The following is a 144,179-nucleotide window of genomic DNA, read 5'->3' on the forward strand; positions in this document are numbered from 1 at the left end:
TTCTCCCTGAGAACAAGGTTATAGTAAACCTGTCCACGGGAGGAAGCATATTTGTGATTAATAGGCAACAGGTAGCCACTGACCTTTTGAAAACAGATATAGGCCGTGGTAAATATTGTCAGGAAATTGAAATTAAATTCATAGCGATCGAAAGGAAACATTTATACCCAAAGCAATCGGGAATCAATAACGAACTCAACATACAGCAACAAATTAAGACTAAAACGTCTGAATGAAGGCCGAACTGATTAATGTGCTATTAGAATATACAACAGTCTTTTAAGAAAACTTTGAAAAATGAAGTGATATACTTGTCATCTCAGTGCTGTATTCCGAGAACTGTTTTATCTGCTGTCTTAACCCATTCCATGGTCAAGGTGTGCTGCTGTTTCCAAAGAGATTGAGAAATTACTAGATTGGCAGATTATTGAACCTTCATCGAGCACGTACTGCTATCTCATATTCGTTGCAGCAAAGGCGGAAGGCAATATACGTTTAGTGGTGTGTACTGGACTGATTAATGAGATTATCATTCGTGTGAGAACTCGTCCTGCAAAAGCTAGAAGAGCAATTAAAACGGTTCCAAGGAATTAAGTGCTTAACTTCGATCTTCATACTGAAAAGTGAGATTAGAGGGATCTTCAAGGAAATATACAGCATTTATACTTGTTGGACGTAGCTATAAGTTTCAAGTTATGTCTTTTGGATTAAATGTGAATGGTGGTGTTTTTATAGCAGCGTTACATAATGTGCTGTGTCCATACATATTAGATAAAATTATACTGCATGTTGACGATTTTTTAATTGCCAGTCGAAGCTGGGAGGAACATGTTGAGTTATTAAAACGTGTGTTAGATAAATTTGAGCAGTAAAATGTAACCGTTATTTTACAAAATCCGAATCTGATGGAGAGAGAATTAAATTCTAATGACGTATAACTGCACTCCAGGAAATCTAACCCGATGTAAGCAAACTACAAGTTGTAAGGAATTTTTCTGTGCGGTGAACGAAAAAGTAGCTGAAACCGTTTCTTGAATTCATCACAATTTACAGCCGTTTCCTACTATATTAGATCTTAAATTGCGACGCACTTTTGGAGTTATTAAGGAAGCAACTACCAAGGACTTGGCCTGCAGACTGCCAGTCGGAATATAATAAAATCAAAAACGCTTCGGTGTATTCACCATTGCAGACACCGTTACTCACGGTTGCAGGAGAAGAATCTTATGTTTGGATGTTTGGCTCAATTATTCCCGAGGTTATTTCCATTCCGTCGTTACAACTACAAGAACATGGATGTCTTTTTGTTTCTTTTTTCCCCAAACGCGTTTCGATTTATTGAGGTAAAGCACCATTAGTGGTCTGTTATTAAGGATTTGTATTTAAGATCGATAACCACTGTTACTCCTATTTTGAACATAGAGATTCGCAATAACTTACTGCCATACAACAGACAAGACGGACCATACATTCTGTTCGCAAAAAGGCAGCGGATCACTTTAGAGAGTAGGATTCATTGTGAATATAATCGTGTGTCAGAGAATGAGCTACTGTAAACTGGTCAGTGATATGGTTGTTCTCATCACATTCAACAGCAAACCAACGCCGACAACGATATTTCAGGTATGTATGCCAAAATCGCAGGTAGATGAAGAAATTACATGAAGATATTGAACGAGTAATTTAGTATGTAAAAGAAAATGGAATCTAATAGTAATGGGAGACTGTAACACGTTTGTAGCTGAAAGAAAAGAAGAAAGGGTTATAGGAGAGTATGAGCTTGGCAGTATACATTCATGAACAGGAAGACTAACTGTTCCGCAATAAATTTCAGATTGTAATAGCGAATATTCTGTTCAAGAATCAGAAGAGGAGGAAGTACATTCTGAAACGACCTCGAGACATGGGAAGATTCCAGTAGATTACATCACGCTCAGACAGAGATTCTGAAGTCAGATCTTGGATTGTAGCCGCATGCAGGAGCTGATAATGACTCAAGTGAAAATTTAGCTACGATGAAGAGTAGAAAGAGCTTCAAAGCATTCGTGCTGAAGAATCAATGTGGAAGAAAATGGGATACTAAGCACTGAAAGATGATGAGGTGTCTTCACACTCACTAAAGATGTGGATATTGCGATAAGGTGCACCAGAGTAGGCAGTTCAGTTGGAGAGAAATGGAAATGTCCAAAGTGGCAATCATAGATGTTGGACAGAGAAACATGTATAAGGATGGTAACTACGAAGAAACTTTGCGTAACAGAAGAAATAATTCAACTATTCATCGAAGAAAGACGGACGTGAAAGGAATGAAATAAACATGAAGTGCAGGGAAGCCAATGTGAAATGTGCAGGAAAAACGTGAAGACTTCGAAAAAGAAATAGTCGTTGGGAGGACTGACTCAGCGTATAGAAAAGTTAAAACAACCTTCAGTGAAATTTAAAGCAAGGATGGTCACATTAAGATTGCATTGGTAATTCCACTGTTAAATGAAAAGGAGAGAACGGATAGGTGGAAACAGTTCACTGAAGGCCTCTTTGACGAGGAGGATTTGTGTGATGACGTGGTAGAAGAAGAGATTGCAGTCGATATGAAAGACATGTGGGTACCAGTATTAGAGACAGAATTTAAAACAGCACGCGGAAGGAAGAGGGAAATTCGATACGAATTTCTAAAATCATGGTGGAAAGCGGCAAACAAACGATTATTGAATCTGGTGTATAGAATCTATGAGACTAGTAACATACGATCAGACTTCAGGAAAAATATCATCCGCATAATTCCGAAGTAGATAAGTGCGAGAATCTCCGCATAGTCGCATAACATCTCAAGCATTCAACATGCTGAAAAGGATAATGTGCAGAAGAGTGGAAAAGAAAACTGATAATGTGTTAGATGACGTTTAGAAAACGTAAGGGCACAAGAGAGAGGGAGTTCTGACTTTGCACTTGATGATGGAAGCAAGAATGAAGGAAAAGCAAGACACGTTCAAGGAATTTTTCGACTTAAGAAAAGCGTTCAACAATGTAAACTAATGCAAGATGTTCGAAATTCTGAGAGAAACATGATCAAGCTTGGGAAAGATGGGTGAGATGCAGTATGTACAAGAACCAAGATGGAATAGTATGACTGGCAAACAAGGACGAAATGTTCAAATGTTCAAATTTGTGTGAAATCTTATGGGACTTAACTGCTAAGGTCATCAGTCCCTAAACTTACACACTACTTAACCTAAAATATCCTAAGGACTAACACACACACCCATGCCCGAGGGAGGACTCGAACATCTGCCGGGACCAGCCGCACAGTCCCTGACTGCAGCGCCTCAGACCACTCGGCTAATCCTGCGCGGCAACAAGGATGAAGTGCTCAGATTAAAAAAAAAAGGTGTACTACAGTTAGGCAGTCTTTCGCCTCCACTGTTCAATTTGTACATCGAAGAAACAATGCCGGAAATAAAAGAAAGATTCGAGAGTTGAAATTCAGGGTGAAAAGATATCAATGGTAAGATCCACTGATGATTTTGCCGTCCTCCTTGAAAGGGAAGAAGAATTATAGGATCTTTTGAATGGAATGAACAGTTTAACGAGCATAGAATATGTATTTAGAATAAACCGGAAAAAGCACAGCACTGTATGGCAGTGTATCGTGGTTAGTGGCCGCGCGGTTAGAGGCGCCATGTCACGGATTACGTGACCCCTCCCGCCGGAGGTTCGAGTCCTCCCTCGGGCATGGGTGTGTGTGTGTTGTTCTTAGCATAAGTTAGTTTAAGTAGTGTGTAAGTCTAGGGACCGATGACCTCAGCAGTTTGGTCCCTTAGGAATTCACACACATTTGAACATTTGAACACGGCTAGTGACAAAACCAAACCAGAAGAAAATCGAAGCGTTAGAGGTGTGGCTCTACAGAAGAATGTTGTAAACCAAGAAGGAGGTGGAGGATGCTATGATATGTGTTAAGACATCAGAGAATAACTCCAGCCTAAGGGAGGGCGCTGAAGAGAGTAAAAACAGTATGGGAAGAGAGCGAGTGGAATATACACAGCAAAATAATTTAGGACGCAGTTTGTAAGTGCTACTCTATGATGAAGAGGTTGGCGCAGGAAAGGAATTCATGGCGGGGCACATCAAACCGGCCATGAGACAGATGACTCGAAAAAAGACTATGGAACTTCTCGGCGCATAAGCGACTTTGTAAGACGAGGTATAAATTATAGTCAAAGATATATACTTTTACCGTAATCCCATCCTTAAAGACGACCCCCATCACCCGCCCCAAGCTATCAATGGTATGGAAATTTAGTTTAGAACAGTAATCATCTAGATAATAACATACGCAGTGATGCGGACTTTGATTCTGAATATTTATAAAAGCGTCGTATTCGTTGTCCAGATTAGCGGAGAGACCCGCTCTGTATTACTACACAATTAGTACGGTTGCACACGTCATAAAGCAAAAGCCTCCTTCTGTCTTTCAGTATTGTAACGGTTTTGCCGGTAGAAGCATGCCAAATAACGAACTCATACGTCCACCTAACAAGTATTGTTGCAGGTTGAGTTGTGTGTTCAAACAGTCTGTACTGTAAACGTAATCGGCGTAAAATTTGTAAAGTGTCTACTAATGATGGAACCAACAAAAAGAAAGAAATAACAATCAAGATTCAAGGTAAAGGCTATAAAACAGGCTAAGGAACCAAACAAATGCGCTGCAGCGTGGACTTTCGATGTAACAGAGAAGATGGTAAGAGATTGGCGAAAGAATGAAGATGCCATTAAAAAGAGAGAGAGAGAGAGAGAGACCAACGTAAACGTGTTCTACGTGGAGAGGAACAGCTTGCTGGCCAGATTTAGAAAATAACATTGCAGAATGGGTATACGAACAGACGCAGCATTGTTATGTTGTTACGTTTTCATGAACAGGAAAAATCTGGTAATACGACACAAGACAAAAATTTCACAGAAATTAATGAAAAATCTTGACCATAAAGTAGAGTTGCCATCCGTCCCAATGCATCGGTACCGTCACCGTTAAACACCTTCTTGTCCCGACATACCAAAAAGACCCAATTTCGACTGTACTTCGATGACTAAACTGTTACTGGCCGTTTATCGTCTAATAAATTGATCTTGTTATAGCTTAAGAAAATGCCTATGGCTGGACAGAGAAAGTGTCGCTTTTCGGATGATTAGACAAACGAATGGTCTTTTGTCAAAGGACATACGGATCACGAAGAGTTTTGTGAGATTTGTAGCTGTTTCTTCTCAGTAACTCACGGAGGTAAGTCAGGTCTGAGGAATCACATTTCTACTAAGAATCATACAGACGGATTCGCGGTACGTCGAAATTAAAACCTATTTCTACACTCACGATTAAATAAGATACCCAGGAAGAACTGGTCGTCGCTCCTGGAGAACTAACAACAGCTTACAAAGATGTGTAAAACTGTCAAGCAGCATCACTCCTTCAGTTCTCCTAACTGTACCGTGAAACTGTATCCTGACTCCCAAGTCGCTGCAAAGCAGTCTACAGCCGGGACCAAAGTTACAGTGATTGGTAATACTATTCTTTGACCATACTCCGTCTCCGAATGCATAAAACAATTGCAAGCGGTTTCATTTTATGGCTTACGCACTGAGGCACCGAACCACAAGGCTGAGAAGATGTTTCTTTTAGTTGTTGAATACTTTACTGAAACTGATGGAATCCAACAGAAGCTGTTCAAATTTGATTCACTGAACAACGAGACAACTGCAAAGTTTTGTGTAGACACTTTAAAGCAACTGCAAATTCCGTTACGTAAATTAATCGCTTTTTGTGTGGCTAATACCAATACAAACGTCGAAGGGATTCATCGGCGTGCCGGCCGGGAGGGCCGAGCTGTTCTAGGCGCTACAATCTGGAACCGCGCGACCGCTACTGTCGCAGGTTCGAATCCTGCCTCGGGCATGGATGTGTGTGATGTCCTTCGGTTAATTAGGTTTAAGTAGTTCTAAGATAGAGGCGACTGATGACCTTAGACGTTAAGTCCTATAGTGCTCAGAGCAATTTGAACCATTCATCGGCGTGGCGAGTGGAATTTGTTTCACCAAATTAAAGGAGAACTACGAAAAAATGTAGGAGGAATTGGATGCCTTGCCCGTATTCTCCACAGTACTGCTCCTGGAATATTAACGGTCGGCATTGAAATAATCGTCTTCTATCTCACTCAAAAACAAGATGGCTGCCGTTAAGGTCAGCGCCTGAGAGACTTCTTAAACTTTGTATTCCGTTAAAACAATTTGTTGACGCCGAAGTTACGCCACCTAGAATAATTTCAGATTTTTTTCAGTAGTCCAATCAGTGAAATTTACTTCATGTTTCTACAGTCAAACTTGGCTGTGTTTGAAAAAAAAATCGTTGAGAAGAATTAAATCTTGATAATTGAAATAAGAACTATATAATCGACACTCAAAGATGTCTGAACGAAAGCAAGACTGACAATTTTATTGACATGCAAATCAAGATGAATTTCAACAAATTAGAGAATGAGAACCCTAACTAAGAAATAATTAGTTTGATTTCAAAATTTGAGGAAGAGGCAATGGGTTTTTATACAGCATTTGATTACCCAGAGAAATGGGCTATTTCTTTTAGAAATTATCAAGTACTGATTGGATGAAGCTATCTAAAACCCCAGACTGGTTGATGATCGAAAACACTATTATGCGCCTGACTAAAATTGGTGTGAAGATTTCAGGCGACAATTGTTTTCAGAAATACACCTATCTGAAGTGCTTGTTAGAAACTAATCGAGACTCAAAAGAATGGAGGTCTAAACACTCCGTGGAAGAAAGATGGATTTACTTTCTTAAGGAAACCGAAAATCCTGAATGCAAATGGCAACTGCTAAAATTGTGAGAGTATTTGTATTCTATTCCCGTACACAACACCATTGTGGGAGGAGTATTTTTGCTGATGTCGACTCAATGGACTGTCGAAAGAAACTGACTGCTGCCAGGATCTGTGGACTCAATCGTAACAGTGCCAGTTTACCTACAAGCTGACTTGGATTGAGTTTTATAAATATGTGAAAGAAAAAAAGACTTTCTGAAAAAAGTGAAATCTTCCGAAAAATATGGTGTACCAACTACTTCTGCCGCAATGTTCCATGTAATTATGTTCTAAATAAAAAGTAATTACGATGACTAATTTTCTTACTCCATTTCTACACCCCCATCCCAGAGAGTCCCAACGAGGTCCCAGCTAGATATGGCAACCCTGCCATAAAGTTATGTGTTTTCGTAAGTTTGTTATTCTCATGAGGAAAAAATGATCTTTCCACTATCTCATACTGGAAATATGGATGAAACACCAACGAACATTGATATGGTAAACAAGAGAACTGTGGAAATAAAAGCTATAAAAACTGATCGAGTCAGAAGTCCAGCCCGTGAAAAGACCAGGTTTACAGTAGTATTAATTCGTACAGCAGATGCAGCAAACATAAAACCTATGGTAATTTTCAAGCGGAAAACCACTCTTAAAATAAAATTTGCACCAGGCACTTTTGTACGTTTACACGAAAATGGATGGGTGGACGAGAATAGTGTAAAACAGAGGATGGAAAATGTGTGGCAGAGGCGACCAAGTGCTCTGCGAAATCAACTACGTTTATTGGTATGGGATATGTTTCGCGGTCATATAACATAGAATATTATCACATAGCATAGCACGACGCAATACCAAGATTTCTGTTATACTGGGTATTTTGACTTAGATGCTGCAAACTTTAGACGTCTGTCTGAATAAAGCATTCAAAAACCATAAGCTTGAACAATGGAACAATTGGCTGATGAGTAGCGAAAAGTCGTATAAGAAAGGTGGAGCGATGCGCGCTGCATCACGTGCTGTTTTGTGTGATTTCGTTATCAAATCATGGGAAAAAGTGAAAGTGGAAACAGTGAGCAAATCCTTCAACAAGTTGAGACTTCCAGTACTGTGGATGGCACTGAGAACGATGTGTTATAGGATTAAGTGGAAATCGATTCACAAGGTGCAGAATGGAATCCATATGACGAGCTTCTGAACAACTAAAGTGAGGATGTGCTTGAGGAGTTGCTTTCCTTTAATGATTGTGAGGGTTTTGCAGTGTTTCAAATGCATTGGTGTGTGATATTTATTTTTTTCATAATTGTTCTAATTTATACAAATTTCAATCTAAGTCTTATATGTGTCGTATAAGACGATCCAGAATTTGGGGACCTTTCATTTATGCGTTATCTATAGCCTTATCTCACGAAATATACAGTATATTAGAGAAAGTAGTTTCTTTGGTCTACAGCACAGATGGTAGCCAACTCTCTCTCTCTCTCTCTCTCTCCCCCTCTCCCTCTCCCTCTCCCTCTCTCTCTCTCTCTCTCTCTCTCTCCCTCTCCCCCCACCCCCCCCCCCTCCCACACACGCACACACACACACAAAGCTTCTACCATAGCTAACATAAGTTCTCCCTAAGTCCAAAAGGCTGTTAGTTAAATATTTCAACTGTAGTTAAATATTTATCTGTAGTTCGTCGAAAGGACACCTCTTCTTAGCAGATCATATCAGCACAATGCCGAGCCGGCCGAACAGTAACGCTATGTGTACTGGCTACCGACAGAAAAAGATTGTTCAAAGTCACTTATAAGGATTTCATTATAAGTCTAATTGCCAACCAAAAAGATTCTTCAGACACAAAATGTAACACTCCTACTGGTCATTTGAACCCACCATAATGAATTTAAATCTGAAAATTGTTACATTTGAAAAACAACTTATCAATGCGCATGAAGGATGTTCGACCTTCCCATAAATGTTAATCAAAAAAACACATACTCGAGTAAGCACCGTCGAAAACCACGTAAACCTCTGGGATGCCGATGACAGGGGTTGACATGTCGGCGATCGGGCCACCTAGTCGCCGCCGATGTGACTTTGCGTACTTCGGGGGGACCGGCAAAGCTAATCCCTACTCGGCCCGGGGCCCGCTTCACAGATCTGTTCCGCGGGTGGTCGGTGTTGCAGGCGCTCGGAATAGACACCTTATGTAACCACTTTCCATTTTTCAGCGGATAGGGTGTAACCAGAGACGACAATGGTCCCCTGTCAACTTAACTTTGTCGCTGCCCTGATACCTGACCTACGTTAACGCTAAACCTCTCTGTCTTTCAGCTGAAGCTACTACTATTGGCAGAACTGATCTATTCGTGGTGGACAACAGATACCGCTTCTCTTACAACTCACATTTACCATTTACCGGTTTGATTCACGCACGGACGACTAAATAATAGGAGAAGGTCATATAGGAGGACACGGCTGCACAAATATCTTTTCTCTCCTGTGCCAACCTTCTCATCTCAAAGAGGCACTTGCAACCTACGTGCTCAATTATTTGCTGGATGTATTCCAATCTCTGTCTTCCTCTATAACTTTTACCCTCTACAGCTCCCTCTGGTACAATGGAAGTTATTCCCTGACGTCGTAATAGATGTCCTATCATCCTGTCCCTTCTTATCAGCGTTTTCCATATATAATAAGAAAACAATCTTGATCGCAAATATCGCTTAATCGGAGTGACCGGTTTCAATCCTTAAGGATCTTCGGACACCAGAGCGGCAGGTGGACTTCCATGGAGCAAGCTGCGCCGAGCCACGACGCTGAGTAGTCAGATCAGCGTCGCGGGTTGGCACAGCTTGTTCCATGGAAGTCCACCTGCCGTTCTGGAGTCTGAAAATGATCCTTAAGGATTGAAACCGGTCACTCCAATTAAAAGATATTTTCGATAAAGACTGTTTTTTTAATAATAAATTTTTATTATATTATATAAGATCACTGATAATGTTTTCAAAAATTTTATTTTCCATGTAATCCTTTCCTCAAGGTTTCTGTGGAGGACCACCTTATTCCTTCATTTATCAGTCAACCTACTTTTCAGAATTCTTCTGTAGTACCACATCTCAAATGCTTCGATTCCCTTTCGTTCGTGTTTTCCCGCAGTCCATGTTTGCCTACCAAACAATGCTGTGCTCCAAACGTGCCTTCTGAGATATTTCTTCCTCAAATTAACGCCTATATTTGATACTGGTAGATTTCTCTTGTTCAGGAATGTACCTCTTTTCCAGTGGTAGTATGCTTTTGATGTCCTCCTTGCTCTGTTCGTCATGGGTTATTTTGCTGCCTAGGTAGCAGAATTCCTTAACTTCATCTACTTCCTGATAACAAATCCTGATTTCGAGCTTCTCGCTGTTCTAATATCTGCTATTTCTCATTACTTTCGAATTTATTCGATTTACTCTGTCCATTTTCTGTACTTGTTCGACTCATTCCATTCAGCAGATCCCATAATTGTTCTTCAATTTCATTGAGGATAGCAATGTCATCACCTAATCTTACCACTGATACCCTTTCACTTTGAATTTTAATTCCATTCCTGAACCTTTCTTTTATTTCCATCATTGCATCTTCGATATATAGATTGACACTAGGGCGAAAGACGGCATGCCTTTCTTTCACCCTTTTTAATCCGACCACTTCGTTCTCCGTCTTCTGCTCTTATGTTCCTTCTTGGCTTTTACATTGTGCATATTACTTCATTTCCCTGTAGCTTATCCCTAGTTTTCTCAGAATTTCGAACTTCTTGCACCGTTTTACATTGTCGAACGCTTTCTCCAAGTCAACATATCCTTGAAAGCGTCTTGATTATTCTGTAGTCTTGCTTCCATTGTCAACTGCAACGCCACAACTACCTCTCTGGTGCCTTTACCTTTCCTACAGCCAAACTGATCGTCATCTAACACATCTTCAGCTCTCTTTTCCATTCTACTGTATATTATTATTGTCAGCATGAGCTGCGAAGCCTATTGTGCTGGAATTCTCGCACTTGTAGGCTCTTGTAATTTTTGGAAATGTGTGGATGATGCTTTTCCGAAATTCGGATGCTATACCGCAAGTCTCATACATTCTACACAACAACGTGAATAGTCGCTTTGTTTCCACTTCCCTTAATGATTTTAGAAACTTTGATGGCTTCCATTTATTCTTCTATTAGGTCATCAGATACGTCTTCCGTTATAGATGCCTTCTATATACTCATTTCACCTACCCGCTCTTTCCTCTGTATTTAATAGTGGAATTCCCATTGCACTTTTAATGTATCACCCTCGCTTTTAATTTTACCGAAGGTTGTTTTAACTTTTCATATGTCATTCAATCCCTCCGACAATCATTTCTTTCCGATTTCTTAAGATTTTTCATGCAGCCAAGTCGCTTAATATCCCTCCACTTCCTGTTTATTTCTTTCATAAGTGACTTGTACTTCTGTGTTCCAGAATTTCCTTAAACATTTTAGAACTTCCGTCTTCCATCGATCAGCTAAAGCATTTCTTCTGTTGCCCATGGTTTCTTCGCGTTACCTTCTTTGTATCAGTATTTTTCTTTCAAACTTCCCTGACTGACGTTTTTAGAGGTATCCATTACTCTTCAACTAAACTGCCTACTGAGCTTTTCGTTATCGCAGTATTTACAGCCTGAGAGAACTTCAAGCTTATCTCTTCATGCCTTAATACTTCTATATCAGGCTTACTTGCGCAATGATTTTTCCTATCTGTTAATCTTCTGCCTACTTTTAATCACTGCTAAATTGTGATCTGAGTCTATATCTTTTCATGGCTATGCCTTATAATCAAGTATCTGATTTCGTAGTCTGGTTGACAATGATGTAATCTAATTGAAATCTTCCCACATCTCTCGGCCCTTTCGACGTACGCCTTCTCCTCTTGTTATCCTTTAACACAGTATTCGCTATTACTGTCTGAAATTTGCCGCAGAACTCAATCATTTTCTCCTCTTTCATTCCTAGTACCAAGCCCATATTTTCCCGTAACCCTTTTTTCTGCTCCTTCCCCTACAACCGCTTTCCAGTCCTCCATGACTGTTAGATTTTCATCTCCCTTTTGCGTACCAAACTACCCATTTGATACTCTCATACGCTTTCTCTATCTCTTCGTCTTTGGCTTGCGATATCGGCATGTATACCTGAATTGTTGTTGACAGTGTTGGTTTGCTGTCGATCCTGATAAGAACTAGCGTATCATTCAACTGTTCACAGTAACACACTCCTACTCCCATTATACCACTTTCTGCTGCTGTTGATATTACCCTATACTCATCCGTCCGGAACTCCACGCCTTCTTTCCATTCCACTTCACTGAACCCAACTGTATCTAGATTGACCCTTAGCATATCCCTTTTCAGACTTTATAGCTTTCCTACCAGATTCAAACTTCTGGCTTTCCACGCCCCGACTCGTCCTTTCGTTGGTTATTCCATATTGTTCTGATGGTCACGTATCTCTTAGCAGCTCCTCCTGGAGATCCGAATGGCGGACTAGTCCGGAATCTTTAGCCAGTGGAGAGTTCATCATGCAACTTTTTCAATTACAGGTCACATTTCGGTGGATGCACTTTAAGTGTCGGTAATGCAGTGGTTTCCATTGCCTTTTGCATCTCATGCCGTTGGTAATTGCTGATTTTTCCGCCTTTAGTAGCAGCTTCCCACCTCAAGTGCAAGAGAGTGCCGTGAATCTCTGTCCGCCCCTGCGCCCTCTTTGACAAGGTCGTTGGGAGAACGTGAGTGCCTTCTTATGCCGGAAGCGACTTTGCAGATGATGTTTATTCAAAGTTTAAGCGGTGGCGAAGTTTGAGCCTGGGACTAAAACGTTTTGAACACTAATCAAAGTCGCTACCCCTGATCCACAGGTCAAAGTAATTATCGAGAATAAAAACTACTCGCTTCCTTACAAAAGGAATGTTAGAGTGGTAATCTGAAGCTGGATAGAGGTGCAACAGCATAAATATATATGAGATGGATCTGAGGCGTCCGTCTTAAATTCTAGTCTGTTCGATAACCGATTTGTTCGTTTTCCGACTCTCTCAGTAAATCGTCCCATCAACTGCTAAAAAAAAAAAACATTCCGATTTTGGACAGTTTCGCATTAAAAGTCCATGCCTCACTACCTTTCGTCAAAACCGATAATACTCACTGCATGTAAACAGTTTCTTCAGGGACACTAGATACTTTGTTTTTGTTTTACTATTCTGTTTATTTCTCTTCCTGTATACCCAATCGTAGTATTCTACAAGCTTGTAGCGTCGCAAGTTGTTCCGAGCCAACGTTTGTTTTAGGATAGCTTACTGCTTGTAACTTCGGGAGTTGACATCTAGCGGCCTACCTGGGGAAACATGTGCACCTAGCACCGCCTGCCATGGGAAAGCTATTCAATGTCTCTTACTGAACGCGTACATTCACCAAATTTAAGAACCTAAATAAACGATATTAAATATTATTCAGTTATTTTCAAAACCGGTACATCAACTTTTGTTATTCAGGAGAAGATTGTATAAAAATTTCAACATTGTAACTATCATACTTTGGGAGATATAAAAAATTACTTAAAAAGTCAAAAACCGACATTTAGGGAATTAAATTCAGTTAGGAACTATAACAGTTTTTCTTTTGGTATCATTTAAAGAAAAACGTTATCATAACTCTCAGTGTTCAGAATTAATTAATTGAGATTTTCATATTAAAACTTTAATTATTTTTCGTTTTCGTAGCATAAAACTCAGCAAAATTATTATTAGTGTCTGATATCGTAGTGGGAGTAAATGTGAGTAAATGAGAGTGTGAACGTGGGACATTCATCAAATTTTAATGTTGCATTATTTACTGTCTTCAGTAATCTGCGTGAGTTACACAAGCCCGTCGTGGGAAAATGATCCTAGGGGTTTACCAACTTTGCTGATGAGGTAAGTCTAGGTGTGATTGCTATTGTAAGAGAGCAGCCACAATGTCAGCTGGAGTAAACTCTGCATCTAAAGAATATTTCCAGAATTATTGTCTTTTCGTTTTCGTTTATTAAACATTACTTTAATATTTGTACGTCAGATTGAGGCAAATGCATCTGTGTGTAAGGACTATTGCGGGCCAGTTTTGGCGCGAGTGTGATAATGAACAAGCATTCTGATTGGCAGTGAGTATGGTCAGCCTATCAGAATTGAGACGGTTCCCGCTCGTTACCTGATAGTTATACTGGGAGTGAGGCTGGAAGAAGAGAGTCGCTCACTAGCTTTGAACGCGGATGGTCGTGTTACTAGTGCCAGTCAAAATAATGTGTAAGATAAAGAATTACTTAGTGTTTGAGCTATTGGTGAGCTAATTCGATAGCAGTTGTTGTTGAGAACTGCTTGGCAAAATTTCAGAGATTTTGACTAAATCAGTTGGACAGATATATGCGTGTCAAATATTGGCCTTCATAGTATCCGTGTGACATGTTTCAATATTCAACAACTGAGCATTTTTTGGTGAGCAGTTTCTTTTTTTAGAAGTCCACAAGAAGGACCAAATGTAATAACTCATATTAGTGGTGACAATAATGACTGTGAAAACGTTGTTTAGTTCGGGTTCGATTTGGACAGATGTCTGGCTGCTGTGCATGTGAAATGTGTGTATGAATTGTGAACTGGAAGGAAATAGCCAATAGTTTAAATGTGGACTAAATAGTACCTTTTCTTTGGCTATCAAGGACAAAATAAACATTTTTTGTGGAAATTTCTGACATTATTTTCCAGAAGTCAGTCCATTTTCTTACCGCCCAAAATAATTTTTGATACTGTATTTCTACAGAAATTTCTTTCATAACTAGAGTTGCGTGGTCTCAGTAATTGTAGATATTAGGTGGTGTTTTTCATCAACACTGCTTTCACATCATCTTGCAATTATCTACATTGCTGAGAGAAAGGACATTGAGCAGACTCTTTTCTGAGTTAGGTGAATTTTAATTTGCAGCTTGCTTCACTCAGTGCTAGTGAACAATTTTAACACCGTTCTGCCTCAAGCTTAAATACAAAAAGTAGTCGATTCTTTCTGTGATTTCTTTTTTTATTAATTTTGAAATTCATCAGCTAGGTTCATGTAACAACTATACTTCCTCTCATTTCTTTATTGTTGTTTGCTGCCGACCGGAGTGGCCGAGTGGTTCTAGGCGCTACAGTCTGGAACCGCGCGACCGCTACGGTTGCAGGTTCGAATCCTGCCTCGGGCATGGATATGTGTGATGTCCTTAGGTTAGTTAGGTTTAAGTAGTTCTACGTTTTAGGGGACTGATGACCACAGCAGTTAAGTCCCACAGTGCTCAGAGCCATTTTTGTTGTTTCCTAATTATTCCAGTATTCCCCTATTTTCCCCCTTGTTTCATTTCCCTCCTTCCATGCACGTTGTTCCCAATTTTTTATTTCTTCTACATTCAAAGCCTTCTAAATTTAGCATTTTGTCCTTAAAAATGTTTCTCTCTATTACATCCGATTCTTTGCTGTTGTTACTAACTAGTTCTTTCCTTATTTCTGGCCGGCCGCGGTGGTCTAGCGGTTCTGGCGCTGCAGTCCGGAACCGCGGGACTCCTACGGTCGCAGGTTCGAATCCTGCCTCGGGCATGGGTGTGTGTGATGTCCTTAGGCTAGTTAGGTTTAAGTAGTTCTAAGTTCTAGGGGACTTATGACCTAAGATGTTGAGTCCCATAGTGCTCAGAGCCGAGCCTTATTTCTGTAATCCATATGTTGTCGATTTCCTCTTCCAGAAATACAGGAATATTTGATCCCTTAGTCTGTTCTCATTCATTCTGTAGAGGTGTTGTAATGTCCCCACAGAAAAATACCCTCTACCACGCAACAATTAATCATTGTCAATCAAAACCATCCACATTTATTTACTTTGGAAAAGTATCTGATCTGATTTTCTAATAACATATGCGGCGACAGCTCGTCGATGCCAAAGTATTTTCTAGTGCGTTTATTCTTTGGAATAACAAAGATACATGTATGTATTCTCCAAGGTTGTTAGACTGGTAACTAGGACAGCTTCGAAGTATCGGTGGAAGGATTGAGGTTTTTTCTAAGAGATAATTGTTTGCTTTTCTTCTCGCTAAAGCGAGCTATTAACATTTGTGCCACTAGCGGGTTATTTGAAGAGAAAGAAATTGTAACGGAAAATAATTAAGACTTGGAACCAACAGAAATCTGGACATGTAATGGAGATGGATTGAATATACAATTTCCTTCATAAATAAGGTTTGTGACCCCTTTTATTCTGGAGTGAATGAACGAATGAGTTCTTTGTCTGAATCATTGATGATCGCGTTGGCCCTGTAATTAGTGGGGAAGTTTCACCTGTGTCGAAGAGAGCCTGCAATCACCGAGTCTTGGTTAAATCGTCCAAAAAGGCTTCGTACACATCTGGAATTCGAAATCTTTCGTAAAAGGAACGAATTGTTCAAACGATTGATTTTCCCAACTGAATGCAGCGCTTAACAATAATAATAAATGTAAAGATCTCTTACAGCAAGCCAGCCGCTGAATACTAAGACGAAGGGCTCCACCAGGGATTCTATTTGGCTGATTTCACGTAATGAAATAGTATATCAAAAACTGTACATAGATAAAGGAGAGAGAGAGAGAGAGAGAGAGAGCGAATGAAAATTAGAGAAGATACTAATAATCCTCCATTAGTCTAATTTTTCGCCTGTCTTATCACGGATCAGCCTAAAGACAAAACGGGAGGCCCTTACTTTACTGTATAGATTTATGTGTGAAAGTGAAGGGATCTTAAAGGCAACAGATACACGTCTATACAGACAAGACATTACACAAAGTTAGCGGCAAGCTGCATGAATTCATCATTCAGCATCTATTCTCCTTACATTAATACATTATAATGCAGGGATGAACGCTCGTAAAAACATAGCAATAAACTGTGTGTGTTTAGTGTTAGAAAAATTTAAACTGAAATAATTAATCAGTGACACAGATTATAGAAATAGTGACTAACTATTACTATCGAGTGCTGCAAAGAAGAATGGGAGATAGCCCCGATACGTGGAACTTTAGCATTGCTAATGTCATCAAGATTTATAAAGGATCTGGCTGACCTTCAAGAAGAGTGAAATGTTTACCGAAAATGACGCTGCATAATCAAAAGAGGTTCCTAGTGAATGTTCATATATAATTTCAAGTGCACGCTTAGATGTGTAAACGTGTGAAGGAATGCGTTTAGGCAGTGAATCATGAGTGACGGTTAACGCCGCAAAGATAATTTCCCGCGCAAAACAGGTGACGTCGGCGCGAGAGTTAGAATCGATATAGATGACACAGATATGCTTTGTAAGAGACTCGCATCAAACGCGAGGGTAAACTGATTGATGTTGAACTTTAAAAAAAAAAGTGTTATAATTAGACGTTAAGAGTTCTTGATTTATTGTTGAATGTTAAAAGAAAGTAATATTCATAGAATTAGTAGTTATTTATGGGTCTTGTTCGTTTTGGAATTTTGTTTGAAAAAATCCATTTCCATATATGTGCATGTATGAACGCTGGATGAATCAGAGAATAAATGAAAGAAGTGAATCCCCATTCCTCAATGCTAATAACTTTTACATTACAGCAATCAAGCGGAGAAATATATGTATTTAGGATAAAAATTTTTTGAGTATAGATAAATTATATGACTTTTCAAGGAAATTATGGATTATGTCTTTGTATAAAATGAACCACACTTTCCATTATTCGATGATTTGAATCCAAAATCTACTGTAAGTTGCATGAATCCTTTAAATTACGAAGAATAAATCATTGACAGAAATGTGTCAGAATTTTTGGACTTACAAGCACAAGTGGGGATGCAAAGTTCAAAAGAATATTCAAACTAGAGTAAATATGATGATGTTTTTGGCAACAGCATTAGTCAATGGCTAAATGGAAAACTTACGTCAATGGCTAAATTTCTTGCAGTACATCGTAAGAAAAAGGATGCATGAAGCCATAAGGATTTTGTTTTCAAAAAGGAGAATCTTGGACTGTGCAACCTAACCAGTTCTTTTACAGGAAGAGTTTCCCTTTCGGTCATTGCTAATTCTTTTGGAATGAATGTTGCATGTGAAATCTGGTATCCCTGTCCCTTCTACTCTTCCCATTGTGGGCCGCGTAGAAGACCGACTACAAAGTGGGCCGCGAAGAAGACCGACTACAAATGTGGACGTCGGGGACATGCAAGACCCGGGGGAGTTTCAGCACCGCAAGATATTGTCCTGGGAACAAGAGGTTTTCCAAGGTTTCCCTGCTTAAGAAAGTTCCCGAATGGGTAGACCCTGATAACAGTTTCATGAAAGATCATCTTCCTTGGTTGTGCATAGCAGACATAACACCTTGATGCACGTAAAAGCAATACAGCCGCGGTACCTGTCTCTTCATGTCTTCTGTTTTCAATATTTCTTTTCTTCGTCTGTCTTAAACAAAGTTTTTTTCAGTCGGAGGACTGACAATCATCACTTCCGGGTTATCCACACTAATAGATAGCTCGCGAAGTGTGTTTGGTAAATCAAAATTAAGCTCACAAACTTCGCTCGCTGCGAGGGGCATTGTAATGTCCCCACAGAAAAATACCCTCTACCACGCAACAATTAATCATTGTCAATCAAAACCATCCACATTTATTTACTATGGAAAAGTATCTGATCTGATTTTCTAATAACATATGCGGCGACAGCTCGTCGACGCCAAAGTATTTTCTAGTGCGTTTATTCTTTGGAATAACAGAGATACATGTATATATTCTCCAAGGTTGTTAGACTGGTAACTAGGACAGCTTCGAAGTATCGGTGGAAGGATTGAGGTTTTTTCTAAGAGATAATTGTTTGCTTTTCTTCTCGCTAAAGCGAGCTATTAACATTTGTGCCACTAGCGGGTTATTTGAAGAGAAAGAAATTGTAACGGAAAATAATTAAGACTTGGAACCAACAGAAATCTGGACATGTAATGGAGATGGATTGAATATACAATTTCCTTCATAAATAAGGTTTGTGACCCCTTTTATTCTGGAGTGAATGAACGAATGAGTTCTTTGTCTGAATCATTGATGATCGCGTTGGCCCTGTAATTAGTGGGAAAGTTTCACCTGTGTCGAAGAGAGCCTGCAATCACCGAGTCTTGGTTAAATCGTCCAAAAAGGCTTCGTACACATCTGGAATTCGAAATCTTTCGTAAAAGGAACGAATTGTTCAAACGATTGATTTTCCCAACTGAATGCAGCGCTTAACAATAATAATAAATGTAAAGATCTCTTGCAGCAAGCCAGCCGCTGAATACTAAGACGAAGGGCTCCACCAGGGATTCTATTTGGCTGATTTCACGTAATGAAATAGTATATCAAAAACTGTACATAGATAAAGGAGAGAGAGAGAGAGAGAGAGAGAGAGAGAGAGAGAGAGAGAGAGAGCGAATGAAAATTAGAGAAAATACTAATAATCCTCCATTAGTCTAATTTTTCGCCTGTCTTATCACGGATCAGCCTAAAGACAAACGGGAGGCCCTTACTTTACTGTATAGATTTATGTGTGAAAGTGAAGGGATCTTAAAGGCAACAGATACACGTCTATACAGACAAGACATTACACAAAGTTAGCGGCAAGCTGCATGAATTCATCATTCAGCATCTATTCTCCTTACATTAATACATTATAGTGTCCAAAAGAGATTAATCCTCGCTTAGCCATTACTAATCCATATGTTCACTATTGTTGTAGGTCTCCTCAGTACTTCTCATTTTCCAACCATCTCTAGTTTGTATTTCACCCATAATTTTCTAGTAAGTACCTTTCAGGTACCTCTGTTTTGTTCAGCTTATAGTTTCCTGTTAGACACTAACTTCCATATAAATGTTCAGGTTGTACCAAGGTGGCGTAGTGTTTTCTTTTTTCTTTCTTTCTTTCAAGATATTCATTTCTTATTATAAATATTATTTTGAAACAACACGATTTTTCCACTTTGTTAACTCTTACATCTATCGCAAATTTTTCCAGTCCATTTGTGGTATAGTTCTTCGAAGATATTCAAATGTAATTACTCGCTGTATTTTTACCTATTTGCGTTTCTAAGAATTGTGTTGCATTTTAAATATTTCTCTTGGATTTTTTTCAGCTGATGAACTGCTTCTGTAAGAATTTCTCAAAATATTTCAAAATCGTCTGCAAAACCAGGCATTTTATTTTAAATCCATTGTTTGCCTTACCAGAATTACTGTTTAAATTCTGTGATACAGTAGCTCAAAATTCCAGTTCCTTGCAATTTTTTCTAGAACACTGTTTAACAGTAAAGGTCATAAATCACCCCCTGGCCCACACCAGCTTTTACATCAAATTGCTATTTTTAGCATAAATTTAACTTTAGATATCGAATTTGTTGCTGTTTCGTGTATTATGTTTGTTAATTTTGCTTTTAACACCAAATTCTGTATGGTTTTATCTGTTGTTTTCCGTCTATCGAATCAGATGCTTTCAAAGGATAGAACACAGCAACCAGTCGTTCTTTTCTTGCAAGTTTTATTCGACAAACGTAAATTTCGGCTAGTGCCTAGCCATTATCAATGCACCATTTCATACTATCAATGCATGTTCTAGTATGTCAGTCTACTGCTGTTCAGGCTTGTGTCACAGGAAACAACTGAGACAGAAGCTCGAACAACAGAGGACTTATGAAGTTGAATATTATATTTAAGTGTGTACATGATACGGTTTTGAGCAAGTCTTGAGGAGAGGAAGTGGATCACCAAATTAAAAAAATTAATGTGTTGTTAAAAAAAGACGGACTGTTCAAAAAAGGTGGACTGTTCATATTTTCATAACAAACGAGGTGTGTGCTCGTTTAAATAGATAGTTTATAATTAAAACTTAGAAAGTTTAAGTAAAATTGACTCGAAGATCAAATCATTCTGTACTACATGCATCGCAATGCAAAGAATCTTAGACCCAAAGAGATTCTTGAGTCTATGATAAACTGTTATAGAGCCATGGTATTCCTACTAACCTTTCTGTATCCCGGAGTTTTGAAACCTGACAGAAAAACAAAACTGAAGAATCTAGAAAACAGAATTGAGGTTTCTAAGCTCGATGTTAGGATCTGAAATGAATATATATGACTCAATTTGGGCACAAGGAGTGCACAGGACGAAGATGAAGCACATCATATAAATATGTTAAATTATATTGAAAGAATGTAGGATTATAGAAGTTCGACACACTTTTAAAATCAAATTGATCTATGACCTTGACCTATTGTTCTGCTAAGTGGCTTTCGTGTAACCCCTTCCACTCCCGCTTCCCCTTAACCTATTAATTAATTGATGATCCCTTTGGGATAATCAATCCTTCTGAACCCCCACCACCTCCCTCTCCCCCCACTTTCTCCATCCCCCTGCGAAACCTCCAACCCTCACCCCCCCCCCCCAATCACACTCACTGATACAAGCACACTTTCACGCCAAAGTTATATGAGTAGCCCCTCCCACTCTATCAATGTGATTGACTACTTAATTAAATCAATAACATTTTATGTGGGACAGTTTTCCTTGGTGGATTCAGCACCCACCTTAAATACTCATTGATTGGCTATTTGGCGGAAAATCGATTGCAGTATATGGAAAATTGTTTAAACAATTTCTGGTAGATGAGTCAATGTGTGGAACTTTGTTTATTTATGAACTTTATGGGATGCAAGGCAGTGTATGGAATATGATTGATCTATTTATTTAATGAATTTGGCAGGAAGTGTACAACAGCATATGGAATATTGTTTAAACAATTTATAGTGGACAAGACAATCTGTGGAATATCATTTATTTAAAGAATTTATGGCATACAAGGCAGTTTATGGAATATAGTTTATCTATTTATTTCAAGAATTTGGCCCCAAAAATCGATTGCATTGTGTGGATTACTGTTTAAACAATTTCTGGTAAACTAGTAAATGAGTGGAATATTGTTTATTTAAACAATTAATGGGATACAAGGCAGTGTATAGAATATAGTTTATTAATTTATTTATTTAAAGAATATGTTAGAAAACTGACTGCAGTGTATAGAATATTGTTTATTTAAACAAGTAGTGGATGAGAAGGCAGAATGGAGTATTTAAACAACTGCAGCACCTTTTTATTCTAATCGCGCAAGGAATACCTTCATGACACACTCACCACACGTCAGTGACCACCAGACTGATCGCACCGCACTGCACATCGCCACTCAGGGACTGCCGCACTTGCTGGACTGCGCTAGTCCACCGCAAACAAAGCATCACGTTGCGGCATCCATTTTAAATTTGATGCCAGACTCACTTCCTTCCTCTCTCTCTCTCTCTCTCTCTCTCTCTCTGTCTCAAGTAGTTACTTCCTGTTTGTGTCAACCAAAGTGTGCAAACACACACAGACCAAGATGTCTTCCCCACCCTCCTCCCTGGTGTCCCCCTCCCCTACCACCTTTACCACTCATGCAGACCTGACACTGGTACTCGTTATATCCCTTCGACCTCACACTTCCATTACTGTGGATACCTGTGATGGATGCAACATAGTTATTTGACAAGAAGTAGGTAGTGTCTGTCGTGCTACTGCACTAACCCTCTTTTGTCCTGAACGAAGTAGTGGGTGCTTGGTAAATCCCCAGCTGTGGATGCCTTGGAAATATTCCCTCCTCTATCCGTGCTGTCCTAAAGCATCGACAGACTAGTGCAGAGTCGCGAAACGGCATCAAGAACGTGCTGGTACAAGCACCAATGGAAAGAGCAGACAGCGTCACACCTCCAGGAGGCTAGAGTTCAGCGCCCTCTGTCAGTGCTCATTTAACCAGCTACCCATCGCTGGCCGGCTCGAAGTTCAGCCGCAGTCTTCAAAGGCGTCACTACTGAGCTATAGGAAGAGCCTGTGTTCTGCAAGTAGTAATAAATTTTCAAGTACTTGCATGTACGAGCAACAAGAAGTTGAGTAACAGTTGTCTTCTTTGTAGAACTGAAGTGTTACATTAACCTTCAAGTTTAATGAACAGAACATTTTGGATTCCTGCCACTGACCATCTCAACTTCTTTCCTTCCTTGTTCATGTCTCTGAAGACTTCCACAATAACCGGCGCTACACTATCAGATTGATTGACTAATTAGTTAAATTGATACACTTTATGTGCATGTAGTTTTTCGTTGCACCCTATTGATGGATCCAAGGACCGATATATTTAGTGAGATTAGGTCCTGCAACCACCTGGTTTCCAAACACTTATGGATTTTGTCCCCTTGATCCCTACTGGTGGATGCTATAACAGTTAGGTCATTTGGTAGGATGTCTATTACGTAGGAAGTAGCTGAGAATTTCAAATGTCAGCTCAGTTGCATGCTATGTCCTTAAACAATCTGCGGAGGGATTGGAGTGGTGTGTGTCCTCGCAGTACCCATATCAGAAACAATAAATTGCTCAATTGGGAATTTGATGTTGCGATTTTTTAAGGCGTTGTATAATCCCTAAGTTGGTTTTCTAAGCTGCATCAGGACGAAGAATGAGAAGGAGGAGGAGGAAGAGTCTACCACGTGACGTGATAGTAATAACAATGAATACCACTCCCACCTTGCTGCTGCAAGACAGTCCACTGTGATATACTGAGAAGCACTAAACATGGCACATTTAAACCACTATCCATTCTGTAGGAATAGTTGTCATGGCTATAAGTCAGAGATCACGGAAAATTCCATAGACCACTGCCGCGTGTTGGACACGCTAGCAACTGCACGCTCATCTCCCAGTATTCGCAAACCTGCCATACGAGAAGCTCAGGGGCCGCAGAGAGTATCACCATTGCCCCCACCCCCAACCATCAACCAATCTATTTACATGAGGGAGAATAATGGTCCAGCGCAAACGCTCGCTGTATTTAATCTTCTCATGCAACACATACATCCCCTTCTGTCACCATTCTACCAGCATGCTGGTTAGTTCACTATTCAGCTATCCAGAGGGCGCTCTGAGGGCCGCCAGCAGGACTTGCCCACACGGCTGCGGGCAAGAGCCGACTTCCCAGGCAGTCGGTACTTTACTTCGTATCCACCACTCGCGGCAGCCTTAAGCTGGATATGTCCATTCATTCCGACCACTGGCTACCTATGTCATGTACCCAGGTGGAAGGCAGAGTCATCCTAGGAAACCAGCCAAATATTATCAGTGTAATTACAGTTTAATACTACGATTGCTGTCCCTGTCTGGTAACATTCGACAATGGGCGAAGTATTGGAAATACCTCGACCTGACGACTGTGGCTCTGGAAATATCAAATGCTCACATAAATTTATATCCTTTTAATGATTGGACATAATTTTCCCCGACCCAGTGACATGTCACTGATATCAAATTGACTGGCTAATTAATTAAACTGATCATGAGAATCACTTTTCACGGTAATTTTTTTTTCGCCTGTCGGATTACATGCAAGAAGTAGCTCAAGTGCCAATCCTGGAGGTAAGACGATGTTCTTGTCGAGGAACACTATTGAGAACTGGCATCTGAAGCTAACCGCAGAAATATTCTGTGGCCGCCAGCGTACACTTCATATGAGGACCACGAAGATAAGATATGAGAAATTAGAGCCCACAAGGAATTATATAGGCAGTCTTCTACCGTCCCTCTGCGTGTGGAATAGGAAATGGAATGACTAGTAGTGGTACAGGGTACCCCACCAACCACTGTACAATGGTTTGTAAAGTAAGCTTAAAGATGTAAATATAAATTTAGTCTACCTATGTTATTCCATTCATATATAGCGAAACAAGTCTCACAGAAGAATGTTGACTCTTGTTTACTGAGAGAACAAAAGAAGGAACTTCTGCTTCTGATAGTCTCACTTTGTATGAGCTCCTAGTTTTCTCAATGCAGTCGCTTCATGAGACGTATGTGAGATGATGTAATGTGCCTGCCCATAATACTCAGAAGAGTAGATTTCCCCACCGTGTTATAGTTCTGGGTGGAGATTTTAATTTGCCGGATATAGACTGGGAGACTCAAACGTTCATAACGGGTGGCAGGGACAAAGAATCCAGTGAAATTTTTTTAATTGCTTTATCTGAAAACTACCTTGAGCAGTTAAACAGAGAACCGACTCGTGGCGATAACATATTAGACCTTCTGGTAACAAACAGACCCGAACTATTTGAAAAAGTTAACGCAGAACAGGGAATCAGCGATCATAAAGCGGTTACGGCATCGATGATTTCAGCAGTAAATAGGAATATTAAAAAGGGTAGGAAGATTTTTCCGTTTAGAAAAAGTGACAAAAAGCAGATTTCAGAGTACCTGTTGGCTCAACACAAAAGTTTTGTCTCAAGTACAGATAGTGTTGAGGATCAGTGGACAAAGTTCAAAACCGTCGTACATTATGCGTTAGATGAGTATGTGCCAAGCAAGATCGTAAGAGATGGAAAAGAGCCACCGTGGTACAACAACCGAGTTAGAAAACTGCTGCGGAAGCAAAGGGAACTTCACAGCAAACATAAACATAGCCAAAGCCTTGCAGACAAACAAAAATTACGCGAGGCGAAATGTAGTGTGAAGAGGGCTATGCGAGAGGCGTTCAATGAATTCGAAAGTAAAGTTCTATGTACTGACTTGGCAGAAAATCCTAAGAAATTTTGGTCTTATGTCAAAGCGGTAGGTGGATCAAAACAAAATGTTCAGACACTCTGTGACCAAAATGGTACTGAAACAGAGGATGACAGACTAAAGGCCGAAATACTAAATGTCTTTTTCCAAAGTTGTTTCACAGTGGAAGACTGCACTGTAGTTCCTTCTCTAGATAGTCGCACAGATGACAAAATGGTAGATATCGAAATAGACGACAGAGGGATAGAGAAACAATTAAAATCGCTCAAAAGAGGAAAGGCCTCTGGACCTGATCGGATACCAGTTCGACTTTACACAGAGTACGCAAAGGAACTTGCCCCCCTTCTTGCAGCGGTGTACCGTAGGTCTCTAGAAGAGCGTAGCGTTCCAAAGGATTGGAAAAGGGCACAGATCATCCCCGTTTTCAAGAATGGACGTCGAACAGATGTGCAGAACTATAGACCTATATCTCTAACGTCGATCAGTTGTAGAATTTTGGAACACGTATTGTGTTCGAGTATAATGACTTTTCTGGAGACTAGAAATCTACTCTGTAGGAATCAGCATGGGTTTCGAAAAAGACGGTCATGTGAAACCCAGCTCGCGCTATTCGTCCACGAGACTCAGAGGGCCATAGACACGGGTTCACAGGTAGATGCCGTGTTTCTTGACTTCCGCAAGGCGTTCGATACAGTTCCCCACAGTCGTTTAATGAACAAAGTAAGAGCACATGGACTATCAGACCAATTGTGTGATTGGATTGAGGAGTTCCTAGATAACAGGACGCAGCATGTCATTCTCAATGGAGAGAAGTCTTCCGAAGTAAGAGTGATTTCAGGTGTACCGCAGGTGAGTGTCATAGGACCGTTGCTATTCACAATATACATAAATGACCTGGTGGATGACATCGGAAGTTCACTGAGGCTTTTTGCAGATGATGCTGTGGTGTATCGAGAGGTTGTAACAGTGGAAAATTGAACTGAAATGCAGGAGGATCTGCAGCGAATTGACGCATGGTGCAGGGAATGGCAATTGAATCTCAATGTAGACAAGTGTATGTGCTGCGAATACACAGAAAGATAGATCCTTTATCATTTAGCTACAAAATAGAAGGTCAGCAACTGGAAGCAGTTAATACCATAAATTATCTGGGAGTACGCATTAGGAGTGATTTAAAATGGAATGATCATATAATGTTGATCGTCGGTAAAGCAGATGCCAGACTGAGATTCATTGGAAGAACCCCAAGGAAATGCAATCCGAAAACAAAGGAAGTAGGTTACAGTACGCTTGTTCGCCCACTGCTTGAATACTGCTCAGCAGTGTGGGATCCGTACCAGATAGGGTTGATAGAAGATATAGAGAAGATCCAACGGAGAGCAGCGCGCTTCGTTACAGGATCATTTAGTAATCGCGAAAGCGTTACAGAGATGATAGATAAACTCCAGTGGAAGACTCCGCAGGAGAGACGCTCAGTAGCTCGGTACGGGCTTTTGTCAAAGTTTCGAGAACATACCTTCACCGAAGAGTCAAGCAGTATATTGCTCCCTCCTACGTATATCTCGCGAAGAGACCATGAGGATAAAATCAGAGAGATTAGAGCGCGCACAGAGGCATACTGACAATCCTTCTTTCCACGAACAATACGAGACTGGAATAGAAGGGAGAACCGATAGAGGTACTCAAGGTACCCTCCGCCACACACCGTCATATGGCTTGTGGAGTATGGATGTAGATGTAGATGTAGAAGAAGCGGTATATAGATTACCTCTCAACTCCCCTTTCGTCAGAGCCCCACTTACCTGCCGTGTTGTCATAAATCTTCCAATCTTTGATGTACAGCATTTGAATCCATATGCCGACCGCGGTGGTCTAGCGGTTCTGGCGCTGCAGTCCGGAACCGCGGGACTGCTACGGTCGCAGGTTCGAATCCTGCCTCGGGCATGGGTGTGTGTGATGTCCTTAGGTTAGTTAGGTTTAAGTAGTTCTAAGTTCTAGGGGACTTATGACCTAAGATGTTGCGTCCCATAGTGCTCAGAGACAGAGAGATTTTGACTCCATATGATTTCCATGAGAAGGAGTCCCCCCCCCCCCCCCCTTCAATTCACAGATCCTTGCTGATTCTCCTGAAGGCACATCACTTTCCAACAGCACTGTTCCATCATTAGTTACAAGGCTCTCTAGTGTTCCACCCATCTCTGACTAGGTAGAGAGCTATAACAATGAGACATATAGCATACTAATATACAGGAGGAAATTCACAATCCTGCAAGTACACATCGGCTGCACAAAGAAATTCATAACTATAACAACTACAATTCATCAACATCGAAATACGGCCTATAATTATCAATGTCCTGACCTCATTTATCACATTCCTATGATTATTACGTTAGAAATACGACAGTGTAATACTGTCAGAGGCATCGTTGACAACACTGTCACTCTTTCTTTCTCTGGTAATCCTATTAAACACATATGTATTGGTGCACTGGGGCAAGAGGCTCGTGATCAAAGTCGCTCGCACAGACCTGTGCAAAGTTTTGTCACCTGTACTATAGGAGGACCATTTCCAACAGACTATCAACCACAAAAGAGGGTTCCTGTATTTTTCTTTCCTAAACTGTTTCACACATTGTTTTCTGCTAGAACACATCCAAGCAACGTAAGGGTACTGCTTTGTACACCACCTATATTTTGTTTTTCCACCGTGACTTTGAGGTCTGTGTGTCAAGCACTGAAACTGCACCAACACGTTTCGACACATCAGCTCTCACAGAAAGCTGGACGTCACGAAGTATATGTTTGGCCGCTCCCACAAGTCACAGGATACTTGAAATAAGACAGAAGTGGTGTTTCTTGTTGACCTCACAATGTACAGAAGCTGGAAGAGTTTGTGGCTTTGTGGAGCGTCTCTAAACAGCTATTCATAGATGTCGATCTTACATTTAAACTCATGTTCCACAGTGATGGGGTAGCAGATGTCTCAGTCATTCATTTTCGGAGAGGTCAAGAGCATTGATACCTCATAATGGCGTGTATATGGCGTCCAGGTATATGATCACAGATCTGGTTTCCTAGGTGGTGGTCATCATGGTTTCAAATCTTTGGACACTGCATCCTTCATTTTTATGGTTTCTAATGCATCACCGAATGTGGAACAAGGGGATATTCTGCAGGAATAAACTCATAGAGCACGGATAGTGTGCACCATCAGTTGTCAATCCCACAAATAGAGGAATGGAATGATTTTCACACACCCAGGCGAGCATGTAAGTACCTCAGCTCTCAACATTTTTATCGTATTTTCATCTTACACCTTTTTCGTCAGTTTTCGTAATTTTACCAGGTCTTCACTAATTTCAATGCATGTTGCTCAATTACGCGAGGTCCAAACCTGTATTCTGGATGAGTTGTGACGTCAACAAGACGTCTCATACCGTTGATCTCGTTATGCTATCAATCAATACCATTAGAAAGCGGTTCTCAATTTCTGTACCATTGCTAAACCACCCTGTCCCTTACTCTGTGAGGGTCGTATACATGTGGATATCCTGCGAACCTTGTTACACTGCCTACATCATTGTTTCTTAGTGTAGGAAGTAGCCATCAGCAGAGAGGAGGTGCAAAAACCACGTTCATTATCCGAAACACTTCATAAGTCAATAAGATTTTATTACGATTTGCCATCTCCCCTTATGTGGATGGAAGCCTCAAAGTATTCTAACATTCATAGGATAAAGTCGGTGATTCAGAGATCTAGCACATTCTGCCCTCTATTTCGAAAAGATTTACCCGTTCGTTGAAACTATTGCCTAAGGACACTGATGCTCTCTCTCTCTCATGCCTTTCGTAACCCTTTGTCTTTACCGAGCAAGGTGGCGCAGTGATTAGCACACTGGACTGGCATTCGGGAGGACGACGATTCAATCCCACGTCCGGCCATCCTGATTTAGGTTTACCGTGATTTCCCTAAATCGCTTCAGGAAAATACTGGGATGGATCCTTTGAAATGGCACGGCCGACTTCCTTCTCCATCCTTCCCTAACCCGATGGGACCGATGACCTCGCTAAACGGTCTCCTTCCCCAACACCAACCAAGCAACCTCTGTCTTTAACCAACTCCCCCTGCATCATTGTGTCCAGTTTAATTTGGAACTGACCAGATGTATTAGGATACTATGCCCACTACACTCAATGTCTCTTGAAAGAGCAGAACGAGCTGAGTTCCATGCAATCAATATATGTCAATATTTTGCAGTCATAAAGATTATAACACGTGTTCCAGACTTGCACTGACCGAAGCTAGTGATATACACCAGTATTCTCTTTCCAATACTGTAACTGCCATTTGGCAGAGACTGTTCCACACCAATCTTGCTCACATCACCTGTCCAATTACAGATGATCTCTCTAGATGCTTGGATACTGAGGATTTTAGCACTTCTTATTGGCGTATAGTATATACGATCCTGATACAGTGGAGCTCCAGATGGAAGGAGTCTATAACATTTTACGTAAATCACTTCTGCTATCAATTCTGTAGACTTGTTGTACTCTTTAGATTCCATACCAAGAAGGCACTGGGAAGAGAGAGATTACTGTAGAATATAAACACACACTCCTAAAGTTACTTAAAGTTCTTGATTCTGCATTTAAAAATGCTGTAATATTAAAGCAGTGTGGTTTCCAATATATTAGCCGTGTGGGATGAAACATTGTTAATACTCCAACACATAAAATACGTTTCTAACGCCTGACAGGTTCGAAAATAGGTTTTCCATCGGTTTGGTGGAAATGATTCATCACACATGCACTGGAAGCCCTCCGTTGACTTTGGTAAGGAGAGGTTTGCTGTTAACGATCGCAGGCAGATACTGCTCTAAGTCAGATACAGAACACGCAATTGTATGTGAGTCGAACGCAAGTTATACCAAGCAACTGATACACACAGAGAGAACAACGGAAAAATGCGTGATAAATGGCATATTACAACGTCTCCCTCATCAGTCTACCATTAAATCATACCTCTACTGTTTATCATCCTTTAAGGGTGGTATGACGTGAAACAGGCCGACTTGGAGCAGGAGAGGCACCACAGTACGTTTTAATTTCCACTGTCTATACTTTTACAAATAAATTCATAAATCTTTGTCAGCATAACCAGGAAGGATTCAGGATTCACACCCATAACAGTGGAAGTTCAAAAACATAGCAAAATAAATTTTTTTGCATGTGAAATTTCGAATTTTTCTTTCTTACGATTGGTTGCATTTGTTGCTATAGGTATACTTCTTAATAAATGAGAGAGATTCTTCTATGTATTTTTCCACAGCATACAAACCATACTTACAGGCGTATGGTTAAAATTGAGATAATTAACGAAAAATTTTGAGTTTTTTTTCTAAACATGAAGTTTAAAATGTAACAGCTCACTCATTTTTTCATAAACTGAATAAATTCTAAAGTTTCATACACCTGTAAGTATGGTTTGTACGCTGTGAAAAGTTCATCGAAGAACATCCCTTACTTATGAAGAAAAATGTACCTATAGAAACAAACGCAGCCAATAGTAAGTGCAAAATGAAGAAATTTCACATGTAAAAAATATTTATTTTGTTGTGTTTTTGAACTTCCACTGCTATAAGCGTGAATCCTGTAAGCCTCCTGGTCATGCGGACAAAGCCTTATTAATTTTTTTATAAAAGTATAGACAGTCAAAATTAAAATGTCCTGTGGTGCCTCTTCTGCTCCACGTCGGCCCATTTCACATCCTATCCCCCTTAATGCAGATCCATGTCAATTTAGAGCCAGAAGGTTCTCTTTTTCAGCATAAAAACCAGCAGTTAACTTGTATGTATCTCCTTTATGTCAATAGACATATAGCAGAACTTTGCTATGTATATACCAGCACCAAGCTGGTAATACAATGCTCTTCAGCTAAAGACACTTAATAAAAGTTTATAAGGTGGTTTCCGATAGGTTTGTTGTCAGACATGGGCTTTTGATCCGACATATGTAAATCTATTGCACTACATTTGGTGGTCATGTCCGTTAAACAATTTATTCCAGCCGTCTTATTGCTTTCCATGAAAAAAGAATTTTTCCCTGGTTCCTGGTCCTTCCATGTAAACTTTTTCTCGTATTCCTCTTGCTGTCACTTACTCGTTTCCATGTACAAGGATTTTCCTCCACCGAGGAGACATGTAAGTACTCCCTCATTCTCCCACAATTTCCCAGCATTTTGGCGTATTTTCCCTCGTTTTATACTTATTTTCCGTCAATGTTCGTAATTTTACCAATTTTATGTCACTTCTGCTCATGTGATTATGACATCACTTCTCACCATATATCCCAAAACTGCTTGTAAATGTGGTACAGTTGTCAACAACTAATCCGACTACCTGACTTTTCTGTATGTTCAAAGATTTGGTGATTATGATGATGGCCAACTAGACACTGAAACTGTCATCACATACATAGGTGCCATGTGCCTCGCCATTATGAGGTATCAATGCACTTCGTTTCTTCGAAAATAGAGAACCATCTGGTACCCCAGCACTGTTGGACATGAGCTTTAAATGTAGAGGTCATCACCTCCGGAGAGCTATTTGGAGATGCTCCACAAATTCTTCCAGCTTCTGTTCGATGCGATATCTTCCACCTTTTTTTCAACAAGAAACACTGTCTCTGTCTTTTATTTCAACCATTCTATGACTTGTGGTAGGAGCTTAACTTATAGCTTGCGATGTCCAGCCTTCTGTGAGGGCGTTAATGCAGTTTCAGCACTTGACACAGACCTCAAAGTCATGGTGGAAAAACAAAATATAGACAGTGTACAAAGCTGTAATCTCACGATACTTGGATGTGTTATAGCAGAAAAACAATATATCAGGCTGTCTATGAAAGTACAACACAGAAATCCTCCCTTGCGGTTGATAGTGTGTGGGAAATGATCCTCCTACATACGGGTGACAAAACTTTACACAGTTCTCTGCGAGCGACTTTGATCACTCGCCACTTACTCCAGTGGACCAATACATGTGTATTTTATACGATCACCACATATTGTCGATGTCAAGACGCAGACGGTATTTGTTTTCGATGTATCGGAAGAGAGGGACGTGATAATATCAAGTTCTCTGCAGGGTGACGTCAGCGAAGTTTTAATAGTTCGTTATTTTACTCCACTGGATGTTATAAAAATAAGAAAAAGAGGGAGAGACAGACAGACAGAGAGGGAGGGAGATTGTGCTGTAGATGAAGCCTTTGGCAGCATTACACAAACGTATTTTCTAACGTAGTAATCACATGAAAACAATAAAGGATACAGAACATGTACAGAGTGATAATTATAAACCATTATTAGATGTCGATGAATTGTTGGTGTTATGCTTATGAATTTCCTTGTGTAGCCTGCGTATACTCTGCTTGATTGTGAATTTCCTCCTGTACGTTAGTATGCAACTTTCCTCATTGTGATAGTTGTCTACCTATTCAGTGACATGGTTCCGTGAGATTTGTGTCTCTATAAATGAATGGAATGATATATTTATAGGTAGACTTAATTTACGTTTACTTCTATATTCTTACTTCAGAAGCCATTATACGGTGTGTGGCAGAGGGTACCCTGTACCACTTTTAGTCATTTCCTTTCCTACTCCACTCGCAAATGGGGCAAGGGATAAGACTGCATATTTGACTCCTTTTTTTATGGGGACATCAGTCCTCTGACTGGTTTGATGTGGCCCGTCATGAACTCCAGTGTCAACCATCTCAGCACTTGCTACCTAAGTCCTCAATTATTTGCTGGGTATATTCCAATCTCTGTCTTCAACAGTTTTTGCCCTCTACAGCTCACTCTAGTACAATGAAAGTCATTCCCTAAAGTCTTAACAAATGTCCTATCATTCTCCTTGTCAAAGGTTTCCACATATTCCTTTCCTCAACGATTCTGCACAGAACCTCCTCATTCCTTACTTTATCAATCTACGTAATTTTCAACATTCGCCTGTAGCACAACAACTCAAATTCTTCGATTCTCTTCCATTCCTCTTTTCCCGAAGTCCTTGTTGCACTACCATACAATGCTGTACACCAGGCGTACAATCTCAGAATTTTCTTCCTCAAATTGAGGCCTATGTTTGATACTAGTAGACTTCTTTTGGCCAGGAATAAACTTTTTGCCAGTGCTGGTCGGCTTTTCATGTCCTCCTTCCTCCAGCTTTGGTTATTTTGCTGCCTAGGTAGCAGAATTCATCAAATTCATCTAGTTCACGACAATCAGTCATGATGTTTAAGTTTATCGGTGTTCTCATTTCCACTACTTCTCATTACTTTCGTCTCGATTTAGTCACAGTCTATATTCTATACTCATTAGATTGTTCGTTCCATTCAGCATATCATGTAATTCTTCTTCACATTCACTCAGGATAGCAATGTCATCAGCGAATCATATCATTGATATCTTGTCACCTTGAATTTCAGTTCCACTCCTGAAACTTTCTTTTATTTCGGTCATTGCTTCTTCAATGTACAGACTGAACAGTGGGGGACAGGGGGGGGGGGGGGGGGGGAAGAGACTACATCCCTGTTTTACACCCTTTTTAATCTGAGCGCTTGGTTATTGGTCGTCCATTGTTATTATTCCCTCTAGACTCTTATACATATCGTATATTACCCATCTCTCCCTATAGCTTACCCCTATTTTTAACATAATTTTGTATATCTTGCACCATTTGACATTGTCGAAGGCTTTTTTACAGGTCGACAAATCCTATGAACGTGTCTTGATTTTTCTTTAATATTGCTTCCATTATCAACCGCAATGTCAAAGTTGCCTCTCCTGTGCCTTTACCTTTCCTGAAACAAAACTGATCGTCATCCACCACATCCTCAGTTTCCTTTTCCTTTCTCCTCTATATTATTCTTGTCAGCAACTTGGATGCATAAAGTGGTAAGCTGATAGTGCGATAATTCTCGCATTTGTCAGGTCTTGCAGTCTTCATTATTGTGTGGATGACATTTTTCCAAAAGTCAGGTGGTATGTCGCCAGACTCATACTACACACCAACGTGAACAGTCATTTTGTTACCACTTCCTCCAATGATTTTAGAAATGTTGATGGAATGTTATCTATCCCTTGTGATTTATTTAATCTTAGTTCGCCAGAGCTCTCTTAAATTATGATTCTAATTCTGGATCCTCTACTAAATCGATTCCGATTTGTTCTTCTATCACATCACACAAATGTTCCCCCTCATGCCTACAGTGCACTCTTCCACGTATCTGCTTTCTTATGAACGCTATTTTCTCTTATCTTCGTGGTCCTTAGGTGTGTGTGTTGGCAGCGCGAGTATCCTTCTGTGGTAAACTACAAATGTCAGTTCTCAACAAAGTTACTCAAAAACAACATCGTCTTCCCTCCAGGGATTCCCATTTGAGCTACTTCACGAGTGTAACCCGACAATTGGGAAGTACCAAAAAGTCACTCACCATGCAAAGTGACTCTCGTGGTTTAATGAATAACATGCCACTGAGTGGAAGAAAATTATGTCCAATCATAAGAAGGATTACAGATATATGTCAAAATTTTAAACATGGCTGAAGCAGCAACTGTTGAAAATCTTCACGGTAAATGATAACAGCCAAACAGTTGCAGGATAAAGATTTATTGAAATCCTTGACCACGGTTTCGGTATAGCTTAATATACCTTCATCAGAAGCAAAAATACACCTGAACAGGAGGACACTTTCGTTAAAAAAAAAATTAGCAACATAACTGAGCTATAAGCTATCATGTGGTAAAACCTTTTACCTCCTGATTCTTCACCCTGGTGTAGCTGAGAGAACCAGCTGTGGGATGATGTATTGCTTTGAAAACCAATTTCAGTCTCAGATTCCTGATTGATCAATTTATTGTTTAGAGTAAGGGCACAGATCAATCCAACCCCTCCACAGATTGGTTAAGAATGTAGCATGCAACTGAGCTGAAATTTGAAATTCTATGCTACCTACAACGTTATGGACCAGCTACCAAATGACCTAACTGTGCCAGTATCCACCAGTAGGAGGCAAGGGAAAAAATCCTTAAGGGTTTGGAAACTGGGTGCTTGCAGGATCGAATTCCAGCTTAATATACCCGTCCTAGTATCCACAAAAAGGATGCAAGGAAAAACTGCACGCACGCAAAGGGTATTGATTTCGTTTATTCGTCAGTCAATCTGATAGAGTGAGGGAATTTTTCCAATACATCCACACCTGGGGATTTACCAGGTATCCACTACTTCGTTCAGGACAAAAGAGGGTTTAATGTGGTAAACGACATACGCTACCTAATTGTTTTCAAATGGCTGTGTTCCTTCCACTACAGGTTTCCAAAGCAGTGGAAGTGTGAGAACAAAGGGATATACCGACTACCCACACCAGGTCTGCAAGAGTGGCAAGCAGGGAAGGGGAGGGTGATGGAAGGGAGGAGGGGTGGGGAGCATACTTGGGCTGTGTGTTCGCTTACGTTGGTTTACACAAACAGGAAGTACTCACTTGAGAGAGAGGGAGAGAGAGAGGCAAGAAGTGAAATATTTTTCAAAATTTGTGGTAAGGTCATATGGGACCAAACTGCTACCGAACGAGGTGGCGCAGTGGTTAGATACTGGACTCGCATTCGGCAGGACGATGGTTCAATCCCGCGTCTGGCCATCCTGATTTAGGTATTCCGTGATTTCCCTAAATCGCTCCAGGCAAATGCCGGGATGGTTCCTTTCAAAGGGCACGGCCGACTTCCTTCCCCGTCCTTCCCTAATCCAATGAGACCGATGACCTCCCTGTCTGGTCTCCTTCCCCAAACCAACCAACCAACCAACCAAACTGCTGAGGTCAGCGGTCTATTAGCTTACACACTACTTTCGCTAACTTAATTTAACTTAATCTAAGGACAACACATACACCCATGCCCGAGAGGACACGAACTTCCGACGGGGGCAGCCGCGCTGACCGTGACAAGGCGCCTCACACCGCTCGGCTACTCCAAGAAGTGAGTCTGGTATCAAAGGGACGACGCTCCCTGATTCTTGGTTCTCAGAGGATAGTGCGGTCCAGCAGCTGCAGCAGTCGGTGACCAGTGGCATGCGCAGTGCAGTGCGATCAGTCTGGCAGTCAGAGACATGTTCGGGACTTTTTTTTCGCAATATATGGTGAGCGCGATCTGTGACAGTGTGATTACGTGTGATGAATGTTCCATGACGGCATTTCTTGTATGTTCCACATAAAAAAGCACTGCAATTGTTTAAATATTCCATACTGCTTTACCACCCACAAATAGTTTAAATAAGCAGTATTCCGAAGACTGCAGTCAATTTCCCAATAAATTTTTCAAATAAATAAATAAGCACACATTGCCTTGTCTTCCATAAAATGTTTAAACAATTTTCACACACAGCAATCGATTTCCTGCCAAATAGCCAATCAACCAATATTTCCAGAAGCGTGCAGTATCCATCAAGTAAAACTGTACCACACAAAAGTTTATCGATTTAATTAATTAATCAAAGAAATTGATAGACTGGGAGGGGTATTCGAATAACTCAATCCTGAAAGTGTGGTTGTTTCAGCAAGGGTGGGGCATGAGGATTGGAAGTTTCCCAGAGGAGTGGGGGAGGTGGTGGGATAGCGAGGGGTGTGGAGGGTTTCTCAGAAAGACGGATTATCCACAGTGATCCATAAATCAACTAATAGAACACTAGGTTAAGGGAGGGGGAAAGGGAGCAATTTCATGAAAAACCACTTAGCAGAACAATATGTTACGCTCATAAATCAGTCAGATGTCACAATTTAATTAATTTTCATATCAATGTCATATCAAAAGTGCGCCAGAATGAGGGTTACCCTGCTACTGTTAGATATTGAAAAGTGTTGTATAATTATGACATGGGAAAATGTAGCAGAGGAGAAAAAATAAGATATGAAAGCACTCATTTTGAAATACAGTAAGATGGAACAAACATGATTAATTTTTATTGTTTAGCTTACGATTTCGGTGTAAGTATATGCCAATTTTATTGCATTTCGCTAAGCTGCCAAGAGAAGTAGGGGGTTTTGAAATTTGCAGAGCTCTCTTTCAGGAAGTATATTCAAGCGACGCGATCTACGGAACTTGGTGTCACCGGCAATATGAAGGCGTAAGAGAGCTGCTCCGTATTTGCATAATGGTCCGTATTACAGGCTGGTTGTCGTGCTTGCAGATCACCTCGACATCGCCTTCCGTAACGAGCTTCTTCGAAAACTCAGCTTAAGACTCGCCAGGATATACTGATGTCGATGACGTTTAGTCTGTATTATGTAACCCTCAAGTTACTGGGCCAAACACTACTGTATTTATTCACTACAACTGCGCACCCAACGAATGAAGATATAAAAATGAAGATTAAATGATGATAATACAGCCACTTTTGGGGAGGTCATTAACTTAAAACACTTTACAGTTATTTATTTTTGAATATTTTTGTAAAACTTGCAGAAAGAAAGTGTTATCATCTCTGCTAGTACTTACAGAATATAAATTTATTTTGGTATTTCTGTGAAGTGGTATTTTTTTTTTCTCTGTTGGATTTCGATTTCCCCACTTCCCTCCTGCCAGAGGGGTGGGGGGCGGGCTGGCATCAGTACAATACGCCGCTCTACAGCCTACAGGAAAGTTAAAAAACAGAATCAGGAGATATGAAAAACAAACAAAAGCAGGCGATAAAACGGTGACTGTTAAAAACTGAAACATGGAGATAAAGATACGAAGAAAACGGTCGGCGAAACTGATTAAAACACATATTAAATAGATAGGCACTATTAAAAAATACGGCGACAGTTTGGTTTCTGTTCGCACGAGACAAAAAAAATCACACACACACACAACTAGCGACAGTACGGTGGCTGTTCGCAACACTGACAGGGGACGTACAACACTGAACACTCACTTAGAACACCACTATAGAGGCGATACGGCGGCAGAAGGATTGGGGGGGGGGGGGCATTTTCTGTCGCAATGTACTTCATTCTTTTTACATGTCAACTGTAAACATCAAGAAAACGCACTTTAGTGCTACATTCTTTCGTACCCATCTACAAGAGCGTGCTGAAAAGTTGTACCTCCGAATTGTTTATGTGGAAATTCTTAAAGATTTTTGAATAAAACAAACGTTACTGACATTCCACATCTTTATTCTTCATGTTTACATACTTTCAGCTCCCTACCGCTAGAGGGCTCTGAATTGTAGTGTGTGACCTACCGGTGTGTAATGTAACTACGCTGTCGGGTCATGATAACGTAATGGCCTGCCAAAAGCCTGAATAACCTCTCTTGCAGCGCGGACCGTTGCGAGATATTCAGGAAGAGAGTCAGTGATGTTCTGGAGCCGGCCGTGGTGGCCAAGCGGTTAAAAGCGCTACAGTCTGGAACCGCGCGACCGCTACGGTCGCAGGTTCGAATCCTGCCTCGGGCATGGCTGTGTGTGATGTCCTTAGGTTAGTTAGGTTTAATTAGTTCTAAGTTCTAGGCGACTGATGACCTTAGAAGTTAAGTCGCATAGTGCTCAGAGCCATTTGAACCATTTTTGATGTTCTGGAAGGTACCGACAGGAGTATGAAGCCATGTCGAGTACAGTGCCGTAGTAAGCTGCTCTAGATTTCTCGACTGAGGATCCTTGGCGCGTACAGCCGACTGAAGTGATCCCACAGCCCTGACTGGGTTTAAATCGGATGAGTTCGTTGGCGAGGAGGAGCCCTCCGAGCAACACACGCACACTGCAAGCTGTGTAATACGTTGTATTGTCCTGCTGGTAGATGCCATCGTGCTGAGGAAAACAATCACCATACAGGGGTGGACATGGTCGCCAAGGATAGACGCATGCAAGCGTTGATCCATTCCGCCTTCCCCCTTCGACCTGGGCTCTTCAGAAGACTGTTGCAGGGTGTTTTCTCTCAGTCCGATGGAGCATAAATCGTGATTCATCTGAAAGGTCCACCGGTCGTCGTTCAGTGGACATCCAGTTGCGGTACTGGCGTTTGGATAGCGCCATTTTGTCTTGCGCGACATACGTTAGCCACGCCGGCACGCGAACAGTTTACAAATTTAGCTGTTTCGGAAATGCTTCCACCCTTGTACCCTTTTGGGGACTGATAAATCGCTCCGTTTCCGCATTACGACAACGATTGCACCGTTTCCCCCGTCTCTCCGAAAAGCTTTATCAGGGTGACTATAGTTAAAATTACACTTCCAAAACCCTGTAGGAATAAAACCACTAGTCACAATGACGTCAAATTGCAACGGAATATTATCGGAGAAGGGGGAAAACGTATGGCAGAAGAAAAAATTAGTCTGAAAATTTATCAATACATGGCACTGTATGTGTCAGAATACGTAAATAAAAACACCTGTCATGCGCACGCCGGGAACACGGCTTTTCCTCCTTTCGCATCTGCGACGTTCGCCGTGAGTGCCTCAATGCAGGATCGCGCTCTGCTTTAAAGCTGCATTACAAGAATGTTGACTGTGCACGCGTCGCTCTGGCGAAGTTCCGGACACAGAAGGGTTTGAACATGCTCCGATGACTGCCGTATGTCTGGAGAAAATGGTTCGGAAATTCGAAAAGACAGGTTCTGTTGGTGTGTAACCTGGTAGAGGGAGGAAACGAATTGATTCGACGTCAATGCAAGCAGTGGCCACAGCAATGCAGCAGGAGGCGACTGGTGGTGTGCTGTAAGTAGGCTGTTTATGTTTTCTTATTGGCAACGCTACGTAGCTCTCTGTATGAAAATCACTGGCTGTGCTGTGTGCAGTCTGTGGCTAGTTTGCATTGTTGTCTGCCATTGTAGTGTTGGGCAGCGGCAGCTGGATGTGAACAGCGCGTAGCGTTGCGCAGTTGGAGGTGAGCCGCCAGCAGTGGTGGATGTGGGGAGAGAGATGGCGGAAGCTTTGAAATTGAACTGCTATATATATTATGATTATTAAGGTAAATACAGTGTTTGTTCTCTATTAAAATCTTTCATTTGCTAACTATCCCTACAGTAGTTAGTGACTTCCATAGTTTGAATCTTTTACGTAGCTTGCTGTAGTGGCGCTCGCTGTATTGCAGTAGTTCGAGTAATGAAGATTTTTGTGAGGTAAGTTATTTGTGAAAGGTATAGTTTAATGTTACTCAGGGCCATTCTTTTGCAGGGATCTTTGATAGTCAGATTGCGTTGCGCTAAAAATATTGTGTGTCAGTTTAAGCACAGTCGTGTATAAATTTTTCTAAGGGGACGTTTCATATGGCGACCCTGCCAGGATAACTCACTAGAATCTTCTGATTTTTTCTTGTAGTTTGTGTAATTAGTGTAGCTTTTGTTTATTGCTAGTGCGTAATTATACAGAGAATTTCCTTGGTAGTTGTGGTTTTTCGTTGTTGCACAGTACAACAGTTGTGGCATGTATGTAGATTTGCACCAAGTATTTCGCAGCTGCAATTAACTAGATATTATTTTCAGTTCTATGTTAATGTGTTCTCTTATTTTTGCTCTTCAAATTGTGTTTTTCTGTGTTATCGTGTGAAATATTGTCACAATAATGGCGTGTAAAAAACGTAACACTAGGCTCCAAAGTAAACTGAAAAATAATAGTGACGACGAGCGTACCTTATCAGCACCACTGTGTAGTGAATTAACAGACATTCGAAAGTGTAATTTGGTAATTGTGCATAGGGAAATGGAGCGGGCGGCAAATAATGGTGTAGGCAGTGAAACAGGTAGTGAACAAGGAAGCATTATCGATCGATCGGTCGGCAACAGCTCGCCTCACGAATCCGAAATGATAGGACACAATTTTGCAAATACTGTAGATTCAGGTTTTGCGTCCTCACCGTTTTCTCAAATAAGTCAAGACACATTTTCTGCTTGTCAAAATGTGAATGTTGCTGGTGCAAATGCACTGCCGAAAAGCGTAGAGGAACAGATTCCAGACACTAATGCATTGTTATTACAACTAATGCAACAAATGGAACAAAATCAGAGACAAACACAGCAACAGTTAGACACAATGGGACAAAATCTTCGAAAGTTAGACACAATGGAACAAAATCAGAGACAAACACAGCAAAAGCTTCAAAAGTTAGACTCATTGGAACAAACTCTCGAACAAACACGTGAAGATTTAACTGCTGAGTTACATAACATTGAATCGAAATGTCAGAAAGTCTGTAATGACGTAAAAACACAAATTTGTGAGCATTTCCAACCTATTTTTTCGCATCATGAAAATGCATTACAGAATCATGAAGCAGCCATAAAAGAACTGCAAACTATTGTTCATGAAAATCACGACACCTTGCAAGCTAAAATTGACTCAGTTGCATCTACCGATTCGGTTATGCAACTTGCAAAAACTCAAGAAAACTTAAAGGACACAGTAGATACGATTTCAACACAAATGGACACTCTGAAACTTGGTTCAGAAAAACACACTGAGGAAATAAGTACACTATCGGAGAAAGTAGCCGAACTTTTGGATCAGGTCACTAACTTATCTACAAAGGTAGATGATGATCTGAATGACACAAGACCCGCAGCCTTCAATGACACTGAAGAGTATGAACAAATAAGAAAATTCAAACAAAATCAAAATCAATTCAATACATAGTACAAAAGAGAAATCCAGGAAGTACAAGATCAGTTGACGCAGGTAATACAAGAATTACATATTTCAGAGGACACTCGCGCTCCAACACGGGAAGAGGGATATAGAAATACGGAACAGCCACAAAATAATAATTCAGCGCACTTCGGAAATTATGAAAGAAATTGGCAAGCTACACCGAATTTTGAGATGGAACCGCCGACACGACGTAACAATGACCGATATGCTACTCGCCGACACGATCATTTTGACTATAAGCTGTTCATTACAACACGTAAATTCAAAATGTTTAAGAATTCTGCCAACGACATTCATCCACAAGCGTGGCTCCATCAATTCTCTCATTGTTTTCCTCCCAACTGGTCATTGGAGCACAGGTTAGAATTTATGTGTGGCTACTTAGAGATTGAACCAGCTGTAAGAATGCGATCGGTCATTCACGATTGCCGCAGTGAAGGAGAATTTTACCATGCCTTCCTCTCAGCATATTGGTCTCAAGCCACACAAGACTGAGTAAAACATGGCATCATAATGATGAAACATTTCGAACAATCTGAATTTTCCAGTCTTGTGAAATATTTTGAAGACATGTTGCACAAGAATCAGTACCTGTCAAACCCATACAGTCCCTCAGAACTCATACGCATTTGTTTAATCAAATTACCTGAACATTTACAGCATATTATTTTGGCAGGACGTTGCAAAGACGACATTGAAGCTTTTCAAGGACTTTTACAAGAATTAGAAATTGACACAGACAGTCGCGGGATGCGAAAACAGGAACACAACAACTACAGGTCACATCCGTCGCAATTCTGTGATGAAAGAAATAATAACTGGACACAACAAGGCTATTCTCATAACGTAAATCGTGACCAAAACAGACACCACCCGTATGACAACCGTTGGCAGAGTAGTAATAATTACAGGGAAAGATCACCTCTCCGCGGTAATGAATATGACAGAGATTACCTTAGAAACAGACAATATGGGAACCGAAAAAATTATTATCAAGGGAGACAAAATAACTTTAGACGCAATGGTCCAGCGCGCAGTTACGATTCAGGGAGAAATTCTCCACCACTTAACCGACAAGAAAGAAGCTACAGGAACTACCGACATGACGACAGACGATATGATCGTAACGACAGACCTGAACTGCATCAGAACGGGCAGGATTTAAACAGAGCAGAGCCCTATCGGCAAGGCGAATTTGTAGAAGTTAGGTCTCCAAATCCCAATAACGACGCGCGCCAACAAAGAAACAGACAATAACTCGCACCGCAGGCAGCCACCTGCGCCCGCTGGCTCAGGGAAAAATAACATAGACGCTAACCTTGAGAAAAATTCCAGTATCCTTTACCGACGTACACCATATGAAATTGCATTCGAGTTGATACTCTGCGTACTGAGAAGAGCAAAGGGTTACACCACATCTCACATGTAAAACCGTTTATTAAGAGATAAACTGTTTTTTAAATTTGTCTTTGCCATAAAACGTTTCACTTCACGTTACTAGTATGCTTTAGAAACTGTTACCATGCAACAATGTTTAAAGTTAAATATCCAGTCCAGAACCAAGAGAACTTAGACAAGTAATTGCGAATGCATTGTTATTGCGAACAGACGACACAGTGTTGTCATTTATACATTCCTCCTTGTCAGTTGCACGATTACGTAACGAATATATGGCTTACATACTTAGAACATATACCAGCACTGCTAATGAAATTTTCATGCAACATTTTGGTTTAGTGGAAAATACATTTGGGATTTAAAGTACTTTCTGAGAGGTACCAGATGACACAGTGGTTAGTTTATGTGACAGCTACACGATTATATCACGACGTTACTAATGTGTGACATAATTTACATTGTTGCTTTTGTGGTGTATCTGTTTTATATCTGCACAGTTTTTCTGAATTCTTCTGGAAAGTAAAACATGTTTAATAGTAACTTTTGTGGTACAGCTACAATGAGACAGCCTTTTCCGTAGCACAACAATACGTTACAGCACAGTACTTTCTTCATCATGGCAATAAGCGTAATAAGTAAGATATCTATACGCAAAGCATTTCACTTTTGTTTATCATGAGGTAAGTACATTGATTTCTGCAGAACTTATCTTTTGGAGGACGATAACTACGACACTTCCACAGAGATTATCTTACAGCAAGACGCACATTTAGCGCTACAGGACACGTATTTGAGTGATTAATTTTGTACTTAAAACATTTATTTTTAAAGATTTTTGAATTACAAAGAAAGTTTTCCGTGATACATTTCATTCCATTGCTGTAATCTGTAACACCTGAGGGTATAATTACATTAATCCTCAGGGGGATACACGCTTACTTTGTGTACCATGTGTTTGGCAACCACAAGGAGCCCTAGCTAATATGGTATTTGCTTATACAACTTTACACATCGGTACCATATTTCTCTCACACAAATTACACAGCTATCTGATCATTTAACTGAGAGAGACAAACGTTTTTATTACGTCAGTGACAGATGTTTACGTGATTACACCGTTGAATAACTTCACACTTAAGAAATTGCATTTTGTCTGTACTTTGTGAACTGTTCATATTTTTTCAGAACCATTGTGATACTATGAGAGCTTTGAATGATGTATTTAGTATGAGATCATGATTTTTAAAGTACGTTTGAGGCAGATGACACTATTGAAATGAGCAGAGAATATTTTTATGGTTTGAAATTATTGCAGAAAGCTACGACTTTTTTGAGATTTGACTGAGGTGTTATGATGTTATTTTTACGACGACGATGTGTATTATGCTGTTGACGTATGTTTATGTCAATAAGATGATGCTACCATATATGAGGAATGTGATTACGTGTTTATATGTATATGAATAATGAATAGAAGTTAGGGACTCTTGACTTGTGAAAAAGGATGTTGGAAACCAAGAATCGTACTTTAAGAGTTATGAAATGTGTGTAAATGCGTGAACGTATCACAATGCCAGCGAAAATTTTTTTGGACACTGTTATATTCATAGGATTTTGTTTCTAGACATTTGCAACGTAAATTCTCGACCTGTGAAATTTTTATATGAGACTGTCACTGTAGCGGAAACTGCTGTCGTAAATATTTCCGTAAGAAAGTTAAGTGACCACCTGCACGTGCGTCGTTGGCACACAGCTGTGTCAGACACCTGGAGAACAAGCCATTAGGGTGCACAGGTAGAAAAAAAAAGGGGAGGCCATTATCCTCGCTATTGACATTTCCTTGTTGAAAGCATACTGTGGAGCTCGTAATTTATGATATTTACTAAAATGCCTAATGAAATGATTAGAAACATTTTACATTTATTGTCTTTGTAGTTAAGAGGTTGCTCATTTTGTTTAATATCTAGTTTCTAGCTGCACTGCAGCATTGGTTAAAATAAAATTTAATATATGTACTAATATAGTTATTTTATGCCTACAGATCCAGTCAATAAGAAATTTATGATCTACTTCCAAGAAAATGGGGGCACATAAATAGACATTTCCCTTCACAGGAATTGCATACATAATTTCTTTACGATTTGGTAACTTATCTGCTAGTGTAAGTTCTCGTGATGCATCACTCTAGTGTTAAGATGTGACATAGGTATTAGACATGGCCATTTTAGTGTAATATTTTTTCTGCTTGAGCTATGTCATGTTTAGATATAAGTTGCTGCTGCTGTTTGCCAGGCATAATGTTACAGAATTTGACTTTGTATTACTCTTCTAAGCTAGTTTTACTACTGTTTTATTTTTCTTATTTGCTGCACAGTGCCTTATATTAGTTGTAGTACTGCAATTGCTTTGCCTATTTAAAATTTTTGTCCTTGATGTTTGTGTTATTTTGTGCTGCTGCATTGCCTCATCCCTTAGTTTAGCATCTGAGCTCAGTGGATTTAAGTTAGCTTAAGAGGGGTAGACTATATAAGAAACTGACTATGGAGAATAGGTAAAGAATGCATTGCGAAGTTATATGAAAAATATTTGGGCCAAAATGAGTATTGTACAATGAGAAATAATTATTTTGAAAGCAATATGAATAGAATACAGGCAGGAGGTATAGATAGGACTTTTTGGGAATAATGATGGATGAAGGGAGATCTCCAAGAAGCAAAGACAATTTTGTTTGCAAAATACTGCAGTAAAACAAACCCTGTCCTTTCCTTTTGTGTCATCCCTCTATATGTCTGTGTACCCTTGTGTATTTATGTTCTTCCTGTCTTTATATCTTTACCTGATAAGACTTATGTTGTAGAATTTTTCTAATACGAAGCTACATGCATTATGATGAGGAATACTGTTATCCTCAAATATAATTGGCATTAATGATATGTTATTTTCTTTGTAAAGATGTTTAGACATTATTTATTCTGTTTTGTTTTAATGCTCATGTGTGAAGTTGATGTTTCGCAAGTTATTTTGATCTTTTATGTATGTACTCATGTCATAATTCCTGTAACACTGATGTATATGTTAGTTCAATTCTTTTGTAAAGCCCATATTACCACAAATGTTATCTGTATTATTATGTTTTTAATGGTGTATTTTGTACCTTTGTAATTGTATTCTCATGTTATAATATTGTAATTGACACCAGTTCATCAAATTAAGTAACTTGTAAGTTACATTTCACTGCACACGTTTCTGTTGGTCATAGTATATGGACAATATGTGAGAAGTTGGGGCTCTTAGTGTTTACATGTGTGTTGATAATTGAGCAAGGGACTGGATAACAGCATTGCTGGTTCTAAGGACAGTTCCAAAAACTTTGTGCGTGCACAAGTGGTGGTTATGGACTTGCTCTATTATCCGCAAGACTCTTCAATGGTGATTGTGCACCTGCACAGTTGCAACAGAGGGCTGCTGGCCGTCTCTACAAGGACTACAGTGGGTCTGCATCTTTGATGGCCCACCAATACCACTATTTCTACAAGGAGTACAGTGGGTCTACACCTTTGATGACTCACCAATACCATTATTTCTACAAGGACTACAGTGGGTCTGCATCTCTGATGACCAACCAATACCACAATCTCTACCAGGACTACAGTGGGTCTACTCTGTGATGACCTACCTACCAATCTTCTTCAGAATTTCGAATGACTCTGCTGTGGGTTTGCTCCATTGTGGCCCATTACCTGTCAGCATGTCAAGAGTCAGCACTGTCTTTCAGTTGGAAGGGCAACACTACTTCTTCACGACTGCATGGATATCCACTACTTCCGTGTGCATTATCATTTACTGCTCAGACTTTGAGAAAACAAACTGCAGGTTTACTCTTATGATGAATGATCAGGACTGTCTTTATGAACTGTGAGAAAATTTTAGCTTTTGACCAACATTGTATAAATAAGTGTGTGCATTTGATATATTTGTTATTGTCATTATGAAAAATTTTTTCAAATCATTATTGGCCACTGCCCAAAAATATTTTGTAAATTTTTTTGTGGGGAGCATGGGGGCTATGTAAGTAGGCTGTTTATGTTTTCTTATTGGCAACGCTACGTAGCTCTCTGTATGAAAATCACTGGCTGTGCTGTGTGCAGTCTGTGGCTAGTTTGCATTGTTGTCTGTCATTGTAGTGTTGGGCAGCGGCAGCTGGATGTGAACAGCGCATAGCGTTGCGCAGTTGGAGGTGAGCCGCCAGCAGTGGTGGATGTGGGGAGAGAGATGGCGGAAGTTTTGAAATTGAACTGCTAAATATATTATGATTATTAAGGTAAATACAGTGCTTGTTCTCTATTAAAATCTTTCACTTGCTAACTATCCCTATCAGTAGTTAGTGACTTCCGTAGTTTGAATCTTTTATTTAGCTGGCTGTAGTGGCGCTCGCTGTATTGCAGTAGTTCGAGTAATGAAGAGTTTTGTGAGGTAAGTTATTTGTGAAAGGTATAGTTTAATGTTACTCAGGGCCATTCTTTTGCAGGGATCTTTGATAGTCAGATTGCGTTGCGCTAAAAATATTGTGTGTCAGTTTAAGCACAGTCGTGTATAAATTTTTCTAAGGGGACGTTTCAGTGCAAACATGTAGTGCACGGAGAAGTGCCCGAACATGGGACATACCCGTGAGCACGGTGCGTAAAACCCTATGAAACATCCTTCTTTGCTATCCATTCAAAATTACCCGTGAGCACCAGTTCCTTCCTGTTCACCTACCAGCAGAAGAGACCTTTGCTTCACAATTTCTTGCTCGCATGCATGTGGACAATGATTGGCCGTGGAAGTTTTTGTGGACAGACGAACCCACTTCCAACTGACAGGATATGCCAATACAGAGAATTGTCGAATATGGGAAACGGAAAATCCGCACGCAAATCAACCAGCACCACGTCATCCTGAAAAGGTCACTGTGTGGTGCGGGTTTATGGCATATCATATGATGTTGTTGTGGTCTTCAGTCCAGAGACTGGTTTGATGCAGCTCTCCATGCTACTCTATCCTGTGCAAGCTTCTTCATCTCCAAGTACCTACTGCAACCTACATCCTTCTGAATCTGCTTAGTGTATTCATCTCTTGGTCTCCCCCTACGATTTTTACCCTCCACGCTGCCATCCAATACTAAATTGGTGATCCCTTGATGCCTCAGAACATGTCCTACCAACCGATCCCTTCTTCTGGTCAAGTTGTGCCACAAACTTCTCTTCTCCCCAATCCTATTCAATACTTCCTCATTAGTTATCTGATCTACCCATCTAATCTTCAGCATTCTTCTGTAGCACCACATTTCGAAAGCTTCTATTCTCTTCTTGTCCAAACTATTTATCGTCCATGTTTCACTTCCGTACATGGCTACACTCCATACAAATACTTTCAGAAATGACTTCCTTACACTTAAATCTATACCCGATGTTAACAAATTTCTCTTCTTCAGAAACGCTTTCCTTGCCATTGCCAGTCTACATTTTATATCCTCTCTACTTCGACCATCATCAATTATTTTGCTCCCCAAATAGCAAAACCACTTTACTACTTTAAGTGTCTCATTTCCTAATCTAATACCCTCAGCATCACCCGACTTAATTCGACTACATTCCATTATCCTCGTTTTGCTTTTGTTAATGTTCATCTTATATGCTCCCTTCAAGACACCATCCATTCTGTTCAACTGCTCTTCCAAGTCCTTTGCTGTCTCTGACAGAATTACAATGTCATCGGCGAACCTCAAAGTTTTTATTTCTTCTCCATGGATTTTAATACCAACTCCGAATTTTTCTTTTGTTTCCTTTACTGCTTGCTCAATATACAGATTGAATAACATCGGGGAGAGGCTACAACCCTGTCTCACTCCCTTCCCAACCACTGCTTCCCTTTCATGTCCCTCGACTCTTATAACTGCCATCTGGTTTCTGTACAAATTGTAAATAGCCTTTCGCTCCCTGTATTTTACCCCTGTCACCTTTAGAATTTGAAAGAGAGTATTCCAATCAACATTGTCAAAAGCTTTCTCTAAGTCTACAAATGCTAAAAACGTAGGTTTGCCTTTCCTTAATCTTTCTTCTAAGATACGTCGTAAGGTCAGTATTGCCTCACGTGTTCCAACATTTCTACGGAATCCAAACTGATCTTCCCCGAGGTCGGCTTCTACTAGTTTTTCCATTCGTCTGTAAAAAATTCGTGTCAGTATTTTGCAGCTGTGGCTTATTAAACTGATTGTTCGGTAATTTTCACATCTGTCAACAACTGCTTTCTTTGGGATTGGAATTATTATATTCTTCTTGAAGTCTGAGGGTATTTCGCCTGTTTCATACATCTTGCTCACCAGATGGTAGAGTTTTGTCAGGACTGGCTCTCCCAAGGCCGTCAGTAGTTCCAATGGTATGTTGTCTACTCCGGGGGCCTTGTTTCGACTCAGGTCTTTCAGTGCTCTGTCAAACTCTTCACGCAGTATCGTATCTCCCATTTCATCTTCATCTACATCCTCTTCCATTTCCATAATATTGTCCTCAAGTACACCGCCCTTGTATAGACCCTCTATATACTCCTTCCACCTTTCTGCTTTCCCTTCTTTGCTTAGAACTGGGTTTCCATCTGAGCTCTTGATGTTCATACAAGTGGTTCTCTTATCTCCAAAGGTCTCTTTAATTTTCCTGTAGGCAGTATCTATCTTACCCCTAGTGAGATAAGCCTCTACATCCTTACATTTGTCCTCTAGCCATCCCTGCTTAGCCATTTTGCACTTCCTGTCAATCTCATTTTTGAGACGTTTGTATTCCTTTTTGCCTGCTTCATTTACTGCATTTTTATATTTTCTCCTTTCATCAATTAAATTCAATATTTCTTCTGTTACCCAAGGATTTCTACTAGCCCTCATCTTTTTACCTACTTGGTCCTCTGCTGCCATCACTACTTCATTCCTCAAAGCTACCCATTCTTCTTCTACTGTATTTCTTTCCCCCATTCCTGTCAATTGTTCCCTTATTCTCTCCCTGAAACTCTGTACAACCTCTGGTTCTTTCAGTTTATCCAGGTCCCATCTCCTTAACTTCCCACCTTTTTGCAGATTCTTTAGTTTTAATCTACAGGTCATAACCAATAGATTGTGGTCAGAGTCCACATCTGCCCCTGGAAATGTCTTACAATTTAAAACCTCGTTCCTAAATCTCTGTCTTACCATTATATAATCTATCTGATACCTTTTAGTATCTCCAGGGTTCTTCCATGTATACAACCTTCTATCATGATTCTTAAACCAAGTGTTAGCTATGGCATATCCTAGAGCCATATTTTTTCGAAGAGACAGGTGCATCCGGTCCTGTTACCCGTACCGTCACTGGTAAACACTACGAGTGTTTTTTGCGCAACCACGTCATTCCAGCTCTCCAACAGCGCGGATGTGTGGATGGGATCATTTTTATGCAAGATGGCCCTCCACCGCAAATTGTAACTCCAGTTAAGCAGCTGCTGAAGCGCCATTTCGGAAATGCTAGAATTATCAGGCACCATTTCCCTTCAGCCTGGCCGTCCCGATCACCTGATCTTAACCCGTGTGACTTTTGGCTGTAGGGCTATCTGTAAGATGTTGTGCTCAGTGTTCCGATTGCAAACTTAGCTGCATTGAAGGCACGCATTGTGCAACACACTCTGGACGTGGCCCCGGAAACACTTCGATCGGTTGTGGATCATGCTGTTTCTCGATTTCAACTTGCTGCAGAAAACGGTGGACATGTTTTACACTACTCACACGGAAATCAATTATCCGATTTGATTTTGATTGATGCTTTTAATGCGGTTTTTGGCTTCAGGACAATTAAAAACCGATGTGATTCCTGCTTTTTATGCGGTTTTTGGCCTCAGGACATTAAAAACAGATTTTTCCCATCCGACGTGATAAGACCTTCAAAAATGGCTCCGAGCACTATGCGACTTAACTTCTGAGGTCATCAGTCTCCTAGAACTTAGAACTAATTAGTCCTAACTAACCTAAGGACATCACACACATCCCTGCTCGAGGCAGGATTCGAACCTGCGACCGTAGCGGTCGCTCGGTTCCAGACTGTAGCGCCTAGAACCACACGGCCACTCCGGCCAGCTCTTGTCGGCCGAGTACAAAGAAATGGCTCTGAGCACTATGGGACTTAACTTCTAGGGTCATCAGTCCCCTAGAACTTAGAACTACTTAAACCTAACTAACCTAAGGACATCACACACATCTATGCCCGAGGCAGGATTCTTACCTGCGACCGTAGCGGTCGCGCGGTTCCAGACTGTAGCGCCTTTAACCGCTTGGCCACCCCGGCCGGCAGGCCGAGTACAGTCCGCCAATGACCGTACAACGGACAGAAGCCTACTCGGAAAATAGAAGAGCAGTTCTCGCCCACTTTATTATAGATCATCGTCTAGGGCTGACTTAGGCAGGGAACGTCGTTTAGTGAACTCCTAGAAATGAACAGACAGTTCTTGTAAATTGCATTTGCTATGTACTGTGAAGTTTACCTACGATTATTTGCATTTAGCTATTAAGGGCTTTTTTGTGTTATATTACAAGTAGTGTTGCAGATTCAGACGTCATTACTCAACAAGTCACAAAGATTAGTAAACATTTTTAACTAATTTGTGTGACTTGTTACTAATTTGGTGGAGTGTTGTAGAACCTTCGTTCCTCTCTCCTATTACCTGACCCTGGGGCATAGCTGTGTAGCGGCTGGGAGAAATTGCCTTAACGGTGTACTGCACCAGAAGCCGTTTAACGAATTCACAAACTCGGCCTTCCGTAACAACAGTGGCAACTCGGCCTCCACAGCAGTAGCGACGAGGTTTTTGCAAAACTGGCGACGAAGCCTTAACAAAACTGATGACGGGGCTTTACAAAACATGAGATTACCTCGAAAACTATACAGCGGGTAAAAATACTGGGTAAGATAAGTTCGTAAGCTCAAAGGGGCACTTCAAATGACACTACACGAGACTCCCACCCCCCGCCCCCTTGGGTGGTTCAAATGGCTCTGAGCACTATGGGACTTAAGGGGAGGTCAACAGTCCCCTACAATTTAGAACTACTTAAACCTAACAGACCTAAGGACATCACACACACCCATGCCCAAGGCAGGATTCGAACCTGCGACCGTAGCGATAGTGTGGTTCCAAACTGTTGCGCCGAGAACCGCTCGGCCACTCCGGCCGGCCCCCTTGTGTGGGGCGGGGGCCAACATTTAAATCTTATATGAAAACCCCCATTTTTATTGCAGATTCGGATTCTCAAAAGAAAAAAAATTAATCAATTTTTGTTTGAAAATTTTTTTAAACCATTGACAGATGGCGCTGAAATCGAGAAAAGTTAATATTGCGGAAGAACTCCGTTTTATTTAGAATGATCCCAGAAGGACGCATCAAATAGATACAAAATGTGCACCAGTTCTTTCGTTACGCCAAGTTAAGCTACTTTTGTACAAAATGTACTGTATCCTACTTTTAGCGTTACCCAGGAACAACGACATAGACGTAGTAGTATGATGTTCCCATGGGGTGCTTCATTAGTGTGAGTCCCCTTGCCTCTCACATGTTGGGGTGTTTCATTAGTGTGAGTCCCCTTGCCTCTCACATGTTGGGGTGCTTAATTAATGAAATTAGCCACGAAGAAATTGTTCAAAATCATCTCCATTTGCTTCAGTGCATAAAGTCGTCAGCGAAAGTTGTCCACCGTTTTGAGCAGCACATCCCTCGGTATGGCTGCACACGCTCTTCGAATGCGTTACTCCATATCGTTTCTGGTTGTGGGCTGTCTTTCATAAACAATATTTTTTAAATGACCCGACAAGAAACAAACAGAAGATGTTAGGTCTGGTGAACGAGGAGACCACTGAATTGGTCCGCCGCGTCCTATCCACCGACCAGGGTACCGTAAATTTTAAACGTTCCGTACATTTTTGGTATAATGGGGAGCTGCTCTGTCCTGTTGGAACAACATTCGTTGCCTAGTTTCTAAATCAACGTCTTCCATTAGCTCCAACAAATCATGACAGAGAAATTGTAAATAAGATTCCGCAGTAACATGTCGGTAAAAAAAAAAAATACGGTCCTATCGAGTAACCGTTTAAAATTCCACACCATACCATTAACGACCATATGTGTTGATTCTCAACGGGTCTGTGCCAGCGTGGATTGACAGGGGTCCAATAATGACAATCATGACGATCTAATTCGTCATTGTTTTTGAATGTGGCTTCATAAGGTACCTAAAAAAATCAGTCACCTCTTATCATTTCCAAGGCCCATTGGCAGAAATGCATATTTTCATATCTTTCGGCGTTAATGCCTGTGTCAGTGTGATATGATACGCATGATATTTATGTGCCTCCAAAATCCTCAAAACAGTTGATTTCGGTAATCCAGTTTGTCTCTGGTTCAAATGATTCAAATGGCTCTGAGCACCATGGGACTTAACAGCTGTGGTCATCAGTCCCCTAGAACTTAGAACTACTTAAACCTAACTAACCTAAGGACATCACACACATCCATGCCCGAGGAAGGATTCGAACCTGCGACCGTAGCAGTCCCGCGGTTCCGGACTGCGCGCATAGAACCGCGAGTTTGTCTCTGAATCGCACTACTACTAATTTCTGGATCCAGTTGAACAGAGGCGAGAACGGTAAGGGCACGAGCGTCGTTTTCATTGTATTCGCTATTTCGAGGTGGACGGTGCATGTATCAATTTCGAGCTCAAAAAAATGGTTCAAATGGCTCTGAGCACCACGGGACTTAACATCTGAGGTCATCAGTCCCCTAGAACTTAGAACTACTTAAACCTAACTAAGCTAAGGACATCACACACATCCATGCCCGAGGCATGATTGGAACCTGCGACCGTAGCAGTCGCGCAGTTCCGGACTGAAGTGCCTAGAACCTCTCCGCCACAGCGGCCGGCTATTTCGAGCTCGTTGAGTGCAATTTTGAATAATGTTTTCGCTTGGATGTCGTCTGTTTGGGAAACGATCCGCATACAACTGCGCAGCTGCAGCGTAATTGTTATGGCATTCACCTAAAATTAACATCGTATCAACAATCTCTTTAGGAGGATAGTGAGCCATGTTTCGGTAAAGAATATTTACTTTCGTCAGTTGATGTTTACGGTTCACAATCTGAAAGTGGAGTGACGTGTGCCCGCATTGCACCGACCTTTATACTGAGCCATAGTTCGCAGTTTGGCCACGGTAGCGCCACAGTCGGATGAGTAATGCAATTGTGAAGATTTCCCGAACGAGATTTTAATACCATTCCGCCTCCCTCCATCAAAAACTGTGGCGGGTAGGATACATTTTGTAAAAAAATAGCTTAATTTGGCGTAATGAAAGAATTGGTGCACGTTTTGTATCGATTTGATGCGTCCTTCTCGGATAATTCTAAATAAATCAGAGTTCTCCCCCAATTTTAACTTTTCTCGATTTCAGTGCCGTCTGTCAATGGTTTAAAAATGTTTCAGATAAAACTTGGTTACTTTTTTATGGAAAATCCGAATCTGCAATAAAAAATGGGGGTATTCATTTAAGATTTAAAAGTTGCCCCCGCCTCACCCAAGGGGGCGGGGGCTGGGTGTCACGTGTAGTATAATTTGATGTTCCTCTTTGAGCTTACGAGCTTGCCTTACGAACTATTTTTACCCGATGAGAGATAATCTCATCTGAAACTTCAGATGGACCACCCTGAATATACGCACCCAGATACATACACGTGTGTTTGTGGAATTTGTAACTCGGAAAGCACTATCACATTATTCCTCACTTCCAGTTACAATTCTTGCCTACCTTTCGCCGTAATAACGGCAACGTTTATTATTGCTGCGTACCAACTGCGCCAAGTTTTATGAATAATGTGGGAATTTATTCGAGATCGGAACGCGGAAAATGAACGCGGAAAACGAACGCTGCAAATTAAAAACATTCAATTACAGGTAACGAACGTGTTCGAGGAATGAGGTTCGTCTATAATTGCTCTCTAGGCCTCCTAGAGGGCAGTTTATAGATATAATCTATCTGTTACTAGCATACCTCAAATCAGAAGGAGTATGTAGGAGTACGAAGGCTTCATTCCAGCTAACCCTGTGAAAAAGAATAAAGAAATAATACACTGCTTTCTGTTTCAGTGACACAAAAACATGTCAGTTCTTTCACGCATCACAGAAATAACGGTAGCCTCTCCGTAGAACCGAACGACAGCTGCCCGGGCGCTAGAATAAGGCAGCTCTCTCCGGCAACTCCCAGTGTTCCATTGCGTCCATTTGGCGAGGTGCAGCTGGCGGCCGTTGGTGACGTCACATTCGCCTCCATTGTCCTTATGCCTCCCGCGGCAGTTCCTGAAGCCTGCCAGCAACTCCGCCTGCAGAAGCACTTGGCAACGACCACTCGGCAGCAGAACGTAGCGTCTGGTAGGAATGGCGCCTCTCTACACGAAAAGACGGCGACACACTTCCACCGGCCGCAGTAAGATGCTTCACATACTTTTCTGACATTTCGCTACTCTTACTGCTAAAACTATTGCTACCCGTATGCAAATTTTTACTGATCAGAGCCAACTTCATGTATAATGTAACAGAGCTCGTACTGAAATGCCAGATTAGTAAATTAGATGACTGTGTCTCCTTTACAACAGTATCGTGACTATTCTGAAGGTGGTTTACGTGAACGTTCTACAGCTTTTCTCTAGAGACTATGAGATAATTAGGCTACCAACATCTCCCATAGATGGAAATCATTTCTCCCTCAGTGTGTCTTTGAAAGGGAGGGAAGGAAAATTGTAACACGAAGTACATTAAAAAAGAAGGAATACTGATATCTTCATAAGTTCGTTACAAAACAAACAACATCCTGCATTAGCAATATATGCAGTAATACTTTTTCTTACGAAATTTGTCATTACCTTTTGTCACAGGTTGAGAAGTAGCATTCATGAAGGAAAAGCACTACCATTTAGCAAACTCTATCCTGATTTTGCCCTAAAAGGGACAAGTGCCGCCCCAAAAATTGTAATTCCTCCTCAGCACATTAAAGACACTCATAGATACAAACAACAGTAGACAAGGAAATTGTGATAAGTAAAATTTTAGTAAACAGCCTGTAAAAGGCTGTTGCACATATGGGTGCACAGCCGCTGTAAATTTCTTGAGGAAAGTCATTTTCCTGAGTAAACTGTCTTTTAGATATTATAAAGACTATGCGTGGAAGTGATTTCCCTTAATAAACAATATTTCCGTGTGTGTTTTCGGATAGTTCAGTTGAACTGGACGATTCAAAATGAATACAGTAATACCAAACGGCTTTAATTATTTACTCCTAAATGGTTCAGAAGAGCACTACACATCAGAGGCTTCTACCTAGGTAGCCGATTGTGTGTGGGGTCCACACAACAGTTTTTTTTTAGAGTAGACGACGCTCTATCCAATCCACATAACAATAGCTGTAGTAGACCTTGGCGTATCAGTGTTATACTAGTGATTAACTGCTAAGCTATTAGCGAAAAATTTCCAGGGTTTGAAGTGCTCCAAAAATGCAGTGGATCTCACAAAATAATATGTACGGAGAGGTGATTAAAACCCGAAACTGACAGCAGTGGGGTTTCTGGGGAAAAAGTATGTGTGGAAAGAATAGGCTAATGGAAAATGGAGGTAGTTTAGTTCTCGCACCAGGCAAGAAACTTAAATCCACGGAAACAGAAACTGAAGCTGCACGCCAGATTGTCTGGCTAAAACTCAGTGTCTAAGGTTGTTGTGAAGTTATCATTCGATTTTTCTATCCATCACAAGCCACGCCCCCAGATGTAACCGAAACCTCAGAGAAAACCTCAGTTTGCTAGTAAGTAAGTTCCTCAATCATACTGTCATCATCGAAGGAGACTTTACTTGTCCAACAATCAACTAAGAAAATTACAGTTAGACGTGACAAAAAATCCTGGGAAACATTACTAAGACCCTTCTCTAAAAACTACCTATAACATACAGTTCGGATTTATATTGAATCTAACGGCCACGAAAACCAATAGAAATGTTTTTGTGTTCAGCCAGTTAAGAGAGAGAGAATAATGTTATACTCAGCGAGGAACTTGAAAAAGCTCTGAGCAGGAGAAAGCAGAAGAACTGTAGCACTTAATAGATAGTGGTATATACCTAGTAGAACAGTTAATGTTGAGAAGGAAACTCCGTGATATACAATCACTGTAAGCAAACAGAGAGTAGTGCATAATATGTGTAAAACAAAGCACAGAGCTACAGATAGAGAGATGCTGGATGAGAGGCGTTTTAGGTCAAGATGCCAATGCCTAAAACCTTCAACGAATAGCCGAGTGTTAACGGAACTTCTAAAACCAAAACAGAAGCCCGATCGAGATGGTGCAGTGGTTAGCACACTGGACTCGCATTCTGGAGCACGCCGGTTCAAATCCCCGTCCAGCCATCAAGATGTAGGTTTACCGTGATTTCGCTAAATTCTTTCAGACAAATACTGGGGTTTCCTTTGACAGAGCAAGGCCATTTTCCTTCCTCTTTTGATCAGAGCTTGTGCTCGTTGTCGACGGGACTTTAAACTTTAATCTTCCTTCCTCAAACCCAAAGAAAATTTCGTCATTTGTAAAGACTGCTAGTGGTACCAAAGTTAGTGCCTAACACTCAAGGACGACACAGGACTGGAAATTGATAGTAACAAAGCAAAAGTAATAACACTGAGCTGTCTTTACAAGACAGAATCCAATAGTATTGAACCAATTTAACACTCTCACACCGTAAAATGATGTTAATAGTAGTGTCAATGATGTTGAGAAACGGCTGAAATAGCTAAAATTGAACAAAGCTCCAGAGCCCTGTGAAGTCCCTATCAGATCCTATACTGAATTTGCGTTGAGTTAGCCCCACATTTAACCATAATATAGGTCTGTCGTAGATCCCTCAAACAAAATCAGTAGTTGGAAGAAACCAGAGGTCACACCCGTCTACAAAAAAGGGTAGTAGAAGTGATACACAGAACTACCGTCCAGTTATAGAATCATGGAATATATTCAGAGTCAAAAAGTAGTAAGATGAGCACAGTTACCTCACGCCACACAGCACTGTTTCTGAAATCGACGGTCATGAGAAGCCCAACTTGCACTTCTCTCGCATGATGTCCTAAAAGCTGTGGGTCAAGGAAGTCACGTAGATGCAGTACTTCTTGACTTCTGAAAAGCATTTAACTCAGTGACACACGTACACTTACAAGCGAAAGTACGATTGTAAGTGGTGTCAAGGGAAGTTTTTGATTGGATTGAGCATTTACTGGTAGCAAGGACGCATCATGCCATGTTGGATACAGAGCCAGCGATGGATGTAGAAGCGACATCAAGTGTGCCCAGGGGTAGTTTTTGGGGTCCTTGCTGTTCATATTAAAAGTTAATGATTTCTCAAGCAATACTAAAAGTAATCTCAAATGCTTCGTAGATGAAGCGGTTAATTTTAACCTCTTTGTTCCTTCGGTCCACACATGTGGACCTTCGTTAATTTTTGTCTATGGATAGATATATTTTTCCGCTTGTAGAGCGATGGTTCGCGAGCGTGACCCTTCTAGTTCTTAGTTTTAAAACTAAATCTACCTTCACAGGGACCGTGCTGCCGAAAGTCAAGGTTTAGGGTGCCGAGATCAACGTACTGCTCCACGGTCAGAAACTATTCGACTTGTGCGTACAGCACGTGCGCCCCAACGGGGTACACGCGATCGCAACGCGCTCCAGCGGCGGTTGCCGACTGAATCTGGCTCGTAAATCACGCTACTTGCAAAATGGACGGGAGTAAAATTCCTATACTAGCTCTATTACAAAGTACTTTCGTCCCTTGTCCATATGCTAGTCAGGTTGTTCTGTCTGTAGTACACATAAATAAAAACTTCAATATCCGTGAAAATATTATAAGGCAAAAAGGAAAGTACCATTTCCAGGCAATAAGGACATTGGCTTATAAAACCATTACAAAAATTCGAACCCAATTTACAATAGTTCTCCACATCAGATAAGAATTATTTCAACATTCTCACTTTTTGGTAAAACACTAAGGTCATTCTTACTTGATCACGGTTCATACTCAGTAGTAGAATATCTACAACATGTGAATTACAAAACTTAAAAGAAAAAAAGGTCAAAATATCTTACTGCAAGTAGTGCAACGTGTCCTGTAGATTAAGCCCATCGAATAAACTCACTCCTCACAAAGAGCGCACTTATATTTACATGACATCGAATATTATTGTATAAACTTGTATTAAACTAATTAGAAAGCATCAGACTTCATTAAACACGCGAACGTTAGAAAAAATATCTGCTTGGTTTTTTTGTGTGTATATGTGTGTGTCCATTCACACCTGTATTCACACTTTTTTTTCCTAGCCACTTTTTTTCCTTCTTTTGTTTAGATAATGACAAAGCAATTAAAAATCTCTGGTATTCTAAAATAAATGTCTTCTTCATAAAACAAAAAATATTTCTTGAAAACATAAGTTTTTTTCTCATCAAGTATCATAACGTTTTTTTTTTTTTTTTGTTATTCGTTTAGATCACTTTGGACGCCCTCCAGGAGAAAAACAATGATGTGTAATTAGCATCAATAACAGATAAAACATTAAGGGAAGTAAAGAAAACGCCCTCCTGGCGGAACAAACAAAATGGCATTCTCATCCCGCCAAGTGGGTGGTTGGACGTACTCTGAATCCCAAAGCAGTAAGACGTGTTCGAGGCAGTTCTTCGTGAAGAATATTGAAAGATCTCTGTTGGATTCCTTTCATGTTAATTTCTTAAATATGTTGTCATTTACGGCATAAATTCCTCTTCTAATTTTACTGTGGTGTTTCTGACTATCTGGGAGGAGACTGAGCAGTGAAACGTGTTACTTTTACACATAAACAACAACTATCAGTCACACTACTACACTTTAAAGCACAGTTTATATGAAATTCATGTCACACAGTCTCATTCGGAACCTACATCCGCTTTCTTTTATATACTCTATATGATAAGATACTGTCATCCCCCTTCCCTTCTGTGTGAGAGGATGAATGAGCAAATGTATTTCTAGTTGCATGCTTGAGGGTAGCAGACAAGCCTGTCTCCTAGAGAACAGTAGGACCAACATCGGAACAGGTAGCTACGCTTTCTAAAAGCAGAGAGGTTTCTATTCTTAGTATGGTCCTGTCTGTCCCTTGTCATGTTGGTATAGGAAGCTGCCCTTCTGGCCACTTCCGTTTGTATTTGTGAGCCACCCTCAGGAAGGGACCACGGCAGTCTGTCCACGGCGAGCGTCTGAAGTGGTAAGATCTCCCGCTAAGCGCGTGTCTGCTAAGTCCGTAGGACAATGGATTTCTTAAGTTCAGCCTAACTGAAAATTTAATCACCTTTATTTCAGGTTTAGCTCTAAAATATCTAATGTTCTCTTAAATTGCAATCCAGCGTAATTCGCGTGTGAAGTTCAGAATATCTTCCGGTAGTTGCTTTGTGAGTAAAGTGGAACCACGTGTTGATCAGTAACTCTAACTACGATCATCAATCTTAAATGCGAATGTGCGTGAGATTATAACGTCTCGTCTTGACAATATTTTTCAATATAGCAACTTTTCTTTATGTTCAACCCACGTGGGGTGTACTTTGTGAGACCAGTACCACGTGCTTATACAGTTGTTTGACCCATCAGGTCAATAGTAAGACGATAGTAACCAGTTCGAGGTTTTCCTTTAGTAAATTGCGTTTCGATGTAATTTATTTTAATTATCAAAATTATTGTAGAGTTACACTCTTTGTGTAATCCAAGTTGACCACGTGAAGCATGTGGTGTAAGCATCAAACAGCCCTCAGCTATTCTTTTCGGGAAGATTTCACAGAGAGTTAGTATGAATTTAGTATACCAGTGTGTGGTAATTTCATGACGGACAGGATTGCGCTACGAACGTAACTTCTTTGGGTGAAAATTGAATCAGTTGGTTGTGGTTAATTTCCTCTTACATATGTTTCAACGTTCTTTGTGTGTTGTTTTATGAATGCAGTGTTGTATGCAGTCTCCCAATCTTGGCTCCATATTTGATGTGTTCTGTAAGATTACAAACTCACATTTTCACAATCCTAAATAAGGCACCAGTTTAGTTATGAAGCAAGTTTAATATGCTGAAATTTCAATGATCAGTGTTAAAATAAATTTCCAGATATAAACTGATTTATTTCTTTTTATTTAAATTCTCTTATATATATATATATATATATATATATATATATATATATATTATTAAAAGATTATAACCCACTTTTATGGTCGTGAATAGCAGCACCGCGTACACCACAAATTAAAGCAACAACATAACACTTGGCGACCCTGTTCTGTGATTCCGCTAGACTCTGGAATCTCTGAAACGTTAGATTGCGAGCGTCTTATAATCTTAATTTTTTTTTCCCTGCAACGTCTGCGTTGTTTCTGAGCAGACTTTCAAATGATTCACGGCGTTGTTGAGCGGCGTTGTGTTGTTTGTCTTGTTGTTTTGTTTTCTATATTTGTGTGTTTTATATGTGTGTGTGTTTTTTTTTTCTCGCTTGTAAATTGCACTGTTTCGATCAAAGATAAAAATTCGTTTTGCATGTGAAAAAGTGCATACTAGGTTGGGTACCTTTCGTGTGACTGTCGTAATTTTTGGGGGATACATTTATTGCGATTAGTGTGTTGCGTACTGGGTATAAATTGAACGAATGCAGACACGTAACCAAGCTAAAAGTGGGCTGTCCAACAACTTAAGCAACATGGACCAAGGTGATAATTTGATTTCGAATATTAACGCGTCAGACGGTTCCGAAAATGCAATGGGGAATACTTCAGACGAAATGCAAAACAGGACGAACGGGCTCACAGCACAGCCAGAAATTAATTTGCCTCCTACTAACCAAATTGATTCGGCAGAACTCATGAAAGTCTTCTTGCAACAAAATAAAGAAAACGCAGAGAAATCTGAAAAATCGATCCGAGAGCTAGGCGATCAAATGACGCAGAAATCTGAAAAATCGATCCGAGAGCTAGGCGACCAAATGACGCAACAATCTGAAAAATCGATCCGAGAGCTAGGCGAACAAATGACGCAGAAATCTGAAAAATCGATCCGCGAGCTAGGTGAACAAATGACGCAGAAATCTGAAAAATCGATCCGCGAGCTAGGCGAACAAATAGACGAAAAACTAATCCAGTAGACAAATAAAGTCGACAAGTCGATGCAGAGAGTGTCCGATGATATCTCACAAAGAATAAACAATCTGGCAAGTGAAATAAAAAGTGATATTATGAAAGAATTAGGCCGTACATTTGAACAAATCGATGATCGTCTGCAAGCCTTGGAACAGGGCAAGCGGAGTCGCGATGCGGAATTGAAAGAGCGCGAAGAACAGCTACTTAGGAATTTCCAAGCGCTGAGAGAAGAATGCCAAAGGGAACTCCAGCAGGTGCTCTCGAGGGTCCAGGAGGCGGAAACGCATTGTCCCGCGTCCGTTAGCAACACAGTAGCGGACAACAGTCAAGCGATTCACGCACTCGAACAGCAAGTAGAACAATTGAAGCAAACTGGGGCGGAGGACAACAGACAAATACATGATAAGATTGCGGCATTAGCGGACATCGTAGGCACGATGAAGGTGACGGAGAGCGATAACAATACTACACAGGTAGCGGTCGCAGAGACCGAAGTAGTGCATTCGCTTCTTAGATTTCAGAAGGGACAGTTCGAAGTGAACAGGCGCCACAAAGCTGTAACAGGCGAATTACAAGAAAGCGTGGTGCATCTGGAAAACAGCATGGCGTGTGATTCCGAACTCGCCAAAAGCACTAAAAATAGCCGTACGAACAGTGCAGAGAGGGATTTCCGGCCACGAGGGAGATTTTGACGTCAGGGAAGAATGTATTTTGAGGCGCAGACATGAGAAAAATAGAAACATTCAAGAGCCTCGCCGGGAGGAAATGCGGGGATTTGATTTCAAACATTTCCTTACAGTGAGAAAGTTTGAGATATTTCGAAATTCACAAAAATGAATACATCCACGAGCATGGCTCGAGCAATTTGATTTCTGTCTTCCCCCCGACTGGGCAAGTTCACATAAGATAGAATATATTTGTGGCTATTTGGAAGGCGAACCGGCGATTCGCATGAGGTCGGCAGCGCGTCACTGCAACTCCACTCGGGAGTTTCGACAAGCCTTTCTGTCCGCCTATTGGTCGGAAGCGGCACAAGATAGGGTCATGCATGGCATAATTATGTTGCCAAATTTGAACCAGTCTGGTTTCGGCAGCCCAGCACACCTTTTCGACCACTTGCTGCAGGCAAATCAACTTCTACACGACCCATACGGGCCTGCGGAACTAATTAGGATATGCATCACCAAATTGCCGATGCACTTGCGCCACGTCATTCTTGCGGGACGATGCAAAAATTACGTGGAAACGTTTAAGACACTTCTCCAAGAGTTGGAATATAATACAGCAGAATGCCCGCCTAATCAGCCACAAAGTTATTATGGGGCGCAGAAGCGCGATCGCAGTCGTGGCCGTAGTACTAATCAACGGCGTGACTGGTCGTCGCGACGCGAACGGAACAATAATCGGGACCGGCCGTATAGAAACCGGGGGAACAGTCGCGAACACAGGTGGAACAACGGAAATGATCGAGGACGTGGACAAGATCGTGAACGCAACAGTTACGGCAACCAGAATCGATACTACGGTGAACACGGTGGGAATAGGACTGTAGGCGGAGCACCTCATGATGTTGAAATTCGGCCGGCTAACCCTAGACATAATCCAGCAAATGGAAATGAACAAAACCGGCAATGACAAACTATCAGCGCAGAAGGCGCCCAATCGGAACAAATGAACGACATTGCAAAGGAGTGCATACGGTATATAGAGAGGGAAGATATTAGAGAGGATTTGTTGCAAGGAACTACGAGTGCTTAAATTTCGGGAATAAATCCAGTCGTGACAGTTGCAGTAAACGAAATATGTTTTAAGTGTGTCATTGACACTGGAAGCCCTTTCTCGATAGCGAGCGAGGCAGCATTTCAAAAATGCGAAGGGACTGGGACTTGGCCCGTTTTTCAAGTGCGAGGAATAAAGGTGAAGGGCGCAATCTACGGTAAGAGCGTAGAAATCCGAAGGCAGACTCGGCTTAATTTTACCTGCCAGGGAAGAGAGTTTGAGTACAACTTCTTTGTGCTCCCAATGCTGAATGTGGCAATGATTTTAGGAAATGACTTCATGAATGCCCACCATGCAGTAATTGACATGGGTGGAGGAGTAATGACAGTTCAAGTTGGGGATCAGCCAATTAATTTAGTATTTGATGAATGCATATTACGTGCCGAGTCAGAAATTAGTTGCCTAAAATTTCAAGCTCAAACCGAGTCGCAACCCAGACTGGAGCTACTCGTGAACTATGTAAGTGAGTCGTGTTCTACGTCTGGTGAGCAGGGGAAAGATGTTGTTTTTGCTGATGCACTGAGAAATAGCATCGCGGATGTCAGAACCACGGACAGGGAAAAGGAGAAATTGTATTGCCTACTTAGGAATCATGAACGGGTATTTTCTGAGACTCCGGGGGCGATTAAGGGTTTTACTTACCAATTCAGAGTACGTGACCATCAGAAGTTTTCTGTTAGACCATACCCTATTCCCGTGGCATATAAAGCCCAGGTGGAGAAGGAAATGAACAAGATGTTAGAACAAGAAATAATTGAGCGGGCAGTAAGCTCGTACAACTCACCTTTGCTTGTCGTACCAAAACGCGACAACTCGGTTCGTTTGGTGCTAGACTCGAGACAGATAAACACAATTATTATGTCTGAAACGGACATGCCTGAGAGCCTTGAGGAACTCTTCCAACGTTTCCACGGGGTAAAGGTACTATCATCTGTCGACCTCCGTTCAAGTTTTTGGCAAATCGTGCTACACCCATCTTGCAGATTATATACAGCGTTCCTGTGTACCGGAAATTATTTCCAATTCCGGCGTTTCCTATTCGGACTAAACGTCTCATCAGCTGCTTTTATAAGGGGATTAAATAGCATTTTACCTGATGATTTGAAACAGCGAGTGACAATTTACGTGGATGACATATTAATTGCGGAAAAGTCGTGGGAGGACCATAATGACGTTCTGAACAGACTACTGGATGTTTTTGAGAAGGCAGGTGTAACAGTCAACTTAGATAAGTCACAGTTCGAACGAGAGAACATAAAATTCTTAGGCCATATTGTCTCAGCAAATGGAATACAACCTGACCCGGAGAAAATTGCGGCGATAGCGGAGTGTGCAATGCCGAGCGAGCATCCTTAGGCCTGTGTAATTTTTATAAGCGATTTATAAATTTTAGTGTACTTGGTACACCCCGTCTATGTGGACTAACAGGGAAGAACGCTTTGTGGGTCTGGGATCAAGAGGCACAGGATGAATTTTATAAATTGAAAAAGGCATTGGTAGAGGCTCCAATCCTCGTGCATCCCGACCTGACACAAGAATTCTGTTTAATGACGGACAGTTCCTTGTCAGGATTATGTGCGGTACTGTTTCAAACGGAAGGAAATGATGATATTACAACTTGGAAAACAATCTCGTTTGGGAACAGGGTGCTCTCTCGATGTGAAAAAAAATTATTCCGTGATGGAACTAGAAGCACTCGCGATAGTTTGGGCATTCTCAAAATTTAGGTATTTCTTATTTGGGAGGACCACCAGGGTGTACACTGACCATCGTGCACTCCAATTTCTTATGAGCACAAAAATCACGCATTGGAGACTAGGACGCTGGGCACTATACCTACAGGAATATAACTTCACTGTAGAATACATTCCTGGACAGAAAAATGTAATTGCTGACGCTTTATCGCGCATTCCTATAGGTTTGGTTCACACAGAAGAAGGGGAACTCGGTGAAAATAATTTTAGCATCCTATACTTACAGAATGTAGCGTTCGAGAATTTTGTTACCACCTCTTTAGGGAGTATAGCGGACGAACAGGATAAGGACGCAGTATTGAAAGATATAAAGAAGAAGTGGGAGGACAAGGAGAATGTAGGAATACGCCAGTACTACTTAGTGCGCAATAGAATACTATTCAAGAAACGAGCCCCAGACGACTCCAGATGGGTGTTGGTGATTCCGGAGGAACTCGTAAACAAAATTACATGGTACATACATTTGAGTTATGGTCACTTCGGAGCACAGAAATGTTGTGAAAAACTGAAAGAGACATGCTATTTTAATAACATGCTACGGCGTATTCGTGGTGTACTTAGAGTGTGCGGACCTTGTCAGCGAGCAAAGGCGGCCACAGTGACTTATGCTGCATCATTGCACCCGATAATACCAAGCAAACTTTGCGACCTCGCGGCCGTGGATCTATTTGGGCCACTATTACGATCTAAAGTAGGTTTTGCATATGTTTTCGTAGCGGTGGAGCTAACCTCCAAGTTTGTGTGTCTGACTCCGTTGAAGCGAGCCACAGGAAGGGCAGTGGCAACTGCATTTGCAAAGCAGTTTCTGCATGAAGTTGGGAGCGTGAAAAGGGTTATCTCGGATAATGGACCACGATTTAGATCGCAATACTGGCAGCAGATTCTTCGAAGGAGAAGAATTAAACCTATATATATATATATATATATATATATATATATATATATATATATATATATATATATATTTCACCCCAGCTCGAACCCCAGTGAGCGTATTATGCGTGAATTAGGAAAATTATGTAGGTTATACTGCAGTCGCGATCACCGATCGTGGGACATACACCTAAAAGGATTTCAGAACATAATTAATGAGTTGCCTAAAACGTCAACAAAGCTTCCGCCAATCACTGTGCTAAAAAATAAGGAGCCCCCGAGCAAAATCAAAGAGATGGTGCCTTGGTCACTAGCGCCGAGACTACGCCGGAACGCAATTGTTGACTTAGCTTTACGCAACATCAAGCGTGCAGCAGAAGCCAGAGTCAAGGCGTATAAGAAAAACGTGAGAAAAACAGTGTTTCATGTAGCACAAAAAGTTCTTATCAGATCACACAAGCTGTCTAACAAACGGTCAGGTGTCTGCAAGAAATTTTTTAATCTCTTTAACGGTCCGTATCGGATAAGGAAGATTCCCCATGAAAACGCCATAGAAGTGGAAACTCTTCGATCGAAGAAATCAAAAGGGCTACACCATGTGCCAAACGTAAAACCATACATTGAGTAGAAAGGACAGTGAGGAGTAGAGAGGACTGTGAATAGAAACAATTGATTAGTTTACATTTGTGATAAATGCATTTTGAATAATATGTTGGCAAAAATAATGATAAAGATGTTTCTATGCGATTGATTGAAGTGATGCTTTTAGTTTCTTTTCTTGTGCAATTAGGATTTAGGTTGGTCCAAATGTGAAGATAAAAGGTTTCTTTGTGAACGAGTGAAATGCTGTTTATGTTTTTTTTGTGTAAATTGAAAAGAGTCGCTCCTGAGAGAAGCAAGATCTGTGTTGAATTAATGCAAAACTCAGGGTAATATCCGATCTGTGGGTATTATGGGACTGGCAAACCCAGGTCCCCAGCTGTTAGTAGCCCTGTTTCCGATTTTCTGCTTTCAGTGCTACTATCTATCTATTACTATTCTATATCTGTCAGTATAAATGAGGATCTCTTACTATAGTATGCGTGTTGTACAAATATTTTAAGATAGGAGAACTCTGAGAAAGGAATGAGTAAGTTTAGAATCTTGAAAGCAGGATGCGATAATACGATTGTTTAACAAATGGCTTCCCAATATACGCTAATATGTTAATATTGATGATATATGTCTTTTTTGTTCTTTGTACCTGAGTACGTAAAGTGCTGTCTGTGGATTTCGTAAGTAGATTGATTCCCTTCAAGGTGAAAGAAGACTTGTGGTTTGTGTAATTTACGTGGCCTAAAATAGTATTATGGCAATCAAATGACGAGCAGTTTTCCAGCAAACGGAGAATGGAACGGAAATATGGATCCTTTTTGTAGTCTTGATTGATGTTGAGCTAAAGCCTGAAAAATTATTCTGCGTTAATACTTGTCCTAGAAAAGCGACATTTATGTGTTTTGCTGATACTGTGAGCATTACAGCTTACTGTTTTCGCTGGTGCGGGATGCACTGCAGCCTATATGATTTGTACTGAGGAAATTTCCCTCTTGAAGGTAGAGGAAGATTAAATAATTTTGATTATGGGACCGAAGGAAAGCTTGGTTTAAGGTAATAAGTATGAAGCAAAACATTTGTCATTTAAACTACAGGAGGATTCGAATCTTTTGTGTCTGTTGTAAGTTCAATATGTTAAGATGATACTGTTTTACAGAATAGAGGTGACCACAATTTTGCCATTCATGAGAAATGAATCCAGAATGACCACCACAGGCGAAATAACTTAATTGCAAGCGAAAGGTAACTTAAAGAAGGAACGAAATAGGTAAGAAAATGTAATCTAACCTGTAGGATAAAAAAATTTTTACCCTTCTCAGAGTCATCTGTGTGATTAATTCTTGCGATAACGTAATTTTAGATGAAGTTTTCTTACTGTTTTATGTGTGAATATATGAGTATGATAGATGTATAATTGCGAGTCTCTTATCAGGTGTGTCAACTGGTATAAATGTTTTTGCGTGTAAATAACCATTGTTCTTTTTACTATGTATGTTTAAGGAAAGTTCCTCCATATTTATCATGTGACAAGACATATGCCGCGAGCGTCAGGAAGAGGACGAATTAGAACAATGTTGCAGTGGTATAAACACTGTGTTGGAGTATCATTGAAGTAGCTTGTTGGATTAACTAGTAGTGGATTGAACTAGAATTTTGAGTAATACATGTTTGTGGGTAGTTAGTTTGTAGAATAGACAACAGGTGTGCATGTGTGTGTGTAAATAACATGTGAACCCTATGCTGTCCTGACCTATACTTGCACAAGGCATAATCCTATTCATTTTAGTGAATTAATAAGTAGCATCTGATTTATTAAAACGTAAGTGAACCACATTAGTGATGTGGATTTAAATATTATATTGTCAGTTCATTTAATTTTTATTTTTATACTGTCAAGTCATTTCACTTTTATTTTTTTTTATATTGTTAAGTCATTTAACTTTTATTTTTATGTTGTCGCTTCATTTAACTTTTTTATTTTAAAAAAATTAAGTCTCACTTTTGTTCTTAATAATTGTGAAAGACAATACTAAGTGATATTATGTATGACATTGTGTAATCACATAACTATGATGAACAATTTCTGTGAATGCAGTTGAGAACGTGAAAGTGAACCGGCTCAACTCTTATTAGACAGCGGGAGCAGCGAGGAGGAGGACTCGTTGTAAACAGGCGGGTTTCCCAGCAGAACCCACTGTCAACCGGACCACTTCGGGAGCGCAGTCACAACAAAAGAAGGGTACGGGACAAACACTTTCCCTTGCGCCCGGAGCTGATGGCCGGTCGCACCAGTGCGACCCTTCATGGAGGCGATGACCTGAGATGGCCGAGCGGTCCACCGCGCGGAAATCCATCTGCTGGCAACACATCACACGCACGCGACCGTGACGAGACGGCCGCGGTGAAACGACAAAAGACAGGGGATAAAGGAGCGTGGAGCCTTTTGACACGTACTGTCCAGAGAAATTGGCAGACTTCAACGACGCCTATCAACATTTCCTGATGGATGCCCACTGTCAAGCGACAGTAAATCACGGTTCGATGTTCTCTGGTCGCTAAGGGTGGCACAAAGAAGAGCCATTAAGTGTCATCCTTGCCTGGGAATATCAAACTGGCGAGCCAATTGAGGATAACTCAAGAATGTAACAACACAAGGGGCGTGGAGCCTTTTGACACGTACTGTCCAGAGAAACTGGCAGACATCAACGACGCCTATCAACATTTCCTGATGGATGCCCACTGTCAAGCGACAGTAAATCATGGTTCGATGTTCTCTGGTCGCTAAGGGTGGCACAAAGAAGAGCCATTAAGTGTCATCCTTGCCCAGGAATATCAAACCGGCGAGCCAATTGAAGATAACTCAAGAATGTAACAACACAAGGGGCGTGGAGCCTTTTGACACGTACTGTCCAGAGAAATTGGCAGACTTCAACGACGCCTATCAACATTTCCTGACAGTAAATCATGGTTCGATGTTCTCTGGTCGCTAATGGTGGCACAAAGAAGAGCCATTAAGTGTCATCCATGCCCAGGAATGTCAAACCTGCGAGCCAATTGAGGATAACTCAAGAATGTAACAACACAAGGGGCGTGGAGCCTTTTGACACATACTGTCCAGAGAAATTGGCAGACTTCAATGACGCCTATCAACATTTCCTGGCGGATGCCCACTGTCGAGCGACAGTAAAATCATAGTTCGATGTTCGCTGGTAGCTAAGGGTGGCACAAAGAAGAGCCATTAAGTGTCATCCTTGTCCAGGAATATCAACCCAGCGTGTCAAATGAGGATACCGCACGAATTTGACAAAACGAACATGGAACCAAATCGAGATGTACGTGACACGGGCCAGCAAGAGAAACTTCATGAGAGGGCAGAGACGGCGGGATTGCACGCAACAGATGGACAAAAATCCCTACTGGCAGCTGCGGCGACGAACCCCCCCCCCCCCTTCCGCTTATATTGTGCCTCGGAACAGTGGAACTACTGAGTGTGTCAGTGAACAGTGATTATACGGTTCTTAGTTCAAGGCATATATGTGGGTTTCTGTCAGAGAAACTTTGACTCGTGCGTTTTGCAGTGGTTCGATTTATTGGTGTTTATTAGACTGAATCTTGTATTTTGCAGATGTTCTATTTATTGATTTTTTTACACATTGACTCTGGTATTTTGCAGGTGTTTTATTTATTGGTGTTTTTTTATGTTGACTATTGTACTTTCAGAGCTGTTTTATTGATCAATGTTTGTTCTTGTGTGTTGTATTAGATTTGTGATATTTTGTTTTGTAAATTCATTCCTGTGGCATTGCTGCGTTTATCAGTCAGATAGCTTTTCATTCTCATTGGACTGTGATCGATTAGCCTTTGCATGGGGCATATTTATAGTGAGGAACCCCATAAGGGTAACAATCACATAATTAATTGTAATTTCAGTATAACGACACAGTGATCATTGTTTACTGACTAACTGAAATATAGTAGAGTGATTAAATTAATGCCACATAGTTATTTGAATTCTACAAATCATTAGTTTTATAAGATATAGAATTTTTTGCGATGACCACTTTGTAAAACATGTTGTTTTTTTTCTTATCATTTTTTTGCTTTTGCAGATTGTGCATTGTAATGTTCTGCTTTATAATACTGATGTAATGTCATGCTTTTTTTTTAAATTGCTGTGGCACCTTTGCTATTTCCATAAATTTTACTTGTTAATCAACAATCATAAATTTTCCTGTGATCAGTTGGCTCTTGCAATGAGCAAATACTGGTGAACTCCATAAGGGTAAAAACCAGAAATCGTTTTCACATTAATGACACAGGAACCATTGTTTTTACTTGCTGACCAAATTAGGTCTACACTATCTTTTAAATAGGTGTCACAGATTATGGTGTTTTTCTCTTTGAAATTGGTAGATTCTAAAGATGTGTTGATATTATTGTGTTTTAGCAAGCAGCTGGTGACCTTTTGCCTTTTCTTTACATTTTTGGTTTAAGTTGGGTGTGAGATGCCTGCTTGGGAATGTCCTAGCATGGCCAGAAAATTCCCTGCACAGTCTTTTCCCGGAGCGTTGTGGTTATGAAAGGTCTCTGTTGGATTCCTTTCATGTTAATTTCTTAAATATGTTGTCATTTACGGCATAAATTCCTCTTCTAATTTTACTGTGGTGTTTCTGACTATCTGGGAGGAGACTGAGCAGTGAAACGTGTTACTTTTACACATAAACAATAACTATCTGTCACACTACTACACTTTAAAGCACAGTTTATATGTAATTCATGTCACACAGTCTCATTTGGAACCTATATCCGCTTTCTTTTATATACTGTATATGATAAGATACTGTCATCCCCCTTCCCTTCTGTGTGAGAGGATGAATGAGCAAATGTATTTCTAGTTGCATGCTTGAGGGTAGCAGACAAGCCTGTCTACTAGAGAACAGTAGGACCAACATCGGAACAGGTAGCTACGCTTTCTAAAAGCAGAGAGGTTTCTATTCTTAATATGGTACTGCAAGTCGTATACTCCTAGCTCACTCATTTGTTACATAGTTTAATTCTTAATTTCTTTGCGTGTTTTTGGTACTTGCATTATTTAATTCATAAATTTCTGGCGTATTATAGTATTTGAGAGTTGTAGCATCGCGTTTTAGTACCTGAATAGTGTAAATTAGCGTAGTCGTCTGTCTTTTGTTTTTGTTTTGAACGGCCAGTGTCGGTTGGTCTGAGTCAGTGTGCTCCCTGCCGCCGTTGGATAAGTAGCTGCAGCAGCAAGTCGTATACTCCTAGCTCACTCGTTTGTTACATAGTTTAATTCTTAATTTCTTTGCGTGTTTTTGGTACTTGCATTATTTAATTCATAAATTTCGGGCGTATTATAGTATTCGCGAGTTGTAGCATCGCGTTTCAGTACCCGAATAGTGCAAAATCGCGTAGTCTCCTTCCGCCGCCGAGCAGTGTGTCAGAAGTGCGCAAGTAGCAGCATTACTGCATTTACTAGGCAATCTTGTATTTTAATAACCGTTTAAATTTTGTGTCGATTTGTTTGCGCTCTCTGTAGATTAGTTCAGACGTTCTTTGCACAACAGTTTTTAGCATGGATAGGGACTGCAACTGCTGTGTTCGGATGCAGGCTGAGTTGGCATCCCTTCGCTCCCAACTTCAGGCAGTGTTGGCTTCGGTCACACAGATTGAGGATGTTGCCAATGGGCATCACTGTGGGGGTCCGGATGGGGTTTTGTCGGGGACGGACAGCTCGTCCCACGCATCCCCCGATCGGACTACGACTGTGGTTGCCCGGGATACTGCCCGCATTGAGGCTGATCCCTCACCTGTGGTAGAGTGGGAGGTCGTCTCAAGGTGTGGCAGGGGGCGCAAGACATTCCGGAGGGCTGAACGGAAAGCCTCTCCAGTTTGTCTGACGAATCAGTTTCAGGCTCTGTCTCAGGCTGATACTGATCTTCGGCCTGACATGGCTGCTTGTCCTGTTCCAGAGGTTGCCCCTCAGTCTGCAAGATCCGGGCGGTCGCAGAGGGTGGGCTTACTGGTAGTTGGGAGCTCCAACGTCAGGGGCGTAATGGGGCCCCTTAGGGATATGGCAGCAATAGAGGGGAAGAAAACCAATGTGCACTCCATGTGCATACCGGGGGGAGTCATTCCAGATGTGGAAAGGATCCTTCCGGATGCCATGAAGGGTACAGGGTGCACCCATCTGCAGGTGGTCGCTCATGTCGGACCAATGATATGTGTCGCTATGGATCGGAGGAAATCCTCTCTGGCTTCCGGCGGCTATCTGATTTGGTGAAGACTGCCAGTCTCGCTAGCGGGATGAAAGCAGAGCTCACCATCTACAGCATCGTCGACAGGACTGACTGCGGACCTTTGGTACAGAGCCGAGTGGAGGGTCTGAATCAGAGGCTGAGACGGTTCTGCAACCGTGTGGGCTGCAGATTCCTCGACTTGCGCCATAGGGTGGTGGGGTTTCGGGTTCCGCTGGATAGGTCAGGAGTCCACTACACGCAACAAGCGGCTACACGGGTAGCAGGGGTTGTGTGGCGTGGGCTGGGCGGTTTTTTTAGGTTAGATGGCCTTGGGCAAGTACAGAAAGGGCAACAGCCTCCACGGGTGCGGGGCAAAGTCAGGACATGCGGGGACCAAGCAGCAATCGGTATTGTAATTGTAAACTGTCGAAGCTGCGTTGGTAAAGTACCGGAACTTCAAGCGCCGATGGAAAGCACCGAAGCTGAAATCGTTATAGGTACAGAAAGCTGGCTGAAGCCAGAGATAAATTCTGCCGAAATTTTTATTACAAGGTACAGACGGTGTTTAGAAAGGATACATTGCATGCAACCGGTGGTGGAGTGTTCGTCGCTGTTAGTAGTAGTTTATCCTGTAGTGAAGTAGAAGTGGATAGTTCCTGTGAATTATTGTGGGTGGAGGTTACACTCAACAACCGAGCTAGGTTAATAATTGGCTCCTTTTACCGACCTCCCGACTCAGCGGCATTAGTGGCAGAACAACTGAGAGAAAATTTGGAATACATTTCACATAAATTTTCTCAGCATGTTATAGTCTTAGGTGGAGATTTCTATTTACCAGATATAGACTGGGACACTCAGATGTTTAGGACGGGTGGTAGGGACAGAGCATCGAGTGACATTATACTGAATGCACTATCCGAAAATTACCTCGATCAATTAAACAAAGAACCGACTCGTGGAGATAACATCTTGGACCTACTGATAACAAACAGACCCGAACTTTTCGACTCTGTAAGCGCAGAACAGGGTATCAGTGATCATAAGGCCGTTGCAGCATCCCTGAATATGGAAGTAAATAGGAATATAAAAAAAGGGAGGAAGGTTTATCTGTTTAGCAAGAGTAATAGAAGGCAGATTTCAGACTACCTAACAGATCAAAACGAAAATTTCTGTTCCGACACTGACAATGTTGAGTGTTTATGGAAAAAGTTCAAGGCAATCGTAAAATGCGTTTTAGACAGGTACGTGCCGAGTAAAACTGTGAGGGACGGGAAAAACCCACCGTGGTACAACAACAAAGTTAGGAAACTACTGCGAAAGCAAAGAGAGCTTCACTGCAAGTTTAAACGCAGCCAAAACCTCTCAGACAAACAGAAGCTAAACGATGTCAAAGTTAGCGTAAGGAGGGCTATGCGTGAAGCGTTCAGTGAATTCGAAAGTAAAATTATATGTACCGACTTGACAGAAAATCCTAGGAAGTTCTGGTCTTACGTTAAATCAGTAAGTGGATCGAAACAGCATATCCAGACACTCCGGGATGATGAAGGCATTGAAATAGAGGATGACACGCGTAAAGCTGAAATACTAAACACCTTTTTCCAAAGCTGTTTCACAGAGGAAGACCGCACTGCAGTTCCTTCTCTAAATCCTCGCACAAACGAAAAATTGGCTGACATTGAAACAAGTGTCTAAGGAATAGAAAAGCAACTGGAATCACTCAACAGAGGAAAGTCCACTGGACCTGACGGGATACCAATTCGATTCTACACAGAGTACGCGAAAGAACTTGCCCCCCTTCTAACAGCCGTGTACCGCAAGTCTCTAGAGGAACGGAAGGTTCCAAATGATTGGAAAAGAGCACAGGTAGTCCCAGTCTTCAAGAAGGGTCGTCGAGCAGATGCGCAAAACTATAGACCTATATCTCTGACGTCGATCTGTTGTAGAATTTTAGAACATGTTTTTTGCTCGAGTATCATGTCGTTTTTGGAAACCCAGAATCTACTATGTAGGAATCAACATGGATTCCGGAAACAGCGATCGTGTGAGACCCAACTCGCTTTATTTGTTCATGAGACCCAGAAAATATTAGGTACAGGCTCCCAGGTAGATGCTATTTTCCTTGACTTCCGGAAGGCGTTCGATACAGTTTCGCTCTGTCGCCTGATAAACAAAGTAAGAGCCTACGGAATATCAGACCAGCTGTGTGGCTGGATTGAAGAGTTTTTAGCAAACAGAACACAGCATGTTGTTATCAATGGAGAGACGTCTACAGACGTTAAAGTAACCTCTGGCGTGCCACAGGGGAGTGTTATGGGACCATTGCTTTTCGCAATATATATAAATGACCTAGTAGATAGTGTCGGAAGTTCCATGCGACTTTTCGCGGATGATGCTGTAATATACAGAGAAGTTGCAGCATTAGAAAATTGTAGCGAAATGCAGGAAGATCTGCAGCGGATAGGCACTTGGTGCAGGGAGTGGCAACTGACCCTTAACATAGACAAATTTAATGTATTGCGAATACATAGAAAGAAGGATCCTTTATTGTATGATTATATGATAGCGGAACAAACACTGGTAGCAGTTACTTCTGTAAAATATCTGGGAGTATGCATGCAGAACGATTTGAAGTGGAATGATCATATAAAATTAATTGTTGGTAAGGCGGGTACCAGGTTGAGATTCATTGGGAGAGTCCTTAGAAAATGTAGTCCATCAACAAAGGAGGTGGCTTACAAATCACTCGTTCGACCTATACTTGAGTATTGCGCATCAGTGTGGGATCCGTAGCGTTACGGAGATGTTTAGCAAACTCAAGTGGCAGACTCTGCAAGAGAGGCACTCTGCATTGCGGTGTAGCTTGCTCGCCAAGTTTCGAGAGGATGCGTTTCTGGATGAGGTATCGAATATATTGTTTCCCCCTACTTACACCTCCCGAGGAGATCACGAATGTAAAATTAGAGAGATTAGAGAGCGCACGGAGGCTTTCAGACAGTCGCTCTTCCCGCGAACCATACGCGACTGGAACAGGAAAGGGAGGTAATGACAGTGGCACGTAAAGTGCCCTCCACCACACACCGTTGGGTGGCTTGCGGAGTATAAATGTAGATGTAGATGTCTGTCCCTTGTCATGTTGATATAGGAAGCTGCCCCTCTGGCCACTTCCGTTTGTATTTGTGAGCCACCCTCAGGAAGGGACCACGGCAGTCTGTCCGCGGCGAGCGTCTGAAGTGGTAAGATCTCCCGCTAAGCGCGTGTCTGCTAAGTCCGTAGGACAATGGATTTCTTAAGTTCAGCCTAACTGAAAATTTAATCACCTTCATTTCAGGTTTAGCTCTAAAATATCTAATGTTATCTTAAATTGCAACGCAGTGTAATTCGCGTGTGAAGTTCAGAATATCTTCCGGTACTTGCTTTGTCACTATTTTGTGAGTAAAGTGGAACCACGTGTTGATCAGTAACTCTAACTACGATCATCAATCTTAAATGCGAATGTGCGTGAGATTATAACGTCTCGTCTTGACAATATTTTTCAATATAGCAACTTTTCTTTATGTTCAACCCAGGTGGAGGTACTTTGTGAGACCAGTACCACGTGCTTATACAGTTGTTTGACCCATCAGGTTAATAGTAAGACGATAGTAACCAGTTTGAGGTTTTTCATTAGTAAATTGCGTTTCGATGTCATTTATTTTAATTATCAAAATTATTGTAGAGTTACACTCATTGTGTAATCCAAGTTGACCACATGAAGCATGTGGTGTAAGCATCCAATAGCCCTCAGCTATTCTTTTCGGGAAGATTTCACAGAGAGTTAGTATGAATTTAGTATACCAGTGTGTGGTAATTTCATGACGGACAGGATTGCGCTATGAACGTAACTTCTTTGGTTGAAAATTGAATCGGTTGGTTGTGGTTAATTTCCTCTTGCATATGTTTCAACGTTCTTTGTGTGTTGTTTTATGAATGCAGTGTTGTATGCAGTCTCCCAATCTTGGCTCCATATTTGATGTGTTCTGTAAGACTACAAACTCACATTTTCACAATCCTAAATAAGGCACCAGTTTAGTTATGAAGCAAGTTTAATATGCTGAAATTTCAATGATCAATGTTAAAATAAATTTCCAAATATAAACTGATTTATTTCTTTTTATTTAAATAATTCACCGGTTGTGGGAAGATTATTAAAAGATTATAATTAATGTTAGTCTGGTTGGGAATTTGGTAAGCTAGACTGGATACCTGGTGAAACAGTTGCGCAGTAATGCAAGGTTAACTTCCCCAGACACCTCACAGCTTTTAACCCACTTTTATGGTCGTGAATAGCAGCACCGCTTACACCACAAATTAAAGCAACAACATTACAATATTCCATGTTGCCGGTACATTAGACCGAGTCCTGGTATTACACAATCTCACTGAAATTACCTTCTCATACCTAGAACACCCCAGTTGCAGAGGGTATCGAAGAATGCACTACCCAGAAAGTTGGCACAGTACTGACGGTATCACTGACGGTGCACGAGAAAAGTTAAGCGATCTTGCGGGAATGTCCAAAAATCAAGAACACACTTATCGCCTTCACGGAAAAAATAAGACATCGAGTGGCATTTTGTCCAGATCACAGCGTTTATCTTCGTACGTGGGAAATAAGTCTCGTCTGGGAACAGAAGTGACTTCGGTGTAGTGCATGGGGAGCCGGTACATAGAAGAAAGGCAACCATCTTTCGAATCTGCTGCCACACCTCTGCAGAAGATCTACACATCAGTTGATGTTCGTCCGTATCAAGCGTCTGACAACCAGGGCACAGCGACGAATCTGTCATTATTATGGCATGTAGACGAAGTTGTGTCATGCATTTCCCATTAACGATCAGATACCAATGCAATGGATGCCACTCAAGAGGGAGGGGCCATTCTTCAATTAGACTACCCGATACTCCCGTTCGGCGGCGGGTCCTCGATATAACCATCGTACTTACATAAAGGGCAGCTGCCCTCGCTTGAACGTTGTCAAGGCCGAGTCCGCCATCTCGAGGAGGAAGTGGCAATGTGTCGTAGCGGACTTTGAAGATAAGACCCCTGCTTACAAAGTAGCCGAACGCCGCCTGCAGCCTGTGTGCCATTGCCTTTGGCATCGGTAAAATCTGTGCTAAATGGGGTAGTCGCGAGAGTAGATGAGTGTTAACAAAATCCACAAACGTTCGTGTGGATAGCTTGAAGCAGGTGTTTATAGTTAAATGAGATCGTGCGCTGAATATCACGCGTGAAGGTGATCACCAAACATTTGAGCTTGTCCACTAATGGCAATGGAGACACATTCCCTGCTGGAAAACCTCTACCGACAAACAGTCCTGTACTGATTGATCCATGCCAGTTCCTCTCGCACTTCTTCCTCCGATAGAACAAAGAACACCACGTCATCTGCATAGGCGCGGCAGATGAAAGCATTCCCCCTCATTGTTATCCCTGTCAACCGGCTCCTCAAACCGTTTAACAGTGGCTCAAGGGCGATGGCGAAAAGGAACATCGACAGCGGACATCCTTGACGGACCGAACGCATGATATTAATAGGGCCCGCCACACGGTCATTGACCAGCACTCACGACGTGGCAGATGATGTGTATAAATCTGTGGGGGAAGGCCATCCGTCGCAGTACGCTTCCTAGAAAGTCATGACTCACTCTATCAAAGGCGTGGCCGAAGTCCATTGTCACTGAGGCGCCGCGACTGCGGCAGGTCGTGGCCAGGGCTCTGACCTCACGATAATCGCTGTGCTATCTGAATGTTACTGTCACCACCAAAGCACGTTTGACCCAGAGAAATGACTTGACGGATGACGCGCCAAAGGAATGTGGCAAGAATCCGGGTAAAAAGCTTTAAGTCACAATTTAACATGGTCAACGGCCGATAGTATCCAACTGCCCGACCTTCCGATGGCTTGGGGACTGGAATAAGCAAGCCTTCTACGAATTCAGGTGGGAGGGGAAGTTTAGGGTTCATCAGTTTTTCATACATCGCAGTCCAGCGTGGGCCGATGATGTCGTGGAATGTAAGGTAAAACTCCAGCGGGAGCCCGTCAGGACCTGGGGCTTTGTTCACCGCACACTTTTGTAGAGCATCGGCGACGTCATCAGCCGTAATTGTCGCTGTGAGAATCTCTGCAACTGCCCCATCAAGGGTACCTGTCATGGAACAGAAGACATCAGTTGTTACCGTCATGTTATGGTCCTCTGCTTCATAGAACTGTTTGTAGTGATCCACAAACGTGTTTACAATATCATTCTGGGACGTCAATCGCGTTGACCAGCTTTCTCCGACACCGTTGCTTTTCTTGGATAATATTATGTGTGGACGGGGTTCTCCCAGTACACAGTCGTGACATCTTGCGCGTACTACCGTGACTTCAAGGTTGTGACGCATAAGAGAAATTATCTTCGCCTTAACCGTTGGTTTTCAACCTTTCTGAATCATGTGCGGCTCGCGTAGGTGCCGTTGGTAGGTTCATATCACGTAATAGGGATACTGGCGCCACTATGTCTGCTAGCGTTGTCTGTCCATGAGTGGCAGCAGCAGCATTTATCGATATCTAGTACCGTGGTACTATCTTTGGAAGGACGTCAAGTGTTTTCTGGGTCGGGTGTGTCGGCAGTTCGGTTGGGACGGAGCAGCAGGGAGGTCCAGCAGCGCGAGAACATGTCGGGGCCGCTGGCGGCACGCAGGCACTGCCAGATCGAGGGGCTGCAGTTGCGAGGGCCACAACCTCGTTGTTCACCGGGTCCAGGACGTTCGAGTTGAGTGAATATTGACCCAGTAGTGGAACCTCCAAAATTTTGAGATCACCCTCTTAGTTCGCACGTTGCTGCTCGCAGGGTCGCTGAGACGAAGGGCAAAGAGTGGAGTGTTTGAACTTGGCGAGATTAGTTAGCCGTCCTCTGCTTCTTATTATTAATCATTGAATTCCTTGTTTTTATTGGTGAGGGTCAACCAGCGATACTTTTCTACCTGGTGGCCGCTAACGCCCCAGTTACCTGCCCTCGAGGTTAGCGTATTTTCGCGGCAGTGTACTTTTCCTCGCCTTGCCGCTGCTGTCTGGTAAGGCGTGTAGTTCGACAGCCTCCTTGATTGTGGTTCGGATATTTTGTTCTTTTGGGCTACCTTGGTCGTAGTGGTTCCTTCTGCTTTTGGATGTTCTAAACACTGGATTCTGAAGACGCAGTGCTGTCCGCCGGTTCCGCCTAGCCTGGGTTATTCCATCATTGTGTTGGTTACGAGACGTTAGGTAGATTTTGCAGGAGTGTTGGTCTGCGTTTAAACTGTCACTAGTTTGAGTTAACATTCACTTAAGTGAATACAACTCTTGGCTGCCTGTCTCGTCGGTTACTTGAGCGACTTTTCCCAGATCGATCCTTGGAGCACTGTTTGAGGCCCACTTCTCTCTTGGTTTGATCACATTGTGATGATTGTGTGTTTTTTTTTTTTTAATATTTTAGTGTCACTTGGAGAAGTTTAACTGTTCTTAAGAATTGTTAACCAGGACTTCAGCCGTTATATTGTTTTTGATTTATTACTACTTGGGCCTTTAGCCGGCAAATAATTTGAATTTCTGGTCAATAAGGCCTTCGGCCATGAATGCAATTCGTCTAAAGAAATTTTTTAATTATATATTGTCTCTTAATAGTGAAAGTTTGATGAGGGTGTTTTTCCCTTTTTAAAAAAAATATTTTAGTGTCTCTTGGAGAAGTTTAACTGTTCTTAAGAATTGTTATCCAGGCCTTCTGTCGTTAAATTGTTTCTTTTGAGTTATTATTATTGGGGCGTTCAGCTGGCAAATAATTTGAATCTCTGGTCAATAAGGCCTTCAGCCGTAAATGCAATTTGCCTTAAGAATTTTTAATTAGATATTGTCTCTTAATATGAGCGTCCCTTTTCTTTGTAATATTTTAGTACGAATTTGCTATCTAGGCCTTCAGCCGTCAAATTGTTCTTGACTAATTACTAATGGGGCCTTCAGCCGACGGATAACTTGAATTTCTGGTCAATAAGGCCTCTGCTGTGATTTCAATTTGTCTAAAGAATTTTAATTAAACATTGTGTCTTAATAGTCGAATTTGATAACTGTTCCTTATTGACAAACTCATTTTGCAATTGGTTTCAAATAAAGTTCCGTGATTTAAAAAAAGAAAAACTGAGCAAGCAAAGGTAACTGAGTAAGTCCCCGTGCACAGCAAATCCTGCCTTCCCTAAGTCACATGTTTCACTGTCATTGAACAGAGGGGGCATCGTTTGAGAGTTCGCAGAGAATTGTGAAATAGTATTCCACGATATGTCGTTGCCACAGCATTTTGCTGCGACCGTAATTCAACGACGTAAACCTGGCTTGCTGCAGTCGAGCCATTACCGGAGTGGTGAAGGATACGCTGGAAGGCATCTCACACAGTTGTTCCACGTCGTCTATACGACCTACCTACATTCCGTATCCTTGAGATGGGCGACATTCAGCTTCCACAGGCCTAGATCGCGCCGCGCCTTCTGCCTCTGGAGCGAAACAGTACAAATTTAGGCGATGTGATCGGAGAAGGCGGTAGGCCATAACTCAGCGTCAATGGTGGCAGTTACGATTCCTTGGGAAAAGCAGACACGGTCAAGACGACTTGCTGAATGGCTGGTGACGTACGTATATCCAAGTCAATCACCATGCACACGGTCCCAGGTATTGGTGAGGTGCAGTTCATGCACGAGCAGCTTGATTTCCTGGCATGCGGTGAAATGGGGATGTTGGTCCTTCTGGGATAACACAGAACTGAAGTCGCTGCCAAGAATAATATGGTCGTAGCGGTCCACAAACAAAGGAGCGACCTGTTCTGAGTAGAATCGAGACCGTTCCCGTCGCTTGGCCTTGCTCGAAGGAGCGTAAATATTGATGATTCGGACACCGTGGAAAGTCATAGCAAGACCCCCAGCTGATGGGAGGTAAATCTAGTCGTCTACCTGAATGCCTTCTTTTAAAGGAATAGCCGTCCCACTGCCACATGGCGTGAGGTAGGAAACGTAGCCACAGATATTAGAAAACATCACTACGCGAACTTCCTGCACAAGGGCAACATCCATGTCCGAAGCCCTCAACATTTCACGGAGCAATTGTAATTTGACAGGGGTTCTAATGGTGTTGACATCGATGGAACCACTATCCTGTAAGCTTGTCACGGAATTAGGACTACTGGGGGCACGATGAGAAGCAGCGAACAGGAACGTTGTCCCAGCAGGCTGCACATCCCCATCCAGTAAGCCTGTCGTATAGCAGTCGTAGGTTGGAGCAGCCGCATTCGATGTTGTCTCAACGGTGGGTGTTTCGTCGTCTACATCGTCAGACCACGCAAAGGTGCGTGGATGGTGTGCGTGGATGGGGTGCGTCCAGTGGAGTCCAGGCACGGCGTCACGTCGGCGGTAAAAGAGTGGTGCTGGCTCAGCTGCTGTTCACCGTCCAGAGGTACAGCGCCTGGTACATGTGAAGACAGTTGTACCTCCGACGGGGGGGCAGGCTGGTGCCATCTTGAGAGTTGGGATCCTCATCGTCTTAACACTGCGTCCTGCAGGTGTGAAGGGGCGATCCGCCGTTTTCGACGTTTCTTCGGCGACCGTTGCTTGCGCACGTGATCTTCAGTGTCCGAAGACACTTGGGGATCCGGATGGTCGGACACAAAATCATCGGTAGACACAACCACGGAGTCAAGGGCCATCCTCTGGACTAGAGATTGCTTACTACTGCACATGACGGGAGGAGGAGGTAAGGGCGTCAGTCCGTCCGCAACAGCCTGAGGCATTACCGGAGGTGACGAATGTCAGTAGTAGGAGCCATTGGTGACCGTGGTCGGGTGTCGTTAGGGAGAACTTCGGCAAACGTCAGCGGGAGCGTTGTCGGAGCTGTCGTGGCCTGCAGGTCCGCAGGCGGTAACTGTGTGATTCTGCGTTTCAGACAGCGGAACGGAGGTGTCCTTCTTTGCCACATCAAGAGCATGTCTCCGGATGGCCATCGTAAATTATAATTGAACGACAGCCACTAATATATAAGTAGGACGGCACATGTTTGTTTAGCTCTGTGTGGATCTGTCGTACTCCATTGAGAACCGGATATGTAGTGAACTGAACCCACTTTTCAGCTGTATGACTAATCACTTTTCCATATGGGCGGAATGCAGATACCACAACCTCTGAAGGCACCTCGAATACACGGACCGTCCGCAGTCCGAGTCCCGCATGTGTCCATCAGAGTGAAGGAACTTAAGACCACTTCGAGTTTCACTTAGAATTTTGCCACATATGTCTTCGTTGACCAGCTTCACGTATATCACACTGCTCACCGTAGACAGGTGGATGCCAACGCGATCGTTGCAATCAATCTTGACTTCTTCTCTGATAAACTGTTCGATTTCATGTGCTTTTGGTCGCGCATATTTAGGTAAAAACCTAATATTTAGTGTCGATTTTCTGTGAGCATAAGAAATTATCTTTCGAAGGAAATATAGCGCGCCAAGACGGCAGAATCATCTAAACAACTCCGCGAGCGAGGTGCAAGGCAGTACAGACTGGAACCGAGCGTCCGCTACGGTCGCAGGTTCGAATCATGCCTCGGGCATGGATGTGTGTGATATCCTTAGGTTAGTTATGTTTAAGTAGTTCTAAGTTCTAGGGGACTGATGACCTCAGAAGTTAAGTCCCATAGTGCTCAGAGCCATTTGAACCAAGGCGAGGACATAAACAAGACGTCCGTGCCTCTAGCGTGCCGACGTAACTGCTGCAGCACATTATCTAGCTTGTTACCATGATTTGAAATCTTTATTCGTACCTATATTACTAACTGCAATTTAATTATAAAAAATTGTACCAAGAACAATGCATTTTCAGGGGATCCTCAATATGCCATTGCCTTCAAAGGGCATACTCTCAAGACACGCAAGTTACAATAGTTATTTTACCACGAATATAACATTTCTCGTCATTTTATTATATCGAATTATACACTTATCGTCGAGTTTTCTAGAGTTCCACAATTTTCTGGTCCTGAGAAAAGGTATACACAGAGGCGGACAAAAGTATTCAGACGCAGGTCACATGCGTATCTCACGGTCAGTTGTGACGGACGCATACACGGAATATGTATCTGCGTATATGCCATAATGCACGGAATATTTCGAAAGACGTCGACTATGCGAATGTCCACGTACCCTCTACCTGGAGCGATTAGTTACGTTTTACCATCACAGGCGTGTCTTTCTTACGGGAAAAAAGTAATCGGACACCGTCCCGCTTGACTAGGTAACCGCAGTCTGAAGGCACAACTCGGCGGCAGCATGTAGTCACTGTACGCAAGGAAGCTGTCACGTGCTACAGGAAAGCAAAGGTCTAGTCAAAAAGGACCAACGTAGCTCCATGCCCCGTAAAGGTAATGAAACGACAGTGGAAGACCGAAAGCTTGTTGTGTGGCTGCATAATGAGGAAAAATGTTATGCAGAAATAGGCGAGGTCGTCAACCGAAGTCGAAAAACTATATTTAGTATCATCCAGAAATGGAAAGAAGAAGAAACTGTCGTCAATTGTCCACGACAGGGGCGTTCTCAGAATCTCACGAACAGACACAAGAGGAAGATTGTTCGAACGTTGAAAAACAACCCGCGGACAACGGACCCTGCCATAGTGATAGAACTGGCAGAAGGCGTTGGTATATAAGTTAGCGTTAGAACAGTGCGCAGATGCCTGAACAGTGCTGGGTATAATGCCAGACTGCCAAGGCGCAAACCGTTCGCCAGTTAGTATAACGCAAAAAAGTGGATGGTTTTTGCAGAAGAATTTGTCGGCAAGGTTTTGACCTTTTGGGACAAGATTCTGTGGACTGATGAATGGAAATTTACTTTGGGCCACGTGGATGGCTGCAGTTTGGTGTGGCGTCAAGCAAACACAGAGTGGGAGCCTAAAAACATGCAAGCAACCGTCAAATGTGGAGGCGGCAGTGTGATGGTGTGGGGATTCACGTCCTCCAGAGGTGTTGCTGACCTTGTTTTTATTGAAGGCACCATGGGCAAATTTGTTTATCTCGACATAATCTGACGAAAGGTGCTGCGAAGTTGGATCTTGGAGGTGACTTTTATTCCCAACAAGACAATGATCCTAAGCATACGCAGAAATTGTCAAAGTGTGGATCCTATACAAGACGCCTCACCACCTCATTACCCCACCACAGTCTCCGGACCTCAGTCCCATCGAAGACATCCGGAACGAACTGTGAACGAGACTACACAAACGACATGTGGGCAGTTTGACACATTTGCGTGCATTTATAGAAGAAGAATGGGTGAATATGAGTTCAGATAACGAAAAAGGTTGTTTACTCCATGCCACAACAACTGAGGGCTGTAATACTGATAAAGGAATGCGTTACCGGATACTGACTGCTGAGTGTCTGAATCCTTTTGCCCATTGTATATTTCGACTTTTTTTTACATAAGGCTTGTTTTGTTACTTGTTGTTCTGCATATGTTCAGATTGACATATGTATTACACATTTGTAAAGGCCGGCCCCTGTGACCGAGCGGTTCTAGGAGCTTCAGTTCGGAACAACGGTGCTGCCACGGCTGCAGGTTCGAATCCTGCCTCGGGCATGGATATGTGTGATGTCCTTAGGTTAGTTAGGTTTAAGTAGTTGTAAGTCTAGGGGACTGATGACCTCAGATGTTAAGTCCCATAGTGCTTAGAGTCATGTGAGCATTTGTAAAGAATAAAGTACAGCAGTGATTTACCACCAGAAGGAGGCTCCTGCTCATACAGCATTTTGGTCTGAAGATGACTACAGGAGTGGTCGAAACCGGTTACCAGAAGTAATAAATTTGTGATCATTACTGATTTTAATAGTAACTATTAGTAATAACATTGACCACAGTCTGCTCCCACGATGTACTGAAAAGTAATAAATAAAGCAAATGTTTTAGGTTAAAAACACATTTAAGGTTAACTTCTCTGATTACTCCCAGTATCTGAATACCTTTGTCCGCCTCTGTATACATACGGACTTCAACTGCATGCCAATATGGTGGCGCCTAGCAACTCTGCACCGAAGGGAGATGGAGTGCGTGTGACGAAGGTGGCGTTCTGCCATCTTATTGGTCAATGCTCAAACGCACGTTCAGAATATCTAATATGCTAGATATTGCTCTGCACATTCGGAAAGACTCCCAAATTTGCCATTCCTCACTGTGACGTCAGAAACTCAGCATGCTCAACGCTCGACGTTCGGATGGAGGGTCTGTGGCCCCACGGCCTAAAGAATAGCACCTTGCCAGGAACGTTCTGTGTGTTAGTTTACAGGTGGTTCAACTCAGAAAACGGTTACTTTTGCAAATCATAAGGTTTGTAAATAATTACTATATCTAAATATTACACTGAGAATCTTTGTGGGTTTTTTTACCTAATGTTCGCTAACTGTTCCAGATGTCGAGAATTAGGTCAGATTTGTATAACTTTTGTTCCTTACTATAAAATACGCTTCCTTTGAAGGTCCTCCTACATGAACCTCAGACCATAGCGCATATTTGCTAATTTCAATTTAGTCTTCCATTATAGAATACTGGAATAACAGTTTCTACACTCTGTAGGAATTAACTTGTCGTTAATTTTTACACTCTATAAGAAAGTATGCAATATTACACTGAAGCGCCAAAGAAACTGGTATAGGCATGCGTATTCAAATACAAAGGTGTAAACAGGCAGAATGCGGCGCTGTGGTCGGCAACGCCTATATAAGACAACAAGTGTCTGGTGAAGTAATTAGTTCGGTTACTGTTGCTACAATGGCAACTTGTCAAGATTTAAGTGAGATTCAACGTGGTGTTGTAGTCGGCGCACGAGCGATGGGACAGCATCTCCGAGGTAGCGATGAAGTGGGGATTTTCCTGTACCATCATTTCACGAGTGTTCCGTGAATATCAAGAATCCCGTAAAACATCAAATCTCGGACATCGCTACGGCTGGAAAAAGATCCTGCAAGAACGGGAGTAACGACGACGGAAGAGAATCGTTCAACGTGACAGCCGGCCGCGGTGGTCTAGAGGTTCTAGGCGCTCAGTCCGGACCCGCGGGACTGCTACGGTCGCAGGTTCGAATTCTGCCTCGGGAATGGATGTGTGTGATGTCCTTAGGTTAGTTAGTTTTAAGTAGTTCTAAGTTCTAGGGGACTGATGACCACAGATGTTAAGTCCCATAGTGCTCAGAGCCATTTTTCAACGCGACAGAAGCGCAACCCTTCCAAAAACTGCTACAGATTTCAATGCATCAACAAGTGTCAGCGTGCGAACCGTTCAACGAAATATCATCGATATGGACTTTCGGAGCCGAAGCCCACTCGTGTGCCCTTGATGACTGCACGACACAAAGCTTTACGGCTGGCCTTGACCAGTCAGAACCAACATTGTGCTGTTGATAACTGGAAACATGTTGCCTGGTCGGACGGGTCTCGTTTGAACTTGTATAGAGCGGATGGAGACAACCTCATGAATCCATGGACCCAGGGAGCAGGGGACTGTTCAAGTCGGTGGAGGCTCTGTAATAATGTGGGGCGTGTGCAGTTGAAGTAATATGGGACCCTTGATACGTCTAGATAAGACGCTGACAGGTGCCACGTACGTAAGCGTCTTGTCTGATGACCTGCATCCATTCATATCCATTGTGCATTCCGACGGACTTAGGCAATTCCAGCAGGACAATGCGACACCCCACACGGCCAGAATTGCTACAGAGTGGCTCCAGGAACACGCTTCTGAGATTAAATACTTCCGCTGGCCACCAAACTCCCCAGACACGAACAATACTGAGTATATCTGGGATGCCCTGCAACGTGCTGTTCACAGGAGATCTCCACCCTCTCGGACTCTTAACGGATCTATGGACAGCAGTGCTTGATTCATGGTGTCAGTTCCCTCCAGCACTACTTCAGACATTAGCCGAGTCCATGCCACGACGTGTTGCGTCACTTCTGCGTGCTCGCAGGGGCCCTACATCATATTGGGCGGGTGTAGCAATTTCTTTAGCTCTTCAGCGTCTTCTTAATGAGAGCAATTCGGCATTATCAGACTGAGAATATGACGAATTCTCATTTTTTACTGAAAATTTCCTTGCTTAATGAAGCTGTTCTTAATGACAGCCGTTGGGCATTGTGAGACTGAGAAGATGACGAATTCTCTCTTTTTTTTTTTTTTTACTGAAAATTTCCTTGCTGAACTTAATGAAACTGAATGGTAAACAATAACGACGTTAAGATGTGACAGTGGCTAGAGAAAAGGACGTTCTTGAACAACGAATTCTGCTGACAGTGTAGAGGTAGATGATGTAGAAAATGTGAATAAGAGGCCAAGCAGAGCTATGCTGCAACCAGTTTCAAAAGTTAGGTTTTTCGATGTTGGATAATTACCAAAACTCTTTGGGGCAAGGAATGCCTCAAAATGCAGCAAACCTGGCTTCAGGTCATAGGTAAGACACTTGCATCAAATGTGAAATGTATTTATGTGTTGTGAAAAATAATTGTTTTGTACCTTATCATAAGATGTACCGTAAAGATTCATTTACAGGCAGTAACAAGTTATTAAGAGCCAGAAGTGACTGTATGATTACTATTTTCTTTCATTTATCAAGTTGTCTTAGAGCATCAACAAAATCCTGCATTGAAAATCATATATTAGCATTGTGAAACCTATTTTCTGTGAGCATTTGCACTTACAGTTAAGTGTTTCAAGTAAAATATATACACTGCTGAATAAAATGTTTTAGTGAGGCAAGACATAGACTAATACGTTTCCAAGATAAGTGAAGACTTGAGGTCCGCATATGTGGACCTCCATTTACGACTTAGTGAACCGTCAAAAAATATATCATTTGCATTTGTTTCGAGCTTGTTTATTAGTTTGTTGGAAAACATGGAAACAAAATTTCCTGTTATTTTTTTTTAATCTGAGGAGTTAAGAGAATAATGAAGTAATGTCTGAAAAAGTTTACTCAAATATTCTGTCGGCTCATGATAAGATTTAAAAATGTTGCGAAAATTGGCAACTTGTCTTAAAATTTAAATTTTCAGAAGTGTAAAGTTACGTACTTCATAAAACGGAAAAACATAGTGTTCGATGACTATAATGAACGAGTCATCGGTCACTCATAGAAATACCTGGGACTAACAGTTTGTAGGGATTTAAGGGGAAACAGACTTAAGGTAATATGGAATATAGTGAAACCAGAGACAGGACAACTAACCACAGAAGAGGGTAACATTAGTATTGAACTGAATGCAAGGGTTACAAAAGACAAGTCACAGATAGCAAATGCATTTTATTGTCACTTCTTAAACATAGTAAAAAGTATAAGGTCCAAAGCTCAAGATAAAGATCACAGAAATATATTGAAGAAGTAACTTTCATAAAATTACATCATATGAATGTACCACCAACTTCTACTTCTGAAATTAAGGGGATCATACATTCTCTCAAGAACAAACGCTCTTCTCGTTTTGATGGTGTTTCCAATAGAGTACTAAGTCCGATATTCTCCGAAATATGTAATGAATCATTAACTCCAGACATGTTTTCAGAGAGACTAAATTATACTGTTGTTAAAGTCCTCTTTAAGAAAGGTGAAAGAGAGACATCAATAACAACCGACCTATTTCACTGCTGACATCATTTTCCAAAATTTTTGAGAAGGTGATGTATTCTAGACTAGTATCTCACCTTGGCAACAATAATATCCTCAGCAAATCATAGTTTGGGTTTCAGAAGGGTTTCTCTACTGAGAATGCCATCTACATGTTCACACATCAGATATTACAAGCATTAAATAACAAAATAGCACCAGAAGGTATTTTCTGTGACCTATCCAAGGCATTTGATTGTGTGAGTCATAGTATATTCCTGGATAAATTGAAGTTTTATGGGATTGATGGCATAGCAAACCAATGGATCATGTCATATCTAACCAAAAGAATGCAGGAAGTTGTACTTAGTAGTAATTCAACAGAATCCAGGGATATAATTCTGACTGAGGAGAAATCATGTATGGGTTTCCCCAAGGCTCAACCTTAGATTCACTACTGTTTCTCATACACGTAAATAATCTGCTATCAAATGTACAACAAGCAGAATTAGTTCTTTTTGCAGGTGACACCAGTATTGTAATCACTCTCAGTATACATACAGAAATGGAAGAAATGGTGCACAAAGTTCTCAAAATTATCATTGACTGGTTTTCTGCGAATGGCCTCACCCTGAATTTCACAAAGACACATCATGTTCAGTCCTGCACCTCTAGTGGTACTATACCAGTGATACGTGTAACACATGGTGATGAAATAACACATAGGGTGGAAACTCCAAAATTCTTAGGTGTCTACATTGATGAGGATTCAAACTGGAAAAAAACGCCTTTTGGAACTCCTAAGACAACTTAGTTCAGCCACATTTGCACTTGTAATCATAGCAAATTTTGGGGAGAGACAAATCAGTAAGTTATGTTTCGCTTATTTTCATTCAGTAATGACATATGGAATAATGTTCTGGGGTAACTCATCTTTAAGAAAGAAGGTCTTCATTGCCCATATCCGCCTCCGAAAAGTAGCGGTAGTGTTATCTCCTAAACACGCAGGAGGCCCAGGTTCCATCCCCGGTAGGGGACTGGGTGTTGTGTGTCCTTCATCATCATTTTCATCATCATTGAATCGCAAGTTGCCGAAGTGGCGTCAACTAAAAAGAGTTGCAATACGGCGGCGAATTCCCCCGAATGGGGCCTCCCAGCCAACAATGCCATACAATCATTTCATTTCATTTCATTGCCCAAAAACGTGCTACAACAATAATATGTGATGTTCACCAGTGATCATCTTGTAGACATCTGTTTAAGGAATTGGGCATTCTGACTACTGCTTCACAGTACATTTATTCCCTCATGAAGTTTGTTGTAAATAATCCACTACATTTCAAAAGGAACAGTGAGGTGCATAATTACAATACTTGAAGAAAAAATTACATTCATTACTCAACATTAAGGTTGTCTTTAGCACATAAGTACAATACTAGAAGAAAAAATGACATCCATTACTCAACATTAAGGATGTCTTTAGCACAGAAGGACGTGGACAACGCTACAACAAAAATGTTTGACCACTTACCCAGTGATATAAAATGTCTAACAGACAACAGGGTAAAATTTGGAAATAAATTGAGAAAGTTCTTCCTCGACAACTCCTTCTATTCCGTAGTAGAATTTCTATGTTTGTAATGTGTAAAATGTGGTGGGTAGGAACTGCTAATTCAATTTTTATATCTTGTTTTCATTTTGGAGAAAAATATTATATGGTGAGGTTTAGAGTACAAATAGATGTACAAATTAATTTGGAATATGAATGTAAAATGACATGCTCCACATCATGACCATTTATCTTGCAAAATGATCCATGGAACATGAAAGTAACTAACTAACAAACTATCACAGGCTGAATCATACGTAAAGCAGGTGACAGACTTCGGTTCATTGATTGAATACTAGGAAAATAATATACAAAGGACTCGTGCTACCCATCCTAGAACATTACATAATTGTTTTTTATACTTACCAAATAGGACTAATAGGAGATATTGAACATATACAAAGGAAGACAGTGCGAATGATCACAGGTGGATTTCATTTGTGAAACAGTGTCACGTAGATGCGGAAGAAAGTGAACTCGCTGACGCTCAAGACAAATGAAAACTACCCCGAGAAAGCCTACTAATGAAGTATCAAGACCCAGCTGTAAATGACGTATTTTGAAATATAGTCTAACCTCCTACTATCACTTCCGTACGGATCCAGTAAACAACATTTGCCTACTTGCAGTGCGGACAGAATCGATTAAGCAATCATTCTTTCCTTTCTCCAGACGTGAATGAAACAGGAAGAAACTTTAACAACTGCTACAATACGAAGTAATCACTGTCATACACTTCACAGAATTGCATAGAGCACTGATGTCGTCGCCTTCCACTTTTTGTTATACTTTTCCTCTGCACAATCTTAATCCATCACGTCTCATTCATATCTATCCTCCACATACCACAATTCACCTTTCCATACATTTCCCTCGACTGAGACATCCAAAGCATATCAACTGGACAACAGTGAAGTAGCATGGTATCCACGAACCGATCTTTCCTTTCGCTCGTGAGATTGCTCCATAAGCGTCTTTTCTCACAATTTGTATTTTTACTCCGCGTCCGACAGAGGTGACGCTGGTCAGGGAGAGAGAGAGTTCAGTGGAGTAGCATGGACGCAATGGGGTTTCCTCACTAATAGGTTCACAGAGCAGGTAAACACCTCCGATGTTGCCAAGCCTTAAGGAACGTTCAGGCATGCCATAGAAATTACATAATGTCAACATTACGCAATTTCAATGGCAATATGGGGGGGGGGGGTGTTTACCCACTCTCTGCAGCCACTCGTGAGCAAACCCCATCCACATACCCTCCATGCTTCCCTGTCGGTCTCTCGCTGCACAGAGTCGCCTTACGATGAGACGCAAATTGTACCCACATATTTGGCAATGTAGACGACCTCTGTTGGCCGTAAGCCTTTTGTGGAAAGACATTTCCAGGCCAGAAGTGCTTTTCGCGCCACAGTATAGCCGCGGAATGGACGAAATCGAGGTAGTTAGTGCAAGTGAGTGCGACACTCCTACATTTGCGTTCCACAAAAGAAAGAGAAATCGGGCTCAATGGATGCGTATTTTTTTTAAACTAACTTAAGTAACTTAGAAGTAGATATCCTCCGTGTATCGAAACAGAATAAATTACCTAATAAAGGCAAGCCCTCTGGTCCAGGTCGTATACCAGTCAGGTTTCTCTTAGAGAATTCCTATACGATAGCTCCATACCTGCAATCGTATATAACCGCTCACTCGTCGAAAGATCAGTACCTAAGGACTGTAAAGTTGCACAAGTCACACCAATACCTAAGAAAGGAAAAACGAGTAATCCGCTGAATTACAGATCCACATCACTAACAAAAGTTTTCAGTAGGGTTTTGGTACATTGCACTGTATTAGAACATTATGAATTACCTTGAGGAAAACGATCTGTTGGTAAACAGCCAGCACGGTCTCAGAAAATATCATTTTTGAGCAACCCAACTAGCTCTTTATTCCGACGAAGGAGTGAGTGCTATCGACAGGGGAATCAAATTGATACCTTATTTGAAGATTTCCTGAAGGCTTTTGACCCCGTACACCAATAGTGACTTTTAATCAAAATACGTGCATGCTCATTATCGTCTCAACTTTGTGACCGGATCCTTATACCTCTATCAGAAACTTCACAGTTCTTAGTAATTACAGAAAAGGAGTAAAGGAGTAAAACAGAAGTGACGTCCGGCATTCCCCAAGGAGGGGCCGAAGGACTTTTGCTGTTCCTGATCTACATAAAAATTTATCAGACTTTCTGAGCAGCCTTCTCAGACTGTTTGCAGATGGTGCTGTCGTTTACCGTCTTATAGAGCCCTCACATGATCAAAACCAACTGCAAGATGATGTAGATAAGATATCTACATGGCGCGAAAGGTGGTTTTATTTAATCGTATGGCTAGGGTGCCCCGCCCTGCAGACCGCTCGCCGTGTGCTGGTCTTTCAGTTTGACGCTACTTCGGCGACCTGCAGTCGATGAGGGTGACAGGATGGTGAGCAGGAGGACAGCACGACAGCCAGTCCCTGGGAGGAGAAAATTCCCCGACGCATCCGGGAATCCAACCCGGGCTCAGAGGATTGATAATCCATCACGCTGACCATTCAGCTACCGTGGGCGGACGCGAAAAGTGTGAAACGCGTACGTTTCATATGTATTCATTACCAGCGATGGCGAGGCATGACAGAATCTCTGACCAGAGAGTTATTTATCCTTGCTAGTCTGCGCTTGACCGCGCGAGACGATAGTAGTAGCACGTAGCGAGTCGACAGAAATAGTTGCGTGTAGTCAGTCGGATACAGTAGTAGCGAGTGGACAGTTGTACCAAGCAGACGTCGGCATGCGTCGGCGGCGCGATCTTCCCGCGACTCTGGTCACGATTCAGGACGATATGTAATATTGTAAAAGGTAATGAAGCAGCATTGCGCTCAGCTAATAACGTGTGTTAATTGTAATTAATTTGTTCAAAATTATGCCTCAATAATAACTTTTTATAAAGTAACTCATTTAAAGAAAAAGATTCATTTCAAGCTAAATAATATTTCCTATGCATTCCCTCCAAGAATCACAATTAAATATAAGCCAGCATTGCACGAAGCTATACCGAAAAATAAGAGCAGATATAGATGCAGTTTTACTGAGGTAAGAATTTATCAGGTTTAATTATTTCACAGGGCCGAAGGTCAGCGCAGCTGCCCTTATAAAATTTATCAGGTTTAATTATTTGTGTTGAGATGTTACAGTCAGTTCATGGTTCATTATTTAATCAATATTATTGTGTGGGTTTGTGATCAATCTTCATTCCTTAACGTTAATTTTGTGGGGAGTTTACATTTGCGCAATTTTTATTCTTTAATTTTTCTTGGGAGTTTACACTTGGCTCATTTTTATTATTCGGTTTTGTGGGAAGACAACATTTGGCACATTTTTTTATAATCATTGACTTTTTAACATTATTGCGGGGATGTTACAAGTGGTAAGTTCAATAATGAAAGGTGTGAATTCATCTACATGAGTACTAAAAGGAATCTGCTAAATTTCGGTTACACGATAAGTCACACATATCTAAAGACTCTCAGTTCAGCTAAATACGTAGGAAAAACAGTTACGAATAATTCAAATTGAAACGATCATAAAGATAATGTTTTGAAGAAAACGAACCAAAGACTGCGGTTTATTGGCAGAACATTCTGAAAATGCAACAATTCTACTAAAGAGACTGCTTACGCTAGCATGTCTGGTCCCTTCTGGAGTATTGCTGTGCGGTATGGGATCGACATTAGACAGGCTTGATAGAGGACATCAAAAAATTCAGAGAAAAGCAGCTTGCCTAGAATTATCGCGAAATAGAGGAGAGAGTGCCGTAGATATGATACGCGAATAAGGGTGGAAATCACTAAAACTGAGGCGATTTTCGTCGCGACAATATCTTCTGATGAAATTTCAGTCACCAACGTTTACCTCAGATTGCGAAAATATTTTGTTGGAGCCCAATTAGATGGGGAGACATGATCATCACAGTAAAATAAGAGCTCGCACGGAAAGATTAATGCGTTCGTTTCTCCTGTGCGCTGCTCGAGATTGGGACGGTAGAGAAATAGCACGAAGGGTTCGATGAACCCTCTTCCAAGCACTTAATTGCGAATTGCACGTTTATTGCTATCAGTGAAAAGCATACCAGACTGTGAGCGGTGCCCGTCCTCTAAACTGATGACGAGATTCCATTCTGACCTCACATCTATCGACCAAACTAAAGTGTTTGTCTGCTGCGACCGCCAGGAAAGAGATGTAAGAAGAGAATCCTACAACGGAACACGTGACAGAGGACTTCGACCACCACGCCGTCTTCGGACCAGGCCGATCGTCCCCAACAACAAAAGTAATATCATAGCGAGTTTGCAAGACAATGCTTTGCAGTGCCTCGAAAATTCATCAAAATCTGCGCTTGACAGATTTTTGTGAATTGTATAGACAGTGAGCTTTTGTAGTGACGGTTGGTACTTTTTATCGTGCAACTATGTATTTCCAATTATGAAAGTGACTAATACCACTAAGATTGTCGATAAAGAGGAACTTGAGAAGATGTATTATTTAATGACTCGATGGGAGAGAATTTCATCAAATCTGAAGACATATTAGTGGAGATGTAAATTTTGATTCAAATTTACCAACATAAACTACGAATGCTCAAGAATCGAAAGTGAATGACTTGCATTATGGCTTACTGTTACAGAATGCAAGGGACCAGCAAGGATCAGATACGTGGCGAGACTTATTAAAGCACAAATGTGACAGGTAGCTGTCCGCCCCTGTAGCTGAGTGGTCAGCATGACAGACTGTCAATCCTAAGGGCCCGGGTTCGATTCCCGGCTGGGTCGGAGATTTTCTCCGCTCAGGGACTGGGTGTTGTGTTGTCCTAATCATCATCATTTCATCCCCATCGACGCGCAGGTCGCCGAAGTGGCGTCAAATCGAAAGACCTGCACCAGGCGAACGGTCTACCCGTCGGGAGGCCCTAGCCACATGACATTTCCATTTTACAGGTAGCTAACAGCTGATCTCCTTACTCAAAAAAACACGGAGATTCCTATAATTAAACTCGACTGTGTCGCGCAACACAACGAAGTTTGTACATTGTTTACTGATGTTCAGACACAATACGCGGCACTCGAAACTTAATTAAGAGCATTAATGCAACCGAGATAATAATATGGAAGGGTTTGAACATTAAAACAAGAAATTAACAAGTCGATATTTTACAGCACTGGTGTTACACCAAGGAGTTCACGGTTCCCGGGCGCTGTGGCCGAGCGGTTCTAGGGGCTTAAGTCCGGAACCGCGCTGCTGCAACGGTCGCAGTCTCGAATCCTGCCTCGGGCATGGATGTGTATGATGTCCTTAGGGTAGTTAGGTTTAAGTAGTTCTAAGTGTAAGGGACTGATGACCTCTGGTGTTAAGTCCCATAGTGCTTAGTCCCATTTTTGAGTTAATTGTTGCCGTAATTCGTAAAAATTTCAAAAATTTCATCCAGGAAACGAAACAAATTCGGTTGCTTCCATGGTACAGTTTCATAATACTTTCCCACCCGCATACTCCGAAAAGCAAAAAATTAAAGTGTGCGTCAATTATTTTAACATGGAATACACATATGGGGAAACAAAGCTTCTAAAACGCGAAAAATTACATGAATTTTAGAAAGCGTTTTGTGTAAACATTGATCTCAAAGGTTTCAGCAGAAAATTAGAGTTCACTTAATGTTGCCGCCATTATATGATCGAAATAAACGCACAGTGATAGCTATTTTCAGTATTATTAGGATAAAAAACACATCTGGAACCTCGGTGAAGGATCAATTCAATATTTAATAAAAAGACTCCCATTCGCCGTGCACGAATGACCTGCTGTGGTGCCTCACTACGATTTTGAAGAAGCATTGTTGACGCTCGATCGCGTGGAAGTCATTAATGATGAACGCCAAATGCAGGAAATACACCCAGATAATCGACACAATTCAAATTCGGGTCCACGGCGGCTATAACACTACAACAGTAATGAGCAGCGTAATTGTAGAGATGGGAAGATGAACATCATAGGCAGGTAGATGATCAGTACGTGAATGAACAATGCCGACCATAAGGAAATCGTGCGACGTCAGGTCACCTGAAAAATTGAATTGGGAACAATGGATGCAAGCGCATCATTACCCGGAAAACAGCTGGCTTCGAATAAGACCCGATTCGAAACAAAACAGCCACAGTATTGGTAGAACGTGTTATTAATGATATATCATATGACGATGACCACGACATAAGACAAGAGTTATTGCGGCGGCTCGAAATAATAACGGATGATGCCTTAGTGCCTATGACACCAGTTAAGGTCTATAGATTACATTTAGAACGTCTTTTGTATAGTAACAGTCAACTGAATGAAGTTTCGTAAAAATTATGTCACCAATTATGTAATATTGCGACGTTTCCGGTATTCCCAACAAAAAGTGAATGAATTATTAGCGTGGCCGATAATACAAAAATGGCTCTGAGCACTATGGGACTCAACTGCTGAGGTTATTAGTCCCCTAGAACTTAGAACTAGTTAAACCTAACTAACCTAAGGACATCACAAACATCCATGCCCGAGGCAGGATTCGAACCTGCGACCGTAGCGGCCTTGCGGTTCCAGACTGCAGCGCCTTTAACCGCACGACCAGATAATACACTAACCAGACAAAACAACATGACCACTGCCCACCGCAACGGTGGATGCCGCCTGCTGGCGCTGCGGGCACATGACGTGGTGACAAAAGTATGTAAAAGGAGCAGACAGCGACAGGGGATCACCCAGCGAAGATATGGGCTGCAAATGGGGAAATACATTGAAATATGCGACTTTGACAAAGGGCAGGTTATTATTACGCGGAGCCTATGAATGAGTATCTCGAAAACGGCGGAACTTGTCGAATGTTCACGTGCTACTGCCGTGAGCATCTACGGAAAGAGGTAGAAGGGCAGCGAAACTACGACTAGGCGCTAAATGGCTGGACGTCCACGACTGTGCACAGAACGTGGCGTCCGGAGGCTTGTCTGCTCTGTAAAGAAGGATATATGGTGATCTGTGGCATTTCTGTCGAAAGAGCACACTGATGGTGCACGCACGTTTCGGAGCACGCCATTCATCGTACATTGGTGATCATGGAGCTTCCCAGCAGACCACCCCTACATGTTCACGTGTTGAGCCAACGACTTCGACAATTACGACCGCAGTGGGCACGGGACCGTCCGGATTCGACAGTGAGTCATTGGAAATGTGTCGGGTCTTCGGAGAAGAAAAGTTTTTCCTACATCAGGTCGATGGTCGTCTCCACAAACGCCGAAATCGAGGTGAACGGTGGTTCGAAACTTGCAGCGCGCCACGGACACAGGCTGATGGGAGCAGTGTTGTACTAAGGGAGATACTCTCCTGCGCTAGCATGGTACTTGTGGTACTAACTGAAGACACGCTGATACCTGCGAACCACCTGCATCCCTTCACACTTGATGTCTTCCCTGACGGTGATGTCATATTTGAACAACATAATTACACTAGTTAACAAATTTAAACTTCTTTTTCTGCATATGGTTTGTAAGTGGGTGGATTTACCTAATTACGGGGTGCTCAACACACTGGTACAATCAGTTTTCCTCTATAACGTCACATTTCCTAGGTACACAGCAGAATAAAAAATGGTAATAGTGATAATTGACACAATTAAGTAAAAAAAATTACACATTCAGAACGTTTGAAATCAATACTATTTTGTATTTATATACGGGCATGATGCCAATAAAAGGTCCAAATTAGTTCAGAAGATATTTTCACCATTAATCGTCTTTTGTTTTTGAAAAACGCGACTACGGAGCTCTTCTTTTGTTTGTCGTTTCATCACTCTCCCTCACAAGACCCCAGCAGTAGTCACCCATCATCGAACGGTTCCAATGGCCTTGGTAACGATTTTCCATGGTAAGAATGTCGTGGTGAAAGCCTTCACCACGCTTGTTGCTTACGGGTCCCAAATTTTCCGGGAAGAAATCAACGTGAGAATGTAAAAAGTGAATTTTGAGCGACATTCTACACCCCATGTGCTTATAGTTGTCCATCAGATCATTCACAATATTTGTCTTTTTTGTTACTCAAAAAGCCCTTCACAATTGCTTTAAAAGAAGACAAAGCAGCTAATTGGATATCTGTGAGTTTGGTATCAAACGTTGGATCTTTCAGAAATTTTCTTATTTGTGGTCCAACAAATTCAGCTTTGTCTCACTTAATTTGGGAAACTTTTCTTTCAAGTAATTGAAGGCCTCACCTTCTTTATCCAGAGCTTTTACAAAGTTCTTGATAAGGCCAAACTTGATATGAATGGGAGGCAAAATGATTTTATTGGGCTCAACTAATGGGGTATTGTTCACATTTACGTTTACAGGAATATATGACTTCCTTATAGGCCGTTCCTTGACTATATTGTGGTTCTTGCTGTCACGGCTGTCCCACAGGCACAAAAAGCAGCAGTATTTCGTGAATCCAGCCTGTAAACCTGTAAGGAGTGCCACAACTTTTAAATCACAGCATAGCTGCCATTCATGATCCTTACAATTGATTGCCTCTAGCAGTAAAGCCATGGTTTCCTAAGTTTCTACCATGTCTACTGTGTAAGCCATAGGTACCGATGGAAATGCATTGCCATTATGCAATAGTACTGCCATCAAGCTGGTTTTACTGCCGTCAATAAATAGTCTCCGCTCCTGTGGATTATGTTGTACACCTAGCTGCATCATCAGACCACTGACATCTCCACACACACACACACGTATTGAATTCTGCAGATCGAAATACTGAACGAAGGAAGGACCTCTTGATCTGAAACAGGAAATTTTTGTCCCTGAAGCTAGAAGGTACCGTTGTTGCAGTCTCGACCCCAAGAGTTCAGCTTGCTGTTTCGAAAGTTGTAGGTCGCGAACCAAATAGTTCAACTCCTTTTGATTAAAGAGCTGAGGCGAAGTGTCATGATATGGAGAGCGGTACCCTTCTACATGTTCAGTACTTTCTGATTCACTCGACACGGCGTCTCGTTCTGTGGCTTGCAAGTTACAGGCAGGGACAGGCAACCCCTCATCACGGGGCACAGGCAAATGCATTGAGGATACATTTGGATACTTTACTCTATGTCTAGTTAAAGTCCCGAAATATATGTAAGACAGAGGTAACCGTCTGAATAATGGTCATTAGGCTCACACCACACCATCGTAACAGCGAATGACGTGGCTCGGCGATTTCCTTTCAACCACTCGGTTAAGGTTTTGGTATAAGTTATGCAGGCAATATGAAGTGCAAAATTTTTATCTTGATCACCAACAGGACAATCAAAATAAAATTTATATGCCTTCTTAACCAAATCAGTGATTGGTTTTCTTTGGGCTTTTGGAGTGAATTTCCCACACACATAACAAAAGTTGTCGTGGTGGTTTAGACAGCAACGAGATTTACTAGTTACCATTTTTCTTAGTGTAAGTATTAAACATGTTGTGGATTGGCAAGAGAGCCAACCCACTACGAGAGGAAGCCGAAAGGTACGCGTTTTAGCTCACGCAGGCTGGCGTGAGGTCTGGAACAGGTCAAGGAAATGAGACTAGCAAAAAAGGACGTGGCTGTGGAATACTTAACTTTAATCCATAAATGGTGAACATCGCTCTTGACGGTACATGTTTTACAACATCAATAGTAACTGGTATTGGCGCCTTGCTAGGTCGTAGCAAATGACGTAGCTGAAGGCTATGCTAACTATCGTCTCGGCAAATGAGAGCGTATTTTGTCAGTGAACCATCGCTAGCAAAGTCGGCTGTACAACTGGGGCGAGTGCTAGGAAGACTCTCTAGACCTGCCGTGTGGCGGCGCTCGGTCTGCAATCACTGATAGTGGCGACACGCGGGTCCGACGTATACTAACGGACTGCGACCGATTTAAAGGCTACCACCTAGCAAGTGTGGTGTCTGGCGGTGACACCACAAAACACAAAAAGTTTGCACTATCTTTCACAGGAGACACTCACTGAGGATCTCTTTCACACAACTGGTTCAAATGGGTCTGAGCACTATGCGACTTAACTTCTGAGGTCATCAGTCCCCTAGAACTTAGAACTACTTAAACCTAACTAACCTAAGGACATCACACACATCCATGCCGAAGGCAGGATTCGAACCTGCGACCATAGCGGTCACGCGGTTCTAGACTGTAGAGCCTAGAAACGCTCAGCCACTTCGGCCGGCTCACTCCACTGGATTACCACACCAACCATTTACTAGTGATTTGTAGATCTTCTAGCTCTCCTCTGCAAATCAAAAACAAACATTTAAACATCAAAACAGAAGAACAGAAAATAGCGAAATACTGAATACGGAAAATAAAAAACCTTTAAAAACTAAAAAATTGCACGTGCTAGAACATTTTGAAAGGCATATTCGGATTCTACACACCAAAATACATACTAGCTGATGCACCACATCCCAGGTGCAAAAAGGCTGTTGACTAGTGTTATCAGTGTCTGAGAGCCAGAACTGTACTACAGTGGTTTGAACTCAAGTTGACATCTCGGTGACTAAATTCGGCTGCTGTAAATTCTATGGATTTTGTGAACACTAGATTAGTTACACAAAGTAGAAGCGATGAGACATTTTAAAGGCTGCGACATGAAAGAAGATTTGACGTCTTGATCATAGATTTGTAATGTATTGATGTACTGATATGAGTAAATGACGGTAAATTTTTAACTAAACCGCTGAAGAAAACACGACGCCAATACGATTCTGCGTAAAATCTGTGCCAAAATTCAAAGATTATCTGATTTAATGGAAGAACAAAAGCAAGAATTAATTGAGGTATTAAAATACAGTTACACATTGAGTTGTAAGAAACCGGGGTCAATGAAGGGCTGCAAATGCAAACTGCATACGGGGTCGCGAAAATAGATGTTTGGAAGTGTTTGTCTCCTCTGGTTTAATAGTATGCTAAAAACGATTCTCCATGTGATGTAGTTGTAGGGTAGATATGAAAATTCTAGAGGTCTCCAACAACGTTCCAGTTAAATTTTGAGACTGGGAATACAAACATTGGAACAGTCTTTGTTTATCTCACTGATATATCATACAAATTCTGGACATACTGTTATGCTGAGACGTACATTCAACAGAACATTTGATCCAAGAAAAGCACCATCTGGAATGACCACTTCTCCGTGAGATTACCATACTGAAATTAAGTACAACTGTGACGACAGAATTTAAGCATCCTCTGATTCGGACTTTGCGTAATGTTTTCCTTGCTTTTTTAAATTTTATTCTTTTATAGGTTGATTAAACGTTTTGAAAAAAACTGGCTCACAACATGACTCGGGACGACAACCTCAGCTGATTGTGGAAGAATGAGTGTGAACCTTATTCAGTGAGGAACCCACTGCATCAAAAATACATTCAGCATGACAATGCTGGATGTCACTACAGAATAATGAAACAGGAATTAAAGGTTTTCCCTCTCAAAATTCAACTGAGCCAACTTTTGAAGGACAGTGATGTGAAGCAGTGGCATCCTTTTACAAATGAAATGATTGAGGCCTCTGAAGAAGGAACAGTCGATAAAGGATCAGATTTAGTGATAAGAGACGCATCTCCATGGCGACGTCAACAAACGAACTGGTTCCACTGGGGTGCTGTGAATCCACACTTGTAGGTATTGGGCATTGTGTGGAATGGCCCCGTTATTGTCCCGAACTGAACCAGTATGATTATCTCTTTTGGCATTATCTAAGGGACAGAGCCTTCGAAGATGCACCTCCATCTCTCATGGACCTTCGTACTGCGTTTTCCAGAACGCTCAGTACGGTCGTAAATAACGTTCTTCAGTAATGCATCACGGAATTCAGTTCAAGACTCTGCACACTCGTTACTACAGAAGGAATGGACTTTCAAGATCTTTTCCATTAAATTTCAGGTTGTCCGTTACAGCATAAATATGATAATAGAAGTCTGCCACCCGATATTATGCCGTAGTACACAAAAAACTTTGTGTAACACCTATTTTGCTTCACCCTCTATTAAGGGTCATGAGCCATTTGAAAAACATCCTTTGCGTAAGCATGATAATTTATTTATTTATTTATTTATTGTTCCGTGGGACCAAATTAAGGAGAAGTCTCCATGGTCATGGAACGAGTCAATACATGAAATTATAACTCGATATTAGAAACAGATAAAATGAAATATAAAAAAAACATTCAGGTGACAAGTCGTAAGTTTAAATGAAGACAATCAACAATGTAACACTGGAATTTGCTTAATTCTTCAGCTCTTCCAGGAGCTCCTCGACAGAATAGAAAGAGTGAGCCATGAGGAAACTCTTCAGTTTAGACTTAAAAAAGTTTGGACTACTGCTAAGATTTTTGAGTTCTTGTGGTAGCTTATTGAAAATGGATGCAGCAGAATACTGCACTCCTTTCTGCACAAGAGTCAAGGAAGTGCATTCTACATACAGATTTGATTTCTGCCTAGTATTAACTGAGTGAAAGCTGCTAACTCTTGGGAATAGGCTAATATTGCTAACAAAAAACGACATTAAAGAAAATATATACTGTGAGGGCAATGTCAGAATTGCCAGATTTTTTAATAGGGGTCGACAAGAGGTTATCGAACTTACACCACATATAGCTCGAACAGCCCGTTTTTGAGCCAAAAATACCCTTTTTGAATCAGAAGAATTACCCCAAAAAATAATACCATACGACATAAGCGTATGAAAATATGCGAAGTAGACTACTTTTCGTGTTGAAGTGTTACTTATTTCAGATACTGTTCTAATGGTAAATAATGCAGCATTTAGCTTCTGAACAAGATCCTGGACATGGGCTTTCCACAACAGCTTACTATCTGTCCGAACGCCTAGGAATTTTAACTGTTCCGTCTCGCTTATAATATGCCCATTCTGTCTGATAAAAATATCGGTTCTTGTTGAATTATGAGTTAGAAACTGTAAAAACTGAGTCTTACTGTGATTTAGCATCAAATTATTTTCCAAAAGCCACGAACTTATTTCATGAACTACATTATTTGTTACTGTTTCATAATTACACACAAGATCCTTCACTATCAAGCTGGTGTCATCAGCAAACAGAAATATTTTTGAATCACCTGTAATACTAGAAGGCATATCATTTATATAAATAAGAAACAGCAGTGGGCCCAGCACCGACCCTTGGGGAACGCCCCACTTAACAGTGCCCCATTGGGACTGAACATCACTACCACTCTCAATATTGCGGAGAATTACCTTCTGCTTTCTGTTCTTAAAGTAAGAGGCGAACCAGTTGTAAGCTACTCCCCTTACTCCATAATGGTCCAACTTCTGCAGTAATATTTTGTGGTCAACACAGTCAAAAGCCTTCGTTAAATCAAAGAAAACACCTAGCGTTCGCAACCTTTTATTTAATCCGTCCAAAACCTCACAGAGAAAAGAGAATATAGCATTTTCAGTTGTTAAACCATTTCTAAAACCAAACTGAACATTTGACAGCAAATTAAGTGAATTTAAAAGCTCCAGTAACCTTGTATATACAACCTTCTCGATAACTTTAGCGAACACCGATGGCATAGAAATAGGTCGAAAATTGTCAACATTATCAATGTCTCCCTTTTTATAAAGTGGTTTCACTACCGAGTACTTTAATCGTTCAGGAAACCGACCATTCCTAAATGAAAAGTTACAGATATGGCTGAGAACTGGGCTAACATACATAGAACAATACTTCAGTATTCTGCTAGATACCTCGTCATATCCATGAGAGTTCTTGGTCTTTAGTGATTTAATTATTAACTCAATCTCCCTCTTTTCAGTATCATGGAGGAGCATTTCAGGTAACAGTCTCGGAACACTTTTTTCTAAGAGCGCTATATGATTCCCTGTTGGGACTAGGTTTCTATTTAATTCACCTGCTATGTTCAGAAAGTGATTATTAAATACTGTACATATCTGCGACTTATCAGTAACACGGACATTCCCACTACGCACTGATTCTATATCCTCGACCTGTCTCTGCAGACCAGCAACTTCCTTTACGACTGACCATATGGTTTTAATTTTATCCTGAGACTTAGCTATTCTATCTGCATACCACATACTTTTTGCCTTCCTAATAACATTTTTAAGCACCTTATAATACTGTTTGTAATGGGCTGCTGCATTTAGATTTTGACTGTTTCTAACGTTTTGATATAATTGCCACTTTGTTCTACAAGGTATTCTTATCCCTCTAGTCAGCCACCCAGGCTGCCTGTTTGTGCTAGTACCCTGTTTTAAACGTTCTAACGGAAAGCAACTGTCAAAGAGCATGAGAAAAGTCTTGAGAAAAGCATTATATTTATCGTCTACTGTATCAGCGCTATAAACATCTTGCCACTCTTGTTCCTTTATAAGGTTTACAAAGGTCTCTACAGCAACTGGATCAGCTTTCCTGAACAGCTGATGACTATATTTAACACGTGTTGCAGTATAAAAATCTTTTAAAGTTAAAACTTGCGCATCATGATCTGAAAGGCCATTCACCTTTTTGCTAACAGAATGCCCTTCTAGTAATGAGGAATGAACAAAAATGTTGTCTATGGTTGTTCTACTGTTCCCTTGCACTCTCGTTGGAAAGAATACGGTTTGCATAAGATTATATGAATTAAAGAGGTCTACCAGTATCCTCTTCCTTGCACAATAACTTATACAATTAACATTGAAGTCACCACATATAACTAACTTTTTCTATTTCCTATAAAGTGAACCAAGAACCTCCTCTAGCTTTAGCAAAAATGTTGTGAAATCACAGTCTGGGGATCTATAAATAACAACAGTTACAAGTTTAGCTCCGTTAAATTTAACCACACCTGCGCAACATTCAAACACCTTTTCAGTGCAGTACTTTGAAACATCAATTGACTCAAATGCGATGCCGTTTTTCACATACATGGCTACTCCCCCACACCGCAAAGAGCTCCTCGAAAAGCAGCCAGCCAACCTGTATCCTGGTAAAGGAAGCCTCTGAATTATCTCCTTATTTAAGAAGTGTTCAGATATACCAATAATTTCAGAGTCAACATCTATAAGCAGTTCACTAACTTTATCTCTAATACCTTGTATATTTTGATGAAATATACTAATTCCCTCATTACTCGGATACCTAAGCTTTGTCAAAAGTGATTCCCTTGTTAGAGAGACTTCCCTTAAGCAGGAATACCTATCAGCTGACTTCAATCTAAAAAAGGTGCAGCTCTAACGCCCACTACTGCAGGAATTTTCCCATGAGTGATCCCACCAACCCCACCTATGCTGTCACCTATAAGCTTTGCCAACCTCCCCTTCCCATACCTGTTGAGGTGCAGGCCGTGTCTAGTGAAACCCGTCCTGCTGATAGACTCCACCGACACCACTGAAATGTGACCCATGCTTTCTGTCATCAGCGCACCCCCAAGTCTCAAATTATTACGCCTGACGGCTGTATTCAGATGAGGCCGATCGTGACGCTGAAACAGTTCCACGAAATGCACATTCGTGTTGCCAGTCTGAGTGGCTATCTTTTCCAGGTCACCATCTATGTTATACTCCCCATCCCTATCAATACTATTACCAGCCCCACCCACAATCACTACCTGATGCTCTTTAGTAAAATCCCTACATAACCCCCCTATGTTAACAGTCACCTGAGCCAACCCTGCATTAGGCTTCACAATGCTGGTGACCTGGTACTCACTCCCCAGCACTTCCTGCAACTGCTGGCCTACACCTCTGCCATGAGAACTACCTAACAGCAGAACCTTCTTCTTCCTCTTCGACTTTGCAACTGTTCTAGGCACAGTAACTACTGAGGTCTGCTGCATACTTCCTACATCTACAGGTACTAGAGATTCCTCTCCACTAGACTCGACAGTTGGTCATATCTATTGTAAACACCAATAGTAAAACTATCTGAAAATCTTCTTCTCCTAGCATATCTCTTGCCAACAGCCAGCTCCCATTCCCCAACCCCATTCTCCCTCGTCATCCTATCTAGCTCCTCCTGTGCGTTTTTCAACTGCACCTGAAGGGCACAGATCTTACGCTCCTGCTTCTCTATCAATTTACTCTTGCTACATAACCTGCAGTTCCAGGAGAGGATCTCACCAGAATGCCCACTGGCTTCCCCACTGCATTCCCCCCAGTGAAAATACTTCGAACAAGTCTCACACCGCAATCCACTACTCACAAACCTACGGCAAAGCCCACACTTCTCACTCATGGCAAAATTTTACTTTTTCTAAGTTCCGCTACTACAATAAGAAGATGTTAAAAATCTGACTACAATAATCACAAACTTACTCTACAAGGGAAGTAACTACTATTATTAACAGTATTAATAAACAACAAATGTGAATATAACAAAAGACTAATACAGAAAGAGAATCAAACGTCTAATGACACAGTAACGAAGCTGTAAACAGTTCCCAAAAGGTTCTTCTGAAATTATTTCACCAGAAAACACCAAGAACACCGGTTGAAGACTACTAAAGTTCCTAAATAAACCACTATACACAAACAAACAATTAGTACTTAGCTTTCGATGCGCCGCTACAGCTGCAACTGGTCAGCGCGGAATGTAAACACAGGCAAGAGGTTAGAAGATTATTTCTTGCATATTGCGGAAAACATTATAAGAACTGGTAGGCAAAACTTTAAGTCTTCGGAACAGTGATGAACAGTTTATCCCTTTCAGACCGTTTAGCTACAAATTAGTACACTAACTTCTTCTGTCTTAGCTGCAACAGTATTCTTTCTCAACGAAAACCTGTGGTGCACATTCGTGAATTTACCATCTTTTCATCGCGCGCAAATGCAGCCAAATGTTGGGCGTCGCTGCGAACATATCAGCAATCCAGTGTAGCAGTGTACAGCAGCTCACGTCCACCATATTACACGGATATGATTGGTTCGCTATATTCCACTGAATAACTGAATATTGTTATTGTTATTCTGCATGGTAAGTATTGGCTGATCACTTAATTATTTATTACAACAGAGGATACTTCGTAATTACTAATTTTAGACCATAAAATGAAGTTAAATATACAGGGTACGTTTTGAAAACGACTACATACTTTTGTATAAATGTTGCCCCTAAAATGATGAAAAAACCACCTGAGAGCATTTCCTCCAGAAAAAAATCAACTCTGAAACTGTTAAATTAGTGATGCTACCATTTTGTCTATTTTCATGAAGGCCTATCTACAGAAAGCGACATACCAGACATTTGATGCTGTAACTACGTCATCGCGGAGGTATGCCGCAGCTGGCTACGGTCTTTGATGGCTCCGATTCACCACGTTGCAGTACACTACCGCGGCGTCAGCAATAAACTGGGTCATTGTACCGCACTGCCCACTCCCATTTGGAGGTTTACCGCACCGCCCGTACACGATCAGAGACGTGCAGAGTGGGAAGCAGAGGCAGCAGCAGCTCCAGCAGCAGGCAAGAACGGAAACTGTGCCATACAAAATACGCTACTGGCCATTAAAATTGCTACACCACGAAGATTACGTGCTACAGATGCGAAATTTAACCGACAGCAAAATAATACTGTGATATGCTAATGATTGGCTTTTCAGAGCATTCACACAAGGTTGGCGCCGATGGCGACACCTACAACGTGCTGACATGACGAAAGTTTCCAACCGATTTCTCATACACATACAGCAGTTGACCGGCGTTTCCTGGTGAAACGTTGTTGTGATGCCTCGTGTAAGGAGGAGAATTGCGTACCATCACGTTTCCGACTTTGATAAAGTTCGGATTGTAGCCTATCGCGATTGCGGTTTATCGTATCTCCGACATTGCTGCTCGCGTTGGTCGAAATCCAATGACTGTTAGCAGAATATGGAATCGGTGGGTTCAGGAAGGTAATACGGAACGCCGTGCTGGATCCCAACGGCCTCGTATCACTAGCAGTCGAGATGACAGGCATCTTATCCGCATGGCTGTAACGGATCGTGCAGCCACGTCTCGATCCCTGAGTCAACAGATGGCGACATTTGTAAGACAACAACCATCTGCACGAACAGTTCGACGACGTTTGCAGCAGCACGGACTATCAGCTCGGAGATCATGGCTGCGGTTACCCTTCACGCTGCAAATGTGCGTGAGTTCTTAAGGGACCAAACTGCAGAGGTCATCAGTCCCTAGACTTACGCACTACTTAAACTAATCTATGCTAAGAAAAACACACACACCCATGCCCGAGGGAGGACTCGAACCTCCGGCGTGAGGGGCCGCCCAGTCAGTGACGTGGCGCCTCTAACCGCGCGGCCACTCCGCGCGGCTCCTTCACGCTGCATCACAGACAGGAGCGCCTGCGATAGTGTACTCAACGACGAACCTGGGTGCACGAATGGCAAAACGTCATTTTTTTGGATGAATCCAGGTTCTGTTTACAGCATCATGATGGTCGCATCCGTGTTTGGCGACATCGCGGTGAACGCACATTGGAAGCGTGTATTCGTCATCGCCATACTGGCGTATCACTCGATCACCTGGCGTGATGGTATGGGGTGCCATTGGTTACACGTCTCGGTCACCTCTTTTCGTATTGACAGCACTTTGAACAGTGGACGTTACATTTCAGATGTGTTACGTCCCGTGGCTCTACCCTTCATTCGATCCCTACGAATCCCTACATTTCAGCAGGATAATGCACGACCGCATGTTGCAGGTCCTGTACGGGCCTTTATGGATACAGAAAATGTTCGACTGCTGCCCTGGCCAGCACATTCTCCATTCTCTCACCAATTGAAAACGTCTGGTCAATGGTGGCCGAGCAACTGGCTCGTCACAATACGCCAGTCACTACTCTTGATGAACTGTGGTATTGTGCTGCAGCTGCATGGACATCTGTACCTGTACACACCATCCAAGCTCTGTTTGACTCAATGCCCAGGCGTATCAAGGCTGTTATTACGGTCGGAGGTGGTTGTTCTCGGTACTGATTTCTGAGGATCTATGCACCCAAATTGCGTGAAAATCTAATCACATGTCAGTTCTAGTATAATATATTTGTCCAATGAATACCCGTTTATCATTTGCATTTCTTATTGGTGTAGCAATTTTAATGGCCAGTAGTGTACATCACAGCCATAGCAACATTGCGAGAGGAGCCGGGAACAGGTGAGACAGAAGTACCTAATAGGAAGAAGGCGGAAAAATTTCCACACCGGCAGCCAAGGTAGTGCTTACCACACGTGCCGCAAGGCACAAAGAAGCCCAAGCAAGTGCAACCTGAAAACGTATAATATCTAGCCCTGCTGTACTTAAGTCACTTGTGTTAGTACTGTAGTTCTATTACCGAAGAGCTATGACGCTCAAGGCGCCAGCCAGAATCCTGTTGATGGACAGCAGCTCGACTCTGCGACAGGTCAGTCCACCCTGGAACCATGGGAACGTGAACTCCCTCCACATCAGGCCAGCAATGGACATGGGAAACAGTTTGCCAGCCATCAAATCAACACGGGGCAGTGGGCCACAGCCATTAAATCACCGCACCTGCCTGCTGAACAGTACTGAGGGTGTAAGCTACGTCACAGCATTTGTGGACGCGCCTAGGACGCCGGCGGCACCAAAGTCATCACTGACACAAACAGTTGCATCACGCGCTACCATTCAGCACACGCTGCACTTTGTCAGCTTTGCTGGATGATAAGACACAGGCAGATGCTGGATGCCCCAGCCACGCTTCTGCTCCATGTATAGAACCACGGCCGAGGACCCGAAATAAAGATATCTGGCAAATTTCTGACTTTTTGATTGGCGCTGCACGGCGTCCCCGTGCATCCACCCGACCCCAGACCACTCCGCTGGTGTCAGAGTACTGACGTCGTCTTTTCAGCATAACATTTGGACCTGTGTCCCACAGTACAGTTCTTTTCTTTTCTTTCTTTTGCTTGTGATGGTTAATCGAATGTGACAATGTTAGTTTAAGGGGTGGCCGGATTCCCTTCCTGCCGCCAGCCACCCCGTACCCCCTGGGAAGGAATTAGTGTACCCCAATGTCTGCGACCGGTGTAATCCATAGAATAGTGCGAAAGTGTTCAGATGTCTGCGAGCCGTGTAACTGAGGCGGAACATGGCAACCAGCTCGGTATTCACCTAGGGGGATGTGGAAAACCGCATAAAAAGCACATCCAGGCTGGCTGGCACACTGGCCCTCGTCGTTAATCCGTCGGGCGGATTCGATCCCGGGCCGGCGCGCCTACCCGAGTCCAGGAAGCAACGCGTTACAGCTCTTTTTTTTTTTTTTTTTAACCAGGAAAAGGGTAAATGAAAAAAGGATCTTTATTGGTACAAACGTAAATACAACAGAAATGCCATCCTTCCGGCGAAAATAACACATGACAATATACTCGTACAAGGCGAGCAATTTTTTTTTATGAACAAGGTGTAGGAATAAAAAAGAATAATAATTCTGATGTAATCTAAGAGGTGTGAAGCAATATACGGTGGAGTGAGGGAAAGACCAGTGTTTTCTGAGGTAGTGCATTAAAGAAAGGAGGCGCGTGTCCATGCGCCTACTCCACTGTGGATTACAATGTAGAAAGTAGCGCGGGGGGTCTCAGATGTCAGCAGGGGGGGCGGGAGTGCTGTCGGCGTGTGGCACCATCCAACTGAGCGGGGGTGAAGTAAAGATCGCATGTAGGTAATTGGCGAAGAAGGCGCGGTAGCGCGGTCGCTGTTCGACTTCACTGTGGGCGGTTTGTAAGTACTGCCAGAAATCAAGGCGTGATTTGTCGCCATCATTATACATGTAGGTGATCGTCCATCCCTTGACCCATACAATCGCATGATTTTTGGATGCGGGGAAATAAGTATTCTCAGGATGGATAAAAGTCCGTGGGTCAATCGAGTCCGGCGGAACGCGGAGGTAACAGGCAACGAACTGTCGGGCAAGTTTCCAGACGTCACTGGTGGCAGCACAAGTCAGTTGATGGACATCGTCATCCACGAGGTGGCAAAAGGTACAAAGTGGAGAGTCCTTTAGTCCGATGGCGTGAAGGCGATGATTTGTGGCGAATTTTTCATTTGCGACTTGGTACCATGTTGCCCGGACGTTGGATGGAAGAAAAGGCTGGTGGATGTGACGCCAAACCGTTGGCCACCGCGTGGACGAATGTCTCAGTTCGATATTGTTGCTGGATATGGAACGAAGGAGTGGGGTGTAAAAATCTTTAGGTCGAGGAGAACGCGTGGTCGGTAAGTGTGTGTGAGCATAACTAAAGTCGACGATGAAATCAGAAATGTGTGTCAGATGGTGCTTGATGTGTCCGACTGGTACTGGTGGTGTTATGGTCGCGGGCACAAGAATTTCCAGCAAGCTGCGCGTAAGGGAGGTGCCCCCGTGCCACTGCTTGTGCATGGTGGACATGTACAAGGACGCCGCGCGGAGTCGCACATTGACAAGGCCGAGGCCCCCAGCTCGCGGGGGAAGGGTGAGTGTGTCGTAGCGGACCTTAAAGATCGTACCGGCCGTAAGGAAGTATCCGAGGGCAGCCTGGAGGCTGCGTCCAATAGTTGATGGCAGCGGGAGGACCTGTGCGATGTGGACCATTCTGGCCGCCACATGTTGATTGAGGTATTGGACACGTTGTAAAGAATCGAGTCGTCGGAGAAGATTTTGTCGCACCGTCGTGCGGATAGTTTGGAGTGCACGCCGAAAATTGATGGCAGCGGAGCGGCGCACGGTGGAGGTGAAAATGATACCAAGATATCGTAGTTGTTGTATACACGGGAGAGGTGCTAAGTCGTCGTGTGAGAGGCCGCGTCCAATGGGCATCGCCGCGGATTTAGCCACATTCATGTTACTGCCCGCTGCAGGGCCGTACGTTGATATCAAATCAAGTACCGTGTGTGTTTCACTCCGTGAGCGGATCAAGAGGAGGAGGTCGTCCGCATACGCACGACATCGAAAACTGTGCTGTCGCAAAGTGAGACCAGAAAGGTGGCTCGTCAGACTCCCGATGAGTGGCTCCAGGCTTATGGCATACAGTAGGGTCGAAAGTGGGCAGCCTTGCCGGACGGAACGCCGGATCGCCACTGGTCCCGCCACACGGCCGTTAACCTGAATCAGCGATTCGGCGGTGCCGTACAGGCGCCGGATCACGTCGATAAAGGCTGGTGGAAAACCTATGCGGTTCATCACGGAGAACAGAAAAAGATGCCGCACTTTGTCGAATGCGCTGTCAAAATCAATGGCAACCACTGCGGCGCGGAGTCTGCACGCCGCTGCCAGTGCAATTAAATCGCGACATTCTCCTGTGGCCGTTTGTATATTAACTGTGCCGCCAGGAGTTGTCTGTTCCGGGGATAGAATGCTAGGCAGGATCTTGCGGCATCACGTTGCCAGTACGCGTGTAAAAATTTTACAGTCTGCGTTAAGCAGAGTCAGGGGACGGTAATGTGCTGTCGTCACACCTGGTGTCGGTTTGTGGATGTGTATAATAATTCCCGTGACGAAGGACGGCGGTACGGCGTTCCCCATCGTCAGCAGTTCATGAAACATCGTTGTCCACCGTGACGCCATTAGTGTGAAGAAAGCGCGATAAAATTCTATCGGCAATCCGTCGACACCAGGTGACTTATTCAGAGCACCTTTTTTGATTGCATCGTGGATTTCGTCACGCGTAATGGGCTCCATCAGCTCGTCCGCTTCGTCGCTGGTGAGGGTGCGAGTTACGTGTGGTAACACAGACTCCTCAGCGTGGTTGTTGGTAGTCTCCTCCTGGTACATTGTGCGGTAGTGGTCGACAAAGGCACTGACGATTGCGGCCTGGCAAGTGACGTGCTGGCCGCGACAGGTGGTGATCTCGGTGATGAGTTGTTGTCGTCGATGTTTCCTATCGGAGGCGATATGATGCATGGTTGGATGTTCTTGTTCCGCCGAATCTTGATGTCGGGTTCGCACCATAGCCCCCTGCAGTCTACGGCGTGTCAAAGTTACAATTTGCGCCTTAATTCTGCTGCGTTGCCTCTGGGTGTCGGGGGTGGGCGGTTGAGCGTCCAGGTCGCGGAGAACGGCGTAGAAATAGTCGGTAGTGTGCCGGCGCCACATAGCAACTTCCTTTCCATACTGAAGCAAAGTACGGCGAATGGCAGGTTTGGCACATTCCAGCCACCAGGTCAAGGTTGTGCAGTATTTAGGTAAGTGACGTTCACAGGTGGCCCATGTCTCGGTAACACGTTGAAGACATTCGGGATCATGTAGATGGGAGGTGTTTAGCTTCCACGGTGCACGACTACGCCAGACCACTTGCTTGGGGAAGAGAATGTTGCAGATGTAGGCACAGTGGTCCGAAAAGGCCAGGGGCCAAAGTTCTGCACCTTGGACTGCAGGTGTTTGTTCCCGAGAGACGTAAATTCTATCGAGGCGGCTCGCGGAGTGACTCGTCTGGTAAGTATGTCCAGGCGCGTCGCCGTGCCGAATTTCCCAAGTGTCGCGGAGCAACAGATCTCGGACGACAAGACGCAGTTCTTGACAGGTGTTGTAGTGGGGCACTTGATCTTTGGGGTGCAAGACACAATTAAAATCACCCCCAAGCAAGTAATGGTCGCAGCGTCCAAGAAACAAAGGAGCGATTTCTTCTGAATAGAAGAGTGCCCTGTCGCGTCTGCGGGTGGAGCCTGACGGAGCGTAAATGTTAACGATACGCGTCCCCATGACGGTGACGGCCATGCCTCTGGCAGATGGAAGGTATGTGATATCGGCCACTGGAATGCCTTCTCTGGCGTAGATGGCTACGCCGCGTCCCAGGTGGTCACCAGGAGAAGGATAAGTGTTATATCCCGCGACGTCTGGAAGTGTGGCCAGGTGTACTTCCTGTAGTAGTGCGATATCGACGTCCGACGCCCATATCATCTCTCGCAGCAGTTGAAGTTTCACGGGTGAGCTAATGGTGTTAGTGTTGATCGTCGCTATTCGGTAGGTTTGGAGCCGTACCCCGCCGTGGAGGGGAACTCCAACGGCGGAGGATGAAGAGGGGCGAGGCAACGGTGAGTCGTGCCGTACGCCACCTGACGGCATTATCAGCGGCGTGACGATGCTTCCGTCTGGGGTAACTCTGTCCCCAGCGTGTGGTTCGGGTCCTCATCGACGTCCTCACTCCACACCATTGAAGGCGTTGTCGTTGTGATGGTCGTACGTTCCACTTTGGTCGTAGGGGCGGAGGACGTCTCGGCGGCAGTCGCATCTGTGGAGTCCATTGGTTCAGGAGCACCGGAGCGAGCCAGTAGAGTAGGCATCGACGTATCCACAGTCGGCGTCATGTTGACGTCATTCGTATCTTCGTGTAGGTTTTCCGAGGCCTCGTCGGGTCGGACGGCCTCTGGAGCATCAGGGGGAGGTGATCCGTCTCTTTCCGAGACCGTACGGCGCCTCTTCTTGCGCCTCTTAGTTGAACGTTGTTTGCGGGTTCGTCCCTCCGTGTCGGAAGACGGAAGGGAGTCGCGTCGCTCTGAGAGGAAGGCCGTCGCGGGAACGTCACATGAAGGGGCGTCCATATGTTGAGGCGGGTGGGTGTCGGAAGTCGTCGCTGTTGGTAGTGGTGCCGGAGTAGCGTCCGGCTTTGAGCGCGACGCGTCGGCCCCAGCGGTATCCGTAGCAGCTGGAAGGGTCACCGGTGCATGGTCCGATGGGCGGCGGCCGGTGGGAGGAGAAGAGAGCGCCGATGCGTAGGTGATCGGTAAAACCGTCGTCGGAGCCGGAGTTGCCACGGTAGCGGCTGGCAATTGGGTGATTCGTCGCTGAAGACACTCAGATCTGAGGTGGCCTTCTTTGCCGCACCCGGAACAGGTCTTGGGTTGGCCGTCGTATATGACAACCGCGCGGCACCCGCTAATTTGCAGATAAGATGGCACGTGGCGATGGAGGTCGATGGTGATCTGCCGTACACCGTTAAGAACAGGGTACGTTTGGAATTGCGCCCAGCGTTCGGCAGTGTGGCCATGTACAGTGCCATAGGGGCGGAAAGTCGCGATAACGTCTTCCGCTGGAAGCTCGAACGGGAGTTCGAAAACTCGTATGGTGCGCATTCCTAAGCCGGCATGGTCGACAGTGACCGCTCCGACATTGCCGTCGGCGTGGCAAAAGCGTAATCCATGGTTGGTGTCACGAAGTATTCTTTCACATACCGCGTCATTGACGACTTTGACGTACACAGTACTGCTTAATATGGACAAATGGATGCCCAAGATGTCAGAAGCTGGGATCTTAGCAACATCGCGTAGGAAGCGTTCCACTTCCAAGGCCTTTGGTCGTGCGTAGTCGTTGCAGAAGTTGAATCGTAAAGTTGATTTTCGAAAACGGTTGGCCATGATTCTAGTGCACGTACGCGACACGTAAGTGACGGTCGCTGAAATGTAAACAACAGCGAGCGCGCGCGCTCCGCAGGCGGAAACAACAACACGTCCGCACTGCACGGCGGCGAAAGCCGGACTGGAATTAGTGTACCCCAATGTCTGCGACCAGTGTAATACATAGAACAGTGCGAAAGTGTTCAGATGTCTGCGAGCCGTGTAACTGAGGCGGAACATGGGAACCAGCTCGGTATTCACCTAGGGGGATGTGGAAAACCGCATAAAAAGCACATCCAGGCTGGCTGGCACACTGGCCCTCGTCGTTAATCCGTCGGGCGGATTCGATCCCGGGCCGGCGCGCCTACCCGAGACCAGGAAGCAACGCGTTACAGCTCTCGGCTAACCTGGCGGGTCTGTGTCGTACACTACAGTGAGTGATTATATTCAGTGGTTGTCAAGTGTCCTGGAAAAGAAACTTGACTGCCTTTCTTATAATAGTATTCTTGAATCACTCATCTAAATTTATATTTAAAAAAAATTCGTTTTAAATTTTATCGCAACAGAACTGTGATAAGCAAAGACTATTTGTAAAATGTAATACATGTACTATTAGAGTGCTTTGCTAGTATATATTCGTAACTTATGTAAAGAAATATGTGAAATCTATTATTCACTAAATAATATTTTGTCATAGATTAATTAAATGGAAATGTTTGTGTGTGTAATTTTACATATTTCTGCAAGTTGCCTTTTGTGTGAAATGGTACACGCTTAAGGACAGTGTATAGGATAGGTACTTTTTAAAAGATGGAGTACTTTTGTACTGTACGGAAGTTACTGTGGCAAGCGTAAAAGGCGGCTTGGGGTTTTGGCGCGTTGCCTGTAGAGCGAGCGGGGGCGAGAAGATATGGCCTGTAGGCAGCAGTGAAAGAGGCAACATTCAGACGGAGTAGGGACCTTGCCTGGAAACTGTTGCACAATAGTCTTGGATAATGACTGCTGAGTTATTAAGCATTATTACAAGTTGTTGGGCTAGATAATGGGAGTTAAAATCGACATCAAGAAGAATTAATTAGCCCATACTTCAAGAAACTTGTACACCATACAATGGGCAGTGTAGCCAACGACTACAGTCAACAGTCTACGAACAATATAATTAGAGTTGTAGAAGCGTGAACCATTAATTCAAAACTAACTTTTTTAATAATTATTGTGTTAAAATATAAAATTTGGTTTACCCTATTATTTATTCCTAATCGTTTACCCATATAGGGTCCTTCCCTGCTGTTTGATTATTTTGAGTAAACCCAATTTAAAAATATTTGAAGTCTTTATTCAGTATCTACAAACACTAATTTTCGTCTTTGAATAAATGTCTGAAAAAAATGTTGTGAACTAATTTTTTAAAGCGAAAGTAAGTAAATAAGTTTCGGGTAAAGTGCAGATAAAATTCTTTCAGCTGTAAATGGAATTCAGCGATGTGGCTCAGTAAAACTGAAGTGGGGTTGCATATAAATACTGAATGATAAAGCACAAAGAGTGATGAACTGAACATTGTTTATACTGTTAGAATATTTAAGTATTTAATTAGATGGTTATACAGAATGCAAACATAAAGTCCACCTTTACCAATTTTTTTTTTGCCCATAGTAATGATTAAAAATTCTTGGTCTTCTTAAATCAGAACTATATATGTGTGGTAGCTAAAAGATTCCTGTGTCTTTCTCAGAACCATATGCTCAAAATTATACATATTTGTATATTAGGGAACAGCAGGAAACTAGTCCAGATTTACTTCCTATGCTTTTCTGAAACTTAACCATCTTTTTGCCTAGACAGGCTGGCGAGCGTAGGCCCGTTAAACAAACCACATAATGGATCTGGTACAGAAAGTTCCTAGATTCAGTACTATTCCATTTTTACTGCGTCTCTTTCTAACGATTAGAAAAGTCTTAGGAAAAGAAACCGATAGTCTGTTTTCCATATCCATTAGTCACACATCACGGTCAAATCCTGTAAAAGAGCTAACAGTATACTATATGCACAGTTCCGTGTATAATAGTGTTATACGTGATTTTTCCATTGGCAGGCGATTCGTTAGCTTCCTACACAGTAAAAATCCTTTCAGAGCTGTAACATTATCGGAATTGTACTAACATAATAGCAGCCGATAGTTTTATACGTGGTTTTTCCCTAGGAGGACTATTTGTTCTGTTGAAGTATAGAGTTACACACTATTTGTAAGGTGAATTTTGTTAAAAGTAAGAATCCAGAGGATTTGTCGCACTTTAGAGGTAATGGGGGTCGCAATTGTCACTGTCAGATGTAAGCAGTGTAACTTGGAAGATCATTCAGCACCGTGTCAGAATCACCATCAGTAGGTTGTTTCAAGTGCAATTCTTTTGGACATGTGTCTAGACAGTGCTGAGAATCAAAGTGACATCATTATGGGTAAGAATGAAGTTAATTTATTTTATTTTATGTGTCTTGTAATTGTTGATGTTTCAAAATGAGTATCCAAAAGGGCAAGCTTTTGGTAGAGTCCGGGATGCAAGGAGTATCAGAATCGGAAGCAATTTTTATATTATTAGAAAAAGCAATGCAATTGACAGTCGATAACATGGAGTTACGCAGTCTGGTAGAAGCGCAGTTACTGTGAGTTACAGATTTGGCAGCTCCAAGTTTTCTTACTCCTTTCTCTATTAAATCGATTGATGATGTGCAAGCATTTGTTGAGTATCTTAAGAATTTGGCGAAGATGGAATGGAGATCTGATGCAGAACTTTTGACAGTAGCAAAACCGAGATTAACTGGACAGAGAAAGGGGTTACGTGAGTTATACAGAGGCTCTACAGGCCGGTGGAATACTTGAGGAATTTAGAAAGGGGTTGGACCAAAGGCGTAGGAAGCAAAGCAGTGCCACACATTTTTAGGAACAGTTAGGCTTAGTAACTAAGAAGCACAACGGTATCATTAGAAGAATTTGCACATATACTAAGGAAGATCAAAGGCTGTACATACGAGTTGGGTAGAACGCTATGGTGAATGAAGTAATTTTATGAGAGACTGAGCAGATAGCGCTGGACACATTTTAAGAGGGTTGCCTTCAAAAATGTCAAGGAGAGTGCAGACAGGGGTTCCAATTGATTTACTTGCAGCTGTCACATAGGTAGTAGAATGCGAGGAAATTTACTTGTCATATTGATTGCAAACTAGACAGACACTGTTTCCAGTCAATATCAGATGTTATAGATCTAGACAGATGGGGCATGTGTGGAAGCAGTGTCGCCAGCCATGCGCCATTTGAAGTAGAGGCAGAAGTCAGCATAATAGTAACGGTAGTTTCAGAGGTAGGGGAATTGGAAAGAGGCAGATGGGTACCCTAGATCCACCTATGTGTATTCCCAGTAAAATTAGATGCTACGAAGTCGTTTGCAGAGGTGGGCTGTGTGGTCAGAGGAATAGCAGAGCAAAAAAACTTCAGGGTGTTGCTGAACACAAGGGTGCAAGAACCGTCTGCCAGTTGAGATGTGGTGGAACATCAGCAATGGAAACAATCATGTTATGGACTGTGTGTAGAGGGGGATAAAGATGTCATGCCACTGGGGTCAGTGGACTTAGATGTTTGTCTGGGTATCGTTTCAGACAAAGCTCTTTTCAGCTGGGCGAAACTGCTGCCAGTGTAGCAATATCAAGAGGTGAGTCTGTTGAGAATTTACTCACACTATGACTCACACAAATGTGTACCTAAGGGTACTGGTTTAATGTCAAGTCTTATTGGTAGGGATGTTGTGCATGATGGAACAATTGTAAATAAATGAATTGATCAGGCGGGTTCCTTAGTGAAAAGAAATGTGTTACAAGTACAGGAGGTAAATAGTGAAATACTGTATCGAAGTTTGTGGATAATTTCAGCGCCAAGGATTTGAGATTATCTATGGAGTTGTTGATAGCTAACATAGACATTCTGGAGGAGGAAGAGTGAGACACAAGGGGTGACAACCATGGACAGATCAAACTGCACTATGAGGCAAAGTGAAGCACCCAAAGGCAAGTGATAAGGAACGAGTGGAAGAATTACTGACAGAATTTAGGGATTTTTTAAAAAAAGGACGTAATCCAGAGATGCGTATTACTAAAACTCCGCCCGATCGGGACTTGAAGGCCCAATGGTACAGCGGACATGGAAGGGACATATGGTGAGCACACCGCTCTCCTGGTCGTTTTGTCAGTTTAAGTGACCAGAACCGCTACTTCTCAATCAGGTAGCTCTTCAGTATGCCTCAGAAAGGCTGAATGCACCCCGCTTGCCATCACCACTCGGCAGACCGGTTGGTCATCCATCCAAGTGCCAGCCCAGCTCGACAGCGCTTAACTTCGGTTTTACCACTGCGGCAAGGCCGTTGGTGATGCATGTTACGCCAGACCTAATACCAAAAGGAAATGAATCAGCAGTTTACCACAAACCATACAGAGTTCGAAGGTATTTGCAGCTGATTCTGGAATAATTCGTGCATCAACAGCTGAAGGATGGGGATACTGAGGAAAGAAAGAATCCATGGGGGAAGGGGGAGGGTGGAATTGTCACTGTACCCAAGAAATCAGCTGATGGATCACAAAACTGTAGGTTATGTTGCGATTATAGACATCTAAATGCCAAGACTAAAACGGATGCCTATACTGTTCCAAACCTGATAGAAAACATAGACTTTTTATGCTAAAGCAAGTGGCTAACATCAGCTAGACATCACTCAGCAGGGCCGACCAGTACCAGCATTTTCTTTACCATGTTGACATTCTCAATGCTGGAGAATGCCTTCCAGATCGAAGAACACACCTGCAACTTATCTGAGGCTGTTGGATAGTCTTCCCAGAGGACTGAAACCACATCAATGCATGGTTTATCTCGATGATATAACCGTCTAATATGGAGTAGAACATAGAACGCCTAAGAACCGCACAGATCAGATTGTAATTTTGTCTTGGAAGAGGTGGTGTACCTTTGTCACATAATCAGTAAGGATGGGGTTAGGACAGGTCTGAGGTTAGTTAAGGCCCCTAAGTGAATTTTCTGTACCTGAATCGGTGAAGGAACTACAGTCATTTCTTAGAGTCATGAATTATTATAGGAGATTCATAAAAGGATTTACAGAGGTTGCCAGATCATTGACACAGTTACTAAAGAAAGGTTGAAAATTAGTTTGGTCAGACGATTGTCAGTGTGCTCTTGAGAAACTGAAAGACGCTGTGACATCGAGTTCAATTGCAGTGTTTCCAAATTTCTTGTAATGTGCCCAGCCAAGAACTTGACTGTGCGTTGTCTCAAGAAATTGATGGCACAGAGCACCCGGTGGTCTATGCATCAATGCAAGTGAACACTGCAGAGAGGAATTACCACATCACAGAAAAAGAAATTTTGAGCCTTTTCTATTTAATCACCTATTTCGAGTGTTATCTCTATGGGAAAATATCTTGAGAGATGATGGATCACGCAGCATTGAAATGGATGCTGGGGTTGAAGGATCTACCTGAAAGGTTGACACGATAGGCAGTACAGCTGAGTGAGTTTGATTTTGAGGTCATACATAATTCTGGATGAAAACGTGAGAACACAAATACACTCCTGGAAATTGAAATAAGAACACCGTGAATTCATTGTCCCATTGTCTGTAGATTACATGCATTCTAGTAGGAAAGCATTGTATATCGCTAGGGGGCTGTATTCATTAAATATTACAACCAAAACATCAAAAACCGCCATCAAGTTGAACAACTTTGCTAGACACCTAGTATCAGTTTCCAAGAACAAAAAGACAAGGAAAGCAAAAGGGATATCAAAATACACTCCTGGAAATTGAAATAAGTACACCGTGAATTCATTGTTCCAGGAAGGGGGAACTTTATTGACACATTCCTGGGGTCAGATACATCACATGATCACACTGACAGAACCACAGGCACATAGACACAGGCAACAGAGCATGCACAATGTCGGCACTAGTACAGTGTATATCCACCTTTCGCAGCAATGCAGGCTGCTATTCTCCCATGGACACGATCGTAGAGATGCTGGATGTAGTCCTGTGGAACGGCTTGCCATGCCATTTCCACCTGGCGCCTCAGTTGGACCAGCGTTCGTGCTGGACGTGCAGACCGCGTGAGACGACACTTCATCCAGTCCCAAACATGCTCAATGGGGGACAGATCCGGAGATCTTGCTGGCCAGGGTAGTTGACTTACACCTTCTAGAGCACGTTGGGTGGCACGGGATACATGCGGACGTGCATTGTCCTGTTGGAACACCAAGTTCCCTTGCCGGTCTAGGAATGGTAGAACGATGGGTTCGATGACGGTTTGGATGAACCGTGCACTATTCAGTGTCCCCTCGACGATCACCAGTGGTGTACGGCCAGTGTAGGAGATCGCTCCCCACACCATGATGCCGGGTGCTGGCCCTGTGTGCCTCGGTCGTATGCAGTCCTGATTGTGGCGCTCACCTGCACGGCGGCAAACACGCATACGACCATCATTGGCACCAAGGCAGAAGCGACTCTCATCGCTGAAGACGACACGTCTCCATTCGTCCCTCCATTCACGCCTGTCGCGACACCACTGGAGGCGGGCTGCACGATGTTGGGGCGTGAGCGGAAGACGGCCTAACGGTGTGCGGGACCGTAGCCCAGCTTCATGGAGACGGTTGCGAATGGTCCTCGCCGATACCCCAGGAGCAACAGTGTCCCTAATTTGCTGGGAAGTGGCGGTGCGGTCCCCTACGGCACTGCGTAGGATCCTACGGTCTTGGCGTGCATCCGTGCGTCGCTGCGGTCCGGTCCCAGGTCGACGGGCACGTGCACCTTCCGCCGACCACTGGCGGCAACATCGATGTACTGTGGAGACCTCACGCCCCACGTGTTGAGCAATTCGGCGGTACGTCCACCCGGCCTCCCGCATGCCCACTATACGCCCTCGCTCAAAGTCCGTCAACTGCACATACGGTTCACGTCCACGCTGCCGCGTCGCTGTCGCGTTAAAGACTGCGATGGAGCTCCGTATGCCACGGCAAACTGGCTGACACTGACGGCGGCGGTGCACAAATGCTGCGCAGCTAGCGCCATTCGACGGCCAACACCGCGGTTCCTGGTGTGTCCGCTGTGCCGTGCGTGTGATCATTGCTTGTACAGCCCTCTCGCAGTGTCCGGAGCAAGTATGGTGGGTCTGACACACCGGTGTCAATGTGTTCTTTTTTCCATTTCCAGGAGTGTAGATTAAGTAGATTCAAATGGTTCAAATTGCTCTGAGCACTATGGGACTTAACTTCTGACGTCATCAGTCCCCTACAACTTAGAACCACTTAAACCTAACTAACTGAAGGACATCACACACATCCATGCCCGAGGCAGGATTCGAACCTGCGAACGTAGCGGTCTCGCGGTTCGAGACTGTAGCGCCTAGAACTGCAGGGGATTAAGTAGGAAGTAGCAGTGTTACAAATAGAGCGATAATGGGCTTAAGGAATGGTAGACAGTACAGAAGGCAGACAGTGAATGTAATCACTTTAGTAAGCAGTCATAGTTTTGTATACAAGATGGGTTGTTGTTCAGAGAAACTAAGCTGAGATCATGTGCTGCCAGCTAAACTGAGAAATAGAATATTACAGAAAATGCATGGCCACATGTTATCAGGTCATCTGGGATGTAAGGCTACCAACAGAATAGAACAGAACAGAATAGAAATGATGGAAGCATAGGAAGTCGGATGTGGATTAATAAGTATAGATTTGCATACAGTGTGCACAGGGAGCGAATTTGAGTCGGACGAGACCATTTCAGAAGTTCCCTGAAGCATTAGCGAAGTTTCATTTGCTCACAACTGATGTGTTAGGCCCTTTCACCATCCACATGCAGGGAATACTTATATATTCACGGTTATAGACTATTTTTCGAGGAATGTGGAGATTGCTGTGTTGCACAACCAACAATCAGCAGCAGTGGCGCAAGAGCTAGTTAACAATTGGATACTGAGACGACAGTGACATATCAGGGAACCTAATTTATGTCGGATTTGTCGAAGGAATTGTGTGCGCTTTTGTGTATGACAAAATTGAGGACGAGCTCTTTGCATCTTCAAGCTAATGGAAGAACGGAAAGGGAGCATAGAACTGCATGGAAAATGCTAGGGTAGTGTATGGACGCGCATCGTTAAAACTGGGATGCTTATTTAAGGTATATAATCACAACGTACAACTCAAAACAGCGCACGAATACGGTGCTGTCGCCATATGAGGTGGTATATGGTCGTAACATCCATCGCCGTTCCACATGTTAAAAAAAAACAAGAAGGGTAAGATAGGAAAAGTTGTTAAAGGGCTTGCGAGGGTGATAAGGCAAATATGGACAGGGTGCACAATGCTAATGCCGGTTTGCTAGAAAAGCAAGAAGCAGTAAGCCATAGAGTAAGAATGCCGCAGTACAAGGTTTGCCAATGGGTGATGTCATCGCTTTCTCATACTCAAAAATGAGAGACGAAAATTTCTTGCAGGGTTTCAAGGACCATATCAAGTTGTAGAAATTATGTCATCAAATAAACGTCAAGATTCATCTGCCGACGAAAGTGACAGTTGTACGTGTGGGACGTTTGAAACCGTTGTGAGGGAGTACGGAGGTTACTCCAGTGAAAAAGAATATTCAGAGGAGCGAGTGAGAAGTTTTGGACAAATCAGTGAGAAGAAGTCTGTACACATTAACAGCTAGAAGATAAGAGTAGATTTATGTTTTGGGTTTGTTAGAAATAAGCGTAGCATAAGGCATAGTGTAGGCGAGATGATTTTGCGTTAGGTAGCAGTGGAGTTTAGGAGCAGGTAAGGCTAATGTGTACCTCATACTCTGGTTGGGTGGGTCGGGACACAAGACAATGTGGATTTAGACCGTGCTACTGATCTTCGTCGTGGTAGAAGCAAGAACATACGTAGCTAAGGTGTAAATTTCAGTTTCATTTCCAATAGCGGTGATGCAGATACGGTACGTTATCGCCAAGCGTGAACATGCATTGTTTTTCTTTCAGTTCTTGCTCTAAGGGGGATAGGCGGGCTGCTATCTTGTTGATGTACAGAATATCTAGTAATAAATAAATATTTAAATATACAGCTCTAAAACCGGCAGTATATTTACAATGAGCAGCCGATATTTTTATAGACAGGTACGTCGATATTTTTTCCGTCGATATATCTACACTTTTCTTCGTTATATCGCAAGCCCATGATAATACACACATCAAAAAAAGTTTGCATCACCCCGGTTCCTATAACTCCTGAAGATAGACTTTGACTGTGGATACCGTATCACAGACACAGTCCATTTCACTACTCAGAGATGTCACTAAGCCCGCCCAAATATGTAAACAACCATGCTTGAGCAGAACCTACTAGACGGAGTGGGTCCGACAACCGATCAGTTCCAGTCATTCCACCAGGAAGGAGGTACACGGCTCGTGTTGTCTGTAGTTCAACCATGCCTAGACTGTCAATACCGAGGTTCGATCGCGTCCATATTGCTACTTTGTGCAGGGAAGGGTTCTCAACAAGGGAAGTATCCCGGCGTCTCGGAATGGATCAAAGTTATGTTGTTCGGACATGGAGGAGATACAGAGAGACAGGAACTGTCGATGACATGCTTCACTCAGACCACGTAAGGGCTACTACTGGAAGGGCTACCTACGGATTATGCTCGGAGGAACCCTGACAGCAACGCCACCATGTTGAGTAATCCTTTTCGTGCAAACACAGTACGTCGTGTTACGACTCAAACTGTGCACAATACGTGGCGTGATGTGCAACTTCGCTCCCGACGTCCATGGCGAGGTCCATCTTTGCAACGATGATACCATGCAGTGCGGTACAGATGGGCCAAACAACATGCCGAATGGACCGCTCAGGATTAACGTCACGTTCTCTTCACCTACATCTACATATATACTCCGCTAGCCATCAAGTGCTGTGTGGCGGAGTGCACAATTCGCGCCAAAGTCATATTTCCCCCTCTGTTCCACTCGCGGATCGCGCGAGGGAAAAGCGACTGTCTGAACGCCTCAGTACGAGCTCTTATTTCCCTTATCTTTGAATTTTGATCTTACGCGATTTGAAATTTGGTGGTAATAATATATGCTCTACATCCTCGGTGAAGATTGGATTTCGGAATTTAGTGAGCAGCCCCTTCTGTTTAGCGCGTCGTCTATCTGCAAGTGTGTCCCACTTCAAACTTTCTATGAGATTTGTAACGCTCGCGATGGCTAAATGTACCAGTCACGAATCTTACCGCTCTTCTTTGGACCTTCTCAATCTCTTGAATCAAACCCAACTGGTAAGTTGTGCACGCCACAAGTACTGTGCTATCCATGTAGCTGCTTTCTGTGTGTAGTTCACCCCTGATCTATCGAGGGGCATCCTACAACATTCCACCCCACAGCGTAGGTCGAGGAATCTACAACCATTTTCGTCACAGAGTCGACGTAGCATCTGGTTTAGATTTTCCACTCGACTCCAAACCAGAGGACCCCGGTCCACCCTGGGTACGATACTGCGTATCGTCAGCTTGGCTTACACTCCTCGAGAGATGGAGGCCGCCTTCACCAATTTAGCCAGCCGTCGAGAGGACCCAAGGATTTCCTCGGGACCCCGACGACAGACATCGTTGGTGCCGACATGCGCAACCATCTGCAGCTGGCTGCACCCCGCACGCTCGATAGCCGCCGGAAGAGCCTTTCCACATCCTGGACAAGCCCCCCCACAGCAAGCACACCGAGTGAACGTTGGACTTCTTCCCCGCCCTAGCCGCTATGTTCCTGAGGGGTTCCATGACCCGCCTAACATTGGAGCTCCCTAACAAACCCGTACCCCCAAGTGCCTGTTCGGACCTTGCTGAAGGAGCAGCCACTATCCTGGCAGTAGGTGCAGTCTGATCAGGCTCTGGCTCAGCCGCTACCTTCCCCCCCCCCCCGCCCTGCATCAGACAGCACACTGAATCTATTAGCAAAGTGCATGGGATTTTGCAGGAGCCTGCTTCCCCCAAGCAGCCTTCGCCTTGAGGCTCGAGACCTCGACACATTCTGCCACCCACCCTGAGGTGAGAGTGGGCCAGCCGGCTCGGTCGCACCTGAGGTCGTCTCAGAGGGCTGTGACATCCTCCCGTGCACATCTAGTACAGCAGAGGCTGCCCCAGGCACCCCATCCCCACCGCACCTCAAGGTGGCACTCTGGAGCTTGTTGACTGTGGCCAGAAAAGCTTCCAGCTGCGTTTGGACCTAGGCCAACTCTTCCTGCATCCGCAAACAACAGACACAGTCCCTATCCATCTAGCTAATAACTGATTTACTATAAAAAACTTAAGGAAACCTACTGTCACACAAGGTTAACAGCTACACTCTAGTTGGCAGAAAGGACACTCAATAATGAAAATAAAAGTTTATGGTAGAAGCGAGATCTGGTTCTTACTTTCCTGCTAGGGGCTATTTAGTGAATTCTAAAGAACAAGACAGTCACCTACAGTACACTGCTAGGGGCTATCTAGTGAATATTATAAATGAATTAAACAGTGACCTACGGTAAGCTGCACCTACTGATTATGCCTCGTATTTGTAATTTCAACAAGCCTTTACGTACACGCGAAGATGACCTAATAAAACTATAAAAACTGTACCTTAAATGTACCGAGTCTAAATGACACTAATAAATGTAGACTGACAGATGCAGGTGCAAAACAAAACCTTTAGCTAACAATAAGAGTTCAGAATGTAAAGCACAAATACAAATTCTACTTTATAGGAACCGATGGGCTTACAGTACACGATCACTAAAGCCCACAACAAGCTAAGAAATTGAAGCAGACGGCGAGGTGAGTTTTAGCTTTCTGCTAACTAAACCGTATGTAATAATAATGAGCGTGTGGCATTGGTGGCCGGGAGACCCCTCGCGGGTCGGTTCGACCGCCGCTCCGCAAGTTCTTTAACGCCACTACAGCGACTTGCGAGTGAATGAGGATGAAATGATGATGAAAGACACACAACACCCGGTCATCTCGAGGCAGAGAAAATCCCCGCCCTCGCCGGGCTTAACTGTTAACGGTCGCAGGTTGCGTTAGTCAAACGCATACAAGTGAGGTTAGAAATCACTGTCAGTATCACTGTTCCTAATAAAACGTAGAAAAACTGCTACCTTCAATGTATCGGGTCTAAACGACACTAATAAACGTGAATACTGAGTATTGTACACCAACTTAAAATGATTAACCCTCGTATTGATAATGTAAACAAACGTTTACGTTCAGGAGGAAAATAACCTAATAAAACGTATAAAAAGTGCTACCTTCAATGTATCGAGCCTAAATGACACTAATAATCACAAATACTAAGTATTGTGCACTGAATTAATTGATAACCCGCGTATTTAACGTCAGTTAATAATGTTAACAATAAGTGTCGCTTATCGGAGACGTGTTTGGAGGCAACTCGGTCAGGCTGAACGCCTTAGGCACACTGTCCAGCGAGTGCAGCCAGGTGGAGATTCCCTGATGGTTGGGGTGGCATTATGTGAGGCCGACGTATGCCGCTGGTGGTCATGGAAGGCGCTGTAACGGCTGTACGTTACGTGAATGCCATCCTCTGACAGTGCAACCATATCGGCAGCATATTGGCGAGGCATTCGTCTTCATGGACGACAATTCGCGTCCCCATCGTGCACGTCTTGTGAATGACTTCCTCCAGGATAACGACATCGCTCGACTAGAGTGGCCAGTATGTTCTCCAGACATGAGCCCTATCGGACATGCCTGGGATAGATTGAAAAGGGCTGTTTATGGGTGACGTGACCTACCAACCACTCTGAGGGACTTACCCCGAATCACCGTCGAGGAGTGGGATAATCTGTGCCAACAGTGCCTTGATGAGCTTGTGAAGAGTATTCCACGATGCATACAGTTATGCATCAATGCAAGAGGACGTGCTACAGGCTATTAGAGGTACCGGTGTGTACAGCAATCTGGACCACCTCCTCTGAAGGTCTCGCTGTATGGTGGTACAACATGCAATATGTGGTTTTAATTAACAATAAAGAGGGTGGAAATGATGTTTATGTTGATCTCTATTCCAATTTTCTGTATAGGTTCTGGAACTCTCGGAAACGAAGTGATGCAAAACATTTTTTGATGCGTGTACTTGTTTCAATATCGATATATCGGATTCTCAATATTTTTTAAAATATCAACAGTCCTAATCTCTACTGAACTGCCAGCCGGTGTGGTCGTGCGGTTCTAGGCGCTTCAGTCTGGAACCGCGTGACCGCTACGGTCGCAGGTTCGAATCCTGCCTCGGAGATGGATGTGTGGGATGTCCTTAGGTTAGTTAGGTTAAAGTTGTTCTAAGTTCTAGGGGACTGATGACCACAAATGTTAAGTCCCGTAGTGCTCAGAGCCATTTGAACCATTTTCTACTGAACTGCCATTCCAATTTAAAAGACTGCAATTTCCAGTCAAACTAGCCTACAGTTTTACAATTAGCAAAGCACAAGGACAAACTTTAAAATATTGTGGCCACCAATCAGAAAGATTCCTGTTTCTCTCACCGTCAATTATACGCAGCTGGGTCTAAAGCAAGAAATTCGAAAGATTTGTACATATTTACCCCAGATAACAAAATGAAAATGTTTTTTATAAAAAAGTATTGTAAATAAGTAGTTATAATGTATTCAATAAAAACTTTTTACTTCTTATACTTCAACAAGTATTGCAGATAGAATAGGTTTTAAATAATTTTTTTACCTCTTACACTTAAAGGTTTATCCTTTTATTCCAGCTACCACACAATCCCTTATTAATTCCTGAGCGAAGCCGGGTATCCCAGATAGTCATATATAACAACCGTTCTACAACAGTGACGAGAAACAGTAATCTTGTGCCACTTTATACACTCCTGGAAATTGAAATAAGAACACCGTGAATTCATTGTCCCAGGAAGGGGAAACTTTATTGACACATTCCTGGGGTCAGATACATCACATGATCACACTGACAGAACCACAGGCACATAGACACAGGCAACAGAGCATGCACAATGTCGGCACTAGTACAGTGTATATCCACCTTTCGCAGCAATGCAGGCTGCTATTCTCCCATGGACACGATCGTAGAGATGCTGGATGTAGTCCTGTGGAACGGCTTGCCATGCCATTTCCACCTGGCGCCTCAGTTGGACCAGCGTTCGTGCTGGACGTGCAGACCGCGTGAGACGACGCTTCATCCAGTCCCAAACATGCTCAATGGGGGACAGATCCGGAGATCTTGCTGGCCAGGGTAGTTGACTTACACCTTCTAGAGCAGGTTGGGTGGCACGGGATACATGCGGACGTGCATTGTCCTGTTGGAACACCAAGTTCCCTTGCCGGTCTAGGAATGGTAGAACGATGGGTTCGATGACGGTTTGGATGTACCGTGCACTATTCAGTGTCCCCTCGACGATCACCAGTGGTGTACGGCCAGTGTAGGAGATCGCTCCCCACACCATGATGCCGGGTGTTGGCCCTGTGTGCCTCGGTCGTATGCAGTCCTGATTGTGGCGCTCACCTGCACGGCGCCAAACACGCATACGACCATCATTGGCACCAAGGCAGAAGCGACTCTCATCGCTGAAGACGACACGTCTCCATTCGTCCCTCCATTCACGCCTGTCGCGACACCACTGGAGGCGGGCTGCACGATGTTGGGGCGTGAGCGGAAGACGGCCTAACGGTGTGCGGGACCGTAGCCCAGCTTCATGGAGACGGTTGCGAATGGTCCTCGCCGATACCCCAGGAGCAACAGTGTCCCTAATTTGCTGGGAAGTGGCGGTGCGGTCCCCTACGGCACTGCGTAGGATCCTACGGTCTTGGCGTGCATCCGTGCGTCGCTGCGGTCCGGTCCCAGGTCGACGGGCACGTGCACCTTCCGCCGACCACTGGCGACAACATCGATGTACTGTGGAGACCTCACGCCCCACGTGTTGAGCAATTCGGCGGTACGTCCACCCGGCCTCCCGCATGCCCACTATACGCCCTCGCTCAAAGTCCGTCAACTGCACATACGGTTCACGTCCACGCTGTCGCGGCATGCTACCAGTGTTAAAGACTGCGATGGAGCTCCGTATGCCACGGCAAACTGGCTGACACTGACGGTGGCGGTGCACAAATGCTGCGCAGCTAGCGCCATTCGACGGCCAACACCGCGGTTCCTGGTGTGTCCGCTGTGCCGTGCGTGTGATCATTGCTTGTACAGCCCTCTCGCAGTGTCCGGAGCAAGTATGGTGGGTCTGACACACCGGTGTCAATGTGTTCTTTTTTCCATTTCCAGGAGTGTAGTTCGTGTAATAACAATGACCGTAGGGGCTATTTTCAGCAATGACATATAAAATATAAGACAATTTTTTTAAAAGATTTAATAAGAACTCGTAGCAGCCTTGCAGCAATGACAAATGTTTGATTATGCCTTTAATGGTTCTAAGTGTCCGCCTCCGTAGCGCAGCGGTAGCGTTACCGCCTACCACGCAAGTGGGGTCGGGTTCGATTCCCGGCAGGGGACTGGGTGTTGTATGTCCTTCATCAGCACTGACACATTAGTCGCTGAAGTGAAAGACTTACAATATGGTGGCCGAACCCCGAAGGGGATATCCCAGCCAATAAATGCCATACGATCATTTCATTTTCATTTAATATTCCTAAGTAATGTCAAAGACTATTATGTAAGAATTTTAATAAGAATAAACGATTATATGCAATCCTTTGACCACATGACTATAACTGAGTTGGCGTCAATTTACCCATGACAGCTGGCAATGCTGTTGCCAACTTGTAAGACGTCGTGGTCTCCTGACCTTCATTGCTTACATATTCTTCCCTCACAACCATATTCCGCACATCAAGACGCTTCATTCAAACCCAAACTCGATAAGATAAAGTCAATGTTGTATGAATTCATGTAAACGATATGCAAATAACTAATAAATCGCAAATGCGCACCGAGATTGAAATACTGGAGGTTGGCGTGCACACACACATTCAGACACGATGGTCACAGGGGCTTTTAGTTCAGGAGATGCAAACCGCATGCTGGGGGGCCGGTCCCTTCAGAGGGTGACCCAGCCTATCTATGTCTGCCAGTGACCGCCCATAGAGCAGACAGCATTTGCCCGAGTGGAAGGAAGAACGACCCCATGTTTGGCTTAAAAGCAAATTACGCTACATTGTGTGGGAGTGCCCAGCCTACGCATTCTTTACAAACAGAGCACGCAGTTTCAGAGGTTTTCACAGGGAGACAGCAAACGCCAAACGCTGATGGTACAGATTTCCGGATTGGTCGCCTTAAACGAAACGTCATTCTCCCGTTTTAGAAGAGCAATGCTGATTGGCAGACAATATTTCTGGGGCCGTTCCGTTGTCGCTCTTGGAGTGAGAACACGTAACGAGAGCGTGCGCGCTCGTACATGTACTCAAAGAGCGAGGAACAAGTCTCTCCTCAGTACTTCACTGGGAGAGTACCTCTGTCGAGAGCGAATTGGAGTGCGACTCTATATTGAGTCCTTGCGATTATGCATTGTTCACTGTGTTGGCCGCCACACTTATTGTGCGGTGTGAACAGACAGAGTTATAGTTAAACGCCTGTGAGCGAATTTTGAGTGGCATCGCGGTGGACTGGTTATCTGACCGGTGTACCACGCCAATAGTTAGACTAGGGGCGAATAGGAGTCCGTGGATTCATCAAGGCTTAAGGAGAGTTTGATTGGCGAAGGTCAATCCAGATAGAATGAGAGTTTTCTTATTTGTCAGCAGCGAGGGCGCAGACGGCAGTCATCGCAGCTTACGGTATTGTGTGCTACAGCTCTTGTGAGCCCCATATTTCCTCCACAACAGTGCACTCACTGCATTTCACACGTGACAGCCTTGACCGTACCTAGTAACATTCTAATGGATAATTATTCCAGTTGAGTAGGCGCGGCTCTTAGCCATTCTGCCAAGTCAATAACAATCTTAAACTTGGTATAGAAATTTCACTAGCGAATCCTATCCTGAAGAGGTAACTTCCACATTCCGAAAAGAACCCAGAAATAACTTGGTGAGTTCATAACTAAAAGTGCCAATTTGATTTCTCAGAATTTTAGCAAAATAAATAATAATTTTCGTTAGTTTCATGTTTTTCTTACACTAACAAGTACTACTCCAGTACCCAAGTATCCCTCTAGTTACGTAAGAAATTTTGTGAATTTTTGTGTCATTTCCTTACAGCATTCGACTCCAGAAGATATTTATTGCTGAAAGTTTTTCAGGCATTTCTCTTTAGAACTAGGAGCGTCTGACTGACTTCTGTAGTATTGTGGGGGTGGAAATTGCATCTTGCAGGAGCCACAGGGTAAAGGGAACAGCTCAGATTAATCCGTTGCGCAGAATGACAGAATAGCACCCACACGTCACCACAGAAACTTTCAGCTATGAAATTCAGACGGTTGCAGGCGAAAATAATGGCCGTCTATAGAGCTCCAGCGTTGCTATGAAACGTTTACAAAATCGCCCTAACGCGATTGGTTGCAGTTTGCATGCGGAGCTGTTGCGCCCCGCCCACAGAAACTGTCAGGGAGCTTCTTACAGTGATTCGATCATACACTTTCTCCTTACGATAATTTTGTCTTTGCAGAATGATAGGTCGTAGCATACTCTTTGGATGGTACATTGTTTCCACGATTCGTAATAGTTATGTTGATTTATGGGTGCGTATAAGTTCACAGATACTTTTAAAGGAATATGCAAGGACGGGTAAGATCTAGCTGTTGGTAAAGTTTGTGCCCGCATGACGTGTTGGGAGGGTTGTGCTTGTAAACCGACTGGTATGCGATACACTGTAACACTCGACATATGTATGAGTGGGAAAAACTGCGTGTCCCCACACAACGTGAAACAAGTTTCTTTCAACGCGACACACATATGACAGATATGACGTAAGAAATTTAAACAACAATTGTAACACAAAGGATAATGCTGTTCAGTAATACGTCTTACCTATGTACTGTACTTCCGGTATTATATTGCAGACATCTGATAACAGCCTAAGACCGAAACTGCCCAGTAATGTAATTTACGTGAATGGTGCATTAAATGAATAAAACTGACTGCCTACGGTGATAAAAATGGTTCCGTCATTTGGGCGATACATTGAGGATGTGGACCCGTACACGAAGACATTAACGACTTCGTGTTGTTCAGATTATGTGATTTGGCTCTGCATCGCTGTATGCGTGAAAAAAAGGAAGCAAGGTTGAGAGGTACATACTGTATGCCTCGGTCATACGGAATACTCTCCTCCCCTACGCCATACGTCCCTAGCTATACACAGCAGCCTGTTCAATCAGCATACCGGGCATTGCATTAATGTTGACGGAAATATTACTGTGGTCACACACTGTCGTAAAATGTAGTCTACGTAGACGCGCCTTGATCCAGACAACAATGATTGACTGTGCATTGCCCTGTAGCACTCCTGAGGAGAGACGTTATTGCTGCCCTGTGCTCTTCATGCAAGGGAGACTCAGTCCCATTGAATGTGAAAAGTTACTGGAGGCTAAGGCGCAGAACAGTTCAGACTTGGGCTGCCTTCCAAAATAATGCGGACTGTAGTATGGAATTAATTTCGACTTCATTGGTTCACGTGCGTCACGTCGGATAATGTTGTGGAAGCTGCACAGTATCTCAGAGACAGCTGCTCGTCGTCTTCAGGTGCTTACTGACGTGACTCTGCAAATCGCAGCCAGGCATCCACGCGGCCAGAGTATTGGCGCCCAGTTTAAGTCTGCGGACTCCGATTCAGCATGTGGAAACGGACTAAAGGATCTTTGTCTCTCCGCAATTCAAACTGTTTACAGTGTCAAGACAGCATTCAGCCAAAGCAGACTCTCTGGCTGATCCAGTCTGGTGTGATGTCGATGTTCAGCGCATCTATCCTCAACAGTGTGACACGTCTGGTCACGGTCTGATTTCCCACACTGGCACGGGACTTTATATATCCCTGGTCTCCTTAGACCCATGGTGTCTGAAATGGAATCCAGGATAGATTTCAGCCGCTCTGGAGAGCGGAAGACAAGCTTTATTTTGTTGTTTCTTGAAAAACCAGTCAGTGTTAAAGGACATGCCAGCAACATAGCGTAGAAAAACCATCCTCGTGGAATTCTCCGTTTCTTCTGGCTGTTCTTGAGCTTTAGTGCGCGCAGGTTGGCGTACGTTACAGATCTGTTTATCAGAGTACCCGTTTTGTACAAATACCCGTCTTGTACAAACACAGACCGAAGATGGCTAAACTCTTCTGATAAGCTCCCTGAATCTGGTACAGCTTTAGGCCTATGAACGAGAGTCCGTAATACGCCACTGCATTGAGATGGGTGACAGTAGCAGCTTGTAGATGCAGGTTAGTTAAGTTGATTTACGAAACACTCTGTGACACAAGGAAACATCTTCTTCTCTGCGGGCCAAGACATCTAAGAACGGTAGGTCTCCATTTTTCTCCAGTTTCATGGTGAAGCAAATGCTCGGATGGAGGGAGTTAAGGTGTTCCAGAAATGCAGGAAGTGTTGCTGCTCCCTGTGGCCAAACTGCAAAGGTGTCGTTCGCATGTCTCTAGAAACGTATAGGTTTCAACACTGCTGACTGAAGTACTTTTTCCTCAATATCTTCCACAAAATAATTCTTCTCTTTCCACTCCATTTTACTACGATTCTGTTGCAGCCCATTTCAAATGCTCGCATTCCTTTTCTTCCAGTTTTCCCCCCTACCGATAAGTTCCGAGCGTTGTGCTGCAGAACTATAGCATCTGATGTTTCTTCCATAATTTCGGAGTACTGTTTGACATCGTCAGATTTGTTTCACCTTTGTATATGTCCTTTTAATCGCGCATAAGCTTTCTTATTTACTTGTTAAGCACAGCATTCCTTTCATTTCCACTGCAGCACATTGCCCAGAATTTTGTATACACTTTCCTGCTAATCTTCGCCACTTTTGTGCGAATTTTCATTTTTTATAAATCTGTGCGTATGTTCAGTAGCCGATCGTTAGAAGTCCCCTTTCCTGCTCTCGACAGGATGACACCATTTTCAAACCGTACTATCATTATACGTTGACACACAACTTTTTTTCTAGACCTGAGCAGCAGTACACTAATGGGTTCTTGCGCAAGCAGTATGAACCATAATTTGTTATACAGAGCACATTTATTTCCAAGTGCTGTTCCTTGTTACATGAGCGTTTCCAGTGGTCACTCTCCTCCCCCATGACGACGCATAGGGTTTTCGCTGAACGTCGCTGTCATGACAACGCTAATGTAAACACATCCAACTACTGCCAGGTGCACAGTTTTATATGAGCCCATTAAAACTTGTTACAACAAATAACTCAGCTGAGTTTCTTGCAGGACTAAGATAAGGTTTTTACAGCACACGTTGTCGCAGGACTTTACGACTTCTGCCTTAAGTGGCAAACGTGCCACTGTGCTGGAAGCCACTTTGCGCGGCTTGGGAAATATTCCCTCCTGCTTTACAAAATGTCACTTTAAGTTTAGAATTAGCAACTTAAAACCTCAGTGGCCCCTCAGTATATAAAATCATGACGATTAGTGATACACATTAAGAAATATACAACAGCGAATGATTGTCGAAACTCATCTATAGACATTAAAAATTGGTATGTATTTGTTAGCTAATTTCAGTTATAAACCACCCTTGTATCAGCTTAATACCCATGATCAGGCAGCTGCGTCGTCAAGACGTAATATCTACAAATCTGAAGAGCAACCAATTCGTGTAATGCCATCTCGTCGTGGATACTAAAATACACTCCTGGAAATTGAAATAAGAACACCGTGAATTCATTGTCCCAGGAAGGGGAAACTTTATTGACACATTCCTGGGGTCAGATACATCACATGATCACACTGACAGAACCACAGGCACATAGACACAGGCAACAGAGCATGCACAATGTCGGCACTAGTACAGTGTATATCCACCTTTCGCAGCAATGCAGGCTGCTATTCTCCCATGGACACGATCGTAGAGATGCTGGATGTAGTCCTGTGGAACGGCTTGCCATGCCATTTCCACCTGGCGCCTCAGTTGGACCAGCGTTCGTGCTGGACGTGCAGACCGCGTGAGACGACGCTTCATCCAGTCCCAAACATGCTCAATGGGGGACAGATCCGGAGATCTTGCTGGCCAGGGTAGTTGACTTACACCTTCTAGAGCACGTTGGGTGGCACGGGATACATGCGGACGTGCATTGTCCTGTTGGAACACCAAGTTCCCTTGCCGGTCTAGGAATGGTAGAACGATGGGTTCGATGACGGTTTGGATGTACCGTGCACTATTCAGTGTCCCCTCGACGATCACCAGTGGTGTACGGCCAGTGTAGGAGATCGCTCCCCACACCATGATGCCGGGTGTTGGCCCTGTGTGCCTCGGTCGTATGCAGTCCTGATTGTGGCGCTCACCTGCACGGCGCCAAACACGCATACGACCATCATTGGCACCAAGGCAGAAGCGACTCTCATCGCTGAAGACGACACGTCTCCATTCGTCCCTCCATTCACGCCTGTCGCGACACCACTGGAGGCGGGCTGCACGATGTTGGGGCGTGAGCGGAAGACGGCCTAACGGTGTGCGGGACCGTAGCCCAGCTTCATGGAGACGGTTGCGAATGGTCCTCGCCGATACCCCAGGAGCAACAGTGTCCCTAATTTGCTGGGAAGTGGCGGTGCGGTCCCCTACGGCACTGCGTAGGATCCTACGGTCTTGGCGTGCATCCGTGCGTCGCTGCGGTCCGGTCCCAGGTCGACGGGCACGTGCACCTTCCGCCGACCACTGGCGACAACATCGATGTACTGTGGAGACCTCACGCCCCACGTGTTGAGCAATTCGGCGGTACGTCCACCCGGCCTCCCGCATGCCCACTATACGCCCTCGCTCAAAGTCCGTCAACTGCACATACGGTTCACGTCCACGCTGTCGCGGCATGCTACCAGTGTTAAAGACTGCGATGGAGCTCCGTATGCCACGGCAAACTGGCTGACACTGACGGTGGCGGTGCACAAATGCTGCGCAGCTAGCGCCATTCGACGGCCAACACCGCGGTTCCTGGTGTGTCCGCTGTGCCGTGCGTGTGATCATTGCTTGTACAGCCCTCTCGCAGTGTCCGGAGCAAGTATGGTGGGTCTGACACACCGGTGTCAATGTGTTCTTTTTTCCATTTCCAGGAGTGTAGTTTTAGGGTGATGATACAACAAAAAAGGTGCCAAATACGAATAAACAACGATATGGTGTCGAGATACCACGTATAAAATCGAAATATACCTTGATCAGCCACAACATTATGACCACCTACCTAATACCCGGTATGTCCACGTTAGACACGGATATTGGCGGCGCCGCCTTGTGGCATGGAAACAACGAGGCTTTGGTAGGTCGCTGTACAGAACTGCAACCACATCTCCACACACATGTCATCTAATTCCCGGAAACTCCGTGGAGAGGGCGATGAGCTCAGACGCCACATTCAATCGCATCCTAGATATGTTTGATCCAGTGCAGATCTGGCGAGTTGTGGTGCAAGCACTTCAATTGGATCTCGCCACTGTTTTCCTCGAACCATTCCATCACACTCCTAGCCTTGCGACATGGCGCATTATCTTGTTGAAAATTGCCACTACTGTCAGGGAACATGATCGTCATGATGGATTGTAAGTGGTCTGCAGCCATTGTACGGTACGACATTCCGTCATGGAGCCTTACAATGGATCATGGTTGCCCACTGAATATTCCCTAGAGCATAAGTCGCCGCCAGCTTGTCTCCACCCGCAGTAGCGGTGCGAAAAAGTTGTTCCCTTGGAAGACGACCAATTTGCTACCTCCCATCGACATGATGAAGAAGGTATCGGGATTCGTCAGACCATGCAGTGCTATGCCACAGCCCCTACGCCCACTGCCGATGGTCACAAGCACATTTCATTCGTAGTTGCCGAAGTTATGGTGTTAACATTGGCATGTGCGTGGGGCGTCAGCTATGGAGGCCCACCGTTAGGGGTGTCTGGCGCACTGCGTGTGCAGACACTCTTGACTCTGCCCAGCATTAATGTCTGATGAAACTTCCTGGCAGATTAAAACTGGATGCCGGACCGAGACTCGAAGTCGGTACCTTTGCCTTTCACGGGCAAGTGCTCTACCAACTGAGATACCCAAGGACGACTCGTGCCCCGTCCTCACAGCCTTACTTCTGCCAGTATCTCGTCTCCTAGCTTTACAAAAGCTCTCCTGCGAACCTTTCAGAACTAGCACTCCTGAAAGAAAGGATATGCGTAGACATGGCTTAGCTACAGCCTAGGGGATGTTTCCAGAATGAGATTTTCACCCTGCAGCGGAGTGTGCACTGATATGAAACTTCCTGGCAGATTAAAACTGGGTGCCGGACCGAGACTCGAACTCGGTACCTTTGCCTTTCGCGGGCAAGTGCTCTGCCAACTGAGCTGCCGAAGCACGACTCACGCCCCGTCCTCACAGCCGTACTTTTGCCAGTACCTCGTCTCCTACCTTCCAAACTTTACAGAAGCTCTCCTGCGAACCTTGCAGATCTAGCACTCCTGAAAGGATATGCGGAGACATGGCTTAGCCACAGACTAGGGTATGTTTCCGGAATGAGATTTTCAATCTGCAGCGGAGTGTGTCTGATGTTAGTTCCGCCACAGTTCGCCGCCTGTCCTATTTTACCAGTCTGACAAGCCTACGAAGCCCTCTGGACGTCGTTTCACATTGGTTTCGCTACTTGTTGAAGACACGCACCACAGCACTCCTCAAACATCCAACAAGTCATGCAGTTTCGAAAATGCTCGTGCCGATCCTCCGAGCAATCACAATCTGCCCTCGTTCAAACACAAATACATCGTGCCCCTCGCCCATTCTACACACGTGCAGCTCCCTCACAGATACTACCGACTAGCAGTCATTCCTCGCCAGGTGACGCTGCTATTACCTGTACGAGTTTGTATCAATAGTAGGTCGGTGGTCTGATCATTGTATTACAATACGTATGTGTTTGAGATGAGTCGTTTTAATGCAGTCTTTGATGTACTATTGTAATATTCTGTTATATTCTGTTGTTTTTCTTCGTCTCACAATGAATGACAGTAAATGCTTCGTCATCGTTTTTTTCTCCCACAGAGGAAGCGACCATGTACTAGAATGGATAATTTGTTTTTTCTTGGGCGGTGCGTGGATACTGCATATCGTGGAAGGCTGGTTCCGCTACTGCTTTCTTTCGTCAAAGGCTTCTTTCTCCACATTTGGACCCTCATTAATTAATCAGAACTGCACTAATAATAAAATAAAATCAGTTGGCGACCAGTTGAATCAGCCACCTAATTGGAGGGGTTTCATTTCTTCACACACATCGTCTCCTTTCCTTCACGAAGGAAGCGGTCCGGGTCGGTGACTGATCGTAAGAGTCTGTTGCAGCAAGGGAAGGGGGAGGAACCCGTTGCCTGTACGTAACCACTGGGCCAAGCATAACATCCCCATCTGACGTTATAACAAATTCATTTGTGGTTAAAATTTGCCCCATACATTGGGTCAGTGGTATTAAGGAATGTAGAAAGGGATACATAAATGAGAAAATTTCATGCTGTAAATGCTTGCACCAACGGAAATCGCAATACCAAGGAGCTGCACGACATAAACGGAAAATTGTTAGGAATGTTTCTACATCTGAAAGATGTTGTCTATTCAAATTTCATATCAGTCGGATTAGAGATGCGCTAGTTGCATCACTATGATGATGCGAATCTGGCTTGCTTTAAGTACACGCTGTAACGGTCGTACGAGTTAGATACCTTTGAGACTGGAAGTAGTAAATTGATGTTAGTCAAGAGTATCTTTAAGTCGACAAAGGCGCCAATATCAGCACCTCAGTGAGTTTGAACGAGGTTGTGTAATATGGCTACGATAACGTGGATACGATACTGAAGACAGTCTTGGCAGAAATGTAGCCACTGTACGTGGCTTCTGGCGTCCGCCCCGATAGCTGAGTAGTTAGCGTGACGGATTGCCGTCCTACGGGCCCTGGTTTGACTGCCGGCTGGGTCGGGGAGTTTCTCCGCTCACGGAACGGGTGTTGTCTTCATCATCATTTCATCCCCATCCGGCGCGCAGGTCGCCCAATGTGGCGTCGAATGTAATAAGACGTGCACCAAGGCGGCCGGACCTATCCCGGAAGGTACCTCCCGGCAAACGCTCATTTCCATTTTTCCAAAGCTGCTGGCGGTGATGGTCACGAGAATGTACAGTCGCAAGAAGACTGGTCTCCGGACGGCCTCTTGGCCCTACGGGCAGGGAAGGCCGTCGTGTTCAGAGTATGTCTCTGGCGCATCGTACCGCATCTGCAGCTGCAATTTAAGGAGCAGTTGGCACCACAGTGACGCAACGAACTGCTACAAATCAGTTACTTCAAGTATAGCTCCTAGCAAGACGCCCTGCAGCGTGTATTGCTCTGACCCCAAACAACCTCGATTTGCGACTTCAGTGGTGTCAAGCGTGAGATCATTGGAAGGCAGGCTGGACGTCTGTTGTATTTTCTGATGAAATCTGGTACTGCCTCTCTGCCAGTGATGGTCGTGTATTAGATAGAAGGAGGACAGTTGCGGGCCTGCAACGAACCTGTCAATGTACTAGACACACTGGACCTTCGCCTCAAGTTACGGTTTGAGGTGCCATTTCGTAAGTCAACAGGTGCACTCTCGTGGTTATTCCACGCTTCCTAACTAGAAAATCGTAAGTCAGTCTCGGGATTCGACGCGTTGTAGTATCATTCACGAGCAGCATTTCAGGGTATGCTTTCCAACATCATAAAGCTGGCCTTCACAAAAGAAAACGAAGTAAATATTCCAGAATTCGAATCGAGAACAACTGCCAACATGAGTAACATAGGAGTAAATATCCTCGGAGTAGTGAAGCAACTTAAATCACTTAATAGAAGCAAGTCTTCTGGTCCAGACTGTATACAAATTAGGTTCCTTTCAGAGTATGCTGATGCAGTGAAGTTAAAATCTTCTGGATTATTAGGCCGCGTCATGTTTCTTCTAAAATGTTCGACGTTTCGACCCCTCTGCTGGGATCTTCCTCAGGATCTTTTGGTGTTCACTACTGCTAGAACACTTTCAGAGACGAGTGTCGCGTCCACTTATAAAGGGGGAATTTTCTGGCGTTCTTGTTGGAGTAGAGATAGTATTGGTTAAAATTCATATGGCTACCATTGGTGGGTCACAGTCATAGGCTAATGCAGAAGAAGCGGCATTGGTAGCTCATCTCCTGTGGATACC

This window comes from Schistocerca cancellata, chromosome 2 (genome assembly GCF_023864275.1).
Source record: "Schistocerca cancellata isolate TAMUIC-IGC-003103 chromosome 2, iqSchCanc2.1, whole genome shotgun sequence".
Lineage (NCBI taxonomy): Eukaryota > Metazoa > Arthropoda > Insecta > Orthoptera > Acrididae > Schistocerca > Schistocerca cancellata.